This window comes from Notolepis coatsorum, assembly GCF_963971535.1.
Source record: "Notolepis coatsorum genome assembly, chromosome: 15".
Taxonomy (NCBI): Eukaryota; Metazoa; Chordata; class Actinopteri; order Aulopiformes; family Paralepididae; genus Notolepis; species Notolepis coatsorum.
Window position 1 is genome coordinate 38,554,644 of NC_140179.1, and position 144,179 is coordinate 38,698,822.

Genomic DNA, 144,179 nt, shown 5'->3' on the forward strand with positions numbered 1-144,179 from the left:
TGGAAGTGATTTTTCTGCAGGAGACACATTTGGTAGCACAGGAGCATGAGAAACTGAAGAGATTTGGATATGAAAATGCATACTATAGTTCCTTTAAACGGAACCTGAGGAGAGGAGTAATCACGTTAATCAAAAACAGTCAAATTTGAATTGATCAAGGAAGTAAGAGACAAGGAGGGAAGGTTTGTTCTGGTGAAGGGGAAAATGGAGGGCCAAATGGTTACGTTAGTGAATGTTTATGCACCCCCAGAGAGTGAGAGGGATTTATATGAGACCATTTTTGATATGATAGTGATGGAACTAGAAGGGATATTGATATGCGCGGGAGATTTTAATGTAGTACTGAATCACGACCTAGACACCACGAGTACTAGAAAAGGACGGGCACCAATCAGTAGATATATGAATATTCAGATGACGGAAATGGGAATTACAGATGTTTGGAGGGGGATGCACGCCATGGACAGGGAATACACACATTACTCACACCCGCACGTGACATATGCGAGAATAGACTACTTTTTGATGACGACGAGGGACAGTTACAGGGTACGGGAGAGCAGAATAGGAGTAGCGGACATATCGGATCACAGTGCCATATATCTGACAGTAGATCTAGAAGGGAGACGGAGGAACACGATCTGGAGACTAAATGTAGGAATATTAAATAACAAGGGGGTGGTGAGTCAGATCAAGGAGGAGATAGCCAGATATAAGGAAGAAAATGACAACGGGCGGTAGATCCGAACATTCTATGGGACACACTGAAGGTGGTGATAAGGGGGAAATTGATGGAGAAGACAGCAATGCTGAAGAAGGCCAGAACGGAGACATATCACAATCTGATAGGGAAGCTGAAGAAGCTAGAGGGGAGACACCAGATATCAAAAGAACAGGAAACGCTCGGAGAAATCAAAGAAGTAAAGGCCAGGATAAATAGGGAATTATTGACGGAAATAGAAAAGAAAGCGAGGTTCATGAAACAAACGTACTATGAAGGGGGACCAAAAGCGACCAGACTGTTGGCTAGGAGAATTAGGACGCAACAGAAGTTGAACACGATACACACAATAAGGGATACAAAGACTAATGAAATATTGAGAGACCCAGCTGAAATAGAGAGGACATTTAGAGAATACTATGAGAAACTATATACACAGCCAAAAGCAGCGGGAGAAGAGGAAATAGAAGCATATCTGGAGAAGCTAGAGTTACCATCGATAGGGAAAGAACAGAATGAAGAATTAAATAAAATAATTACGGAACGAGAACTGGAAGAGGCAATTAGTAGAGCTAAAAACAACAAGTCTCCGGGGAGCGATGGATTCCCATCGGAATTCTACAAGACATTTAGAACTGAATTAGCACCCATGTTAGGGGCGGCGTTCAGACACACGATGGAAGAGGGAAAAATGCCCCCCTCGTGGAAGGAAGCCATAATCACCACGATACCGAAGGAAGGGAAGGATAGGGAATTATGTAGTAGTTTCAGACCTGTGTCCATACTCAACGTGGATTACAAGATGTATACATCGATAATATCAAAGAGATTTGAGACGTTTATGCCAGACATTATAGATGAAGATCAAACTGGATTTATTAAAGGGAGACAGACAAAGGACAACGTGAGAAAGACATTACACATAGTAGAGGAGATACAAAAACAAGGGGGTAGCGCGGTACTGATTAGCCTAGATGCAGAAAAAGCATTCGACAGTGTGAGCTGGACATTTTTATATAAAACATTGATGAGGTTCGGACTGAACGGGAGGGCGATGAAGATGATCAAGGCGCCATATCAAGAACAGACAGCGAGGGTTAAGGTGAATGGCAGCTTGACGGATAGAATCAGATTAGAGAGGGCTACCAGACAGGGATGTTGTCTCTCACCGACGCTCTTCGCCGTTTTCATAGAACCACTGGCACAACTGATCAGACAGACCGAGGACATTAAGGGAGTAAGGATAAAGGAAACGGAATATAAACTAGGCCTATTTGCGGACGACGTGATAGTATACATGAGGCAACCAGGCAAGAGCTTCCCGGCACTGATGGATCTACTGAAGGAATATGGCCACTACTCAGGATACAAACTAAACGTGACAAAGACACAGACCTTAGCATGGAACTATACCCCAACGACGGAAATTAGAGAACAGTACGGGATAAGATGGGACATGGACAAGATTAAATACTTAGGGTGAACATCACGAGAGGGGTGGAGAAACTGTTTGAGGCGAACTATACACAGATAAATCAGAACATCAAGAGAGACTTAGAGAGATGGACAGTAATGCCCTTGGACTTCAATTCAAGAATAGAGGTAATTAAAATGAACATACTATCAAGGTTACTGTACCTATTCCAGTCACTACCGATACAAATACCACAGAATCAATTCAGGGAGTGGGACAGACTGATATCGAGGTTCATATGGGCGGGGAGAAGACCACGGGTCAGATATAAAACACTACAACTACCAAAGTAAGAGGGAGGGATGGCAGTACCCAGCCTACAAGATTATTACTATGCAGCACAACTGAGAGCAGTGACGTGCTGGTGTAACGACAGATATGAGGCAAGATGGAAAGACATTGAAAAAGAAGGGGAGGGATACAAGGTACAAGCTCTGGTGGGAGATAGGGAACTATTTAAAGAAAAAGAGGGACTATTAGATCCAATCACCAAATGCACCTTGACCATATGGAACAGAGTAGTAAAAACACACAAATTGGAGAAGCAGTCAGGGGTCCTGAGATGGGTAGCACATGACAAGAGATTCAAACCAGGGAGGTTAGACCATGGATTCAGAAGGTGGGAGAGGGGGGGGGGCAACAGCGATATGCAAAATGATAGAGAAGGGGGAAATGCAGACACAACAAAAATTAAAGGAGAAATTTGGACTAGAAAACAGGGACCACTTCAGATATCTACAGGTTAGAGACTACTACAACAAAGAAATAAGGGGGGCCAAAGACGAAGAACAGAATGGAATAATAAAGATGATAGTATGGGCATACGAAGGGGGGCAAGGAAGAGTAATATCAGCAATATACCGGGCTATAATGAACAGCAAGGGACACACGACCAATTACATAAGGGAGAAATGGGAGAGAGAGCTAGAGATAGAAATAACAGGGAAGGAATGGGGGAACATATGCGAGGTGCAACATTCAACAACAGGATCGAGGATATGGAAAGAGTTTGGATGGAAAAACATAATCAGATTCTTTATAACCCCAGAACTGAAGGGAAAATATGCACCAACACAAAGAGCTTGCTGGAGGATGTGTGGGAAGGAGGGGGCAAATCACACGCACATATTCTGGGGATGTCAGAAGCTGAAGGGGTATTGGGAGGAGATAGGGGAGGCAATGATCAGAATATTAGGATACGGATTACCGCAAACAGGACTGGTGCTTTACTTAGGAGACCTGACACACGAGGGAATACAAGGGGGAGACAAATATTTAATAAAGATAATGTTGATAGCGGCCAGAAAAGCAATAACGAGACTGTGGTACAAGGAAGACCCACCGACAATAGCACAATGGGTAGGAATAGTGGAAGATATACAGGATATGGAGAGGATAACACACATGCTGAGGTTACAGGAAGAGAAATTTGGGGAAAGATGGGGAAAGTGGGAGGACTATAAGGGGAACGAAAACGACATCACAGAGGAAGAAACAAATGCAACACAAGAGGGAGAAGGGTAAAGGAGGAAAGAGGTTCAAGGAGGGTCTCTGAACCCATGTCGCACATTTTTGCTTTAGTTAGTATTTTCTATCTCTATCATTTGGGTAGGACAATTGTTTTATGTTTTTTCAATTTATTATTTATGTCTGTGGAACTTTTGCTTAAGTCGGTATTTTTTATTTCTGTTTTTGGATATTAAAATCTTTTCTTTATTGTTTATATATGTTGAACGGTGTTGTACATTATGTCTATGTATTATGTACCTGGAAGTAGGGTTGGGCATCGTTTGGATTTGAACGATTCCGGTTCCGATTCCGATTCTCCATATCGATTCCTGTTCTAAACGATTCTCGCTTCCGATTCTTTGAGGTGCAGGTCAAAACAGGTCACAGCTTATTTCGAAGGAGATTTTTTATTTATTTTTTATTTCAAAAATAAAATCATACTATTCACATTTTCAGTTGACTTGATACAGTTTAATTTGGTTGCTGTACTGTAACTAGGGTATTAAAGTAAAAAAAAAAAAAAAAAAAAAAGTAAAAAAAAAAAAAGTAAAAAAAAAAAAAAAAAAATCGAAATTTAGAATCGAAATTCAAATATGTTACTTCCGGTTCCAGAACCGGAAGTTAGGAACCGGTTCCTATTAGAACCGGTTTTCGGTGCCCAACCCTACCTGGAAGACCGACTGAGATGATAATAATATTCAAAGATGATGTTGTTTGTATGCTTGTAATCCAAAAATGCAAATAAAAATTGAGTTTAAAAAAAAAAAAATACATTGAACGGCTGGGGTGCTTCGAGGAGAGGATTGGGAAACACTGCTCTATTCGATTTTGTGTTTTGAGCACAAAGTTCATCATAGATCTAGCCTCTTTATTTTGCTCTCAAAGTGCACCAGATTAATGCAGAGCTACGGCCAGGATTCTCCGGCGCTGCACCTGGACCCTATTGTATTGGTATAACATTACTCAACTGTGCTCAGCAAGCCCTCAGCTCGAATACGCATCGAATCAGTGTTATAAGACATTGATATCAGGAGCTATCTGTAGCTACTGCTAGCCGGATATATAACGTTAATACAACGTAGGGCTGGGCGATATGACGATATTATATAAATATCGGGTACAGTTCATTAACGATACACTTTTTTAACGTATCGTGGATATCGTGATGTTTTGCCCAAGAGGATTGTGTCGCGTCAATCTGGTCCACCCCGTTCAAACTTTTGAACAACGCCGCTCCCACACACACTACTGCATCAAAGTTAGTACGTATGATTAACAAAGGCATTCGTTTTGTGGCATCAACATTATATAGTTACACGTTATATAGTTACACATCAGCGTATTTACCCAAACATAGCAACGTCCGATGACGACATAGATAGCAAGCGTTACTGTTCATATCTCAGTCCGTGCCGAGTTGTGCGTGCCCATTCTGCGGTCTGTTAATACAGTTTTCAATCAGACAGATGTATGGAAAGGCTTTTATTATAACATTTGTTGCAGTAAAATCATTATGCCTCGTTGTCATGCTGCGGTGCGCTAGTAATCACTCGTCGGCTGCGGTGAGCTGTTGTTGTTGTCGTTGAGCTGAGCTCTCGTTAAAATCAAGGAGGGCATTCAGGAAGTAAAAAAATAATAGCGCTGCTTGCCGATTGGTGCTAAGAACAGCAGGGCGGGTACAAGCGGTGTGACGTAATTGGCAGACTCGACTGTCAATCAAAATTATTCTGTTGCCGGCTGAATGATTGAACGAATGAACGTTATTAACGATTGCAGAATGGGTACAATACAGTACAGCTCAATACAACAACAGTGGACTGACTGGAGGATGAAGACCAGAAAAAGACTTTCGGCTTTTTTACATAAGGGTCCTCCATTTTCAATTCATCAAAACATTTAGAGACATACAAATATACAGTAGTTTCATAAAAATGCTAAAATCCTATTTATTGATTGATTGATTGATTGATTTAAAACGTTATTAACATATTGCAGAATGGGTACAGTACAGCTCAATACACACAATTGTTAAGGGGATGCAGACCAGAGAAAGACTTTCGTCTTGTTTACATCAGGGTCCCCCATTTTCGATTCATCATATTTCATATCTAAATTATATAATATCTCATTGCTAAATATATGCAATATATAATCTAATAATCCAATAATCTAAATCTAATATATAATATAAAAATGCTAAATGCATGGGTATTTTATTTTGTCTTTAATGTTAGCTTGCAAACTCAAATACTGTCTTGGTAAGCCTCATAATGAATTGTTTGGGGAAAAAAAGAAAAACATCGTGATGCGTATCGTGTATCGCCGAAAGGTCAGAAAATATCGTGATATCATATTTAGGCCATATCGCCCAGCCCTAATACAACGCCTCAGTGAATTATTTAGTTCAATGGGACATTTCGTTTTGAACGGTGAACTAACTTGCGTTAACGTGAGCTAACAGCTAACAGGTAGCACACACGTCTCTACTAGACTTTGTGGAGCGTTTGTTGATGTCAGGAGCTATCGGTAGCTGGCCGACTAGATACCGTTCGGTTAGACAATGCCTCATCATGTATTAAACTAAAAGTGAATAGTTGACTAGGTCATTTTGTAACGGTAGCTAAGCTAACGTTAGCTCAGGGAGACGCCGCCGTCCTCCCGTGTCCCGTCCCACTAGACTACTACGGTAGGGGCTGGCACGAAGCGAAGCCTCCTAAATAACTTTTTCCAGTTCGCACATATCTATTATCTATGACTAATTCTATCTATTTTTAGGGGCAAATGCGAGTGAAATAGTCGCGCTGTGGTTACATGACGTCATTGCTATTTTAGAGCTGCACTACCGGTTACACGGTATAGTCAAAATCCATACCGTAGAGCAAATTCATACCGTTTATACCGTATACCGTTTATACCTAGAGGGTCGGAGGTTCACCCCCCATAGTCTCTGAACATCCTGTGGGAAACACTGCACTCCTATCAGAGCTCCTGTTAGCCTCGGCTCAGACCCACTCCTATCAGAGCTCCCATCAGCCTCAGACCCACTCCTATCAGAGCTCCTGTTAGCCTCAGACCCACTCTCATCAGAGCTCCTGTTAGCCTCAGACCCACTCCTATCAGAGCTCCTGTCAGCCTCAGACCCACTCCTATCAGAGCTCCCATCAGCCTCACTCCTATCAGAGCTCCTGTTAGCCTCAGACCCACTCCTATCAGAGCTCCTGTTAGCCTCAGACCCACTCCCATCAGAGCTCCGGTTAGCCTCAGACCCACTCTCATCAGAGCTCCTGTTAGCCTCAGACCCACTCCTATCAGAGCTCCTGTCAGCCTCAGACCCACTCCTATCAGAGCTCCCATCAGCCTCACTCCTATCAGAGCTCCTATCAGCCTCAGACCCACTCCTATCGGAGGTCCTATCAGCCTCAGACCCACTCCTATCAGAGCTCCTGTCAGCCTCAGACCCACTCCTATCAGCCTCAGACCCACTCCTATCCGAACTCCGGGAGGGTCATCAAAGAGAAGCCGCCTATTCTCTGTCCTCGCTCCACAATGGTGGAATTAACTTCCCACCACAGGTAGGACAGCTGAAACACGACCAATCTTTCACTGTCTACTAAAAACACACTTCTTCAATCAATATCTGAAATTAAAGAAGAAGAAAAGAGCCTAACCTTCTTGCCGTCTTCTACTATCATGCACTCTTTCACTAAATAATCTCCCTTGCCTATATAACTAATATGTCTCTACTACTATGCACTCAACACTGCAGCACCCAAGTCTCAATACGGTTTGACAAACATTGTTACTCAGCTAAACGAGTTGTACCCTTCCTGCTGACTTGTCGTACAGAACTTGTAAGTCGCTTTGGATAAAATTGGGGCGACGACATGTGGGGGCAGTTGGCCTGCTCTGTCCACCCTACACATCAATGTGCTAACTGAAGGCAGTGCTTCTCGTCCTCAGGGAGTTTATTACTCTGGTGAAGGGCAGGCATGTCCTGGTCACGTCTATTCTTTTACCAACAAACTTGCATTTTTCCGCTATCTGATTGGCCACTGACGTTTCTGGTGATGTGACATCTGCGCCAATCGTGTGACGCCCGTTTCTATCACTGGTTAAGCTTAGGCACTCTTTCGAAGTTTGTTAAGGTTAGAGTTCGTCTTAGAGCAGGGCGATAGAACACCAGCCCTGATTCCAAACTCTAACCTTAACCAACTTCGAAAGAGTCGCCTAAGCTTAACCAGTGATAGAACTAGGCTTTAGGTAGTTTGCAGGCTGTTAGAGGCGGAAATAGGCGCAGAAACAGGCGTCACATGACCAGAAACGTCAGTGGCCAATCAGATCGTGGAAAAATGCAAGTTCGTTGGTAAAAGAATAGACGCGTCCTGGTCAGAGGAGACAGCATGACATCAACAGCATAATATGAATACTATAATATAAGCAAAGAGGGGGTGTGCACTCTCCTCTTCTCCACCAGGTGGCAGTAAAGCTCTGGCTATGGGTATCTCGCAATCTGCACAGCCTGAGGGCCAGGGGAGGAAATTAGGCCACTTTACTCGCCAATTGCGAGTATTTTTTACGTTTGGCGAGTAATTCATGAAGAGCACTCGCCAGTCTGGCGAGTACTAGTAATTACAAAACAAAACAAAAAAATCATTCTGCAATCTGCTGATTCGCTCACTGGCACAAACCGAACTCTGACTCCCCCCTTGATTCCTCCCATTTGCGCCACATAATAATCAGACCATAACCAATGAACATCATCGTTGTACAGATGCGCTCTAAGCTCCTCCAATGAACACTCGTTTTCTAGAAGATGCCGCCCATCTAGGGGAAGTGGACAGACCACTGCGTGCGGCCCTACAGACTCCTGTCACCGGCTTGACAACGTAGACAAACTTACAAAAACACATGAGTGGATGAAAATAATTGCATGTAGAGTCGTCGCTTTCGGATATCGGTGCGGTCTGACATGGGGGCGAACAACAGCACGCGACGCGTCTCCTTCGAGTCCGATGAGAATGACAAGTCAACCAGCATTAGCCGGCTAGCTACCTAGCATGTAACAAGCTACCATAACGCGCATTCAACATAGTGGACGACTATACTGAGCGGCTTTGCTTAAATGCAGCCGAGTGACATTTTATTATTACCGGGTTTCCCAGCATATCACCACTCGCCCATATGCCCTTCACAACGGTGATGTTGTCATATTTGGCATTCAGAACACACCTGCTGAACCCCTAGCGTTGTCGATTCGGTTCCAATGTATTGTCATCTTACAGCACAAGTACAGTACAACCAGAATACATTTGGCATACAACCAGAGTGCAAATGTAACAAGTCAAGTTCAAGTTGTTTTATTTAGCTATTACATTACAGTGAAATGCTTGGTTCTTTCACTGCCCAACCCAGTATTGATTGATTGATTGAAAACTTTATTAACAGATTGCAGTATGGGTACAATACAGTACAGCTCAATACACACAATTGTTAAGGGGATGCAGACCAGAGAAGGACTTTAGTCTTGTTTACATCAGGGTCCCCCATTTCAGTCCTGTTTGCTTAATGCCTTGTCCACTTCCGCCACACTCCAATATGTTATGATGAATTGAAAATGGGGGACCCTGATGTAAACAAGACGAAAGTCTTTCTCTGGTCTGCATCCCCTTAACAATTGTATGTATTGAACTGTACTGTATTGTACCCATTCTGCAATCTGTTAATAAACTTTTCAATCAATCAATCCCTTCAACCCTGCTCCTGTCAAACCTGCTCTTTCCATTCCCTCCATCATGTCCCCCCTTTCTGATGAATATTTCCTGCACTTAAGAGTCAGACACACATTCCTAGTAGTTGAGCTGTGATGAATGAAAACTTTATTTAACAGATTGCAGAATGGGTACAGTACAGTACGGCTCAATACATGCAATTGTTAAGGGGATGCAGACCAGAGAAAGACTTTCGTCTTGTTTACATCAGGGTCCCCCATTTTCAATTCATTTTCAATTCATCATTCAGTATAACCTAGACCAGCCCAACCCAGCATCTTTCACTGCCCAGTTCAGCCCAACCCAGTCCAGAATAGTTCCCTCTTTCATGTTAATATGTGATTTAATGATGTAATATTTTGAAGAGTAGAGACAGTGTGATTAATTTACTATGATTGAAAATCAATTTAGACGAAGACGTACAAAGAAGTAATTATCACAATTAGCGATTTTTTTTGTCTGGTAAAAAATCTATTTGGCTGGTAAAAAAAATCAGATACCCGCCAGTTGGCTGGTAAGCCAAAAAGTTAGTTTCCTCCCCTGCTGAGGGCTCTCCACATTTCTGGAATAATAGACAATGAATGTGGGTCCCCCAACCAGACAAATGGGGACTGGACCCAGACATTGTCAAATTGATCTGGAATCAGTTCGGGAAGGCCCCAGGCAGCTGCTTACACGGGGAAGTGGTGTATTTTTCAAGAGTGGTGTCGGTCTAAGGATTTGGACCTCATTACATGTTCTTTGCACTTCTGGGTGCCCCATTGGAACCGCTCGAGCTTGCGCCGTTGAATCAGTTGTCTTTTAACACCCATTCCTGACAGGCAGCGACGCGAGCGAGCGTGATTGCGAAAATGATAAAAATGTATTCGTTTCAATCAGACTATCCTGACCTGCCGCGAGCGACAGCGAACTGAGTGGCGATGTCGTTCCCCCCTCAAATATTCGCTCGCTGTGTCTCTAGTTGAGCGATTACACCGGTTCCTGACAGGGAGCGAGCGAGCGAACTGGAGACGAAATCGCGTGCGACACTGTCCTGATATGAGGCGGCGCGTGTCCGAGTGTGACACAGCGAGCGAATATCTGAGGGGTGGACGACATCGCTGCTCAGTTTGCTGTCGCTCGCGGCAGGTCAGGATAGTCTGATTGAAACGAATACATTTTAATCATTTTCGCAATCACGCTCGCTCGCGTCGCTGCCTGTCAGGAAGGGGTGTTACGCGGCAGAGTCCCGCCCCGCCGCCCCTAAACACTTTTTATTGGTCGAGAATCGCAGGCTGCTTTACCCCTGTGCTTCCAGGTAAACACACACACACAGACACACTCGGACAAGCGCTGCGTCATATCAGGACAGTGTCGCGTGCGATTTCGTCTCCAGTTAGCTCGCTCGCTGACGCTGCACATGTAGGCCTACTAGTAAAGTTTGACATCCTACATTCAATTTTTTTTTTCTCGCCAATGCGTACAAGTCAGTGCCTGCATGATTGATTGATTGATTGAATGAATGAAAACTTTATTTAACAGATTGCACAATGGGTACAATACAGTACGGCTCAATACACACAATTGTTAAGGGGATGCAGACCAGAGAAAGACTTTAGTCTTGTTTACATCAGGGTCTCCCATTTGACTAAACAATCTACTTAACTACCAACCATCGTCATTTAAATGGTTATACTACATGGTTGCGTAAACAAAGGATGTGCGCAGAGGCTCGTTTACTCTTGCTGGACCATGGCTAACAGCGGTTGGTGGCTAACAAGACGTTCGATTCAGCTTCACAAATAAATGCTACTGAAACACATTAAATATACAGAAAATTACTTGAACTTGCTTAGAAAACCACATGTTAATACATAACAGTGTCCGGCTTCCTGGTGTTGTTTTGCAAATGCTGCCGAATCGATTCCACCAAGTTTAATCATGAAGCACTTGATCGTGAAGCACAATAACACAAAACATAATGAAACATGGAGCGATAGATTTCTCCTGCAGCACTCTAGGATACTAAGGGACGGTCGCAAAATACTGAGATGAATGTTTTATGGAATATCCTCGTCATGTCATAATGACGAGATTTTATATTGACTGCATTTCAATATAATATGACATCACAAGTTTGACTTTACATGCTCCGTTCCACCATTACTGGGCGGACTCAAATCCCCCGTAAAAACGGATAGAAAACACAAACCTGCTCGTAACTTAATCTTGGGTTTCAGAAGGAGATCCAGCTGTTTGTTTTGACGACCAATCTCCCATTTTGATCTGGAGTCTTTCTCCTCATAAACTGTAATAATATTTTCAATTATTCCAAATATATCCTCAACAGCCGTTATCAGTCGCTCTTTAAGAAGAGCCTTCACTTGTTCTATTTCGGACATCTTTAAAGGTGAGATTAAAACTCAGTTATATTCCTTCCACGAGGGTCTAGCTAGCTAACCGCCTAGAGTAGAGCTACGGAAGTAAACAATGACGATCTTCTTCTTCTATTGTGTTTAACAGCGGTTGGCATCCATTGTTGTTACCTTACCGCCATCTACTGGAGACTAACAACTTTTTTTTGATCCACTTTTTCTCCCATTTTTCTATATTTTTCTCCCATCCCAATTTCGTATCATCCAATTCAACCCTCCCCTGTCACGAACGCTGTTTCTTGCCTCCCACAAGCCGGCTGCAATGTGGACTAAGTCATACATAGCACAAGTCCCCTCCGGTACTTGAGGTAACAGCAGTCGCATCTTTTCACCTGCGCAGCTCGACCTCTCAGTGTCGAGGAGTAACGCGTGGGAGGCTCACGCTGCCCCCGACACTTCCTGATTCTACTGCGCAGGCGCACCAACCGACTTGTAGGAGTCGCTTGTTCACAACGTTCGATCCCCACCCTTCAGTTTTTCCCTCCCCGTAATACGGCCAATGTGTATTACTGCGGACGACCAGCCAAACTGAAAAACAATGTGGAGAGCTGGATTCGAACACGCGAATCCTAGCGTCTCCACACTGGTGGCGAGTGACTTGTCCACTACACCACCTAGCCGCCCCCTGGAGACTAACAACTTATTTTGATCATACGAAGGGAAAAAAAGGATTTCCTCCAGTTGTTGTTGTCTTTCACTTTCAGATTTGTTGAGCTGCGGACACGATTAATTATATGTTCTGACTCTTCTTTGCCACTTCCCCAGTGCAGTTAATTGCCATAGAAATACATGCCAATAACTGTCTTTTCCCTCCCAATAGTTAGGGAATTTTAGCAAGATGTTTGGACCCCCACCCAACCAACCCCACCCCACCTACCCAACCTCCTCCAAATTCTCCAATGTACAGTTTTTACGTCAAATGTATATACTCTCTTTTCTGGACTCTTTTTGTATCACAAACAGTACTGTATTTGCAAATCTGGTATGTCGTAAATGTATAGATGTAGCAGTACTGTCTATCTGTATGTCATGTATGTCATATATGTTATGATGAATTGAAAATGGGGGACCCTGATGTAAACAAGACGAAAGTCTTTCTCTGGTCTGCATCCCCTTAAACCCTTTAATCGCCGTTGACGCTGAAACACGTCATTCCCCGCCATGCTCATTCTGCCGTTGACGCTGGACAGCGTCTTTGATATCAATATTTCAAAAATCTGTGATCGAAATCATATTTCTCCCCCGGAGACATGAGATGTACTGGTGAGCCCCTATCAACTCTAACTGTTCAAGAGCGCCATCTGGTGGCCGATCGGCCTGATCGCCCAGGGAAGAAACAGGAAGTGGAAGCTGGTGCTCATTTCAGTTTGGTCCGATCACTCGCTATAGGTCCCGGGACTCGATCTCGACACAATGGATAGCGATCCGTTGCCAATAACTTGATAAACAACATGATTTGGACGTATATACTATTATACAACCTGGAAATGGATCGGGTATTTCTACATCCCATAATAGAAAAAATTCTGTTCCACGCTCATCTCCCAACGGCGAGAGGACGCTACGGTGAGTTTCAGCGTTATTTTTTAATGTCTTCTATACTAACTGCTCTAATGATCATATCACCCACACTAGATGAATGATATAACGTTGCCCACGGAATTATAAACGACCCCCCGCCCATCCGGTCAACATCAGATCATACGTAGTAACTTCTAGAAGTACGTGCAGTTGAATTTTTTTTATCTTGCGCCGATTGCTATCAAACTGTATACAATCATCAATATAATGCATTTAGGGCTATAAATCACGTTCTGGAGAAAGCTGCAGAAAGAGATGAAAACATACTTATACTTTAGACCGTATTTTAGTATGAATATGTGAATGAAAAAGTATAACGTTGCTACACCCTGAACAATAGATTTAGGACTTTGAATGGGCCATGGTAATGTCAATTTAGCAATACAATTTAAAAAGTTATAGCCCTGCAAAGAAGGGGAACTTCTCCATGTTAAATAGGGCTGGCGAGAGGTGGTAAATTATGAATTTAACCCCGGCGATCAAAGTGAATTGTGTGTATTGAGCTGTACTGTATTGTACCCATTCTGCAATCTGTTAATAAAGTTTTCAATCAATCAAAACCATCTGTGAAAAAATTTCTTACCAATAGCTTTCTTCACCAAAGTGTTCCTATAGGTGTCTACTAACACATCTCAATTTAGTCAAACCCAAATCCTCGGGGGAAATTCTGGAGAGCCAATCAAAGTTAAGGAGCCAGGGGGCTTGGGCGAAAATTATGAAAAAAATAATAATCAAATATTAACGTGTGGGGTGACTAACTAGGGGTTTTCAGGGGTGCTGAATCTATTCAAACCATTAGTTTTGAGTAAAATTGGCTCCCTGGCCATAAAATATTGGTATACCCAGATGGCTTGGGTGATATTAACTTGTGGGGTGACTAACTAGGGTTTTTCAGGGCGCTGAATCTATTCCAACCATTTGTTTTTTTAGTAAAAAATAACAATATTTTTACTTTATTCCAAGAGAAATGTAACGTTACATAGAAATGTACATTATTGATACATGGTTTCAGGTTTTTTTTACTAAGCCAACTCCCCATCTTCCTCACTCCTTTTCTCGTCTGTCTGGTTGTTATGACACTCTCCTTTACACTTGCCACAAGCAGATATGCACTTGACCCCCTGTTTTTTACAGCAGCACCTGCGTGTACTGCAGTCTCCCTCACAGTTGCAGCTGATGAATTTCAGGAGATAGCCTGGGGCAATGGGGTCTGTGGTAGGGACTGGTGCATAGCCTTCTTCTCCCAGTTTCCAGCCATAGTCCAGAACATCCAGTGATGGATTTTGTAGTAGAAGCCAGTCTCTAATTTGGAGATATGCCCGGAGAGAATGTTGTGCTGCTGCTGCTGTAGTCGGGGGCAGTTTCTCAGGGCTGAACATTTCAAATCTCAAGTCCCCCAAACCTTTGGGTGGTTTCCCATGGAACATGAGTTTGAATATTTCATGATGATGGTATCCTTCTGGGCTTGGATGTCAAGAAAAACATACATAGCCTTCTCAGCTTGGTCCGTCTTGCAGAGTGTGCGTAGCAAAGTTGGTTTGCTAAAGCCAGAAATTGCAGACACGGTATCACAGCCTAAGAAGCTGTGTAGAAAGAGCAGATATTTCCTGTATTTCTCTGGGAGGGCCTCTTGTATCTTTCCACCATCGTAAGACACATTGTTTGCTATTGTGAAGAAGACTGAGTGGTCTGCATCATGATGAATGAGCATAACCAGGATGTCCGTATCCTCAGCTCTCACCTCAACAGCGGACTCTCTTGCCTCATCTAGAGCTGCCTGGACGCTAGAAGTGTCTGCATCATCAGAGCATTGATGGATTCCATTACTACTGAATGTCTCAGCTAGAAGCAGGATAAGCTGGGCCTTGTTGTTCTTGTTGTCAAGGAACTTTTCTCTAGGAATAATGGTTTGGATGTCTGGGCGAATCTGGATGTCACAGCATGCATGCTTTGTACGTCTGAGATGATCATGGTCCTTGGTCAAGTTGTCATATACGTCAAAAACCACAGTGATCCAGAGGTGCTGGCTTCCCATGGCCTTCACAAAGTTTCAAGTTTCAAGTTTCTTTAATAGTTGTCATACAGAAGTACAGAATACTTTTATACAAAATGCTTCTTACTGTTACGCTCCAGAGACTGTGCTAGACAAGATAAGTATCAAATAACATAGTATAGCATGTAAATTAGAAGTAGAAAATGAGGTCACAGTGTTCAGTATAGACATATGTACAATGTTCGATGCAGAATAGACGTAACTGAGTTACCATATAATATACAATACTATGCAGTGTACTAATATACAATACTATATAGTGCAAAGCAGAAATGGGATGAGGTACAATTTTAGGTACAATTTACAGTAAGGTGTACGAGTTGTAGTGCAAATCCTTTATCAATAAATATAAAGTGTGGGGAGTGGGTGCTACAGTGTGTTTGTTTAAACCGGAGGTAGCTCTCAGCGATGTCCTTCCAGGTGAGGTTAACCACCCACTTGACATTGTGCAGGAGCCACCCACCATCAATCACAAGGCTCGTGCATGGGGTTTGCCTGATGGGTTCCACAAATGTCTTTAGGAACTTTGCTAGGGCAGCCGTATCTGGCTTTTGCATCTTCTGGTTTTTGTCAAAAAGAGACATCGGTGTTGGCGTCAACTCAAATAGCAGAGCTCCTTTGGTCTTGACTTCACGCTCACTGATGATGAGGCGGTTGAAGAGCCCGAGTGAGTCAATAACCAGCTTCTCCCCACTGACTTTGGGTCCAGATCTGAGGGTTGCTAATGACTTGACTTTGTACTTTGTTTGCATTGTATCATTAACAGTTTTCCCATCCATCTTGGCCTGTATGGTTCTGCCAATCTCCTCTGCCTGATCCGCATTTACTGGGTCTCCGGGAGAGCTGCTAAACCCTGTAGAAGGACACCAGGGTCTTCCTGTCCCGTGTGTTATCGAAGGGGTTTACGTCTTCCAACCATCCAACTATGGCATTGATTACAATATATATAATATACCAATATTTTATGGCCAGGGAGCCATTCTTACTCAAAACTAATGGTTGGAATAGATTCAGCACCCCTGAAAACCCCTAGATAGTCACTCACCCCACACATTAATATTTGATTTTTCATATTTTCACCCAAGCCCTCTGGGTATACCAATATTTTATGGCCAGGGAGCCAATTTTACTCAAAACGAATGGTTGGAATAGATTCAGCACCCCTGAAAAACCCTAGTTAGTCACCCCACACGTTAATATTTGATTTTTATTTGTTTCATATTTTTCGCCCAAGCCCTGTGGGCTCCTTAACTTTGATTGGCTCTCCAGAATTTTCCCAGAGGATTTGAGTTTGAATAAATTGAGAGGTGTTAGTAGACACCTATAGGAACACTTTGGTGAAGAAAGCTATTGGTAAGACATTTTTTCACAGATGGTCCAAACATCTTGCAAAAATTCCCTAACTACAACCAAATACAGAGTGGAAGGACTGGGAGACCCATGGTACTGACCAAACACTCTATATCAACGATGGCTGTCAGAATGTAGAGCTATTTAACACTTATCTTATCTTAACAAATACATACCACAAATACATAGCACCTTAAGAACACGAAGAAAACAAGAACAATTAAGGCCCATAGATCATTACATAAACACACAAACGCATGCAGTCAGTCAGGGACATTCAGAGAGACAAGCTACACATATGGCAAAGTGCACATATACAGACAAAGGTAATACAACTAGATAATAGCTGTGAGCAGTTTAACGTAATAATTGCGATAGTGAGCCGGGGTCCATAGTGTGCAAGGAGGCAATTGCACCATCATGTATGAAGGGTAGATAAAACATTACGGGGGAAAGCAAGATTAGCTTTTAGGTTCATTAGATGGGGTTGGTATTCTTTTGTTTTTAACTGGGTTATTATCCTCCTTAGCATTCCATGACCATGACACAAAGTTACAAACCGTAGTCTTTGTACATAAATCAGTCAAGGTAGGCATTGTTCGGTGATGGTTACAAATGAGAAGTTATAACAAGTCTGTCAGGTGAAGCTCTCAGTGGAGTGGACCACATGTAAGAGAAGTTGACCTGAAGTGTAAAACCTGGAACATTGGCCATAACGGCCACCTCACCCTAGCCCAGCCCAGACAGTACCTTCCCAAACAAGGTAGGCCTACAGGGTGGACAAACATAATTTATGTGCATTTAAGTGTGCTCACTGCGAAGGAGGGATAGGATAAACAACCCTGAACCATGACCTCTATTTGCCACTTGGAGTGCTCCGATAACGTAGGCCTCTAAACTGGGCAGCGAAATTGTACATTTTGGTGTCAGGGGTGGTTCGGAGTTAAACTTTAAAAATAATAATAATAATAATAATAATAATAATAATAAACTTTATTTGTATAGCACCTTACATACAAAGAAAAAAAGACAGGCACAAAATGAGCACATAAAGTGCAGACATATAAAATCACAGTTTTTCACATTAGGATCTAACATCCCTATAGGCCACTTTGTTTATGGTTTGATTCAGTTTTACAAAGAGACAATAATAAAAAGAAAAATAGAATAGACAGAGTAAAATAGTGCAATAGTGCAGTGCAATAAAATAGTAGAATAGAACAGACAGTCAAATGATGCAACAGTGCAGTGCAATAAAATAGTTCTGGATGACTGTTCAACAGTTAAAGCCGTCTTTACCTTCCCTGTTTGGTATCCACAGTTTAAAATCTGACAGTCTTCCCTCCTGTTTGATACCCACTTTGACCCTTCGAACCTCCCTCTCAGGGCAAACTGCCCTCTCAGGGCGCAGTTCCCTCTCTCAGAGCGCAGTTCTAGGCCTGGGTCCCCTACACAGTTTTAAAGGCTGACAGGTATTAAACTGTGTGGGTATCAGTTAAAACCGTCTTTTCCTTCCCTGTTTGATATCCACAGTTTAGAACCCGACAGTCTTCCTTCCAGTTTGATACCCACTTTGACCCTTCGAACCTCCCTCTCAGGGCAAACGTCCCTCTCAGGGCGCAGTTCCCTCTCTCAGAGCGCAGTTCTAGGCTTGGGTCCCCTGTATACACAGTTTTAAAGCCTGACAGGTATTAAACTGTGTGGGTATCAAGCAGGAAGAAAGACTGACAGTTTAGAACCTGTAATAAAAAGTAAAATAGAGTGGACGAAGTAAAATGATGCAATAATGCAGTGCAATAAAATAGTTCTGGATTACTGAACAGTTTAAAGCCGTCTTTACCTTCCATGTTTATATATAGTAAAACAGTTCTGGATTGATTGATATTGATTGAAAATTGTATTAACAGATTGCAGAATGGGTACAATACAGTACAGCTCAATACACACAATTGTTAAGGGGATGCAGACCAGAGAAAGACTTTCGTCTTGTTTACATCAGGGTCCCCCATTTTCAATTCATCATAACATATGACACACAGATAGACAGTACTGCTACATCTATACATTTATGACATACCAGATTTACAAATTCAGTACCGTTTGTGATACAAAAAGAGTTAAAAAAAAAGAGAGTATATACATTTGACGAAGAAACTGTACATTGGAGGAGGTGGGGGGGGGGGGGGGTTGGGTAGGTGGGGGGGAACTGTACATTGGAGGTGGTTGGGTGGGTGGGGGTAACTGTACATTGGATTATCGACGAAACCTTACTTGATCCAAGAAGAGGGTCCCGTGTATTACTGGGTTAGGACATTTACTGTACATTGGAGGGGGTTGGGTTAGGACATTTACAGGGGCCAGTTTCGAATTGCAGTATCCCGTAGGTGCTCCTTGAGTGGTTTTAAAAGTGGGTAGTGATTCACGTTCCTTTACAGCTGTGGGTAGGGCGTTCCACATTGATGTGGCATAATTGCGAAACGTGTTTAGTCCCTTGTTTGAGCCGAATCTGGGTTTAACATGATTTGTGGAGCTCCCTCTGGTGTTGTGGTTGTGGTATTCACCGACCTTTGGGAAGTATTTTGACATGTACATGGGTACCTTAGTCGTGTAGTGTATCTTGTAGACCAGGCCCATTGCAAGTTGCTGTACTCTGTCGTCTACTCTAAGCCATCCTAGGTTGTCAAAGTGGGCAGGGGTGAGGTGGGTTCTAGGAGTAAGGTCAAGCAGTAGTCTGACCAGTTTGTTTTGTGATGTTTGTAATTTAGTTTTTGGCGCCTTTGAGGTGCTTTGGTACCATGAGGTGCAAGCATAGTCATAGTACCCTTGAATGAGTGCTCCTGCCAGAGTCTTCGGGGTATTCTTGTTTACCAGAGAGGAGATCCGGTACAAGAATCTAGTTCGTTGGTTGACTTTTTTTATTACATTGGATGCCATTTTGTCACAGGAAAGATTTGCCTCTAGGATGGAACCTAGGTATGTAATTTCATCTTTCCTTGTGACAATATTGTCACCCACTGTAACTGAGAAGCCGTCGGCCTTGCTGAGTTTGTTATTTGAACCGAAGAGAATGGACTCTATTTTACCCAGGTGTAATGAGTAATTTGTTGTCAGCGAGCCAGGTGCAGATTTTGCCTAGTTCCGAGCTGAGGGTTTTTTCAACCTGTAACTTGTTCTTGTCAGAGACCAGCAGGGCTGAGTCGTCCACGAACAGGAACAAGTTGCAGTCACAAGCTGACGACATGTCATTTGCATAAATTAGGAACAGTAGCGGTCCTACTAGTATGCTTCCTTGTGGAACACCACAGCTCACTGGGAGGGGGGTAGGGTACCGTTTACCTCCACCATCTGTTCTCTCCCCTCCAGGTAGGATTGCATCCAGCTCACTGATTGACAAGCTAAAAGCAATTGCTTTTAGCTTGTCAATCAGAATGGAGTGATTGACAGTGTCGAAGGCCTTTTGTAGGTCCAGCATGACCATGCCGCAGTATTTGCCCGCGTCCACCTCTTGTTTGAGGTGGTCGTTCAAATAGAGAAGGCATGTGTCAGTGGAGTGGGATGTTCTGAAGCCAGATTGGAATTAGAAGATTAGATTGTTTTCCGCAAGGTACTTTTCGACCTGTTCGTATACTATTTTTTCCATGACTTTCGAGATGGAGGTAAGAATAGGTCCTGAGAGCGGCTGAGAGGAAGTATAGAAAGTCACGCCTCACTGCTGACATCGACACATATCACAACCTCTTGTTAACATTCTCCAAAACCATTACTAATGCCAAAGCTTCTTTCTTTCACCATAGGATTGAGGCCTGTCAAGAATCTTCGCAAACTGCATGCTACCATGTCCTCCCTCCTCACTCCCCCCCCACCCCCCTCATCTTTCTCTGCCGAAGACTTCGCGATCTTCTTTGAGGAAAAGGTGGAGAACATCCGCAGCACCTTCTCCCAACCCCCACCCATTCCAAATGCTGAATCGAGAACCTCATCCTTCACTCTGTCATCTTTCTCTCCCATTACAGAAGCCGAGACCCTGACACTGGTAACGTTGAACCGTCCGACTACATGCCAGCTGGACCAGCTACCCTCCCCACTCCTCCAGACCATAGCACTAGACATCCTCCCATTCCTAACTGCAACCATCAACTCCTCACTCAACTCGGGGGTGGTCCCCACCTCCCTAAAACAAGCCAGAGTCACGCCGCTCATAAAAAAACCAACCCTGAACCCCACCGTCATAGGCGACTACCGTCCTGTCTCTCTTCTCTCCTTCCTTTCTAAAACACTTGAACGTGCTGTATCCAACCAACTTACTGCTTATCTCTTACAGAATGACCTCCTAGACCCTAATCAGTCTGGCTTCCGGACTGGCCACTCCACAGAAACGGCCCTCATTGCGGTCACAGAGGCACTTCACTTAGCAAAAGCAAAAGGCCTCTCCTCTGTCCTGATTCTCCTAGATCTATCTGCAGCCTTCGACACAGTCAACCATCAGATCCTCCTCGCGGCCCTCGCAGAAATGGGAGTGGCTGGCTCTGCGCCAACATGGCTGACATCATACCGCAATGACCGCTCCTACCAAGTGTCATGGAGAGGGACCCTGTCGGCCACCCGCCCGCTACGGACGGGTGTCCCCCAGGGCTCGGTTCTAGGACCCCTTCTCTTCTCCCTCTACACTAAATCACTGGGTAACATTATCACGTCTCATGGCTTCTCCTATCATTGTTATGCCAACGATCGGCCCATGTCACCCCACTTCTTAGGGACCTGCACTGGCTCCCCATTGCTGCACGAATCCACTTCAAGGGCTTCGACCTAGCATACCGTGCGGCAAAGGGAACCCCTCCCGCCTACCTCCGGTCAATGGTCTCTAACTACACACCCTCAAGACCCCTACGCTCTGCATCTTCTGGCCGCCTCAGACCTACTCCTATCCAAGCTCCGGGAGGGTCATCAAAGAGAAGTCGCCTATTCTCAGTCCTTGCCCCACAATGGTGGAATTAACTACCCACCCCAGTTAGGACAGCCGAAACCCGTCCAATCTTTCGCCGTCGACTAAAGACGCACTTCTTCAACCATTATCTAAAAAAAAAAGATAAAAAGATCTAACCCTACTGTCATGCACTTGTCCTAATAAACTAACCTACACTGTAACACTTTGATGAACATGGTTACTCAGCTGATAGAGTTATACCCTTCCTTATGACTTGTCGTACATAACTTGTAAGTCGCTTTGGATAAAAGCGTCAGCTAAATGACTAAATGTAAATGGTAGCGAAAGGGTTAAAGCGCATGATGGCAGCAATAACGAGATATTGCATGGAGTCACAGTCACACACACGCTACCGATTCTATTATGTCTCGCTCCACGGACATAACAATGCAAAGCAATAGACTCGATACTTTGGGTCTCCTCCCCATCATATGTATATATTCTGTTAGGATCTATGGGTAACTGTACTGTATATTTGCATATCGTATATGTCACAAATGTAACAGTACTATATACCTGTATGTCATGTATGTCCCTATGCCATAAATGTCATGTATGTTGTGTATGTCATAAATGTCACTATGAATTGAAAATAGGGGACCCTGATGTAAACAAGGCAAACGTCTTTCTCTGGTCTGCATCCCCTTAATGTGTGTATTGAGCCGTACTGTATTGTACCCATTCTGCAATCTGTTAAATAAAGTTCTCATTCATTCATACTTAAGTGTATCGTCATTCAAAACGGTCAGTTACCATTTGTAATAATTACATGACCTCCACTCTGTCTGCAGCAGGTCTCTCTGCTCATGGAACCAAACCTATGTCCATATCAATAGTCTATGAACGCTACACAAAGTGGGCGACATGTTGTTGGCGCAATTTGGAAATGCACAAACACAAAGTGCTGTTCTTAACCTTTAGATAACGCTTATTCCAAAGCAACAAACTTCTTTGCGTTTACGCTCACGCTCCACAGCTGACCAGTGTTGTCTTCCTGCAACAACTCACGCCTTGCAGGATTCCAGATTTCTGTTTCATTGGCACAAACAAGCACTTTTGGTGGACGTATTTGGTGGTAACCAAAAAATTATAAAATTAATTAAATGAATCGAGCACCCTCAAAAACCACTCAAGTTCACTTGAAACGGTGAGTACTTGTGTAATGGATTAGTTAGTAATCTTAGTAATCGCCCATCCCTACTTTATTACATTTCCCTCATTTTGTACCAGACTGCAGAACAACCAGGTGAACAAACTTCTCCTTAGTATTACATCTAAGCCTTAGTTCATCAATGTTGCAATGCTCATGAGAGCCAACGTCCCACACATTGACTGGGGAGTGCACAACCAACATTTAATTATTATTAATGAATTATTTAACGCAAGTTTGGTGAAAAAATGTAAACCCATATGGGTCGACTTCTGAAATTAAAAGCAACCTGATTTTCAGTTTGACATAAAATTAAGTTTTACGCTGGGTTTTGAATGGGTTTCAAAACTTTCAAGGTCCTGAAAGGGTCATGAAATGTAGACTAGTCACAACATGGAGAAATATAGTAATGGTTCTAAATAGTAGTACATGTAATTCATTAATACGATTCCGTTAATATGGAATATGAATCTTAATATTATCCGTTAATGCAAATACATGTAATCCGTTAATAGTTAAGATTTAAGGCAAAAATTGGTTAAAGTTTAAGGCTACGTTTAGACGAGCGTTTTGTGAACAGAAACCGCAAAAGTCATCTTGCGGTTTCACTTTTAATTTTACGTTTAGACAAGCGTTTTGGGGTGGAATTCTCCGTGCAGACGACGCTGTAATGACGGAGCCCCGCTGTCACACGATTGGCGCATATGTCACATGACGTGCTGTGAAGACCCGCCCTACTCTGCCTCTGATTCGCAGACTGTGGATGGGGAATGTGATTGGACCAAAGCAGAGTCACTACTGTCACTCACAGACAGTGGGTCCACTCACGCCGCGGGACAGATTCTTGTGTATTTAACCCTTTCACTGCCACACAACAGCCGGTTGTGTGATAGTAAAGGGTTAACCTTCTGTCGTGTGGCAGTGAAAGGGTTAAAAGTACTGCCAATGTAGCCTTCAGGTGATCTCCGTTGATAATAGTCAGACATATTTGCTTTGTTTACGTCTCGGCTACTGGCGCATACCTGCTACCTGTGACGTAAGCAGTACGCGCGACCAGAGCCGTGACAACCCTTTCGTCATCGTTTTAACAGATTTATACGGTTTTACAGTTTAGACGAGAGCGCAAAGCTTTTGCGTTTCTAGGAATTCCACCCTGGAAGGTAGTCTCACTTTTTTGCGGTTTCACCCCGTAAAAACGCCGTTTCCGTATAAACGAAAGGCACATCCGAAAAAATATTTTTGCGGATTCACCTGCTAGCGTTTCCGTCTAAACGGGGCCTAAGGCTGACGTTTGTTTGTTTAGTTTTGCGGTGCTTTGTGTGAGGTGGTGTATCATGCTCTGTAAATAAACAAATATCATGAACTATTGAACCATTACCAAATATGGTGGTTAGTCTATATCCAGTATTATTGCATCATGTGGCCTATAATGACACACCATGGAACAAGCTATGTAAAGGGCCGTTTATTCCAATCTCTTTGTTTTCAACATGTTTATTGAGCAGACAGGTGAGTGAAGACAGTCTATGGTGTAGACACTACATTTTTCGTTCAAGGGATCAGGCTTAGATTTGAGTAAAAGGTTGTATACCTCAAGTTTCTTGTGTTTTATTATAAATAATCGAATAAACAATATCTGGCACTCACTCACGGATGGTCTGGCATGGGGTGCTTTGCCAGGCGCATGTGCAGGTAGCGCTGTGGGTCTGCATGGTTCTGTACTTAAACACTGTGCAATAGAGCACCTTTTCTGGAAAACAAGTAGGGATGGGTAAAAAAAATAATAAAAAATCCCGATTCTGAATCGATCTTCATTTGAATTAGCGATTCATAAAATCCCAAGATCGATCACAAAGAATAAATACAAATAATAATAATTTTTTTCTTTTTTTTTTAAACATTTTTTTTTTTTAGCGTTTATCGCTTTTCTGGTCAAGCATGACCGACAGAAACAGGTTGAAATGGGATGTAGAGCAGGGGAAGACATTCTGAGAAATGACGGCGGGTCCGGGAATCGAACTCGTGTCCCCCAGATCCGTGACGAGCGCGGTTTTCCCCGACGCAGAAATAGCGCCGAGATATGCAGTGAGCTACGGGAGCTCCCCCAAATAATAATATTTTATATTTTTTTCATCCCCCAATTTAGTCGTTATGCCAATTCCCTTCCTGGTCGTTGCACGCATTGCCCCACTGTCGGTCTGGGGAAGGTGTAGACCAGGGGTTTTCCATTGGTTCTCCCAGCCCATGTGACCATTTCTAGCATTTCCATTGGCTATAGTGACAGACAGAAATACAACAAATCTACGAAACCACTTACTGAGACATCACCCAGACGTGAAAATTGCAAAAGCCAATGTTCCAATAAAAAGTACATTCATGTAACTGCTTGAGAGTCGATGCTTAATGTAGACATTGATATTGTTAACAATGCAACATGTTAGAGGGTTCCTTGAACCATTTACATTTTATAGCATTGAATAAAGTTTAATCGGAAATCTATTCGATTCACAAGGTCGATTTGGGAAATCAGTGGCGGTTCCCAGCCCTAAAAACAAGTGCACCTCATATGTTATTATGGAATTATAGTCAAATTAGGCGACTTTCTTAGGTTCCTGTGGTGTTTCAGATACATTTTCAGATACACTGGAAGCCTATGGCTGTGGGTAAAACATAACTACTATCTTTTTCACTAACGGTAAAAGATTAAGAAAATTAATTGCCGACTTAATCTTTGTATGAAGAATGACTTGGAACTCACATGGGATACAGAGACTGGTATAGTTATGACATTAGTTTGAATATTACAATATAATTCATTTTATTCTTTGATATAAGAGTGAGTTTTCCTATAAACTACCAAATCTATCAAATGGACCCTACTTGGTTAGAAAGCTTGACTAATGGACTACAGTAACTAGCAAACTAGGTTAGACCCAAATCTGTGTTTTTAACTATGCCTCCCGGAGTATGGCACTAATATTTTCAGTGTTTTCTATTCACATACATGAAATGGTTAGCATTAGCTTAAAGGTTTTGCTATCTATCAAATGGACCCTACTGGGCTAGAAAGCTTGACTAATTAGCAAACTAGAACACCCAAATCATTTTTTTTAATTTAACTATACCTCCCAGTTTGGCACTAATTGTTTTAGCATTTTCCATTCACAAACATTAAACGGTTAGCATTAGCTTTCCTATACATCTTCTGTATGTATATTCAGATTCTAATAATTCTTTAAATGTAACGTATAATATAACCAATAGCAGGGCATACAGACCCTCATCTGCACCTTTCTATATTCAGATTTAATTATATTGTTTACATTGTTAATCTTTTCTCATATTTTTACATTCAGATGTAATTGTATTGCCTATATTTTATTGTCTTTCTTCTATTACCCTGCCCATATCTGTTCCTCCCCTCCCGCTATAATTTCCCCAAGGGGATCAAAAGGAATATCTCATCTGATCTTATGCTACACTTTTGAGATACTTATCAAGGAGAACCATGCTAATGTGCTCTAGTTTCTATAAGTGTTAGGGGAGGGGTTATGCCAATAAGCTCTTGTTTCTATATAGCATTAGGGGAGATGTTATGCTAATGAGCGCTTGTTTCTATATAGAATAAGGGGAGAGGTTATGCTAATGAGCTTAAGTGGTTGTAGCTACGGCTGTGGGGCTCCGCATGCGCAAATTGATAAACCTAGATCTCTGGACAATCCAGAGACTCCGTGGGCAATCTGCGCATGCAGAGTTAGGGAGTAGGTGCGGAAAAGTTACTATAGCTGCCGATCGACTTGGGAGTGGTCTCTCCGTGTTCAGGAGACTCAGGCGTATAAAAGTATATTGGATCATGTCTCCAGCACCCCACAGACGTAACTACAACCACTTAATGTCGAGGCTCTCATCCACATTCATTCATTTTCTCCCCCCGCTCTCTCTCCCATGAGCTCAATGTAACGTGGACGTGCAGTGGTCTATAGTGTTAGGGTAGAGGTTATGCGAAATACCTCTAGTTTCTATAGTTAGGGTAGGGGTTATGCTAATTACCTCTAGTTTATATATCATGTTAGGGGAGGGGTTATGCTAATGACCTCTAGTTTATATAGTGTTAGGGGAGGGGTTATGCTAATGACCTCTAGTTTATATAGTGTTAGGGGAGGGGTTATGCTAATGTACTCTGGTTTCTATATAGTGTTAGGGGAGGGGTTACATTTAGTCATTTAGCTGACGCTTTTATCCAAAGCGACTTACAAGTTCTGTACGACAAGTCATCAGGAAGGGCATACAGAAGATGTATAGGAAAGCTAATGCTAAGGACGGCTCCAGCGTGTCGATTTCAGGCCCGCCCCCCCAAAAAGTTTTCAGCAACAATCTTTTAACCTTCATGGTGTGTTTAGAAACAAATCTCCTAATTTGCTTTACCTTGACTTTAAAGTGGTTGGTGATCTAACTTAGTTATGTTGACTCAAATTACGGTAGCAGGTTCAAATTCGAAAGTACATACATACCATCAATACTAGGGGTGCTCGATATTGGCTTTTTTACCGATACCGATATTCCGATATTGTCCAACTCTTAATTTCCGATACCGATATCAACCGATATCAACCGATATATGCAGGGTTTCCCCCCCCCAAAAAAACTGAATAATTTCAGGTAACTAATCATTTCACTGGATATATATATAACAAATATTGTTATTGTTTTATTTTTTATTTTTTTAACCGATACCGATATTTTCCGATATCACATTTTACTGCCGATATCGGCCGATAATATCGGTCGGCCGATAATATCGGACATCCCTAATCAATACATACCATGTTGTATGCGAAACCTTAGTAAATAGTAACTGACGGGTTCAGATACATATAGTGGAGTAAAAATTACAATATTTCCTTTGAATTGTAATAGAGTAAAAGTATAAAGGTCCTGTTTTTTTTACTCAATTTGTAGAAGTCTTTCAAAAGAAACTGGATGCCACTGTCCTGTGTGACATTGTATATGGATTTACATGGTTCTTCAGCAATACATCCTGACAACATACAGTGTAGCTGTGGGTCTTCTGTTCCTTCTATAGTCTCTCAACCACATGTTTCCTTGGGATTTACCAATGAAAATATCTAACAACTCCTTCAGAACAGATGCAGGACACTACGGCTTCTCTTCTAGATCACCTTCATATGTAACTTCAGATCCACCTCATTGGAATGGTCTCTCTCCTATATGAGTCTTCATGTGATTCTTTACATGTTGTTGTAGTGTAAACCCTTTCCCACAAAGACTGCAGCTGTACGATCTCTCTTGAGTATGAGTCTTCATGTGCCTCTGTAGGTCTGAGGTTTGAATGAACCCTTTCCCACAAACACTGCAGCTGTATGGTCTCTCTCCAGTATGAGTCTTCATGTGTCTCTCTAAGTCTGAGGATGTAATAATGCCTTTCCCACAAACACTGCAGCTGTACGGTCTCTCTCCAGTATGAGTCTTCATGTGGTCTTGTAGCCGATCACGTCGAATGAACCCTTTCCCACAAACACTGCAGCTGTACGGTCTCTCCCCAGTATGAGTCATCATGTGTTTCTTTAGGTTTGAGGCTTGAATATACCTTTTCCCACAAACACTGCAGCTGTACGGTCTCTCTCCTGTGTGGATCCGCATGTGGACGTCCAGACCCGATTTAAACTTGAAATTCTTTTTACAAAGACTACAACTATATGGTTTTGATCCTGTGTGAATTCTCATGTGCACAGCAAGATGATAATTGGATGTGAATCTTTTACCACAGTAAATACAGCCATGTGGTTTCTGTCCTGTGTGGATTCTCATGTGGACAGGTTTCTCATATGGACAGTCACTGGTTGGTTCTGATAATCCACAGCCCTCAGCTTCTGTGTCCATCTGTCCAGTGGAGGTGCTGGGTACAGGCTCTCCCTCTCTGTTTTCTACAGTCTGGTAAAGATGTGGGGACCGACTCTGGTGTTGATCATGGCTTCTCACACAGGTTACAGTGAATACTGGGTCTTTGGTATCAGTGTCCTCCAGCCATTGAAGCTGCTCTCTCTCCTGACTGGTCCAGTCTTCCTCCTGTTCCTCTTTAATCAGTGGGGGCTCTGGGTCCTCCTGGCCCAGATTGGGGCTCCCCTCCTCCTGGCTCAGATTGGGACTCCTCTCCTGCTGCTCAGGGGGAACCTCCTCTTTACAGACAAAGAGCTGTGGGGGGTCTGGAGGGAAGAACAGAGAACAGATACTTAGACAGCTTTCAAGTATAACCTTCCACACTTTTATTTTGAAGGGGAAAACTGTCAACCAGAATTCTCTTAGCTATCTTCACACAGAAATCAAGTCACAATGCCGCAATAGGGAACCTCCTTTTCCCTCCAATCTGCCGGCTTCGGGTTGTTCACACTGACTGTTTTCTTTTTACCAAATACATTCACCAGAAGTGCCTGTTTGCCAATGAAACAGAAATCTCGCTTTGAAATCCTATGAGGTGTGAGTTGTTGCAGGAAGCTAGAAGCTTGCACAACACACACAAATCAAATCACCCTGAGCATCGGGTCCCCCCAGGGCTGGGTCCTCAGCTCCCTGCTGTATTCGCTGTACACACACACACACGACTGTGTGGCCAGGTTCAGCTCCAACTCCATAGTGAAGTTTGCGGACGACACAGTGGTGGTGGGCCTGATCTCTATCAATGATGAGAAGGCCTACCGGGAGGAGGTTGATATCCTGGCACACTGGGGCCGGGATAACAGCCTACTCCTGAACATTGGTAGGACAAAGGAGCTGATCGTGGATTTTAGGAGAATACAGGCCAGGCAGGGCTCTACCCTAACCTTTTTCCCAAGGAGCACATGTGCTCCTAAATGAAAACTTTTCGGAGCACACAAAGCAGTTTAGGAGTACAGTGAAACATTTTGAGTTTATTAACAAACTATTTATTACATGCATATTAAACTGTGCGTGCGTGCATGCGTGTGTTCATACTAAGGGACACACATCTGTGCAATAGCACATACCACCAAAATCACACATTGGCCCATGCCTACTAGACACAAAGGATATAGGTAACCCTACCTGGGAGTCCACATCGCGGAGGACCTGACATGGTCACAACACACAGTCACTGTGTTAAAAAAGGCGAAGCAGCGCCTCTACCACCTGAGACAACTCAGGAAATTCAGGGAAGATACTCCAGTGCTTCTACTCTGGGGCTGTGGAGAGCATCCTGACTGGGAACATCACTGCCTGGTTTGGCAACTGCACTGCCCAGGACAGGAAGGCTCTACAGAGAGTAGTGCGCTCAGCAGAGCATACTACGGGTATTGTACTACCACCCATGCAGGACTTATACAACAGGAGGTGTAAATCCAGAGCCTGCAGAATAATTAAGGACCCTCACCACCCCAACAATAGCCTGTTCAAGCTGCTGCGGTCACTGGTCAGGCAAGAACAGAGAGACTCCGACTCCCCCAGGCCATCAGAACACTGAACACTAGGGGTGTAACGATGCATCGATTAATCTAAATGCATCGATTCTAATGTGACGATTCAACTGCATCGATGTTATTTACCTATAGTCCATTCATGCTGAGTGAATCAGTTCCCCCAGCCACATTTGTGTGTGTGTTCAAATTTATTTGGGGAATTAACTAATAGAAAATTAATCGAATCGAATCGTGGTCAAATGAAGAGATTTCATGATGCATTGAATCGTTGCCTGAATAATCGTAATCGTAATGAATCGTTGCGAGGTCGCATCGTTACACCCCTACTGAACACTGATCTCTCTACACCAGAGCATGTGAGCAAATGAAGGTGAGCGCTGAGCAAGCTTAGAACGGCTTGGGGGGGGGGGGGGGCAACATGAGCGAATGAGAGCGGAACTAAGCCGTCCAGAGCGAAGAGCGGATTTCTCGGCCGCTCCGCACCGCTCCGCTCACATGCTCTGCTCTACACACAAGCACACATGAACATACACACACAAAATGCGAGTGAAATGCTCGCACTATAGAGCCCTGCATTACCCCTGCCCTCATTAGATGTTATTTCACGTGTCATGTGTCAGAGCCATAAGAAACATTTATATTTTATTACAGCTTTGTAACATGCTTTCCTCTAGGATTGGGTACCATTCACGTTTGAACCAATACCGGTACCTGGGAATCGATACCGGTACCCAACGGTACTTTTTTTTTAGTACTTTACTCTCTCGTAATTCCAACATTGTTATTTATTTAGAACATGTTATTTAAGCCTTTCCGGTCTGACCGCGGAAGAACATGGCTGCTTAACTCGCGAGCTCCCCGACAGCAAAATGATGTAGCCCCGAGAAACATTTAGTAAAAACACCAGGGTATATATTTAATAGGGATGACAGAAGGGGCTATCACGAGACGTAGGGCGACCACGATTACAACTGGAAAGGACGACGGAATGGCAGAGAATGACGAAGTAACGGGAGGAAAAGATGGCGACGATGACTGTGAACAAGAAGCCACGCTGCTGAACATATACAACGAGCTCAAAGACTTCAGAAAAGACAATGAGCGTCAATTTCGGGAGATAAGAAATGACATGAACAAAATGAACGACAGGCTCGATGAAACTGAGGGGAGAATCGGAGAAAATGAAAATGTGCTTGGTGCGGCGACGGTTTTAATAAAAAAGCTAATGCAGAGGCAGGCCGACGTGGAGGCTAAACTGCTCGACCAAGAGGGCAGAACGAGGAGAGAGAACCTGCGGGTGTATGGTATCCCGGAGGAAAAAGAGGGGAAAGACATGCATGGATTTCTAGACGGCTTGTTTAAAGATGCCCTCGGTCTGCCTCATGACATGGACCTTCGTATCGAAAGAGCACACCGGGCACTGGCCCCGAGGCCTAACAACCCACAGCTGAAGCCACGGTCAATCGTGGTTAAGTTTGGGAGTTACAAAATGAAGGAAGAGATAATACGCCGAACATGGCAGAAGAAGAACATCTCATGTGGCAACGATCGCTTCTATGTCGACCATGACTTCCCCACTGAAATACTGAAGAAGCGAGGAGAATATGCCGAGGCCAAGAGAATAATGAAGGAGAAGAATCTCAAGTTCCAGACACCATATCCAGCGAAGATGAGGGTATTCTACGAAGATGGCACCCGCCTGTACCAGAGCGCGGCGGAGGCGACGGCGGATATGGCAAAGCGTGGATTCAAGATCACCGTGGTGAACCCGACTACCGACCCGGACCGAGAGGAGATAATGCGGCTGTCTACCTGGCGGACGGTGGGAGGAGGGCGGGGACCGGGGGACTACATGCAGACGACGGGGACTGAGCGCCCCACACAGCAGGGCAATGGTCATCACGGATACCGGGAGAAACTGCAGGGATTCAGACGGGGACAGTCGGAGGCGGACAATTGAGATAAAGTTCATGAAGCGCATGAATACAGATAAGTCACGGGGGCATCGTCATAGAGTAAATAACATCAAAAAATGTCAATATGTATATAGAGATAAGGACAAAAAGGGGGGAAAAGAGAAAGAAAAATAATAATAAAAAAAAAAAAAAAAAAAAAGAAAAGACGTGAAATGAAAATAGAGGGCAATGGTTAGAAGAATATAATAAAAGTATGGGAGGGGAAATATCCCAGATGGATACAGGAAAAATATAACGAAATGAACCACAGGCCATCATGGCTATGTCATAGAAGTTACAATGTACCAAGATATATCTGAAAGATATACAAATGTTAATGCTTGGAAACGTTACCGTTTTGTCAAGTTCAGTTGAATTGATCGCACTGTATATAGATTACAGTGTGAGCCATATGTTACGTCAGGGTTTACAAGATAATAGGGGCACAGTTTTGGGCAATCTGCCTCGTGCCGTATGCACTCCTCTGTTAGTCGAGGGGGACCAAGGTGCATGGGTGAGTATCGATTTCACCCTCGGTACGACTGTTCTATCTGGGGTCATATCGAACGTAGCTTGGGTAAATGTGGGGGGGGGAAGTGTATTTATGTTTTTATATGTTCTTTTTTATTTCATTGTATGCTATACTATTGTATATATATCTTCACAGTCTCGGGCACTAGACTACGTCATGGATTGCACAGGGGAGATGCATTACGAGAAATATGGGGCTGATTAAAATAATATCGTGGAATATAGACGGATGTCATCATCCCATTAAGAGAAAGAAGATATTGACGTTCTTGAAACAAAAAAAGGCAGATATTGCACTAATTCAGGAATCACACCTGGATGAGGAGGAGTCGGCCAAGCTTAAAAGGGATTGGGTGGGACAAATATACTATAGCACGTTCTCTTCTAGGAAGAGGGGGGTGGCAATATTGGTGAGAAAAAAACCTAGACCTAAAGGTACACAATAGTTTCTCACATGATGAGGGAAGATGGGTTATACTGGATGCTGATTTAGAGGGACAGAGGACTACTTTAGCTAATATATATGCGCCCAACGGGTCGTCCTCAGACTTTTTCCATGAGGTATGTGAGGTGATCAGGAAAATAGGGAATAGCAACGTAATCATAGGGGGGGACTTCAACTTGGTTGGAAACACCTTAATGGACAGATCGTATCAACCCAGGACCGCAGACAACACAGGGAGACTGGCGGTTGGTGTTCTGATAGAGGAGTTGGGTCTAGTGGATGTTTGGAGGGTTATGAACCCACAAGAAAGAGACTACACGTTTTACTCTCACCCACATTCCTCATACTCTAGAATAGATTATTTCCTGATCTCTAGCGCACTGGTAGAACAGGTTGCAAGTACTGGGATAGGGAACATTGTAATATCTGACCATGCTCCGGTTGATTTAGTGATCACATCCATGGAAGAAGGGCAACGATCTCGGAGATGGCGATTCAATAACCTGATGTTAAATGATGAAGGATCGTGTACGTACATTAGAACTATATTTAAGGAATTTTGGGAACTTAATGAAGGGTCCATAGATGATAGTGGCATAATGTGGGACACATGTAAAGCTTACATGAGAGGACGACTCATACAATACGGTGCGATACTAAAAAGGGCGGAGAAACAAAAAATGACAGCATTAGATGAGGAAATTAAAATACTTTCGAAACAGCACAGCCAAAGACCAGACCCAGAAACGTGGAGGAACCTAAGCAAATCCAAATACGAATTGAACAACATATATCAAAAGAAGGCTGAATATGCGTTATTTAGGACCAACCAAAGATATTATGAACAAGGGGAGAGAGCGGGTAAAATATTAGCGAATCGGGTTAAACAAATGCATAATCAGAATATTATATCCTCGATTCGTAATAAAGATGACAAGATTATTACGGACAAAAAGGAAATTAATAATGTCTTCAGGTGCTTCTACCAGGACTTATATACCCCACAGAAGGCGGTGGATCAGCTAAAAATGGACGCGTTCTTCGACAAAATCAAATTACCGTCATTATCGAAACAACAGGTAAAATCAATGGAGGGGGGGGTCTCGATAGAAGAAATACACGCGGCAATCAACAGCCTTAAATTGGGTAAAGCACCAGGAGACGACGGGTTTACTCCCGATTTCTACAAACAATTCAGTGATATAATCGCTCCGAGATTAGTAAAAGTATATGAGGACTCACTGATAAAGGGGGGATTGCCCACTAGCTTGAGATCTGCCACTATTACATTAATACAGAAAAAGGGCAAAGACCCTCAATGCTGTGGAAGCTATAGACCTATATCCCTGAGCAATTTGGAAGAAAAAGTATTGGCAAAGATACTTGCGAATAGAATAGAAGATGTACTACCAACTTTGGTGCACTCAGATCAAGTGGGCTTTGTGAAGGGGAGAAACTCAGCTGATAATATCTGCAGACTCCTACACATAATGTGGAAGGTAAGGAATGATATAGAACCTACAGTGGCCTTCTCATTGGATGCCGAAAAGGCCTTTGATAAGGTGGAATTTGCATTCTTATTTCACACGCTAGAGCGCTTCGGGTTCGGTCCATCGTTTACTGGGTGGGTAAAACTGTTATACACAAATCCGATGGCATCAGTATTGACCAACAGGATCGTATCCTCGCCCTTTAACCTAGGGCGGGGGACGAGGCAAGGTTCTCCGCTTTCTCCCCAAATGTTTGCGCTTTTCCTCAAACCACTTGCTATCGCACTGAGGACTAATCAGGACATCAAAGGGATAATAGCGGGGCAGGTAGAACATAAATTATTTTTTATATGCGGACGATATCTTATTGGTATCCAGCAATCCCCGAACAGCAGTTGGGATCATTGGAAATGTTATCGAGTCCTTCTCCGAAATATCTGGGTACACAATCAACTGGAGCAAGTCAGAAGCAATGCCTCTCTAAATGTTGTCCCCCTGATATCAGAAGGGGGTGGCAATACAGATGGATGCCGTCAGGGTTGATATACCTAGGAATAAAGCTGATCCCAGGTCTGAAAGAGTTGATGCAAGCCAATATTGCCCCTATAATCGAACACATTAGTGCTCTGACCCAGAATTGGGCCAAAATGAATATGTCCCTCCTGGGAAAGATAAACCTAGTGAAAATGATACTAGCTCCCAAATTAAATTATATCCTATATATGTTGCCGCTGACTCTCCCGACCCAGTTACTCAAACAGTATGACAAAGTCATTAATGTATATCTGTGGGGGGGCAAAAGGCCGCTATTTGGACGGGCCAAAATGTATGCAGCAAAGGAAAATGGCGGTTTATCCCTGCCTAAACTAGACTGGTATCACTATGCATTCTCGCTCTCCCAGCTCTCCAAACTGAATCACTCGCCTGAGGAGGCACCTGCTTGGGTCAGGATGGAGGAGGAAATGATATATCCCTCATCTCTGGAATCCTTCCTGACACAATCAGACAGACCTATACCTCTTAAAAACCCTTTGATGGCATTTATCAGGGAAACTTGGAATCAATCGCACAAAATGACTGGTGATAGCCCATACTTAACTACGAGAGCCTCTATATGGTATAATAAGAAACTAAAGATAGGGAAGAAATCAGTCATATGGGACGATTGGGTTAAAAGGGGGATACATGTACTAGGTGATATAGCCGGGGAGGATGGGGTTTTGCCTTTTGAGGATATTAAGGAGGATTTTGATATAGATAATAAAAACTTTTATAAATTCCTACAGATTAGACATTGTATATCGTCATCAATAGGAGGACCAAAGTGCGGCCCAATTACTGCAATTCAAGAAATATTCTATAAAGGATGGCGCAGGAAAGGCGGTGCGTCAAGATTTTATGATGTTATAAGAGAATACAATGCACCCAAATTGGCGGGTTTGAGATTGAGCTGGGTGAACGATGTACATGAGGATATTACTGAGGAAATGTGGGAGAAACTGGTATCCAAATGGAGTAAATTCTCTAGGGAGGCACAATCACAACTTATAGTACCGAAAGGGATTAAGCTGCCTAAATACGGGGGAATGTGGTATAGAATGGCCATGATATCAGGATGTAGAATTGCATTACGACATTGGAAATCACCTGTTGATATTACTTTTAAAGAATGGATGGAACTAATGTTTCGGACAGCATCATATGAAAGGGTGACGTATAGAGTCGCAGGGAGAGAGGATATTTTCGCTGAGATATGGGACAGCTTTCTACACCTGACTGAACGATCTGAGGACAAATGAATAAGATGGGATTACAATATTGTCAAGGATGAATATGAAAAAGGGGATTTGATCTGATGGTACTTGTGCTCTATAATATATTATGTATATATGTACATATATTTTATGTCCGGATGGTGTGTCTATGGAACGGTCACTGTCTCTATCACACTCACATGTGCGCAGATATAGCCACATACAAGTATCTAGGATACACATATTCATATGTGTACATAATAGGTTTACACGCACTCATATACACAAGGATAAGGTATACACGTCAGGGGCACACATACATGCACATACTCATGTATAGGAAATAGACATACATACACCTACATATACACATAGTTGAGATATAGGCTTTCACTGACACATAGGGGGATACACAAGTATATAGGAGACACACACATACGTAGCTGAAACGTAAAAAAAAAAAAAAAAAAAAAAAAAAAGATGCAGCACATACCTGCTCGCAGGTAGATCGGTCTACATGTAAGTTAACGTATGACGTATATATATATATATATATCAGGGATGTATATGCACAATGTATAGTATGTTTTTTTTTTGTAAGTGCTTCTTTAATTTCCATGTCAGTTATTAGTGTATTTGTATGAGTCTCTTGCATGTTTTGTATGTTGTCACAAAAATGAAAAAGGCGAATCTTGGATGTTGCATATTATGCTGTGAAAAGGTATACTGTAAATAATGGAAAGATTTGTGCAAAAATAATAATAAAAAAAAAAAAAAAAAACATGTTATTTAAAACCATAATCCTGACAGCAACATGACATTCAGGGATGAAGAGGACGCAAAGCCAGGGCTGTACGCTAAGCTTTCTCACCCCCTAAATGAAACATTTAGGGGCACAAAATCTTTTTTAGGGGCACTTTTTTAAAATAACAATTTTACCATTATAGTGCAAAAAGATATGTTCCTGCCTCATTACTGTGGTCCTTTTATTTAACATTTAAGTGCTTTTGTTTTCAGGTTTGTATCTTTTATAATGAACCAACTGAAGTATTACCACAGCTGCAAACATTTCTTCTTTCATTGATAACAGTGTATTAACAGTTGTGACGTACGTGGGTTGGTCATTATCATTATTACTGTATTTGGAAGACCATGTGAACATCAGGTTAGTATAATTAGTGTTATGTTATGTTTTGTATGCGTGTGTGTGTGGAACATGAGAGCTAATGCTGTCTTTTCTTCTCTTCCTGTCAGGTGCTGCCCGTCCCTACACTGAAGAGTGCTGATTGCCTAATGAATGACAGCTGAGGGCAATCACCTCGAGAGGGACAGGTGGACAAGTAGCTGACAGCACACACGTCGGGGGCGCCTTACTGTGTCATTTTGCCAGTGACCAAGTGGAGTGAGGTTGCCTCTGTTTGCCACTATTGTGTAGTTATTATTATTGTGCTTGCTTATGCCAATTGCCACTGTGTATGGACTATTGACTATGTGCTGCCTGCGTGGACCAAACCCTGTGTGGGGTATGTATATTGTTGGCCATTTTAGATTCATCCTACACTGTGAGCTACATGGTTAGAGTGGTGTTCCTTTGTTCCCAGATTGCCAACCACGTGGCATGTGGTTGTGTGGTTAGTGTTCGCCTTGTTTATTATTATTTTCACCTTGTTTGTTCTCCCCTTACCCTTTCCCTTTGTGTGTGTTGTGGGTTGAAATCCCCACTGACAACATCCCTTTTCCCTTTGGGAAAAGGCCGTGGGTTGGAAGCCCCACATACAATAAACTTAATTTACCATTTGAAAACGTCTTTGTTTACTATCTGCCTACCCGGGACTGTTTTTGAAAAGCATTTTTACTGAGAGGGGCTGTTTCTGCTCATGTACCGCCTGCTCCAGCTACTATTCTGTGCGGTCGTTAGACCTCTGTACATGACATGGGGGCTCGTTAGTTTGCACAATTGTATAGTTCCTTGTTGGTATGTGACATGTGGACTTATCGATTGGAGCGTGTCAGGTAGGTTGCGTTTTCTCATAGGTAAGGTAGTGTGTTTCCATTGTCCGTGCTGCACAGTTTTATTGATGTAAACCGTTCTTGTATGTGATGCTCTTAAACTAATGTTTTTTCTGCCACATAGGTAACAGGGGGATCGCCTACTTGGTTAGCGGGTGGGGGGCACGCGTCGTAATTCCGGTGGAGCGCGCAATGAAATCGGTAAGCGACTGAAGATATGTGTAGGCCTCATCCCGCCAGGGGAGTAGTTTAGCTGGGGTATGCTAGAGTGACGTAGGTGATCCTAGTTAGATGGTTAAACCAACGTTTATTGTTTTCATGAATGGTAGATGTGGGCATTAAATCAGATTGGTTGAATTGTATACTACGGAATGTGGCGATTAAATGTGTTACGCACGGATATTGTGGAGTAGGTGAGTGGCTATTTCTTGGTACCTGTGATTCGTTTATTATTATTATACTATATATTCGTTATTTCGAGAGCACAGGGTAATTATACGTAGGTTATTTGTGGCATGGTCATATTCTGCAAGGGCTATGGCTGGGACGGCTTTTACTTTGGAGTTCGAAAAGTAAAGAGGAGTTAAAAACGATCGTGCTGGCTGGGTTGTTGGACAAAAGTATATTTAGTTTGCCCATAGCCCAGGAGGATGGCTCTGTGAACGTCGCGCGCGACGAGGCGGCTGATAAGACTGGTGAGGCCACTGGTGGTTTAGATCAAAACGCTGGTGCGGTGCGGAAACAGAGAGGTGGCATTACCAAGGGGGAGGAGAATGACAGTGATAGCTCTGTACACTCAAGACGTGCCTCTGTTTCTTCTCCCACTCTTAAATCGCGTGCACGTTTGGCCCGTCTCCAGATGGAGGAGAGAGCGGCTATGCGAGACAGGGAGGAGAGGAAGGAAGAAAGAGACAGGGAGGAGAGGAAGGAGGAGAGAGAGAAAGAGAGAAACAGTCTGGAAAGAGAGAGAAGGGAAGAGAGAGACATGCTGAGGGAAAAGGAGGAGAAGGACAGAGTGCTCCAGGTGACGATAAGAAAGATGGAGTTGGAGAGTGGTGGCTCTTCCTCTTCCTCATCTGAAGTTTACCAGGGCACTTTTAATATTGGGCAGCATATTTCTGTAGTTCCCCTTTTCCGGGAGTCTGAGGTGGAATCATATTTTTCTACTTTTGAACAAATAGCGTGGGCTTTGCATTGGCCAAAGGACCAGTGGGCACTATTATTGCGATACAGACTCACTGGTAGGGCTCAGGAGGCATGCCAGTCATTATCGAATGAGGATAGCGTGGTATATGAGAAAGTGAAGAGTGCTGTCTTGCGCGTATATGAACTGGTGCCGGAAGCGTATAGGCAACGATTTAGGGCACTAAGTAAAGCTCCCTCTCAAACACATGTGGCATTTTCCCGTGAACAACGGACTATGTTTACTCGTTGGTGTGAACCATGTAACGTGGATGGTGTCGAAGCGTTGAGCGAGTTAGTCCTCATTGAGCAATTTAAGAAATGCGTGCCCGAACGCATTATAGTGTACTTAGAGGAGCGCAAAGTTTCTACCCTCCAGGAAGCTGCAGTTTTGGCAGACGAGTTCGCATTGATCCACAAAAATATTGCTGTGCGAAATGATGTGTATGTAGGAGGGGGTGCGTTCTCTCCTTCTGAGACGCCGTATCGGGGAGGTGACGGGCGAGCATTCCGACCTCGCTCACCGCCGTCTCGAAATGCCTTGGGTGACGAGCGAGCATTCCGACCACGCTCACCGCCGTCTGAAAAGGCCACCTTTGTGTGTCATTATTGTAAGAAAGAAGGGCATTTTGTGAAGGACTGTCATGCGCTAAGGGATCGACAGGGGACCAGGGAGTCAGCCCAGGTACCGAAAGGGGTGGGGTTGATTGGTACGGTGTCATGTCCTGACCAGCATAGCTCTTTTGAACCCTTTTTGTTTGATGGTTATGTGTCCCTGTCGGGTAAAGTTGGGGACTACCAACAGGTGAGAATACTCCGTGATACAGGAGCCTCTCAATCGTTCATCCTGGCTGATGTATTACCATTGGATGTGGACTCCTGTCGGTCGAGTGAATTGGTGAGAGGTATTGACATGGGGTGTGTGCGCGTGCCGTTGCATAAGGTGCATGTACAGTCTGCACTGATCACAGGTTGCTTTCCGGTCACGGTTCGCCCATGTTTTCCCGTAAAGGGCGTGGATTTCGTCATGGGGAATGATATCGCTGGGGGTAAGGTCGTCCCTGTGTTGGAGGTTGGAGACACTCCATTTACTAACTTATTGTGTGATGCGTTGATTGATAAGCACCCCAATGTACCTTCTATTTGTGCTGTCCCTAGGGCACAGGAGCGGAAGCGAGACCAAGGTCTAGCGTTGGGTGACTCTGTGGTGAGTTTTGCAAATTGGCGGTGGCGCAGCATTTTGAGGCGGGGGATGAGGTGTTTATTGTGCTGCCCACGCCTAGTACGGTGCTCGCTGCCCGGTTCTCAGGACCTTATGTGGTAAAAGGAAAGGTGTCTGCCACTAAGTATATGTTGCATACGCTCGGGCGGCGGAGGAGGACACGCTGGTGTCATGTGAATAGGCTAATGAAAAGTCCTGCCCGCGTCTCGTCGGAGTTGAGATGTGACAGGACTGTTGTTTCACATGCTGTGTTGTGTTCCAATGTGCCTTACAGGACGCACGGTGTTGATGTTGGGAGTGCGAACCCCATTGAGCAATTCGCGTATGGTTGACTACAGTATACCGTCATGGCCTCGGTATGAGGAATGTGCCAGCCACGTCCGACGGCTGATGCATCTGGTATTGGGTGATGTGGTGGTTGACCGTGTGGGCCCAAAATAGGGGCATGTGGCCTATATGGAGGGTGATTTCTATTTATTTCTGTTCTGTTAGTGCTAATCTGATGTTGGTTAATAATAAGTGATAATGTTTTGCTAACCCTGCGGGTTCGCTCTTATGGGGTGAGGTGTGACGTACGTGGGTTGGTCATTATCATTATTACTGTATTTGGAAGACCATGTGAACATCAGGTTAGTATAATTAGTGTTATGTTATGTTTTGTATGTGTGTGTGTGTGGAACATGAGAGATAATGCTGTCTCTTCTTCTCTTCCTGTCAGGTGCTGCCCGTCCCCAGGGAGCGAAATTGGACCCCGCCACCCGCCATTTGCGGGCAGTTTTTACATTTGGCATGTGCCACTGAGAGGTCTGCCCGCCGTGTGACGGGTACCTTATAGTCATGTAAAAAAAAAAAGACGACAGTCGCAGTGTTTGGCAACCCCGTCTCTCACGGCGCGTCATCTCGTTGGCTTGTTTACCAACGTGACATCTGCGACACGCTCTTCTTCTGCTCTGTCTCTGCTCTCGCATGAGGGCATGCTGAATAGGGCCCAGCTGCAGCGCCGGAGAATCCATCTCGTTGGCTTGTTTACCAACGTGACATCCGCGACACGCTCTTCTTCTGCTCTGTCTCTGCTCTCGCATGAGGGCATGCTGAATAGGGCCCAGCTGCAGCGCCGGAGAATCCATCTCGTTGGCTTGTTTACCAACGTGACATCCGCGACACGCTCTTCTTCTGCTCTGTCTCTGCTCTCGCATGAGGGCACGCTGAATAGGGCCCAGCTGCAGCGCCGGAGAATCCTTGCATGCTGAATGTAGAGTTTAAGGTCCAGCTGCAGCGCCGGAGAATCCTTGCTGGAGCTGGAGGCTACTCGAGTATACACACAGACAGTGGAGCTGTTTGCAGATAGCAAGCATTTTGACTTGTTGCGTGGTGGCGATGTTTTGCAGATAATACAACTACAAGTATGATTATATAATATATATATTTTATTAAAAAAAAATGTTTTATATAAAATACATTTATTTATTTTTTTAATCAAAAAAGATTTGGCAGGTAAGAAATATGCTTGGCGGGTAGATTCTTCCCATCTACCCGCCACTGGCCGGTGAGTCAAAAAGTTAATTTCGCTCCCTGCCCGTCCCTACACTGAAGAGTGCTGATTGCCTAATGAATGACAGCTGAGGGCAATCACCTCGAGAGGGACAGGTGGACAAGTAGCTGACAGCACACACACGTCGGGGGCGCCTCACTGTGTCATTTTGCCAGTGACCAAGTGGAGTGAGGTTGCCTCTGTTTGCCACTATTGTGTAGTTATTATTATTGTGCTTGCTTATGCCAATTGCCACTGTGTATTGACTATTGACTATGTGCTGCCTGCGTGGACCAAACCCTGTGTGGGGTATGTATATTGTTGGCCATTTTAGATTCATCCTACACTGTGAGCTACATGGTTAGAGTGGTGTTCCTTTGTTCCCAGATTGCCAACCACGTGGCATGTGGTTGTGTGGTTAGTGTTCGCCTTGTTTATTATTATTTTCACCTTGTTTGTTCTCCCCTTACCCTTTCCCTTTGTGTGTGTTGTGGGTTGAAATCCCCACTGACAACATCCCTTTTCCCTTTGGGAAAAGGCCGTGGGTTGGAAGCCCCACATACAATAAACTTAATTTACCATTTGAAAACGTCTTTGTTTACTATCTGCCTACCCGGGACTGTTTTTGAAAAGCATTTTTACTGAGAGGGGCTGTTTCTGCTCATGTACCGCCTGCTCCAGCTACTATTCTGTGCGGTCGTTAGACCTCTGTACATGACAACAGTGTTCATTAGGGATGGGTTAGGATTGTTAGGATTTTATCGATACTACTACTCTTATCGATTCGATACTCTTATCGTTTTTTTTTAATTATTTTGCACGATTTTTTTTTTTATTATTATCAAGAACATAATCAACATTGCTTTATTATTCTTTTATATAACTATATTACTGCACATGGCTAATTTTTGATCAATTAATACAAGCAGTCGGATAAATTAACTATTTTGGGACTTTCTATTTTATTTAGAAAGTTCTTAAATCAGAATGTCCCACCCAATACCCAGCTGTTAAAAACGGTTCAATACTCTATTTTATTAGTAGAGATACTTTTAGAACAATAGCCTGATGATATATTTTCCATGAGTTGAGTGGACTGGATGCATGACCGGAGCTGTGTGTGTGTGTGTGCGCGCAGTAGTGGTGCGCAGTGGGCGTGTCAACAGTGTCAGCTGAACTCGCACCAAACAAGGCATAGGGAAATAGTCAGACATCCCAGAATTATTTCATAATACAAAGTTTCTGAATGGATATTTGGATTAAACCAAGTTGTATACTATGCAGTGATGACCGGTCTTTCCCCGCGGAACACAAGTTACTTAACGTTACACGGGTCGCACTATGCATGCTTAGCTTGCTAACGTTAAGATAGGAGATAGCAGTGTAACTTAATGTTACACAGATCGCGCTATGCATGCTTTTTTCGAACGTTTCATTCTCTCCGCTATGATGAGCTCTGCTCTGCTTCAGCACGGACAGCACCTCTCAAGTACCCGTATGTGCATGTGTGAGTGTCAGTCGCGCGAGTGTGTAAGTAACAGCCCTGCTCCTCGGGCAGACGGAGAGAGACAGAGGGAGGGAGAGATATAGAAAACGGCCAACAAGATTAGTTCACAACGTTCAAATTCCTTGGAAAAAAAAGGAGTGAAATACGAATGAAAGGGTTGAAATCAGTACTAGCAAGGGTGCCCCCAAATATTTTTTTCTACTAGCACAGGCTATTTTTAGGGGCAATATGCTACGCCCTCGTAGCACTGTACAGCCCTGCGCAAAGCATGTTATATATTCATACTGGCCAATCGCGTCTCGCTCTGCCATTATGAGATGTCATCTCATGCACCTATTGTGCACGCGAAAAAGTTGCACATGCACGTCACTTGCACGTCACCACGCCTACTCCTGTGTGTGCCTACAAGCAGGGCTTGACATTAACACCCGCCACCCGCCAAATGTGGGTAGAATTAGGCTGTGGCGGGTAACTCCGTCATTCTACCGGCCACAGTGGCGGGTGACTTTTTTTCTATGAAAAAAAAACATTGTAGTCTACAAAAGGCATCGGCAATAATTAAGTAAATCCAGGTGATACTACATAAGTCACGCTTATTTTCTCCATTGATTCGGACAGAATCAATAAAGATCCTCACTGCAATTAGTTAGTTATCATAACCATCGGCAATCGCAGTGAGGATCTTTATTGATTAACGTTAGCTAGCTAGCACATTTTGCATAGAATAAACTCGGCTAACGTTAGCTTATATAGCTAGCGAACTATAATTCTAGTTAAAGCTAGCTAGCTAACGTTAATCAATAAAGATCCTCACTGCGATTGCCGATGGTTATGATAACTAACGTTACGTGCTACAGTAGCTCCTATATCAGTACTGTAGTCATGTCATTGATGCCAACATTTGTTGGACGAGCTATGCTAGCTCTCGTGACTAGTTTGTTGTTCTTCATTCCAGAAGGTTGCTTCCGGTAAACTAGCGCAACGTCACCACTGACAGCAGCGCTGTGCTCCAATAGGAAGGCATTCGCATGCATAAATGAATAAATTGTATTTTATTTTGTTATTCTTTTTTAAACAAACGCATATACAAACATGACAACACACGATAAGATATACAAGCATTAGTTGTCAGTGCACATCCAATGAAATCACATTTTAGTTAATTGTCTTATATAGGATATACCCCTAATACCTGTTATCTAAAAACCTACACACATATGCTCCAGCTCGAACCCCCCCCTCCCGGACCCCTCCTTGGATAGTACCTCCATTATCCCTCGCTCCTAACCAGACACTACCATTATAAGCTAGCTTTTATTCTCTCCACCACTTCTAACCACATTGACATTTTGGATTCATTGAGACCCAGAATTCTTGCTGTAGATATTTCTTGATAAATCACATCGAGATATGTAAGAAACCAAACTTTCCGGCAATTTTTTTCCGGTTGAAACCAGCGTGATGCGATCAGCTTTTTAGCTACTGTGATACCCGATAAAACCAATCTCTTTAGCTGTGGATTTACTGCAAACTCAAAAACATCATTCAATAGTAATACAGAGGGGTGTACAGGTATATTCCAAGATACGAGTTTTGATAATTGTTGGGTCACATCTTTCCAGAATGTCTTAACTGGTGGGCAGTCCCAATACATGTGCATAAATGTCCCTTCGTCCCCATTTGTACATTGGGAGCATTTGGAGTCTTGTTTAAGACCCATTCTGTTCAGTCTTATAGGAGTCAAGTATGTCCTGTGAATATAGTTAAGATTGATTTGTTGATGGTCCGGGTTCCTTGATGTAAGTCGGACATTTGCCCAGGCTCCTTGCCAATCAAAGTCACTTTCCAGGTCTGTTATATCCCTCCTCCAGGCAGAGTCTAGTTGGAGGGTTTCGTACGAGGACGTTAGTAATTGATGATAAAAATCTGAAACAAAACCTCTCGATGTCTCTCTTTCATAGAAGAATGTGGTATCTGTGGTGTTCAATTGGTATGTCTAATGGAACACTGTGAGACTTCAAACATAGCCGTAACTGTATGTAAAAAAGCCATGTGGACTTGGTGAGATTACATTTTTTGCATATTTCTCCATAACTACAAAAACCCTGTTTGTTAAAAACATCCCCTAATGAGTGTATGCCTTGCTCTTCCCATATAGGGAATCTTATAGGTCGTTTTTCAATTAAGAGTGCCTTGTTATTGAATAAGGGAGTATGATTGTGCCATTTATGTGGGTTAGGATATTTTTTTTGTGTTTCACGCCATATCCGGATCGCATGGGTAATTATGGGGCCAAATTTCCGTTCACAGTGCTTGATTGGTAGTTTAGTGTATGCTATGTCCTTCAGTCTATGTGGGGCTACTATGTTTTCTTCTAATTTTCTCCAGGATACTAATGCTTGGGGATCAAACCATGTTGTCAATGGTCTTAATGTGTACGCCTTAAAATAGTGGAAAAAATCTGGAAATGCCATGCCACAGTCTGCTTTATTTCTCTGTGCGGTGGATCTTTTTATACGTGGTGGTTTGTTATTCCAAGTAAATTTGTATGTGGAGGAGTGTAATCTTTTCCAGTAACCCTCTGGAGGGGGTAACGGTAGCATTGAACTGAAGAAGTTGATTCTAGGTAGTACATCCATCTTAACTATTGATATCCGTGCCTGTACTGAGTTTTTAAGTTTTGCCCACCTATCAAGGTCGTCTTTGATTTTGTTTTGGATTTTTGTGTAATTGTGCTTCACCGTTTGTCTTATGGTGGGGAATATTTCCACACCCAAGCATCTAAAATGTTTTACCATAGGTATCTCTCCTGGGAGGGTTATATCTTTTTTTGCAGGGGTGTTAAGTGGAAGGAAAGCCGACTTCGGCCAATTTATCTTAAATCCCGATAAATCACCAAAGTTCTCAATCAACTTGAGCAGATGAGGCAATGTGGTGTTGGGGTTTTGCATGAATAATATTACGTCGTCCGCATATAAACTAATTTTATGTTGTGTGCCCTTGATTACGATTGGTTCTATGGATTGGGATTGTCTTATATATTGTGCTAAAGGCTCTAATGATAGATCGAATAGTCCGGGACTAAGAGGGCAACCCTGTCTGGCTGAGCGTGATACCGGAAAGATTTTGGAGATGATTGTACCTGTTGTAATCATGGCCGATGGGTCTTTGTATAATACTTTAATCATCAATGAATCCTTTTCCTAACCCCATCCTTTCTAATACTGCCCATAGATACGACCATTCCAGCCTGTCAAAGGCTTTCATAGCATCCAGGGACAGCATCGCCTTAGGTATGGTGTCGTCCTTGTCGGCATCTAGTACGTGCAGTATTCGTCTTATGTTATCAGTGATCAGGCGGCCTCTTATGAAGCCAGTTTGGTCCGGATGAACTAAAGACGTCATATGCTTTTGTAATCTGATGGCTAATACCTTAGAGTACAGTTTGATATCGGTTCCGAGGAGGCTTAAAGGTCTATAACTACCGCACTCGTTGGGGTCTTTGTCTTTTTTAAGGAGGACTGTTATGAGTGCAATATTGTCATTCTTATGGAAGTTCCCCTCCTTGACTGAGTATAAGATCATATTTAGTAATAAGGGTCCAATTATGTCCCAACAAGAAAGGTACATTTCTGGTGGGATACCGTCTCTTCCAGGAGCCTTACCACTTTGCATTTCGGATATGGCCTTCTTGAGTTCCTCTAGTGTGATCGGTGTTTCTAACTGTTTAGCGTCATCCTCTGAAAGTTTAGGGAGAATAATTTGATTAAGATATGTGTCCATTTTGTTTTGATCGAAGGTCGTTTCTGATTTATATAAGTCGGAGTAGAATTCTTTGAATGTATCGTTTATTTTTACAGGGTCTGTTTCAAGTACTTGTTGTGCTCTAATGGTAGTTATATCTGCAAATTTTGCATTAATTCTTAATCGCATGGCTAATAGGTGACTAGGTTTAGAACCTTGGGAGTACTGCTGTTGTCTTGTGCTGCGTATTTGTATTTCCGATTGTTGTCTGTATATGGCATTGATCTCTATTTTTAGTACGTTAACTTGATTTTCTAGTCGAGTTGAGTTGTTGTATTTTAAAGAATTAAATAACGTTGAGTAAAGCGTTTCCAGCTCAGCCAGTTTTGTGCATTGATTCTTGCGCATTTTGAAGGAAAAGCTATCAGTGAAATCTTTGATCATTCCCTTTACCGACATCCATATTATTCTGGGGTCTTGCACCGAGTTTGCATTCTCCCGTAGGAATACTATAAGAGCTTCTTTGAGTTGTGTAATGAATTCCTTGTTATTAAGCAGCATCGAGTTAAATCGCCATCTTGGGGCTCGGGAAGATAGTATACCAAATGTTCCTTTTAGGAGTAAATAACAGTGATCTGATAGTGCGTTGGGTATCATTTCCACTTCATAATTATCAAATAGTCTCGGGATGCAAAGACATAATCTATTCTGGATAATGTGTTATGTCTCGCAGATCGACAAGAGTACTTTCGGGTCGTGGGATTAAGTGATCGCCATAAGTCATTTACACCTGTAATCTTCGACCAATCCTTTAATGCATTAGATGAATTATTTTGTTCGCTGGAAAAGGCGAGGTAAGATTTGTCCATCCTTGGATTCCAAATGGCATTAAAATCCGCACCTATTATAAATGAGTAATCGGGAATGTCTAACATTGCATTGGTTAGTGTAGTGAAGAAATCCTCTTCGTACAAATTTGTGGCGTATACCGCTACCAACTCTATTTTCCTGTTATTGTGTACAATCTTAGCTATAGTTATCCGACCTTCTACATCAGACCATACTCCAGGCCTGTACGCTGCGACGAGATCGTCGCAAATTGCCCCCTAATTTGGCCGGTGCGAATGAAAAATTATATCTACTCGCAAGCTTGCGAATAGTGATTTCACCCCTTCATTCGCATTTCACTACACTAACATTAGCCTACAACCAGGGCTGTACAGGCGACATAATGTTGCGGTTGTAATTTCATTAGACAGACCAGCGCGGACATTTAATAACATGCAATTTAATTGACACGAGCAATGGGCTAACGTTAGCTGGTGGTCCCGAGTGAAGCAGGGACGGCGGAGCTATAGGCTAACGTTAGCTGGTGGTCCCGAGTGAAGCAGGGACGGTGGAAAAGTGAGGAAAGGGGGTGGGTTATATTGACAAGTGACAACGCTTGACAACAGAAGTTTAAACATAACTTCATATTTATTAGTTATTCGTTTCTGTATATCATCCACTGTGACTTTCCATCTCCGTGTTAGACTCTTCCTGTTTACATTCGAGTGTGACGTCATCACCTACGGCAGCTTAGACGATCAAAACGCGAACCTAGAACAAAACCCGGGGGTTTTAAAGTAGCCAAACGTTACAGACAGTATAAATACTAACTGGATAGTTGATGATAAACATTTAATTTCATTATCTGAAATATTCTAAAATCATTAAGTCTGCTATAAGCCATTATCCCTTTGTGTGTAATTATTATTTTCTCACAGTAGTATATATATATATATATATATATATGTGTGTGTGTGTGTGTGTTTGGCTAAAGTGGATAGAAAACACAGTACTGTGCAAAAAAAGGGCACCCAAGAGTTTTTATATAAATAGTCTTAGATGTAAATAATTTTTTTTATTAGTGTGTCAGTAGACTACTCTTAGTACATTTTCATTAAATACTTTTTTAAAGCATCTTCATGGTTTAATAATGCAAACATATGTTGCAGGGACTTATTATAATCATCATATTGGCGTGACTGTATGCATCAAAGGGTTAAATCAAGCATTTTTAAGTGCTTTAGGAAATGTCAAAATATTGCGATATATATTGTGTATCGTGATATGGCCAAAAAATATCGCAATATCATTTAGAGGCCATATCGCCCAGCCCTACTATAATGGTAAAATAGTTATTTAAAAATGTGCCCCTAAAAAATATTCTTTGCCCCTAAATTTCTCATTTAGGGGCAAGTGTGCCCCTAGTGAAAAAGCTTAGCGTACAGCCCTGTACTCCCTTTAATTCAATATTCAACTTACGTTTAACGACTATGGCTACACAGGGCTGTAGGCTAAGCTTTTTCACTAGGGGCACACTTGCCCCTAAATTAGAAATTTAGGGGCAAAAAATATGTTTTAGGGGCACATTTTTAAATAACAATTTTACCATTATAGTGCAAAAAAATATGTTCCTCCTGCCTCATTACTGTGGTCCTTTTTATTTAACATTTAAGTGCTTTTGTTGTCAGGTTTGTATCTTTTATAATGAACCAACTAGGGCTGGGCGATATGGCCTAAATATGATATCACGATATTTTCTGACCTTTCGGCGATACACGATACACATCACGATGTTTTTCTTTTTTACCCCAAACAATTCATTATGAGGCTTACCAAGACAGTATGAGTTTGCAAGATAACATTAAAGACAAAATAAAATACCCATGCATTTAGCATTTTTATATTATATATTAGATTTAGATTATTGGATTATTAGATTATATATTGCATATATTTAGCAATGAGATATTATATGATTTAGATATGAAATATGATGAATTGAAAATGGGGGACCCTGATGTAAACAAGACAAAAGTCTTTCTCTGGTCTGCATCCCCTTAACAATTGTATGTATTGAGCTGTACTGTACCCATTCTGCAATATGTTAATAAAGTTTTAAATCAATCAATCAATCAATCAATCAATCAATCAATAGCATTTTAATGAAACTACTGTATATTTGTATGTCTCTAAATGTTTTGATGAATTGAAAATGGAGGACCCTTATGTAAAAAAGCCGAAAGTCTTTCTCTGGTCTTCATCCTCCTGTACTGTATTGTACCCATTATGCAATCTGTTAATAAAGTTCTCATTCATTCATTCTGATGGAAAACAGAATAATTTTGATTGACAGTAGAGTCTGCCAATTACGTCACAACGCTTGCACCCGCCCTGCTGTTCTTAGCACCAATCGGCAAGCGCATTAGTTTTTGACTTCCTGAATGCCCTGTGTGTGTTGACAACAACAAAGCTACATTAGCTCCCCGCGGCCCACGAGTAGGAGACCAGTGCTCTGCAGGATGACTAAATGAGGCATAATGATTTTACCTCAATGAATGTTATAATAAAAGCCTTTCCATACATCTGTCTGATTGAAAACGTTATATGAACAAGTAACGTGTGGACCAGATTGACGCGACACAAGGTTTACACAACAGCCCCCACCCCTTGTTTTATTGTATTTGTACCTGTACTACCTGCTGTCAGCTGTTTATCTCTCTCTGTGAGCTTGATTAGCTCACGTTAGCTAGCGTTAGCTCCGCGGCTAACCCTGAACTAAATCAATGACTAGGTTTTAAAGCATTTCGAGTAGTTTTCACTGCACATAGAAGCAGCCAAACAGCGGGAGAATTTCGGGAGCATATGGCCAAAACCCAGTTAGGAACCATCGATTCCCATCCCTACTACTAACTTTACTTTTCTTCATAGCTAAATCAGACAGTCAGCCAGTCTATCAGAGTGAGTGCTCAGTTGATTTTCCCCGCTGATCATACCTGAGTGCTCAGCGTCATCACACGCCTTGGATCATTTAGGAGTGAAATGCGAATGCAAGGCTTGAAATCCCTACTCGCAAGCCCGCCCCCAAATATTATTTACCAATCGCAACGGCCAATTAAAGGGGCAATTTGCGATGAGATCATCGCAGCGTACAGCCCTGCTACACCCCGAGTTCTCGTACCAATAGAAGAGTGACTAATATTATGATATGTGTTGTCCGTAGGCCTGCCACGATAACACATTTTGCTGGGCGATTAATTGCCACCGAAAATATCGCGATAAGCGATATTATTGCGACCGGTTAGATAATTTTTTTTTTGAGAAATTTATTTCCCAAAACTTTTATTTTGAAGCCCACCGCTCCGTCTTTTCCGGTGTTTTAGACTTTTATTTTGAAGCCCACCGACCGGACCGGAAGTATTGTTGTAATTATCAGGTACTTTTTTAGTCCCTGCTCTGTCGTGGTTCCAAGCGAGTGAGATGCATGCATCTTATTGGTAGAAGTGGTACCAGAAAAGTCACGTGAAACACTGCAGACCACTGATTGGTCAGAATAGAGACGCGTCGCTCGTTGGATAGTCTGAGGGAGTCTGAACCAAAACAGAACGCCGCATAGGATTTCATAATCATTATGTTTGCAGCAGGCACAAGTGCAATAAACAAAGGATACAGTCACTGTGTATTCTGCCTCATTTATTGATTAAACAAAACCGACATCAACACAATTTGCCACCGAGCGGAGAGTTTAGTCTCGCAAAAAGATCGCTGACTTGTTAAGGCTTGTTGTTAGGTTAGGTGCTAATGTTGTGCTAGCGTTTTAGCATGGCTATCGTACATAGCGTGATCAATATAACTCGCTATTGATTGTTTGTATGAGTAACGTTAATGCTAGTAGAATAGACACAATGAGGGGTAACGTTAGCCCCACGGAGCAGCCGTACTGTATTGTACCCATTCTGCAATCTGTTAAATAAAGTTTTCATTCATTAATTCATCCTGTGCTGTGCTCTGTAGTAAAGCCAGCGGCCCGCCTCCCAACACGGACAGTGACTGAGAAGGGGCACTGGTTCCGCCTCAAACAAACGCGCAAATACAGTAGCAATTAATCGCGCCCGTCAAAATCATTGCATTCATTTTAATTATCGCGGCAATTAATCGATTTATTGCTTATCGCGGCAGGCCTAGTTGTCCGCTAACTTATCTATGTCTTTCTCTAGAATGTGCGTTTCGCTTAGCAGAGCAATGTCCACCTGTTCTTTTTTCATCAGTGTGAGCACGCTTTTGCGTTTGAGTTGGTTATTTATTCCCCCGGTGTTCCAAATCATTATATTCAAACTAGCCATAATCTATACATGTTGTAGTGTAGTTTTTGGTAATGCTTCTGGAGTGCGAGGCAATAATAGATATACATCCAACTAATGAGGTCCCGTTGAGAGCCAAGCTTAAAAACATACATATATACAAATAAAAATCCCCTTCCCTCCCCTCCCACCGAGAGTCGTACAGGATTGTGTTCCATGAACACAACCTATGCGTATGACTCCCTCCCTTAAACCACCGGATATCCCAGAATGATCCAATTATCCTTAACATTCCTATGTATACCATAGGATCTAACACTCTAAATTCTACCATAAGTAGAATGTCAACTGTGGCTTGGCCACTTTCCCGTCAAATAAAAATTAAAATAAGATAAAACTAAAAATAAAGACCAAAAATAAGCTTAAATTATCATGCCCTAATCACTTACATTTTATATGAACTTGTGTAATTTATAATAACCCATGAATAATATGGAGGTATTGAACTGAAAAGAGAACCTCAATAAATCAGAGAAAACAGAAGAAAAATATACAAGTAAAAGGAAGAGAACATTAACTTAGATCTTAAAAGAGCTTTGCTATGCTTAAACATCTAAAGTATAAATTGGAGAAGTAGTGGAAATATTTCCAATTAATAAAAAGCCGTTTTTAAATACGTATATGCAGCATCTCCCCTGGCCAGGGGTGGGCGATGATCCGTTGTGAAGAATGTTATTCCAGCCGGCCGCTGCTGTGATGGTTCTGTGGTTCTGCAGCTAGATGCTGTTGGTTATTCCCCCGAAGGGCTTCTGGTAGTATGTCTGGCCACGTATTGCTGTTATTCCAGAATGTTCCCTATGTCAAAGAGTGTTTTAGATGTTCTAGATTATTCCAATATGTCGTTTTTACAGTGTTCGAATGTTCCAGTATGTTCTGGAGTGTTGTTAGAATTCCATACTCTTAAAATAAGGATCGCTTCAACGCCATGTTCATCTTCTCTGTATCAATATGTCCACTATAATAGAAGCCCAACGGGGAAAACATTCAATAACTCTGAGCTCGTAGGTCTCACTGTCCCAAATCATCGGTTCATTAAAGTTTATACTATATGGTGTCCATGCATAACAGAGATTAAAAGGCCATTTATACACTATCCTGCGTGTTGTGCTGCCATGTATTTGACTGCATCTTCAGGCGAGTTGAGGAAAACCCTTGCTCCTTGTTTATCGACGATGCGAAGTATTGCAGGGTATATTAATAGGGTTCTGTATTTCTCCAGATAGAGTTGAGACATCACCGTCTTGAACTTGGCTCGCAGGTCCACTACCTCACGACAATAATCTTCAAAACAGTGTATTGATATATCCTTGTATTTCAGATTGCCTTTCATCCTGCGAGTTTCACGAATAATCATTTCTTTTATTCTGACTTGGCGCAGGGTAACCAATATCACTCTGGGTCTGACGTTATTGTCACCGGATCGGGTCCCCAATCTGTAGCACTGCTCCACCTCGGGTACTTTAGGAAGGATCGCTGGTCCCAAGATTTTCTGTAATTCTGTCGCAAACTCTTCAGGGTGCTCGCAGCTCACCGACTCATCCAGACCGACTATACGAATATTCAGCTTGCGTCTTTGATATTCCATCTCGAATATTTTGGCTTTCTGTTCTTCAATGATTCGCTTAAGCTCCATCGTTATATCTTTGAGCTCCGTCTTGAGTTCGTTGTAGTTTCCCTTCATCTCAGCAGTTAGGTTAACGTTGATATCATCTACGTCTTTGTATATCCGAACGAAATTTTGTTGGTGGACTTCCATACCTGTTTCCAGTGTCTCGGTGCGTTTAATATGTGCTTCGGCGTCCACTCTTAGCGCTTCTATTTTGCATTCGATAGATTCTTTGATATCATCTACTTTTTGGGTTATTGTCTTCTCCATTTTTTTCATTTCCCGGATGATATATTCGGTGTCTGCGGAGGTATTTGTAGGGGTTGAACTTGAAGCGGCCACTATCACGTCTATATTCTCTGCTGTTTGCCGCACGTATCCTGCTTCCTTAGGCGGGTCCTCTGCGACTGATTTTGCACTCGCTTTGTCTCTCTTTGGTGACATCTCGATTCTTTTGGTCAATATAGTTAGTTGATAATCTCAGTTGATATATGCGTCAAGTTTTAAACGCATTGATGGTTTATAAATATGTTTTTAAAACGAAAAAAAAAATAACGGGTGAGCAGCTGTGTCACATGCGACTTACTCCATTCTATCGTTAAACCGGAAGTCCTTAAATGAATAAATTAAAAAGAAAGAAATACAGTTTTTTCCCCCAAACGCAGTATAGTATCATTTCGAACACTCTAGTACCACGGTACTATACTAATACTGGTATACCGTGCAACCCTACCCCACCCTCCGTTTTTGGGTATGGTACAGACCCTATTGTCAGGGTCCGCAGCATTGACAGCTCTGGCCGACGAGATCCAATCTCTGTTGGCGAAGCAGGCCATCGTCGTGGTCCCAAAAGAGCAGGGCTCTACAGTGCGACCATATTGCTCGCATATGCCCCTAAAAATATGTGTGTGCGAACCTGAAAAATCAATTACTCGCACGGCGTGCGACTGCAGATTACAGCCTCATTCGTTCTATTTTTTCTCCGCTGCGAGAATCGTTACAAAACTACAAGTCCCACAGTTCACAGCCGCATAAACGTTCCAATCACAGTAGAGTTTCCTGTGGTCACGCGACTGGAAACTGATCAGTCACTGTCTGAGTCAGACAATACAGCCATGTCGAAGCCCATTCATTTTTATTTTGCGCGAAAGATACCGGAGAATGAGAAGTCAGGCGAGGCAGGTCATGTTACAGAGGTGATAGTTAACGTTAACCAAGATACTGACACTAGCCAGCATGCTAGCGAAGTTGGCCAAGCTAGCGAGGCTACACCCACTGTAGCACCCAATGTAGCCACTGTAGCTAGCGAAGCTACACCCACTGGAGCCGGAGGGAAGACATACAAATTTAACGTGAATTGGCTAAACATTTTCCCATGGCTAGAGTTCGAAAACAATGTCATGTTTTGTAAATATTGCAAAGTAGGATCGATGCATTGCGATGCATTGTTACACCCCTACAACTGGCCCACTGTGTATGTGTGTACGTGTGTACAGCTAACTTGACTAGCGTTATCAACCGCATAGGTGGGCAATAGGGCAGAATCGACTGTCAATCAATGGTCTACCTGACACGCAAACTCATAAACAATGTTTCTGTACTGGAGGTGTACAGTATTTCAATAGGCAACCCTGAAAGTAGGGCTGGGCGATATGGCCAAAAACGTTATCGCGATAAAATTATAAAATTATTTTCATATAACTCGATATCGATAATTATCGTTGATATAATGTCCGTCAAGTTTAATTAACTTATTATGCCCGGCGCCGATGGACGGGCTATTAATAGACTTGTTTTTCTGCTGCGAATGTCTCGAGTTGATGTCGTCATCAGTCCGTGCACGTTAGCAGTTAGCCAGAGCGAGCAGTACTGTGTATCCCATGACAATGTACTAGTAAATATCCCTGAAATACTCTGTTCCGCCCCAATACATTGCAACGACGTCCACCGTATACCACACACTACTATAACCGTGGCATCAGAATTCACGCCACATACATACTCGGCACGTAAATATATAAAATAGCGCCGTGCAAGCTAATTATCCTAGCTAGCCAAACTATACCATTGCGCCGTGCAAGCTAATTATCCTAGCCACCCATGTATCCAAATGTCCTAAATATCCCTAAAATACTCTGTTCCGCCCCAATACATTGCAACGACGTCCACCGTATACCACACACTACTATAACCGTGGCATCAGAATTCACACCACACACATACTCGGCACGTAAATATATAAAATAGCGCCGTGCAAGCTAATTATCCTAGCTAGCCTTGAGTCCTAAACCAAAACAGTAGCGCATCTGGAGCTGTGGTGCGTAAGCACGTCATCACGTAACGTTGGTTGTTGTTAGTGAGTGTGTTGAGCCGAGGCTGAGCGGAGCCAAACTTGGAAAATCGATATATCGAAACTTTGCGACCACGTTTCATGTTTATTTCGAGGAAATAATTTATCGTTATCGTTTTATCGCCCAGCCCTACCTGAAAGGATTATTTTTCTAGAAGAGCAACACTAGCTCCCCCCTCTACTGATGGCCCTGGTTGTAAAGCCAGTGTCTCCTTTTTGTTCAATGTCACTGCCTTTCTTATTAGGCCTAGTTGTTGGCTACAACTTTGCCACAGTAGGCATTAATCACTTAATTAATAGTTCAAATGTCTGTGTCCCATTCCCGTTTGCACACGCAGATGATACACACACACGCACACAGTGGGCCAGTGACTTTGGTGGTATGTGCTATTGCACAGATGTGTGTCCCGTTCCCATTTGCACATGCACGCACAGTACAAATATACATTTACTAAAATAAAATAAAAAAAAAACTCTTGTTACTTGAAATATTTTCACTGTGCTCCTAAATATTTTTGGGTGCTCCTAAACTTCTTTGTGTGCTCCTAAATTTTTTCATTTAGGAGCACCTGTGCCCCTAGTGAAAAAGGTTAGCGTAGAGCCCTGAAGAGGACGCGATGTGTGGCGTTTACTCCCGGTATTTTCTGGTGCCCAAGAAATTGGGAGGTGTCAGACCTGTCCGCATTCAATCGGCTGATTGTGGCGAGACGGTTCAGAATGTTGACCGTCAAACACCTGCTAGGCACTGTCAGAGTGGGAGACTGGTTCACCTCCATAGACCTGAAGGATGCGTACTTTCACATCCCGATCTTCCCTCCTCACATGAAATTCCTTCGCTTCCTCTTTCAGGGCGTGGCGTACGAATACCAGAGGCTGCCGTTCGGCTACTCACTGGCCCCTCGCACATTCACCAAGTGCGTGGAGACCGCGCTGGGGCCTCTGCGTCGTCAGGGGATATGAATTCTATTCTACCTCTACGACATTCTGCTCCTCAGCCGGTCAGAGGAGATCGCCAGGTCTCATACCAGGCTGGTGGTGTAATTCCTCACCAGTCTAGGTTTTGCTGTAAACTGGGAGAAGAGTACTCCTTCCCAGTCAACAGGTGGAGTACTTGGGCTTGGTTCTAAGCTCAAGGCCCATGAGGGCAAGCCTCTCAGAGCGACGGCGAGAAGATATTCTCAACGCGCTCAGGAGGTTCCGTCCTGGCAGGACGGTTACGGCGCTGTCCGTGATGCGCCTGCTCGGTATGATGGCATCTGCTCAACCTGTGGTCCCTCTTGGCCTCCTCTTCATGAGGAGGATACAGCGGTGGTTTTTCAGTATGAAAATAGACCCGGTGAGTGGCAAGTGACTGAAGGTTCCTGTGTCAGTACTGGGGGATCTCGACCACTGGGGGAGGCCTGGTACCCTCACCAGCGGGATCTCCATGGGCAGCAGGTTATCACACGTCACAGTCTTCAATGACGCCTCCCTCACGAGATGGAGGGGGACGTGTCGGGCCAACGCAGTAGGGGGCAGCTGGCCGGACCATGCTGCCCGGTCTGCACTACATATCAATGTGTTGGAATTGAAGGCGGTCCTTCTGGTCCTCAAGCAGCTCGGCCACCTGGTGGTGGGCGAGCATGTTTTGGTCAGGACGGACAACACGACGACAGCGTCGTATATCAACAGACAGGGAGGAGTGCGCTCCCTCCGTCTGCACCGGACGGGGGTCGAGCTCTGGCTATGGGCGTCTGTCAATCTGCGCAGCCTGAGGGCTCTCCACATCCCTGGCAGGGAGAATGTGGGTGCAGATGTGATGTTGCGGGTGGTCCTCATCCCGACGAGTGGGGACTACACCCAGACATAGTCAGGCGGGTCTGGCCCCGATTCGGGGAGGCCACGGTGGACCGGTTTGCGAGCAGACAGTTCCACCAGTGCCCCTTGTGGTTCTCTGTCAGTCGGAAGGACAACCCCCCTCTGGGGGCGGATGTCTTCTCGATGTATCCGTGGCCGCCCGGGATTCTGTACGCGTTCCCCCCCATACACCTGATAGCTCAGCTGTTGGAGCAGGTACGTCGGGAGCGCAGGACTTTGATCCCGAGCGCGCTGGACCGGGGCACGGCTGTGTGGTTCCCGGTCCTGATCCAGCTCTTGGTAGCCCCGCCGTGGTCTGTTCCATGGTCGCCGCGGGCCCTCTCTCAGGCACGCGGAACGCTGTGTCTACCCCCTGTTCTGGGGCAGCCATTGAAGGTTTGGCTGCTGAAAGGGTGAATCTGGAGGGGATGGGTCTTAACCCTACTGTGGTTGACACCATCCGGAACGCGCACGCTCCGTCCACTACCGCGGTTTACGCAGGTAAGTGGCGTGCTTTTCGAGAGTGGTGTTAGGTTGGGGTAGGGGTGGACGGTATAAACGGTATACGGTATAAATTTGCTCTACGGTATGGATTTTGACTATACCTTGTAACCGGTAGAGCAGCTCTAAAATAGCAATGACGTCATGTAACCACAGTGCGACTATTTCACTCGCATTTGCCCCTAAAAATAGATAGAATTAGTCATAGATAATAGATATGTGCAAACTGGAAAAAGTTATTTAGGAGGCTTCGCGCAGTGGGCGTGTCAACACGCAATTGTCATTTCATAATAAACACATATCACCACGGCGCACAGCAAGTTTCAATTTCAGTTCCTGGCATTTTTAACCAGTGGAGAAAAGTAAGAGATTTCCCTATCGTTTTTCTTATATGAATTATTCTACGTTAATAAAACATACCTGGTGATCAACTACAGTTTGCTGTGAACATTATGATATGTGTAGTGTTCTGACGGCTGGGCAGCGGGAGCTGGATGCTGGATTTTGCGAGAAGCATGCAGCTGCAGAGCCGCAGAGCGGGGCCGCTGTGCCTGCACAGTGCAATACTCCAATTCAGCCATTGGCAATTCAGCCGTTGGGTGGGGGACGCTGTTGAGCGGGCCTGTGACCGGACCTGAAAGCGCCCCTGCTCTGCGGCTCTGCAGTTGCATACTATTGGGATTAGTTGGGAGCAGCACGGAGTCTCGACTCGGGACTTATTTTATTTGGAATATAATGACTGTATACGCAAAAGTAGCCTAGTTTTAAGTTAAAATATGATAAATCTACATGCCTTGAGGATGTCATTCTTTATATAGCATGCCTATCAGGCAAAAAAAAAATTCTAACGGAAACACTGATACCGTGATATATACCGTTACCGTCTATGCTTCAAATTATACCGTGATATAAATTTTAGACCATACCGTCCACCCCTAGGTTGGGGGCCTGGACCCGGTGTCCTGCCCCCTGGACTCTGTTATTTCCTTCCTCCAGTCTATCTTGAATAGGCTGTCGGCCTCAACAGTGAGGGTATACGCCACGCCGCGGCTATATCCTCTTGTCACGTGGGTTTTAAGGGCGGTACGGTGTTCGCCCACCCTCTCGTAAAACGTTTCCTGCTTGGCGCTCGGCGTCTCAAGCCTGTGGAACATTCTCTGTCTCCGAGTTGGGACCTCCAACTGGTCCTGGGCCGGTTGTCGGAGGCCCTGTTTGAGCCTCTTGAGCAGGCGCCATTGGATCGGCTGTCCTTTAAGAACGCGTTCCTTTTGGCCATCACCTCCGCTAAGCGCGTGGGTGAGCTGTGTGCTCTCTCGGTGCGGCCTGAGTGCCTGTCTATTCGGGCCGATAGCGGTGCGACCAGGGACCGAAACTAGAGAGCGCCACCCGCCATTTGCGCTCAGTTTTTTACGTTTGGCGCCTCCCACTGAGAGGTCTGACCGCCGTGTGGCGGGCAATCAAATAGTCATGTGAAAACCGAAAATCATGATCCAATTCTTTAGCGGAGTTCTCACTCGCTGTCTCAGCACAGACATGCAGCGCACCGCGCACTGCTGCTGCTGCTGCTGCTATACTCCCCACCTGTTTCTGTATGCCTGCATGTAAACAGAGGCTATTGCCTCCGACAGTCACCGCGCACTGCTGCTACCCCTCCCCACCTGTTTCTGTATGCCTGCATGTAAACAGAGGCTATTGCCTCCGACAGTCACCGCGCACTGCTGCTGCTGCTGCTGCTACCCCTCCCCACCTGTTTCTGTATGCCTGCATGTAAACAGAGGCTATTGCCTCCGACAGTCACCGTGACATTAGTCTAGTCAGTGTGGGACCTTCGTGAGATAACGTTAGCTACCGTTACAAAATGACCCAGTCAACTATTCACTTAGTTTAATACATGAGGCATTGTGTAACGTTATCCAGCCGGCTAGCTACGGATAGCTCCCGACATCAAAAACTGCTCCAGCAATAGTCCAGTGCATAATACCTCCGTTGGCTAGGTAGCTCACTAGTCACTACGAAATGTCGCAGTAAACTAAATAGTTCACTGAGGCGTTGTCCGAACGCCATCCAGCAGTAGCTACAGAAAGCTCCTGACATCAATGTCCTACAACAACAACATGCGTATTCGAGTCCCTGGCTTACATCGCATGAGTGAGGGCTGCTGAATAGGGTCCAGGTGCAGCGCAGGAGAATCCTTTTGCATGCTGAATGTAGCGTTTAGGGTCCAGCTGCAGCGCCGGAGAATCCTTGCTGGAGCTGGAGGCCACTCGAGTATACACACAGACAGTGGAGCTGTTTGCAGACAGCGAGGTGGCGATGTCTCGCAGATAACACAATCACAAGTATGATTATATAATATATATATTTTATTAAAAAAAAATTATATAAAATAATAATAAAAAAAAAATGTTATCAAAAAAAAGTTGGCAGGTAAGAAATATGCTTGGCGGGTAGATTCTTCCCATCTACCCGCCACTGGCCGGTGAGTCAAAAAGTTAATTTCGCTCCATGGGTGCGACTCTGAGGCCTAATCCGGTCTTTGTGCCAAATAATATCCGGAGCTCTTTTCTCTCCAGGGATATTGTGGTTCAGGCGTTTCATCCGCCTCCTCACGCTAGTGAGTTGGAGGCGAGCCTTCACCTGTCGTGTCCTGTCCGTGCACTGGGGGCTTACCTCAGTCGGACACAGGATCTCAGGGCTTCCGATCAACTGTTTGTTTGTTTGTTACGGTGGCCCTCGCGCGGGTAAGGCGCTGTCACATTGGTTGTGCGAGGGCATTGCCCTTTGCTACACGTTGGCTGGACAGGTCCTCCCCGGGGGCGTCAGGGCGCACTCCACTCGTGGAGTGTCGGCCTCTGCTGCCCTGTTAGGAGGGGTAGAGCCATATGAAATCCGCGTTCACGGACGGAATCGCGGAATTAACCAATACAAATGGAATCAACTGCAAAACGTGGAATATTGCAGAATTTGGCCTAATCTGGACTGAAATTCCGTTTTTGGGTGGAACAATATGGGTCTAACACAGCTTTACGATGGGGTCTGGAAGCTCGGAGTTGCTAATAAACAGTTTAAAACATTGTTAGGAAAAAAAGTTGGTACTCACAACATCTGGCAAGATGGCGTCTTCTTCTTCTGCAACTTCTTTTGTCGCATGCCTGGTGCGTCCAGCAATCACTGCGCTCCCTATCCCAAAAAAAGTTGCAGAAGAAGAAGACGCCATCTTGCCAGAGTTCGTTGTGAGCATAGATATCTATGTTGTGACTGAGTACCACCTTTTTTCCTAACAATGTTTTAAACTGTTTATTAGCAACTCCGAGCTTCCAGACCCCATCGTAAAGCTGTGTTAAACCCATATTGTACGCTGGGTATCTTTGAAATTCACATCAGATATATTTTTGACACACTCCGAGCCCCCCGATCACGCTTGGTTGGTATTTTCTGAAGTGGTGGCGGCACATAAATAAGTGACTGCGGTCACAAAAGCCCCAGGCTTGCAAACCGCAGTCACGAAAGGGGCTAGATTACAACTGAGCTCAACATTATATTAGAACACAACAGGTGCCTGTTGTATAGGTCCACAGCGGAATGTATGGTATTCCTGCATAGGCAGTGGCACACAGTCATATATTCAATTCACATAGAATTAGTTTTAACACAGTAGATAAGTACATTGTAGGCACTGCACTGTTTAAGTCATTTACAATATGGAATTATAGATGGATTGATAGATAGGTAGATTATATATACTGTAGAGATACTTTCATAAATAGTCTTATATTAGCATACAACTTGCAATATTCTAACAATGTCATACATGTTATGATGAATTGAAAATGGGGGACCCTGATGTAAACAAGACGAACGTCTTTCTCTGGTCTGCATCCCCTTAACAATTGTGTGTATTGAGCCGTACTGTATTGTACCCATTCTGCAATCTGTTAATGCAATTTTCAATCAATCGGTCATGTGGCTCCATCGGCAAAGAAGCAGCTCCAGTCTTTATGCCTGATAAATGATGACATCACAAGTTTAACATAATCTGCTCCGTTCCACCATTCCTGGACGCACTCAGTTACTTTTAAACCCTCCGTAAAACTGATTGAAAACACAAACCTGCTCGTAACTTTATCTTGGGTTTCAGAAGGAGATCCAGCAGTTTGTTTTGACGCTCAATCTCCCATTTTGATCGGGAGTCTTTCTCCTCATAAACTGTAATCATATTTTCAACTATTCCAAATATATCATCAACAGCTGTTATCAGTCGCTCTTTAAGAAGAGCCTTCACTTGTTCTATTTCGGACATTTCTAAAGGTGAGATTAAAACACAGTTATATTCCTTCCACGAGGCTCTAGCTAGCTAACCGCCTAGAGTAGAGCTACGGAAGTAAACAATGACGATCTTCTTCTTCTTTGGAGTTTCTCAGCGGTTGGCATCCATAGTTGTTGCATTACCGCCATCTACTGGAGACTGTAACAATATAATATTTTGATAAAACGGAGAAAAATAATCCTGTGTCTCTCTACTACCTAACAAAACCAAAGAGAAACTAAACAAAAGGTGTACTCATATGTTTACTGGCTCTTCACAAAACTCCAAATTGCACTTTACCCTTTTTCTTATTCTCTGCATTGCTTTTATTCTGTCTATGTTATGTTAATTGTATGTCTCTACAGCTGTGAAGCTCTGCATTGTAGTGGAAGTGATACAAAGGACCACTGGGAATCTGACTTCTCTTCATCCTGTTCAAAACTCAATTACACTCACTGACTAATCTGCTCTCTCTGTCCATCATTGTATCGTGGAGGACAAAAAAATGCACAGGAGAACAAATAACACCTTTCACTGCAGCCTGACCTCGCTTAAAATATGTAAATAAAGTACTTATCGACATAGCCTCGACCAAACCTTAACACTAACCGTAACCACACTGTTACCTTAAACTAACCATAACCTTAACCCTAATCACAGTTACCTTTAACTAACCATAACCATAACCCCAGCCATAACATACGGTTATCCTATAACCATAGTTATGAGTATAGTGAGCGCTCTGCTCTCTTGGAACTATCCCTTTATCCAATCTAATAATGAATAATTTTTCTCCGCATGTACACACCCACATGCCTGGCCACACCCACAACCGCTCCTCTACATAAGCGGGGTCGTGGCCACACCAACAGCTCCTTCCCAAGTCTTTCACCACCGAAGGCGAAGACCACGGGGTCCTCAGTGAGTCAGAGCAGAGCGCTCGCTATACCCATATAACTATGGTTATAGGATAACCGTATGTTATATTATCGTATAGCTTACGCTCTGCTCTCTTGGAACACAGGAGCTGAGCAGAGCAGAAGCTCGACAGATGTACCCGCTGAGGCCCCCCACAACCATCAGAACCGGGGAGGACCCGAGCCCCCGGACCCCCCTAGAGGGGGACAGGAGGGAATCGGATCCGACTGTGCGAAGAGGGTTTAGCACCTCAAACGCACAGGGTGAGCAGATCGTGGGACTTACCTTCACACAGAAGGACTCGCGACCACTCAGGCACGCATCCCACATGCCACCAGGGAACGAACGGGAAGCAAAACACCCCCGTCACAGCCCCCAACATCACAGGGTCAAAGGTCAAGAACCCAACCCCATGGCAAGGCCGTAGCAGCGGAGCGTGGAGAAGGACCCAGCCCCAGGAACAGCCTGAGGGCCAGGACCCCCCGAAAAAAGGGGGCCCGGTGAGGCTAACGATGCCGTAGCATCGAGACCCCACCAGACAGTCACTGGTGACACCACCCCCCCACATCGCCAGCGTATCGGACAGGGCCCAATCCAAGAGCAGGCCCTTCCCCCCTATGGCACGCCGCCCTGAAGCACTCCACAGAGGCTACACCCCCACAATAAGATAAGATAAGATATTCCTTTATTGATCCCCTCTGGGAAATTCAGGCATCATAGCAGCATGGGGGAAGGTGGGGGGGGGGGGGGGGGTACAGGTAGTAAAAACAACACAAGCAGTGTAAACAATAGGTCAATATACTTTACTATCTAACTAGCTGAAAAATATATTCACAGTATTCACAGTGTCACATAAGGTGCAGTATGCATAAGGTAGTGTTATAATTTACTATCTACTGAAATATACATTATTCAAAGTATCACAGTATCCACTGAAATATACATTATTCACAGTATCACAGTATCCACATAAGGTGCAGTATGCCTAAGGTAGTGTTATTGTCCTCCTTGGGTTCCTATTAGTCCCAGGTCAATGTCTGGCAGCAGTCGCTGCCCCCTGTTGTGGAGCCTGGAGGCCGCTAGTCGCTGCCCACTGTTGTGGAGCCTGATGGCCGCTGGTATGAAGGACTGTCCGAGGCGGGTAGTTGAGTGTCGGGGGGGTATGAGTCTGTGGCTGAACGAGCTTCTCATCTTGACTAGCTCGTCGTAGAGGGGGTGGTAGGGGTTCTCCATGATGGCAGCCAGCTTCCTTCTCATCCCCCTCTCTGCCATCACCTCTAGTCTAGGTAGCTCGACTCCCACCACGGAGCTAGCCTTCCTCACCAGCTTGTTGAGCTTGTTGGTGTCCCTTGAGTTGATGTAGCCTCCCCAGCATGCCACAGCATAGAAGAGGACGCTGGCCACTACAGACTGGTAAAATTACTGCAGCAGTCTATTACACACGTTGAAGGACCTGAGTCTCCTCAGGAAGAACAGCCTGCTCTGTCCCTTCCTGTAGAGGGCCTCTGTGTTATCCGACCAGTCCAGTTTATTGTTCAGGTGTACCCCAAGGAACTTATATGAGTCCACCACCTCCACCTCCACCCCTCGGATGGTGATGGGAATTGGGGGGGGCCTCTTCTTGCCCCTCCGGAAGTCCACCACCAGCTCCTTGGTCTTACTGGTGTTGAGTTGGAGGTGGTTGCTGTCGCTCCACCCCACAAAGCTCTCCACCAGGGCTCTGTACTCCTCCTCATCATCGTCGGTGATGTAGCTTACGATGGAGGAGTCGTCTGAGAACTTCTGCAGGTGGCACCCGCTTGAGTTGCGGCAGAAGTCTGAGGTATAGAGGGTGAAGAGGAAGGGTGACAGCACAGTTCCTTGGGGCGCGCCGGTGTTGCTCACCAGTACGTCAGACTGACTGTCCTTTAGTCTGACGTACTGCGGTCTCTCAGTGAGGTAGTCCTTGATCCAGGCCACCAAGGACTTTGTGCTTTTCCGGGGGGGAAATGCAGAGGTTGATCCCTCAATCCAATACTGTGGGGCCAGTCGGCGCACCGGGAAGACAACCCCCAAAGAGGTTGATCCCTCAATCCAGGCAACAGGCCCCAAGAGCATAACTCGACCTGTGCCCGGAGCACTGTGGACTAGACAGGCGCCTAAGGGGTCTACTGTGAAACAGCACCCCGGCGGAAGGGGCGTTCGGTATGCTGTGCACCATGTCGCAACCTCCACAAACCCGACCCCTCAGAGAGGTCTAAGAGAAGGCTGACACGATTGGCAGACGTCATGAAAGATGCGGGGGCACACTCGCAGGCAGACGGGGTCAAGCCCGGCCTCAACCCGAGAGTCGACTCTGCTACCAACACACCGGGGAATCAACCACCCCCCTATGTTTAGTTTAACAGGAGGCGGTTGTTCCCTTAACCCCCCAAGAAAAAACTCAGAAACATAACTGCGCGTATACACCGGCTATACAGGCAGTACAAGTGTTTCAGTTTTCAAAGGGGTTAACCCAGGCCAACAGGTCAACGAGAACGAGTTCGGACCTGGGCCCGGCGGACCGGGACGTACACAGGGATGCCAGAGGGGTTCATTAGAAAACCTCCTCGACAGCCCCCTCCCAGCCCTGCCCAGCAGGGGAAGGGAGGGGCAAAAACGAATGGAGAAGGACCAGTCCCCTTAGCACAGCGCAAAGCACAACACAATATGGACCAAGCACACACTGTGAAGGACAACTCGTAGTGACATACCTATGACACACACATCCATAACATCAATCCCTGCGACGCCCTGGCTGACCTGGCATTTCCCCCCCGGAAAAGCACAAAGTCCTTCAGGGTACCAGAACAGCAGATCTGCGCACCGGCGGACAACGTGTTAACTGACCTGGTCCGGCGCGACCAGAACCAGTCCTGTGTCCTAGTCATGCCGCCATCCCCAGTCCTAAGAGGGGGGTAGGTACGCGTGTCGATCCAAAACATCACAGAGAGCGCCACCAAGACGGTCAGAACGTGAATGCACCATACACGGTGGCCCACCCCATGGGCGTGAGATCCCTCCGCCAATGCTTTGATCTACTCCATTATCTCCCCCTGCTGTGAACATGGCTCTGCATTATGTCCTGGAACACCTGGACACTGCAGGGACCTATGCCAGGATTCTGTTGGTGGACTTCAGCTCGGCCTTCAACACCATACTCCTGCACATCCTGGAGCACCAGATGTCCCTGCTGCAGGTGCCGGACTCTAACTGCAGGTGGATCACGGACTTCCTGACTAACAGGTCACAGCGGGTGAAGTTGGAAATCAACATCTCCGATCCCAAGTCCATCAGCACTGGCTCCCCACAGGGCTGTGTTCTGTCCCCACTACTATTCTCCCTGTACACCAACAGCTGCGTCTCTCCGCACCCCTCGGTCAAACTCCTGAAGTTTGCGGACGACACCACCCTGGTGGGTCTCATATCCAGGGGGGACGAGTCCGCCTACAGGAGGGAGATCGAGAGGCTGCTGAGCTGGTGCAGCTGCAACAACCTGGACCTCAACGCCCAGAAAACAGTGGAGATGGTAGTGGACTTCAGGCGGAAGGCAGCCTCCCCCACCCCGATCATTCTGGGAGGCACCCCGGTGGCCTCTGTGGAGTCCTGCCGCTTCCTCGGCATGACACTCTCCCGGGACCTAAAATGGGAGCTGAACACCATCGCTCTCAATAAAAAGGCCCGGAAGAGGATGTACTTCCTACGTCAGCTGAGGAAGTTCAGGCTGCCGAGGACCATGATGGTCCAGTTTTACACCGCCATCATCCACTCCATCCTCACCCTCTCCATCATCACCTGGTTCCCTGCAGCCACGGTCAGAGACAAGGCCAAGCTGCAGCGGGTGATTCGCTCGGCGGAGAGGGTGATCGGCTGCCCCCTTCCCTCCCTCGAGTCCCTACATTCCACCAGGGCCTTGAGGGCGAGGAAGATCATGGCAGACCCCGCCCACAACCTCTTCAACATGCTCCCCCACGGCAGGCGGCTACGGCTGCCCAAGACACTAAAGTCCCGCCACAGACTGAGTTTCTTCCCCTCAGCAGCTCGCCTGGTAAACGAGTCAGGTGTCCCCCTGCTCCCCCCCCCCTCTATGGCGAGCTGCTAGGGCTGGACTTCTGGACTTGTACTTTGTGTTGCACTGTATCCATGTCCCCAACCACCGCACTTTCACAGTCTTATTGTTGTCTCACTGTTATGTCCTGTCTTGCATTTTACTTAAAATTATTTATTTACTGTTGTATTGTTCTTAAATGTGAAAAAAGTATGCACTGTAATGCCAAAACACGTTCCATTTTGTACCTGAAAACTATGAAATGGCGAATAAAGTAATCTGAATCTGAATCTGAGACTAACCTAGTACACTGGCGCTCGGAAGAGATAAAACCTCCTTCCCAGTCGCTCGTATAAAAAACGCAGTTTCTATGAATGAGCAACCAAGGCGCGCCAGCCCATGACGTGGTTCCACACCGAAAGCACCCAGGGCTAGCGCTATGTACACGTCAGGCCACGTGAGCGGATCGGCGCGGCCGAGAAATCCGCTCTTCGCTCTTTAAAGCTTGGTCCGCTCCGCTAATCGCTCATGTTGACCCCGCCCCCAAGTCGCTCTCCGCTCGCTCCCCGCTCACCTTGAATCGAGCGCTCCCCGCTCCCCGCGCCAGATCGCTCGGCATTTTTTTTTTTTTTTTTTGGAGCATGGTGTAAATGAGCTCAAACTACAACAGTCTACACCCCCTGGGCCCCTTAACAATTGTTTGTATTGAGCCGCATTATAATTGTACCCATTCTGCAATGTTAAATAACGTTGTTTATCCATTCACTAGCTCTATTAAGCGATGATAGGCTAGCCGAGCCACAATGCTATGGTCGCTGCCATTAACGTTAGCATGTAAGCTAACGTCAACAACAATGGCGTCGATACTTTTTCTAACAGGAGTGAGTGAAGGAGGAGGAGTGAAGCTTGAACAGGATATCACAGGTTCACCCTTCTCATTGGTTGAAAATGGCCTTCATGTTTGTACATCGCCATCTGTTGCTTTGGCATTGTACTGCATGTATATTACATCAACAGTGTTAAACCACTGTGAGCGACCTGGAGTGGATTGGAGCGGAGGAGAACTCTCGCTCCGGACGTCGCGCCGACTCATTTTAAAACCCACTCCTCGCTCACGTCAAAACCGGTCGCTCCGCGCCGCTCACGCTCCGATCCGCTCACATGCACTGGTACACGTCGAGACCCAAAAAACACATCAATGTTAATTCTAATAAGAAACCAGACAACGTTCCCTCCATGCCGCCTGGGACGAGCGGCAGGAAGCTGGCCAAAAAGACACAGATATGGGTCCCATATGACGCGTCCGAGGGAAAAAACCCTGTCAACACGCCTCTGTATAAAAGAGGGAAGACAGGGAATCCCCAGAGAGACCTCCCACGTGAGTAACAATTGAAAAGATATATGTAAACATTGAGCCACGTGACCAAAAGCTCAACACATATTCAAATAGAGAGCAGAGCAGAAAACGAACAGTTTCCAACTCACCGCATCACCCAATCTTGACAATGACAGTGGTCCACAATATGGAGCCTGAAAGAACTCACGGAAGTCTCATGACCAATAGAAACGCGCCCAGTGATGTATTCTATGGCCAGGGAAATTCCGTGACCCACCTGGCCAAATATGGCGTGGGACCAGGGAACTCCCCCCCCCCTTTCCCCTCCAAAAACTAATCCAAACCCGAACCATAACCTTAACCATAACCCTAACTTTCTATCTGAATCATAACTGTTAAACGTTAAAACAAACCATTATCATATTGCTGTGTTTGTATCATGGTGAGTGTCTTAGTCTAATAATAATAATAATAATAACTGGACTTTGGAGAAGTCTTTATTTGGCATGCAGGCAGACACACATGCGATGGGCGGCACACACACAGGAACACACACATGCAATTGTTGTTGGGTCGCCAATGCGATTGAGTCTCTGCACTTGACCCATCCCGTCGCCCTTTCCCCCAAGGGCAGCCGGGAGCAGATAAGGGCTGCGGTGTGGGGCCGCGCCCCGGGGACCAATCCAAGTGCTCCTGTCCATCTTCGTCAGGGACGCGACAGCATTAGCGATCTGTTGTGCATGTTTTTCCATTGGGTTTATCTTATCAGGGGGGGAATCCCTTGCGAGCACAGGGAGAACATGCAAACTCCATACAGAAAGGCCCGGGAGATACCCCACCTGGGTACCTGGCAATGCGGAAACTTGGTCCCCAAGCGGGAATAGAATCCTGGACCTTCTACACCACCATGCCGCCGTCTAGTGGTAAGAGAATCACCTCTTAACCACTGGGTCCAGCTAGTTTAAGATGCTGCATCACCTCTTAACCACTGAGTCCAGCTAGTTTAAGATGCTGCATCACCTCTTAACCACTGAGTCCAGCTAGTTTAAGATGCTGCATCACCTCTCTTAACCACTGAGTCCAGCTAGTTTAAGATGCTGCATCACCTCTCTTAACCACTGGGTCCAGCTAGTTTAAGATGCTGCATCACCTCTCTTAACCACTGGGTCCAGCTAGTTTAAGATGCTGCATCACCTCTCTTAACCACTGGGTCCAGCTAGTTTAAGATGCTGCATCACCTCTTAACCACTGAGTCCAGCTAGCTTAAGATGCTGCATCACCTCTCTTAACCACTTTTCAAATATACTTGCTTCATGTACAAGGTTCTGCATGGACTTGACCCTCCCCCATTGAATGAGTTCATCCAACAAAAAGGAGACACTGGCATTACCACCAGGGCCATCAGTAGAGGGGACTGTGTGGTGCCTTTTCGGTACACTACCTTTGCAAAAACTGTGTTCTCTGTTAAAGGTGGTAACTACTGGAATAGCCTACCAGTTGTGATTAGAGAGTGCCCTACATACTCCATGTTCAAGACCCATCTTAAACTGCATCTTAAGGCAAACCAGAACTGTGATAATTTTTTATCCGATTTAGTTTATGTAACTTGTTTCTTGTTTTTATTGTTGTTTTTATCATTGATTGTCACAATGCTTTTACCTTAAGCAGGCTATTTATTTATTTGAAAGAGTTTTGCTGTCTCCTGTTTAGGGACTACGGGTGTAAATTAGCTCTTGCTACAACCCGGCATGTTTACATTTAGTATTTTGTACTTGACGTTCATTAACATGTGCTGTCCCTATCAAGTAAACTATCAAATCAAACCACTGAGGTCAGCTAGTTTAAGATGCTGCATCACCTCTCAGCCAGAGTCCAGCTAGTTTAAGATGCTGCATCAGCTCTCTTAACCACTGAGTCCAGCTAGTTTAAGATGCTGCATCAGCTCTCAGCCAGAGTCCAGCTAGTTTAAGATGCTGCATCAGCTCTCTTAACCACAGAGTCCAGCTAGTTTAAGATGCTGCATCATCACCTCTTAACCACGGAGTCCAGCTCAGGGTATCTGCAGGTTTAGCCCAGTCAGATTTAAGGCTTTTTAAGACTTTTTAATGCCACTCAGAATTAAATTTAATACCAATTTCACAATAACAAAATGGCAAAAATCATGCAACGACACCAATTAGTTTAAGTTTAGGGACACGTTGGTCCAAAGATGTTTATTAAAAAATAACTTGGAAACTTAAAAATCTTGAACTTAAAGGAGTAACTGGATTGGATGAATTTCAACAAAGGGGTGACCAAACATAAATAGCAAATATAGCTATACAAAATATACCAGGGGCCAAGCAGCAAGTGCAACAGCCACATTTCCGTCAGAACACATACTACCATAGGACTGATACCTGTAAGAACACATGATTATCACCATAGGACTGATACCTGTCAGAACACATAACTATTACCACCCTCCCCAGGGTATCAAAAAAGTCAACCAACAAACTAGATTCTTGTGCCGGATCTCCTCTCTGGTAAACAAGAATACCCTGAAGACTCTAACAGGAGCACTCATTCAAGGGTACTACGACTATGCTTGCACCTCATAGTACCAAAGCACCTCAAAGGCCCTAAAAACAAGATTACAAACATCACAAAACAAACTGGTCAGACTACTGCTTAACCTCACTCCTAAAACCCACTTTACCCCTGCCCACATTCAAAACCGCTCTTAAAGAGCACCTACGGGAGGCTGCAATTAGAAACTGGGCACCGTAAATGTCCAACGCCCCCCCCCCCCCTAATGTACAGTCTCCTCCCCATCATATGTATATATTTTTCTGTTAGGATCTCTGGGTAACAGTACTGTATATTTGCATATGTCACAAATGTAACAGTACAGTTACTATGAATTGAAAATGGGGGACCATGATGTAAACAAGACGAAAGTCTCTCTGGTCTGCATCCCCTTAACAATTGTGTGTATTGATCTGTTATCTGTTAATAAAGTTTTTCATTTATTCATCCAGTCGTTTTGTTTTTGTGGTTTGGTTGAATGAATGAAAACTTTGTTTAACAGATTGCAGAATGGGTACAATACAGTACGGCTCAATACACACAATTGTTAAGATGATGCAGACCAGAGAAAGACTTTAGTCTTGTTTACATCAGGGTCCCCCATTTTCAATTCATAGTGACATTTATGACACTCAACATACATGACATTTATGGCATAGGGACATACAAGTATATAGTACTGTTACATTTGTGACATATAAGATATGCAAATATACAGTACTGTTACCCATAGATCCTAACATACATATGATGGGAGGATACTGTACATTAGGAGGGGGTGGGTGGGAGGAAAAAATACATAGTGGGTGACTCTCATCGAACATAAACACAAACGTGTCCTTGTTTACATCCGTGAATAGATTATTTTCAAGTTAAGACCTCAGCTTCAAGTGTTGGCGTGGAGCCGCATGTTATCCAGACTTCTGTTGGTGCAGATGTTATAGTCCTACCTGAGATGGCAGGGCCGAAAAGAAATTCGAAATAGTAGTTTGCAGGCGCCGTTTTTGCAGAGGTACGCTTAGCGCTGCTCAGCATGTGCGACTCGACTGCTCTTTTTTTGTTGTTGCAGCAGGCCTCGTAATGGTCTTTGACTGGGACCAACCATGGCGCAAACAGTGGATTGTCGAGCCAGTTCTCGTTAAATTGGCACTTTCCCATATTAACGAGTGCAAATGCTAAACTAAACGTAACGTTATCGCTTCCGCTTCGCCTTGCTAACGTTAGCTAGACTCCACTGAAATTGTTCCCGGCCAACATAAGGACCCGCGTTGGTTCCGCCCCATTCCGGTCTGCGTGATGCTACAACGCGGTCAATAAAAACTCCCGACTTTATCTCCCGTTAACCGTACTTCCCCAGATTTCATAATAAAACATGACATGGCATTTTATCTTTCCTTTCTATGGCATTTTTAAGACCTCTGAAAATGGATTTAAGACATTTTAAGACAAACTAAGGCCTTAATTATTGATAAACCAATTTAAGACTTTTTAAGACTTTTTAAGGATCCGCGGACACCCTGCCAGCTAGCTAATTTAAAGAAAAAATACATATATATATATGTATAACCAAAACAACAACAAAGAATACAGACCTTTACCAGACCGCATACGGTATAAGTATAATATATAAATTATATATTATATTATAAGTATATTATATAAATAATCCCATTCCCATCCTAGGTTCTCTTCCTTTTCCACATCCAGAGAACCGCAGGAATTCGCTACTAAACCACCGGTGCATCCACATTCATTAACCTAAACTGGAACTATAGGTTACCGTTAATCTGACCAATTTACTAAAAGTGTAAAAAAAGAAAAATATCAAAGATTATTTCACTGTGACAAGCGACACATTATAGAAAATAATTTAAGATATAAAGCATGAATAAAGACTTGAGGTTTGTCAAGGAAAGAGCACTGCAGAATAAGCCTACTATAAAAGATATAACGTTATACAGTCCAAGTCAGCTGTTAGCCAGCATAGGTTAAAGATGGCGTGTCCCTCTATAATTCAAACAAACCCCCACCATTGTGTATAGTTACCTCAGTCACGCCATTGAGAGTTGTGTAACTGTTTTTTTTTATTTAAACCGTGATTACAAACCTACTGTACCTCAGTGTGTAACTTTTACATTTAAAACATGATCCAAACCTCCCTACCTCAGTGTGTAACTGTTTTTAATTTAATACATGATCACAAACCTACTGTACCTCAGTATGTAACTGTTTTACATGTAATACATGACCATAAACCTACTGTACCTCAGTATGTAACTGTTTTCTATTTAAAACATGACCACAAACCTATTGTACCTCAGTGTGTAACTGTTTTTAATTTAACATGACCACCACAGACTTACTGTACCTCAGGGTCAGTGTGTAACTGTTTTGAATTTAAAACATGATCAAACCTACTGTACCTCAGTGTGTAACTTTTGAATTTAAAACATGATTACAAACCTACTGTACCTCAGTATGTATGTGTTTAATTTAAAACATGATCACAAACCTACTGTACCTCAGTGTGTAAGTGTTTCCAATTTAAAACATGACAAACCTACTGTACCTCAGTATGTGTTTTTAATTTAAAACATGATCACAAACCTACTGTACCTCAGTGTGTAACTGTTTTAAATTTAAAACATGATCACAAACCTCAGTATGTAAGTCTTTAATTTAAAACATGACCACAAACCTACCGTACTGTTTTTACTTTAATACATGACCACAAACAGGCGGCTAAGTGGCGCAGTGGGCAAGGCGCTCGCCACTAACACAGGAGATGCTGGTATCGAGCCCAGCTCTCTGCGTTGCTACCGGCTTGGCTGGTCGTTCATACGAACACAATTGGCAGTGTTAGGCGTGGGAAAGCCGGTGGGTGGGGATTGGACGTTGTGGACAGCGACTCCTACAGGTCGGTTGGTGCGCCTGTACAGCAGAATCAGGAAGTATCGGGGGCAGCGTGAGCCTCCCACGCGTTACTCCTCGCCACTGAGAGATCGCGCTGTTCAGGTGAAAATATGCGACAGCTGCCTCCTCGTGTACCAGAGGGGACACGTGATGCAAGGCTTGGTCCTCACTGCAGCCGACCAGTGGGAGGCATAGTCTAGCAACGTTCGAGACAGGGGAGGGGAGAATTGAAGGGAGAATTGGCGAGGCGAAATTGGGATGGGAGAAACATTTAAAAATAAGGAGAGAAAGTGGATAAAAAAAAATACATGACTACAAACTTACTGTACCTCAGTATGTAAGTCTTTAATTTAATACATGATCACAAACCTACTGTACCTCAGTATGTGTTTTTAATTTAAAACATGATCACAAACCTACTGTACCTCAGTATGTAACTGTTTTGAATTTAATACATGATCAAACATACTGTACCTCAGTATGTATCTGTTTTAAATGTAAAACATGATCACAAACCTCAGTATGTAAGTCTTTAATTTAAAACATGATCACAAACCTACTGTACTGTTTTTAATTTAATACATGACCACAAACCTACTGTACCTCAGTATGTAAGTCTTTAATTTAAAACATGATCACAAACCTACTGTAAATCAGTGTGTAACTGTTTTTCATTTAATACATGACCACAAACCTACTGTAGCTCAGTATGTAACTGTTTTTAATTTATTTATTTATCGTTTCAGTTGTGTTTTTGTCCTATTTATGCAAATTAATTTCATATGTATTCTGAACGGTTTGCATTTGAAATCTCGAGGTTAAAACCTCAATGTCCCTTTTTGAGAATATTTAAAGATTTAAAATCAAACACTTATTGTGTCATTTGTAGATGTTTATCCACAGATGAAATGCTTCACATGTTTCCAAACAAACAACAGAGTCCAACCAAACGGTAAAAAAAATATTCAAAAGCAACTTTATACAGCTCTTTGAAAGACACAAAAAGTAAAAGTCAAAATTACGTTACATACTAGAACAAATATTATATTTCTGTCTCTGACTGCGATGCAAATCTTTAATTAACTGAAGAACTATCTAGAAGTATCTATATACTAAGACACTTATACAAGTTCTCATCCTATCGGGAACCACCCCAGTAAAGAAAATGTGACAACAGGTTGCAGACAGAATCAGAGGACGTCTGTAATCGTAATCCTGTGCGAATCCGCCATGTCCGTAATTTGTAACGTTAAAAACTCCAGTGCAAATGACCTACCATATTTTGGCAAACAGAGCTCATCTGATAATATTAGTCGCATGCCAATCGGCATCTCTGTAATTTGTTCTTGCTTTAGTAGTAAAATCAATATAGGAAGGTATTAAATAGATTTTCAGTGCCAACGCCAAATCAATACAGTAAGCCTACAGTTCCTTCTTGTAAGATATATTGGTGCACATACTATACAACTCTTACCCAGTTCATTATTTATCCCCTGCTGGATTGTCATAGATTTGACTGCATTTTTGGCATTGTTATACATTAGTTTGGGGTGCCAATTGAAACAATAATTTTCAATCACGCACCTCAACCGCCAAAACTATGGGCGTGTCAAGTTCAATTTCGGGACACCTTGGTAAAAACATATCCCGTGCGAATGCACAACTAGAAATCTAAAGTCGGAGGGGTATTCGAGAGCTCGGAAGCATTCGATTCTCGATCCGTTAACCTCTAAATGTCATGATGAGGTGGTTTGTGGTTTATTTATGTCGACTCAAATTACATCTTGATGGTAGCAGGTTAAAATTTGAAAGTACCTAATCAGTTTATATCACGTGATGTATGCAAAATCCTTTTCCTTCAAAGAAAATAATTACTGATAGGTACAATATAATTTCCTTTGAATTGTAGTGGAGTAAAAGTAAAATGAAAATACTTTAAATGTGAATTTTAAAGATAAAAGTCCACTCAATTTGTAGAAGTCTTTCAAAATAAACTGGATGCCACTGTCCTGTGTGCCATTGTATATGGATTTACATGGTTCTTCAGCAATACATCCTGACAACATACAGCTGTGTAGCTGTGTATCTTCTGTTCCTTCTATGGTCTCTCAACCACATGTTTCCTTGGGATTTACCAGATGAAAATATTTAAAGGAACATGCCAACATTTTGTGAAATTATCTTATTTCCTCAGAGTCAAACTAAAATATACAGTAGGTACCCTTCTCTATCCGTGTGTGCGGAACAGAGAGAGAACCCGCGGCACGCTAGCTATCTTACACAATGACTGGAAGTGGATACGGACCATTAGCCTACCTAGCCAAAAGTGGATACGGACCATTAGCCTACCTAGCCAAAAGTGGATACGGACCATTAGCCTACCTAGCCAAAAGTGGATACGGACCATTAGCCTACCTAACCAAAAGTGGATACGGACCATTAGCCTACCTAGCCAAAAGTGGATATGGACCATTAGCCTACCTAGCCAAAAGTAACGAAATACACACAGTAACCGTCTTATTTACATGTTGTGACTTGTGTATCCATCTACCATCCACCTGTTCGACAGCCTCCGCCTCCAGAACCACGTGGTTCCTCCTCTGTAAATTATGGTTCAACTTCAAATAGATATGGTTCTGGATCTTGGTTTGTCCAGAATTCATCGTCACCACCACCTTCCTCTCCACGATCAGCGGTTGTTCCTCTGTAGGGGTTAGCTAGTCACACTGGTTCCGTTGAGGGAAGTTACGACGAGGCCTTGCTGCCGGTTGTTCCTCAAGAAAATTATTCTATGTATCTGCATTGAAAATTACAACGTCTCATTTTACATTGTTATTTCTACACGTGTTAAATACACAAAGTCACAACATGTAAATAAGTGTATTTTGTTACTTTTGACGGTAAGATTAAGGCCGCCACAGAGTCGGGCGCACCGGTGTCACACAAAAGGTTGGTTGACATCGACCTGCATTAAATGTAGTAAACTGGCATGAGAAATGTAGGAAATTGGTACTACACGGTGGTACGCTTGACTATGAAACCTCAAACAACTACAGACATGCCGCGAGGAGTCCGGTCCACTCAGAGTACGCCCGACTCTGTGGCGGCCTTAATGGTCCGTATCCACTTCCAGTCATTTTGTAAGTTAGCTAGCGCGCTGCGGGTCTTTCCGTCTGTACTGCACCCACAGAGATGAGAAGGGTATCTTACCTTCCTGTCCGACTCTGGGGAAGACGGCAAATTAGCTAATTTCCCCAAACGTTGGCGTGTTCCTTTAATAAATCCTCCAGAACAGATGCAGGACACTACGGCTTCTCTTATAGATGACCTTCATATGTAACTTCAGATCCACATTTTTCTTAACACAATACCGCTCTATGGTCTCTCTCCTATATGAGCCTTCATGTGGTTCTTTACATGTTGTTGTAGTGTAAACCCTTTCCCACAAACAACACAGCTGTATGCTTTCTCTTGAGAATGAATCTTCATGTGCCTCTGTAGGTCTGAGGTTTGAATGAACCCTTTCCCACAAATGCTGCAGCTGTACGGTCTCTCCCCAGTATGAGTCATCATATGTTTCTTTAGGTTTGAGGCTTGAATATACCTTTTCCCACAAACACTGCAGCAGTATGGTCTCTCCCCTGTGTGGATCTTCATGTGGACGGCCAGACCCGATTTGAACTTGAAATTCTTTTTACAAAAACTACAACTGTATGGTTTTGTTCCTGTGTGAATCCTCATGTGCATAGAAAGATGAGAGCCATGTGGTTTCTGTCCTGTGTGGATTCTCATGTGGACAGCTTTCTCATATGGAAAGTCACTGGTTGGTGGTTCTGATAATCCACAGCCCTCAGCTTCTGTGTCCATCTGTCCAGTGGAGGTGCTGGGTACAGGCTCTCCCTCTCTGCTTTCTACAGTCTGGTAAAGATGTGGGGACCGACTCTGGTGTTGATCATGGCTTCTCATGCAGGTTACAGTGAATACTGGGTCTTTGGTATCAGTGTCCTCCAGCCATTGAAGCTGCTCTGCCTCCTGACTGGTCCAGTCTTCCTCCTGTTCCTCTTTAATCAGCGGGGGCTCTGGGTCCTCCAGGCCCAGATTGGGGCTCCTCTCCTCCTGGCCCAGACTGGGGCTCCTCTCCTCCTGGCTCAGACTGGGGCTCCTCTCCTGCTGCTCAGGGGGAACCTCCTCTTTACAGACAGAGAGCTGTGGGGGGTCTGGAGGAAAGAACAGAGAACAGATACTTAGACGGCTTTGAAGTATAACCTTCTGCACTTTTATTTTGAAGGGGAAGATGGTCAACCAGAATTCTCTTTGTTAGTTCATGATAAATCGACAGTGTGGAATAAATGATATTGGTGCGTGAAGGAAGGTAGTGGAACGATGTATAGAGTGAAATTGAAAGTGCAACAGGTTTTGTAAACCTTGAATTATTAAAACAATTCCAGCCAACAGCTTCGTGTTTTTAGCCAACAGCTCAGTGTTTTTAGGCAACAGCTCAGTGTTTTTAGGCAACAGCTCAGTGTTTTTAGCCAACAGCTCAGTGTTTTTAGCCAACAGCTCAGTGTTTTTAGCCAACAGCTCGGCCAACAGCTCAGTGGTTATATATGGGCAGCAAATAATGAGTTTCAAGCCAAGGAGGTCAAGAAGCATCATATGGTGATCAGATATGGGAAAGTGATGAACAGGGGTCAACTCCCAAGTCCAGGGGAAGGTCATACCATCAATTGAGGAAAACCCAATACAATTCCTAGTAGGGATGCCCCGATCGATCGGCCAGCGATCGGTATCGGCCGATAATCAGTATAAATATGAGATTGGGGAATTCCGATAATGCTTCCTACTCGCCGATTGTGAAAACCGATGGATGACGCGAGCGAAAAACATAAAAACATAACAGAAACGCAACTCTCAGCGGAGTTGGAATGCGAGCATGAGAGATGCGAGTGTGTGAGAGTCAAGAGAGAGTGTGTGTGTGTGTGTGTCAGGGTTTCCGTTAGAAAATATTAGTGCCGGTCTCCGTGTCCTGCAAGATCAAATGGGAGAAATTCCGGTCAGAGTTTATTGAGCTTAAGGCGAGACACTGCAGGTGAATAGTCAAATATACTTTTTTTGTTGATTTTGAGATTGTTATATTTTGCTTCCTAAACATGTCTTCTATGAAACTAGTGACAATAAAACGTCAATAACACACATTTAGTTGTTTATTTTACATCATTTTGCCTTATTGCATCCATAAATGTGCACATATTTAATGGGGAAGTGCCTCATTTGCATATATAAACATAAATTTCAGAAAACTTGCAATATATTTTTTCTTAGTTTATATGTACATAACAAATTGGGAAAGTTTCATAGTGATATCTATTCAAATATGTTTTGCCTATTAGGGGGTACTACACTGTACTACACTGTTTGTAGCCTGTGTGTAGTTCTGTTCAGTTCAATAACATCATTATTATTATTATTCAGTTATCAGGCATGTGTTTAGGTTGTCTATTACTAATGGTTTGATTAGGTATTGTGTTTGTAAATATCTGTTTAAAAAAAAAAAGTATGGCATTTTACAATACAGAACTTTGAAGGCGTTTTCCCAAAAATGAGTTTTAAGAGTTTTTCCTCATACTCTGAGCCAGAAATCTCCACTTCAGTAGCACACACATACACCAAACCTTCCAGTTCTATTCATATCTATGTTCTGAAGGTATTTACAGAAGGGTTTGTTGATATCGCATTCATACCCTGATTTATATCACATTTTATTCCTAAAAACATGGCGAAATATGGAATTTTACCATAAAAATGGACTGAATGGAGTATTTTCTGATTTATGGAGTGATAAAAAGAGATATCCAAAATCCCCTCTGTAATAACCTTTGGCTCTAATATGTCAACAAAATGAAACTATAATTTTGAAAATGGCTTTATCCAATGTTCAGATTTCTGTCCTGGAATTATATGCAAATTAGTGCATATTTAAGTAGATAATGCCTCATTTGCATATTTAAACATACAATTTCAGAAAACTTGTAATACAAAAAAGTCTTGTCTTAATATAAGTAATCAACTGGGGAAGTTTCATTGTGATATCTATTAGTTAATTTTTTTACCCTATTCACCTGCAGTGTCTCCCCTTAAAAACAATTGATAGGCAGGCTCAGGGAGCGAAATTAAAGCCTGCCAAGCGCCATTTGCGGGCAGATTTTACGTTTGGCGGGTGGGACTGAGAGGTCTGTCCGCCATGTGGCGGGCAACGAAATAGTCATGTGAAAACCGATCGAATAACATGATCCAATTCTTAGCGGAGTTCTCACTCGCTGTCTCAAGCACACATTTACATTTACATTTACATTTAGTCATTTAGCTGACGCTTTTATCCAAAGCGACTTACAAGTTCTGTGCGACAAGACAGCAAGAAGGGTATAACTCTATCAGCTGAGTAACAATGTTCATCAAAGTGTTGCGTGTTACAGTGTAGGTTAGTTTATTAGGACAAGTGCATGACATTAAGACACACAGACATGCAACGCGCTGCTCCTCCCTCCTCCCAACCCCATGTAAAAACAGAGAGGCTAGAGTCGGGCCGGGCAGTCTGCTGACTGCTCTAACGTTAGCTACCGTTACAAAATGACCCAGTCAACTATTCACTTTTAGTTTAATACTGAGGCATTGTCCGTTATCTAGCCGGCTAGCTACTGATAGCTCCCGATATCAACAAATGCTCCAGCAAGTCTAGTAGTGCATAATACCTCCGTTGGATAGGTAGCTACCTAGTACACGTTAGCTCCAGTAGGGTCCAGCTGCAGCGCCGGAGAATCCTTGCTGGAGCTGGAGGCTACTCGAGTATACACACAGACAGTGGAGCTGTTTGCAGATAACGAGCATTTTGACTTGTTGCGTGGTGGCGATAACGTTAGCTACCGTTACAAAATGACCCAGTCAACTATTCACTTAGTTTAATACATGAGGCATTGTGTAACGTTATCCAGCCGGCTAGCTACTGATAGCTCCCGACATCAACAAATGCTCCAGCAATAGTCCAGTGCATAATACCTCCGTTGGCTAGGTAGCTCACTAGTCACTACGAAATGTCGCAGTAAACTAAATAGTTCACTGAGGCGTTGTCCCAACGCCATCCAGCAGTAGCTACAGAAAGCTCCTGACATCAATGTCCTACAACAACAACATGCGTATTCGAGTCCCTGGCTTACATCGCATGAATAGGGTCCATCTGTAGCTCAGGAGAATCCTTTTGCATGCTGAATGTAGCGTTTAGGGTCCAGCTGCAGCGCCGGAGAATCCTTGCTGGAGCTGGAGGCCACTCGAGTATACACACAGACAGTGGAGCTGTTTGCAGACAGCGAGGTGGCGATGTCTCGCAGATAACACAATCACAAGTATGATTATATAATATATATATTTTATCAAAAAAAAGTTGGCAGGTAAGAAATATGCTTGGCGGGTAGATTCTTCCCATCTACCCGCCACTGGCCGGTGAGTCAAAAAGTTAATTTCGCTCCCTGGGCAGGCTATATAAAGAATGACATCCTCAAGGCATGTAGATTTATAATATTTAAACTTAAAACTAGGCTACTTTTGCGTATACAGTCATTATATTCCAAATAAAATAAGTCCTGAGCAGTGATGCCACAAATTACTCCTTTAAAAAGTAATCTAAGTTACTTTACTGATTACTTGATTATCAGAGTAACTTAGTTACTTTGAAAGTAACTAGGTTACGAAGTCGTCGTCGTTCCCCCAACAGTTTTTTTAAACGCTTTATTGAAAGTGCATAAATTGTTTTTAACTTGTTTCTCTGCACATAACGTAAATTGTTAAACTAGTGCTTCAGCTTCTGTACCATCAAGTATGGTAAAGCAACAGTCTATGATGCTCACAGCATTAGAGCAGCCAGCCAGTGGTTTTACAAAACCAGTGTATCACATCTAACAAATGCAGGCTGAACTATTCAATTATATCAACTGTAACTATTAAATTGTTTTTATAAATGTCTCTCTATAAACATACAATCAGTCTCTCTTTAACATGTAAATTAACTGTAAATCTGGCAAATAAGAGCTTTTGCTCTGCCACCATCAACCCTCCTGTACCTAGTTGAAGCGTCGGCTAGTGTTGTGATTCCAGATGCTTTTGTTTTGTGGTGGAATTCTCCGACGACGGAGCCCTGCTGTCACACGATTGGCGCATATGTCACATGACGTGCTGTGAAGACCCGCCCTACTCTGCCTCTGATTCGCAGACTGTGGATGGGGAATGTGATTGGACCAAAGCAGAGTCACTCACAGACAGAGGGTCCAGTCACGCCGCGGGACACATTCTTGTATTTAACCCTTTCACTGCCACACCACGTCACTCCCAAATAAGAAAAACAGCTCAAAATGTATTTTTGACTGTCGAAAACGAAATAAAATACTGCATTCCGCCTGCATTATGAATTTATGATGAGATAGTAACGAAATAGTAACGCACAGCCACTTGGACAAGTAACTGCAATCAGATTACTGGCTTTTAAAGATTAACGCGTTAGATTACTATTTTCGGGGAAAAGTAATCAGATTAAAATAACGCGTTACTTAGTAACGCGTTACTGGCATCACTGGTCCTGAGACTCTGTGCTGCTGCTGACTTTAAATCAAATAGGTGTCTGTGGGCAGTCGCCCGACATTAATAAACAGCAGTGTGTTATAATCAAATTTTTATGAGCTAACGAATTCCGTTATATTGGACATTTGTATTAATTATATCAAGCGAATAACTGAGAAATTTGGCATAGAGAGACGGCAACATTATCGTGAAATATAAACGTTGCATGACTGATGACTATTATATCTCCGCCTCCCAGTCCCAACGAAGCACATACCAATAGTATGCAACTGCAGAGCCGCAGAGCCAGCGGCGCTCTCAGTTCCGGTCTGGGGACCGCTCAGCAGCGCCACCCACCCAACAGCTGAATTGCCAATGGCTGAATTGGAGTATTGCACTGTGCACGCACAACTGTCAGCTCTGCGGCTCTGCAGTTGCATGCTTCTCGCAAATCTAGCTCCCGCTGCCAAACCAAATTAATCTCGACATCGCTTCACCAATAGTCGTTATCAGAACACTACACACATATAATAGAACACACATCGTGTCATTATTAGACCTGCTTGGTGAAGCAACAATGAAACAAATGTAACTATTTCAATACAATTCAAATTGTGCTTAGAGGGAATTATTTTCACCGGAGAGATTTAAATATGTCGGACTTCAACAGATCAACAGATTACCGGTCAAAAACCGGTAATTACCGGACAACGGAAACCCTGGTGTGTGTGTGTGTGCGTGCGTGAGAGAGAGCGTGTGTGTGTGAGCAGGGCACGAAATTGGAGCCCGCCACCCGCCATTGGCGGGCAGATTTTCGGTTTGGCGAGTGACACTGAGAGGTCTGCCCGCCACCTGGCGTGTAGTTCATATCGATACTCTTATTTTGAAAATCCTGTGCGGGTCTCATTTCCGCCCCAAGCGCAGCTCCAGTCATAATATCGATGGCTCCGGCAGTTAGCAACGTTCGGTTCATATGATACTCTTATTTTGAAAAAACCCGTGGCAACGAGTCATATCCGCCCCAGTCCGTGCTTCTGCTCGAATCAACACGGAGGCTCCTATTGCCTCGGGCAGTGTGCTCTAGTCTAGTGCGGACCTCCGTGAGCTAAAGTTACTGTTTAAACAATGACCCAGTCAACTATTCACTTTTAGTTTAATACATGAGGCATTGTCTAACGGTATCTAGCTGGCTAGCTACTAGTGTTGTCACGATACTGGAATTTCGACTTCGAGATACGATACCTTGAAAGTATCGATACTTCGATACCATTTCGATACCAAATTTTTTTTTAAATATATATATATATTTTTTTAAACAAATTTAGCTTTTGTTGCTGGTTGATTCTCCTCAGCTTCTCTCTTGTTATATTTATCTTCTCTTATAGTACCACTTTTAAAACCTTTTGGTTATCTTTAGATCACACATTTAAAAATAACTGTTCATCTCACTTCAATCATTTTAATTGCAGATGCAGAACATGGTATTTTCCCAAGCAGACAGATGTAAACACTGTAATCTGTGTTGCATGTACCTGACAAACTGAACTGTTTGTATTACAGTTAGTAACAGTTTCAATTTTTATTTAAAGATAATATATGAGAGAGAGAGAGAGAGAGAGAGAGAGAGAGAGAGAGAGAGAGAGAGAGAGAGAGAGAGAGAAAGAGAGAAAGAGAGAAAGAGAGAAAGAGAGAAAGAGAGAGAGAGAGAGAAGAGAGAGAGAGAGAGAGAGAGAGAGAGAGAGAGAGAGAGAGAGAGAGAGAGAGAGAGAGAGAGGGGATATGCTCGGAGCATTTTAGTAACGTTACATTTTCAACAAGATTGCTGCTATTTAAACACTTCATGGAAACGGGGTAACATTAACCTTATGTCGACTGTAGTATTGTATGGCCTCGACATAACGTTTAAACGTTAACGTTACTCCGTTTCCATGCAGTAATTATAAAAGGTGGCCAGCTAAGCTAAGGGAGCTAACGGATAGCAAGTTTCAAGTTTCTTTAATAGTTGTCATACAGAAGTACAGAATACTTTCATACAAAATGCTTCTTACTGTTACGCTCCAGAGACTGTGCTAGACAAGATAGTATCAAATAACATAGTATAGCATGTAAATTAGAAGTAGAAAATGAGGTCCCAGTGTTCAGTATAGACATATGTACAATGTTGTAGCTAACGTTAGCTGTAACGTTACAACGAATCAGCTGTTGATATTATGCGCCATCAGTAGACAACGTATCATGTATTAAACTAGAGTTAATGGTTTTATTGGTTTAATGCTTCAGTCACAGTGACGTTGAAAGAGCAGCTGTCACGAACCTCTTTCATTTCTTTATGGAGATCCTCGTTGGCACTGCTCTAACACCGCTTGCAAATAGCATTGGGGCAGCTTTAGCTTGTCCTTCGTTGTTTACTCAAACCCGAAGTACCTCCAAACAGCACTTCTGCTGTTTTCTTTATCCACAAGCACAAGTTGCGGAGGCTCTGCATTTGCCATCTTCACTCAGCTAAAATGTTTATTTACAAACTGAAGACAGCTCTGTGAGGGGGAGGGCTGGACTCGGAGCAGGCGGAGGGGCAAGCGTGCTCTGAACAGCGCGTCAACAACTTGAGGTAGAACACTCGCCAGCTGGTACCGATACTGCAGAAAGTATCGGTATTTCAGGAAATGAGTATCGAAACCATTTTAAATATTCAGTATCGATATGTATCGATACTTCGATATTTTTGACAACACTACTAGCTACTGATAGCTGCTAGGGATGGGAATCGAAAACCTAATTGGCCGATGCCTGGAACCGTGTGGCTCCCGTGACTTTCGATTCCCTTATCGCTGCCAGGTTTTTCCTACAGTTGCGCAATAATGTTAGCGTTAGCATGTAGCCATGGCAGACTATTTGATTCCTTAAAGTGGAAATGAAGCAGTGAGCAATGTGATCCTAGTTTGTTTGTTGTGTACCTTGTGTAAGACAGGGTTCTATAATCAAATGTGAAATCTATCTTATTTGTCTGAAAAATCAAATATAATATCCCTGTTTTCAACATGGGCGCCGCCATTTTGTTGCTGACGTCATGGCTGACGTCATGGGGGTTGTTTGGTGTACACTGCTGGTTAGCTGCCTATAGTGAATGGGTCAGTAAGTAAATAAAATGTTGCCTACAAAACAACGGGACCGCGGTGGTTCTGTTTGTATTGCTCCTGGCTGTTCAAACTAATTTTACCATGTGAGAGAGAGGAAAGTTGGTTAATTTCCACAAACTACCAGTGAAAAAAACAGTGTTGTTGGCATGTTGGCTCAGGCTGGCTGCACTCAGGCGGCGTGATCAGCCTGTTGGACAGGGAATGAAGATCCCCAGAGAACACTTCATTGCCTCGGATTATGTTGTTGGGGTGGGATGTTTGTCCAGAAGACCACTAATCAGCTGAAGCCGGACGCGGTTCCCTCGGTCTTCGACAGACAGACCGGCGTTAGCTCTCGGGAGCGATCGCTAGCTAGTTAGCACCAGCCGGGGACCGGCGTTAGCTCTCGGGAGCGATCGCTAGCTAGTTAGCACCAGCCGGGGACCGGCGTTAGCTCTCGGGAGCGATCGCTAGCTAGTTAGCACCAGCCGGGGACCGGCGTAAATAACGTTACAGCTAACGTTATTTGGGATGTTTGTCCAGAAGACCACTAATCAGCTGAAGCCGGACGCGGTTCCCTCGGTCTTCGACAGACAGACCGGCGTTAGCTCTCGGGAGCGATCGCTAGCTAGTTAGCACCAGCCGGGGACCGGCGTTAGCTCTCGGGAGCGATCGCTAGCTAGTTAGCACCAGCCGGGGACCGGCGTTAGCTCTCGGGAGCGATCGCTAGCTAGTTAGCACCAGCCGGGGACCGGCGTTAGCAACCGGGAGCGTCGCGGAGCATTCAGCCTGCTGGCTACCTAGATCCACTTCAACCAGCCGAGCGTCGGGAGCTCCAGCAGCTTGTCGATGTGCTAATAGCCTGGAGCCAGCTACCGTTAGCTTGCCGAGGCTCCAGCACACCGACAAACTGTGTAGCCAGCAGGCTGAATGCTCTGCGACGCTGGTTGAAGTGGATCTAGGTAGCCAGCAGGCTGAATGCTCCGCGACGCTCCCGGTTGCTAACGCCGGTCCCCGGCTGGTGCTAACTAGCTAGCGATCGCTCCCGAGAGCTAACGCCGGTCCCCGGCTGGTGCTAACTAGCTAGCGATCGCTCCCGAGAGCTAACGCCGGTCTGTCTGTCGAAGACCGAGGGAACCGCGTCCGGCTTCAGCTGATTAGTGGTCTTCTGGACAAACATCCCACCCCAACAACATAATCCGAGGCAATGAAGTGTTCTCTGGGGATCTTCATTCCCTGTCCAACAGGCTGATCACGCCGCCTGAGTGCAGCCAGCCTGAGCCAACATGCCAACAACACTGTTTTTTTCACTGGTAGTTTGTGGAAATTAACAACTTTCCTCTCTCTCACATGGTAAAATTAGTTTGAACAGCCAGGAGCAATACAAACAGAACCACCGCGGTCCCGTTGTTTTGTAGGCAACATTTTATTTACTTACTGACCCATTCACTATAGGCAGCTAACCAGCAGTGTACACCAAACAACCCCCATGACGTCAGCAACAAAATGGCCGCGCCCATAATGATAAATGCTTCAGAAATGCACACAACAAATCGTTTTTTCTTAGAAACTGCTTATTTTTATAACGTGATTTCTTCTGTGGCTTATCTAAATACTAATGTGATGCTATGAATATGTATTTATCGCACTGCTTCATTTCCACTTTAAGGGCTCGAAATTGCCTGGGTTTTGGTTAGGGATGCACGATATCGATTTTTTGACACCGATACCGATAACTTTATGCTCCTCAAGCCGATACCGATAACCGATATTTATTGTATTATAATATCTTTTTTAACTGTATATATATATATATATATATATTTTTTTTTATAAAAAAAATAATAATTTTGAGTATTTATAAGCTCCGACGTCATCGGTACTGCTATCGGTACTCGAGAAATTATGGAGTTTTTTTTTGAGGAATTTAAACGTCGCAAACTAATCTTGTTGGCCGTTGTCTATATCTCTCCTGCCTCTGTCTCTGCCTGCGCGGGGAGCGGGCTGCCTGCTCTCTCCTCTCTTCCCCTCCCACACACACACACACTCACTCACACACACACACACTCACACGGGTGCTGCGCTGCTCTCATAATGGCGGACAGAACGAAATGTTCAAAAGTCTGGGTCTATTTTACTAAAGTCGATGCTGACAACGCTCGTTGCCACAAGTGCAACAAGACATTTGCCAGTAATGTATAAGCGCTGGTACTTGTCAATGTGGCTGGCGGGGAGATAACGTTAGCTCCGAGTAGAGTAATGGCTGACAATCCAGAGGTAAATAAACGAACGAGAGCTTCTGATTGATTGGTGGTAAGAAGAAGAGGTGGGTGCAAGCCGTGGGACGTAATTGGCAGATCGACTGTCTGTCTCCGAATGTAACGTGACTACATCACAGCCAAGAAAGGGAGCGCTGGATTTGGGAAAAACTCCCTGTTCCTAAACCACACGCTATCAGTTTTACCACAGTACTGGCAAAACGGGAGGAGGCTATACAGGGCTGTACACTGCGACGATCTCGTCGCAAATTGCCCCTTAATTTGGCCGTTGCGAGTTGGAAATATTATTTGGGAGAAACGTTGCGAGTTGTGATTTCAACCCTTCATTCGCATTTCACTCCTAAATTAATCCATACAAATTGGATACATTTTTTAAAAAACATTAGCCTACAACCAAGGCTGTACAGTGCGACACAATGTCGTGGTGCTATGAAAGAATCTGTCTGCAATGAATGAACTTACTGCGATCACCGATAGCCTGAGTGAAAAAAAAGATTTGCGTGTGGAGTGAATCTGGGTCACGCCGCTATATACTTGGTACTTGTAGTCTATCGTGCGATTAAAGACCATGTCCCTATCTGCGTAGTCTATACATCCAACACCAAATCCCATAATTCCTAGCAAAACAAAACTGAATGTGGCCTCTCTTCCTTTCAATATGGGCTATTGCATCGCCAAAGAAGCACCTCCTTTCAATACATTTAAGACGCAAATTTTGCTCTGCAAGAACAACGGAGTGGATATCAGTCCATCTTATGACAACCACGTCCGATGTGGAGAGATGATAAGATGATGATGATTGACGTGATGATGTGATGATTGATTGACGGGGACACTTCTAACGTTCAGGTTCAGCCATGCATTACGTGAGTAGTAGTAGCCCACTATTAGGACGTGAAATACTGTCTACTTAAATTTATAAAATATCAACCTATCTATCTATCTAATAATGAGACAATATGCAAATAAGATAATACTAATAATTGTCACGGTTCCCCTATATGAAATGAAAGTGGCTTGCAACTTTACTGCTGGTAAAATCAGTTTATTTCTCGTTTAGCATAGTATTACATTCCACTTCTATAAACAATCAAAGTCCTACCGTAAGAGCCTCATACGGGTCAATTAAACCCTTTTGATTAGTCTTTCCTTCGAGCTAAGTTGGACTGAACATTTCACTGTCAAAAGCGCAAATGTAAATAAGGTTGCGTCGCAACACGGTTTTCAAAATAAAGGTCACATATACAAATACCTCTCAATTCTCAAAAAGTCCCGGATATACATAAACATTAATTGGCATAGATCTCTATAAACGGCCCAACACATTGATCACTTTAGGCACACACTGAAACCAGTAACATCACAAATATGAAGCAGGTAATTACCCATACAAATAATAAACCTTTCATGGGGTTATTTACAATAATAATTAATTTGATTTCTAAAGCACTTTTCATTGTGAAACAAATGTATGCAGAGTTTCTTGTCCTCCTGATTAATGCAATGGTGTGTGTGTTGTGGTGATCTCATTCAAGGAGCACTACACAAGCGCGCGCACACACATTGTTTTTGTTCTATTAGTGATTTACACACTTTCTCAGTTGGTTCATTATAAAAGATACAAACCTGAAAACAAACGCACTTAAATGTTAAATAAAAGGACCACAGTAATGAGGCAGGAGGAACATATTTTTTTAATAATGGTAAAATTGTTATTAAAAAATGTGCCCCTAAAAAATATTTTTTGCCCCTAAATTTCTCATTTAGGGGCAAGTGTGCCCCTAGTGAAAAAGCTTAGCGTACAGCCCTGCTATAATAAAAACAAGCGCCCTTCATCCAAATCCACCCACACCGGATTTCTTTTAACCAAAAAATGTATTATATGTTATCGGAGCTATCAATAACGTTATCGAGTTTATCGGGATGACGTCATAATTGCTGATATCGGCCGGATAATTATCGGCCCGATAATTATCGTGCATCCCTAGTTTTGGTAATATGCTCCCGAAATGCTCCCGCTGTTTGGCTACTTCTATGTGCAGTGAAAACTACTTGAATGCTTTAGAACCTAGTCATTGATTTAGTTCAGGGTGAGCTAAAATTAGCCGCGGAGCTAACGCTAGCTAACGCTATTTAATCAAGCTCACAAAGAGAGATAAACAGCTGACAGCGGATAGTACAGGTACAGGTGTGTGTGTGTGTGTGTGTGTGTGTGTGTGTGTGTGTGTGTGTGTGTGTGTGTGTGTGTGTGTGTGTGAGTGAGAGAGAGAGACAGAAGTCAGAGGAATAACGACCTGTTATTCAATAGATTAAATTAGTTTAAGAATAAAAAAATAAATACATTTTAAGAGAATCTCAAATACATTATTTTATTTAAGTGTAGGCTATAGTTAATGTTTTATTTTTTACAGTTTTTGTATTTTTCTGACATGGGGGCTCAACAATAAATGACAATCAGAAATGTCAAGTTGCATGTTGTTATTCTAACCAGCTTAGACCCCTACGCTCTGCATCTTCTGGCCGCCTCAGACCTACTCCTATCCAAGCTCCGGGAGGGTCATCAAAGAGAAGTCGCCTATTCTCAGTTGCCCCACAATGGTGGAATGAACTACCCACCCCAGTTAGGACAGCCGAATCACGTCCAATCTTTCGCCGTCGACTAAAGACGCACTTCTTCAACCATTATCTGAATAAAAAAAAATATATCTAACCCTAACTAACCGTACTGTCATGCACTTGTCCTAATAAACTAACCTACACTGTAGCACTCAACACTTTGATGAACATTGTTGCTCAGCTGATAGAGTTGTGCCCTTCCTGATGGCTTGTCGTACAGAACTTGTAAGTCGCTTTGGATAAAAGCGTCAGCTAAATGACTAAATGTAAATGTAAATGTAGTTCTGTTGCATTTCCAATTTATTTATTTAAATCATAAATTGATCAGGTACCGATAAGGGAATCGATAAAGAATCGAATCGATAAGCAGAATCGATAATGGAATCGTATCGATAAAATCCTATCAATTCCCATCCCTAATAGCTGCTGATTAGGGATGCCCCGACCGATCGGCCACCGATCGTTATCGGCCGATAATCAGTATAAATATGCGATCGGTGATCGGTGATAATGCTTTATTTTCGCCGATCGTCAAAACCGATCTCACTCGCTGAGTTCTGTCGCAGACACCGGGAGCTGCGGCGTCTGCTCCTCCTCCAGCCCCTCCCGCACGCATGTAAACACGGGTCTAGTCTAGTCTAGTGGGACGGGACCTCCATGAGCTAACGTTAGCTACCGTTACAAAATGACCCAGTCAACTATTCACTTTTAGTTTAATACATGATGAGGCATTGTCTAACCGAACGGTATCTAGCCGGCTAGCTACTGATAGCTCCTGATATCAACAAATGCTCTAGCAATAGTCTAGTACTAGTGTATGATACCTCCGTTAGCTCACGTTAGCTTAGCTCACTGTTCAAAACGAAATGTCCCATTCAACTAAATAGTTCACTGAGGCGTTGTCTTAACATTATATAGCCGGCTAGCAGTAGCTACAGATAGCTCCTGATATCAATGTCTTATAACACTCATTCGATGCGTATTCGAGGCCCGGCTTGCATCGCAGTCACAAACGGGGATAGCTGCAGTAGGGTATATCTGCAGAGCCTAGGGCAGTGGTGCCCAACCAGTCGATCGCGATCGACAGGTAGATCGCAGGCTGATTTCAAGTAGATCTCGATTAATAAAATTTGATTATTAATTTTTTTTTGTGCAAAATCAACTCTGCTTCTCCTTGTTAACTACAACAAGCAATGCTGTTTGTTATTTAAGATGAGGTCGGACTCGGCACTGACAGATTTGTGTTCATTATGCTGCTTTTATAAAGCCTCAAATGACTGCTTACAATATACAATTTTGGCTGGTAGCTCTCGGCTAGGTGGTAAATTAAAAAGTAGGTCTTGGTTCAAAAAATTTTAGGCACCCCTGGCCTAGGGTATATCTGCAGAGCCGCAGATATACCCTGCTGAGGGCATACTGAATGTGATTTGATCAAAGCAGAGTATACACACAGACAGTGGAGATAGCGAGCATTTTGACTTGTTGCGTGGTGGCCAGGGGGCAAAATTAACTTTTTGACTCACCGGCCAGTGGCGGGTAGATGGGAAGAATCTACCCGCCAAGTAGGCCTGCCGCGATAAGCAATAAATCGATTAATTGCTGCGATAATTAAAATGAATGCAATGATTTTGACGGGCGCGATTAATTGCTATTTGCGCGTTTGTTTTAATGAGGCGGAACCAGTGCCCCTTGTCAGTCACTGTCCGTGTTGGGAGGCGGGCCGCTGACGTTACTAGAGTACAGCACGGGAGCTCCGTGGGGTAATGCCACATAGCTTAACTACATTTCTCAATAGTGTTGCTCCTTTTAACCAAGTAGCATTATTTGTAGTGTAACGTTAGCTATTTTTAGACCCAAGTAGTTACTCGCTACTGCCCGGAGAAACTGGACTGCTAAATAAAGATGAAAGATAGAGCTTTGATTCTCATTCCATGCTAACAACATTAGCTAAATAGCTAACAAACGAAATACAACGTATAGCATAGCTACAAGTACAACACAGAATAACGTTAATACAATTACATGCATCATTGTTTACAATGAACGGGTGGGGCTAGTCAAAGGACTGGACACGGGGACAAGTTAAACATGAATTAATTTATTATAACACTCCGGTAGTTTCGAGTCGTGCTGCAGTGCTTACGCACCACAGCTATTCTATTATATACTGCTTTGACGCTTCCTCCTCATCGTTGATTGCCTGTAGTAGCTGCATCTAACGTTAGTAGCTAACGTTAAAACTAACTAGGGCTGGGCGATATGACGATATTATATAAATATCGGGTACAGTTCATTAACGATACACTTTTTAAACGTATCGTGGATATCGTGATGTTTTGCCCTCGCGTTAGAGTCCGCCGCGGCTGAGATGAGACTTACAAGCGCAGTGCTAAATGCTTTCCTCTCCCTCTCGCCTCTCCCTCTCGCAGAAAGAAAAAGTCAGTCACACACACACTTGCCCAAATTACGTCATCTACACGCACATACACGCACGCAAGCGCACACACCTAGCCAGAGACAGAGAGGCGGTGGCTCGGTGCTAGGGATGCCCCCTGAAAACCAGGAGTAAGCTCCGACGTTAACGGTACTGCTATCGGTAAATTAGTCTATGAGCGGATTAGCTACGGAGCTAACAGAGTGTACCATCCATCTGCGACGCAACAGTGGCAGCAACAGTGGACACGGAGTAATGTTAACGTTATGTCTAGTTCATACTACACTACACGTATGAACTCGACATAACGTTAACGTTACTCCGTTTCCATGAAGTGTTTAATTAGCAGCAATCTGTTGTTGAAAATGTAACGTTAACCGGAAAACCGGAAATGGAATGCGAGGACAGGAAGCCGTCATGAAGTCGGCTTCTGGCCCTTGTAGTCATATATATTGTAGTCTTTTAGTCTTATTAACTAAAAGATTTTAACCAAATAAAAAGCAGCAGCACTATTGGATAACTGAGTCATGTTTGCTATGTATTTCTTTCTTTAGGGGAGTAGGACATTTGTTTCACAGTTTTAGCATGATATTTTATAGATGGCTAGGTTAAACACAGGTTTTAGTTTTTTAAGAGGGGGGGTTTGATTTGATTGAAGTTTATTTCAAGTATGCAACACAACAAACAAACATCAAGTACAGATATAGCCTTAAGCCGTTCAAATAATAAATGTATACATACATGTAAATAAATAAATAGTTATAATATGTAATCTAATCATCTAAATCTAATCTAATATATAATATAAAAAAACGAAAGGCTAAAATGCTAAATATATAATCTAAGAATCCAATAATCTAAATCTAATATATAATATAAAAAGTCTTGTCTTTAATGTTCGCTTGCAAACTCAAATACTGTCTTGGTAAGCCTCATAATGAATTGTTTGGGGAAAAAAGGAAAAACATTGTGATGTGTATCGTGTATCGCCGAAAGGTCAGAAAATATCGTGATATCATATTTAGGCCATATCGCCCAGCCCTAAAACTAACCTAAAGTTAGTTGTTCACCAACAATTTGTTTTATCATTAGCTCAAAAACAGAACCGGACGAGACAAGTTGTCGGCTAATAGGTTCTGCTTAGGATAATCACAACAATACTTCCGGTCCGGTCGGTGGGCTTCAAAATAAAAGTCTAAAACACCGGAAAAGATGGAGCGGTGGGCTTCAAAATAAAAGTTTTGGGAAATACATTTCTCAAAAAAAATTCTCTAACCGGTCGCAATAATATCGCTTATCACGATATTTTCGGGGGCAATTAATCGCCCAGCAAAATGTGTTATCGTGGCAGGCTTACCGCCAAGCATATTTCTTACCTGCCAACTTTTTTTTGATTAAAAAAATTATTATTATTATTTTATATAATTATTTTTTAATAAAATATATATATTATATAATCATACTTGTAGTTGTGTATTATCTGCGAGACATCGCCACCTCGCTGTCTGCAAACAGCTCCACTGTCTGTGTGTATACTCGAGTGGCCTCCAGCTCCAGCAAGGATTCTCCGGTGCTGCAGCTGGCCCTAAACTCTACATTCAGCATGAAAGGATTCTCCTGCGCTGCAGCTGGACCCTATTCAGCAGCCCTCATGCGATGTAAGCCAGGGGCTCGAATACGCATGTTGTAGGACATTGATGTCAGGAGCTATCTGTAGCTACTGCTGGATGGCGTTGGGACAACGCCTCTGAACTATTTAGTTTACTGGGACATTTCGTAGTGACTAGTGAGCTAACGTGGGCTAACATGAGCTACCTAGCCAACGGAGGTATTATGCACTGGACACTTGCTGGAGCAGTTGTTGATGTCGGGAGCTATCAGTAGCTAGCCGGCTGGATAACGTTACACAATGCCTCATGTATTAAACTAAAAGTGAATAGTTGACTGGGTCATTTTGTAACAGTAGCTAACATTAGCTCACGGAGGTCCCTCTGACTAGACTAACGTCACGGTGACTGTCCTCTGTTTACATGCAGCATACAGAAACAGGTGGGGGAGAGGTAGGAGGAGCAGTGCGCGGTGCGCTGCATGTCTGTGCTGAGACAGCGAGTGAGAACTCCGCTCAGAATTGGATCATGATTTTTGGTTTTCACATGACTATTTGATTTCCCGCCACACGGCGGGCAGACCTCTCAGTGGGAGTCGCCAAACGTAAAAACTGATCGCCAATGGCGCTTGGCGGGCTCTAGTTTCGCCCCCTGGTGGTGGCGATGTCTCGCAGATAATACAACTACAAGTATAATTATATAATATATATATTTTATAAAACAAAATATATATATATATCTTTTATATATATTTATATATATATATAAAAATTATAAAAAATTATCTATATCGGATCGGTATCGGCCGATATGGCTCAAGACGATCGGTGGCAAAAAACGTGATCGGGGCATCCCTACTGCTGATATCAACAAATGCTCAAGCAATAGTCGAGTGCATGATACCTCCGTTCGCTCGGTAGGCAACGTTATCTCACGTTAGCTCTATATGTCCCAGTAAACTAAATAGTTCACTGAGGCGTTGTCTTAACGTTATCTAGCCGGCTAGCAGTAGCTACAGATAGCTCCTGATATCAATGTCTTATAACATTGATTCGATGCGTATTCGAGCTGAGGGCATGCTGAATGTGATTTGACCAAAGCACAGTATACCAATAGGGTCCAGCTGCAGCGCCGGAGAATCCTGGCTGCATCTGGAGGCTACTAAGTATTAGAGTTGTTCCGATACCGATACCAGTATCGGAAATGCCTCCGATACTGCCTAAAATGCTGGTATCGATGAGTACGCCGAAAGTCTAGCCTCCGATCCCATGACGTCATTTATCTCCTGCGGAGAGTGAGGATTATAAAATGAACGTGTTTTCAAGTGTGATGCTGTTTGTCATTTTAACAGCAGATACACTTTCTTAAATTCCATTGTCCCCGACAGAGCGGTGTGACGGGGAGCTCGGATGTGTTTTGCTTGCTGGTGTTATTATACTGTAGCATTAGCTGAAAAGCTAGCTAGTTGGAACAACATCCGCTTTAACGTTACATCAAATCAGATGATGGCCTGTCCTTTCTCCAGGACCTGACATTACTGTCCGTCTATCAACAATAATGCACCACGGTGAATCGTATTTAAGTCAAGTAGCTACTGACTAGCGTTAGCTGACTAGGGCTGCAACGATTAGTCGACATAATCGACGACGTCGATTATAAAAGATCGTCGACGAGAAATTGTTGCATCGATTAGTCATAAAAACAAAAACAAAACATATTTAATTTTTTTTTTTTTTTTTTTTTTGTGCACTACCTATCTTTGTGAGAGTGGCTTCTCAGGGTTCCAGACAACATCATAACATGATGATCCCATAGCAAATTTTGGACATTGAAAACATTGTTCCCCTGCAGGAGATGATGATCAGACTAGACACACAATACATTACACACGCACTCCTCTCACTCACACACAGCGATCAGAGTAAGACACACACATACACACTCCTCTCACTCACAGCGTTCAGAGTAAGACACACACACATTCACACTCCTCTCTCTCACACACAGCGATCAGAGTAAGACACACACACATTCACACTCCTCTCACTCACACACAGCGATCAGAGTAAGACACACACACAAATTACACAGTACACACACTCCTCTCACTCACACAGCGATCAGAGTAAGACACACACACAAATTACACAGTACACACACTCCTCTCACTCACACAGCGATCAGAGTAAGACACACACACATACACGGACTCCTCTCACACACAGCAAACAAAAGTTATTTAAAGTACACTTCCACTTTAATTTGTATTATTTAATTTATTTATCTTATGAGTGATTGCTATATTGTTCTTCAAATACATTTTCATTTAAAGTGGCTTAAAGATCCAAATTCAAATGTTTCATGAGTCATTATTTTAATTTGCTATGGGATCATCATGTTATGATGTTGTTGTTTGGTCCTGACAAGAGTCTCAAAGTCTGGGGTGATGGTAGACAAGCAACTCTGAGGTCATGCTCAATGTCCAATCTGTTCCTCTGCTTTTTGTTGTTGTTGTTGTTGTTGTTTACATTGGTTTTCGATTAGTCGACTAATCGAAAAAATTATCGGCAGATTAGTCGACTACCAAATTAGTCATTAGTTGCAGCCCTATAGCTGACTAACGTTATCAAATGTGACTCGCCGTGACCAAACCCGATTTGATCCGCAAAGGGGGAGGTGCTCTGAAATGAAGAAAATGTCTTGCTGTTTAGAAAATCCTAAAAATCGATATCTTGATTTTTTTTACATATTTGAATTGTCATTGATGTGTTCCCTTATTTGCCCTTAGTTGCAAACTTAAATACAACTTGTAAATGAGGTAATTATTGTTATAATAGTTCCACAAATTTTCTTCCAAGTGAGGAGAAAAAACTACACGCGCGGGCTGTGGGGCCTGTCCACAGGGGCCAAGTACTGTACTTAAGTGTTACTTAGGTGTTAACACACAGACGTCATTAGCTTTAGAATAACACACTATTAATACACTATCTTAATGTTATAAGTTCAGATGATTTATAAGCAACGTAACGCAGTGTCTAAAAAAAAGATTAAAAAAAAGAGGCCTTTACGGCCTTTATAAAACGTGTGTTTTAACTTAATTAAAAACCATTAAAACACAGTTCGAATTTTATGAGCGAACGAATTTCGGTAGGGTGCATTTTTTCCAACCTAATGGCTAAAAGTAAATTAATTTAATACGGAAACGGAGTGATAAAAAATGGCTTTTTCATCGGCTTTTTCATTATTGTGGGGGCCCTGATGTAAACTGCTGCTGCTGCGGCGCGATGAGGGCGCGTTAACCCTTTCACTGCCACACTACAGAAGCTTAGTAATGCTTCGCCTCAACTCCGTTTCTGGTAGAACTAGTGAGCGAATCTTTAATATTTTTTTTGATTCATATTCAGAGGTAATTCGTCGAGATATTTATATTTGGTATTTAGCCAAAATAAATATTAGAAATATGGTGAAAAAAACTATTTATCCGTTTTTTTATCCGTCACTACCACACTACAGAAGGTTAACCTTTCACTACCACACTACAGAAGGTTAACCTAGTTGTTGTGTCTTTCACTACCACACTACATGTATTTACATCTAAATGCTTATTGGTCAGGCGGTGACGTCATTAAGTTGATGCCATTGATCGGTGAGTATTAAACAGAGAGCAGGGCAGTGCATGTTTGCCAGTCACCATGGAACCCAGTCAGCAACCCACAGCGAGGGCACTTGCCGAGGCATTAAACCGGTTTGCTCACTTCGGAGCACACTGTGTTGAAGACGAACGCGCTTTAGGAACATTCATCACGGATTTCTTTCCGCAGAAGAAAAATCCAAAAAGAAACTCAGATTCTGGTTCAGAAGAAGAAGACAGTTGTGACGAGTTAGAGGCAGATGATGATGATGGTGACAACACTATTGAAGACGAGGCAGAGCCAGAAAATGATGGTGATGGTGGTGATGGTGACAAAACTAACGGATTTGAAGACGAGGCAGAGCCAGAATCTGATGATGGTGACAACACACCTAACGGATTTGGAGACAAGGTAGAACACGTAATGTGCGTTGTGGAAGTTGAATCTGACGAGAACCACGAACGCCAAATGGAAAGACTTTTGCGATTTACTTGTAAATGCGTCCAGGTTGATAAAGAAAATGACATTCTTAATCGGCGGTCATGTATCACAAAATTGGACCGTGATGAAGTTTACACAAGGCGTTTTGAGATAGCGGCTCTCGAAGAGGATCATAAAGACTTGATTATTATGGCGCAGCTCCAGGCTTTTGGTCGAAAGTCAGAATGGACTATCGGAAATAAATCGTTTTCCAAAAAAAGACAACGTGCTTACACAAACTATTTCTTCGGGGCGATACAAATCTGCCGTGAAGCTTTCCTCTTCATCCACGGGTAAGTTATTATTATTGTCTATTTAAAACTAATATAGTACATCATGCCTCTCTCTGTCTCCACAATCATGTAGACTGGGTGTGGTACAGACAGGTACCGGTACTTGTGATGATGATGATGATTGATGATGATGATCTAACTATCTCTCTCTGTCTCCACAATCATGTAGACTGGGTGTGGTACAGACAGGTACCGGTACTTGTGATGATGATGATGATTGATGATGATGATCTAACTATCTCTCTCTGTCTCCACAATCATGTAGACTGGGTGTGGTACAGACAGGTACCGGTACTTGTGATGATGATGATTGATGATGATGATGATCTAACTTCTCTGTCTCTGTCTCCACAATCATGTAGACTGGGTGTGGTACAGACAGGTACCGGTACTTGTGATGATGATGATCTAACTATCTCTCTCTCTGTCTCCCCCCCCCCCCCCTCTTCTCTCCCAAGAATAGGTAAGGATCGCTTGATTGCAATAAGCAAACACATGTCAGAAAATGGCATGTGTCTTCGCACAAAAAAGCGATCACCACACAACAACAAGCATTGCATAAAATATGAAGATATCGAAAAAGTAGTTCAATTTGTGTTGAATTATGCAGAAGATCATGCTGTTCACCTCCCTGGACGCCAGGCACACCAAAAGAACTTTACCGGTCAGCTGTTACCATCTTGCGTCACGAAGGCATCTGTGTGGCGTTTATATACCAAGGCAATGCCAGTTGGTAGGTGTAAGCAAATCTTTGTCAAAGAAATAGGTCAAATAGGTCTTTGTCAAATAAAAACAAAGCTTGAAAATGAATGACATTGTGCTAACATGTGTTCTTATTAATCTTTCAGACCAGCGAGCAGTGGGCCTGTCCACATTTAAGTCCCTCTGGAGGCAATTACTGAGTCATATCAGAGCAATCAAACCAATGTCTGATCTTTGCTGGGTGTGTCAGAAGAACAATTATCTGGTTAGTGAACATCACAGTGTTATGAACTTTGAACTGCAACTTCTGTATGAAAAGTGTTATACAAATACAGTTTATTATTATTAATATTAATCATCATTTACTTAACTTTTTTTTTTCAGATTTTCAAAAGTGCCAATCTGCCAGAGGCTGAGAAGTCTGCAAAGCTGAAGCAGCAGGAACAACATCTGGCGCATGTAACCTCCGAGCGGGCTGCCTACAAGGGCATGCTTAAAGCCGCCAAGGAGATCGGTGATGGTCTTTCTCTGGGTGGTCATGTGCCACCGGCAAGCAAGCCCTTGACAATGCATTACAGTTTCGACTACGCTCAAAAGGTGACTACATACCAAGCCCTCTTTCACAACATCATGTTATAATTGTTATAACTACTGCATTGCTCCCTTTTTTTTCTTTCTAAAATCCTTATTCATTTATTGCAGGTGCACTACCCATCAGACCCCCTTCAACCAGGGCCCATGTACTTCTTGGCTCCACGCAAGTGCAGCATATTCGGTGTTTGCTGTGAGGCGATTCCACGGCAAGTCAACTATTTGGTGGATGAGGGGATGGAGTCCAGCAAAGGTAGCAACGCCGTCATAAGCTACCTGCACCACTTCTTCAAAGACCATGGTCTTGGGGAGACAGATGTTGACCTTCACTGTGACAACTGCAGTGGCCAAAACAAGAACAAGTACATGTTGTGGTACTTAGCGTGGCGAGCGCTACATGGTCTTCACCATCGTGTCAATCTCCACCTGCTGATTGTAGGCCACACAAAGTTTTCCCCGGACAGTTTCTTTGGGCTTCTCAAGCAGCGTTTCAGAAAGACCAAGGTGAACACTCTTGATGAGATTGCAGCAGTCGTAAGGGACAGCTCAGTGGCTGGAATCAACATACCACAGCTAGTGGGAAAGGAAGATGGCACTGTAATCGTGCAGTCCTACAACTGGCAGGAACATCTGGGGCCTTACTTCAAGCCACTGCCACAGATCAAGCAGTACCAGCACTTTAGGTGGGTGTGGTCACTGTGTGTTGTGTATTTACTGTAATTAATTATTCACACTTTAGTGCAAAGAATGTCATTGGTAAATGATACAAATGCATTGATATTGTTATGTGCCCTGTACTAACGTTTCACTTTATTATTGCAGCTTTGATTCCAAGGAACCTGGTGTGGTTGTGGCAAAGATGTCTATTGATGGCGCTGAAACCAGATTCCAGCTGCTCCGTGACGTCCGTGTCCTGCCGCCTATAGATGGACTTCCTGTGCTGCCACCACCGGGACTGGACTCTGCAAGACAACACTATCTGTTCCACAAGATCAGAGAGTTCTGTGATGAGGAAGCCCAGGACGTAACATGCCCGGCACCACCAGCCAAAATATCCAGCGGCGGTTCAAAAAGACCACGGTGATCATCTGGAGAGGCCATCAGAACATTGAACATTGACTTTAGCATGTCTATTTTTATCTCGTGTTATTTTAAATGCTAATAAAATCTTGAAACTTGATTTTGTCTCTTGTTTATTATCAGGGTCCCTTTCACTACCACACTACAGAAGGTTAACCCTTTCACTACCACACTACAGAAGGTTAACCTTTCACTACCACACTACAGAAGGTTAACCTTTCACTACCACACTACAGAAGGTTAACCCTTTCACTACCACACTACAGAAGGTTAACCTTTCACTACCAGACTACAGAAGGTTAACCTAGTTGTTGTGTCTTTCACTACCACACTACATGTATTTACATCTAAATGCTTCTGGAGAGGCCATCAGAACATTGAACATTGACTTTAGCATGTCTATTTTTATCTCGTGTTATTTTAAATGCTAATAAAATCTTGAAACTTGATTTTGTCTCTTGTTTATTATCAGGGTCCCTTTCACTACCACACTACAGAAGGTTAACCCTTTCACTACCACACTACAGAAGGTTAACCTTTCACTACCACACTACAGAAGGTTAACCTTTCACTACCACACTACAGAAGGTTAACCCTTTCACTACCACACTACAGAAGGTTAACCTTTCACTACCAGACTACAGAAGGTTAACCTAGTTGTTGTGTCTTTCACTACCACACTACATGTATTTACATCTAAATGCTTCTGGAGAGGCCATCAGAACATTGAACATTGACTTTAGCATGTCTATTTTTATCTCGTGTTATTTTAAATGCTAATAAAATCTTGAAACTTGATTAAGTTTCTTGTTTATTATCAGGGTCCCTTTCACTACCACTACCAGTCACCAGACTCATTTTAATAACAAAGAGCCTCAGACTGGAAAGCTGCCAGGTGTTAATTGCCCTAGAGAGAGGGGGGCCATGGATTACAATGACTTCTGGGTAGTGTTGTAGTTGTTTCACTATTGTCACTGAATAGCCTGCTCGTCTCTTGAAGGCTATTATCTCTGAATACGTTTTGTGATAATCACCATGAATCATAGGAAGTAGCTTGCAAAGTATCCCACCAAAATGTTCAAGTGATGGCTTATTTTGAAGGTATGAATCTGTACTTTCATAATATGTAAAAAAAAAAAAAATGAATATCCCTCAACATGACCCTGAAGTCCATACCTGGGCACAAATGTCAATTGTGAAAACCTTGCGGGGAACGGGGAAGACGAGCGAAGTCAGCTAGCTTAGCTTGATAACGGTACCTTGGCTAAAGTTGGTGCTATTCAATAATGGCTGCAGACCTGCAAGCAAAGTACAGCAAGTTCCAAGTGCCAAAGGATAAGAGTCTGAGGCGGAGTCTCAAAAGAGAATGTTGAATATTTATTTTGCATTGAAAAGCACAACATAAACGTTACTACTAGCCAGAGCCTCTGCTACTAGCTAACAGACTGGGTAGCGAGTGCAACAACGTCTAATGTCCGTGCGGATCTGTGGGTGAACTCATTGGAGTAGGGTATATCTGCAGTGCCGCAGCCCCATACTCATTGATTAATGATACTAATACTAATCTAGATACAATCACCCAGGGAACAAACTTAACTTTTTGACTTACCAGCCATTTGGCTGGTAGATTTTTAAAAGTACAAGCCGGGCAGATTTTTTACTAGCCAAAAATTATAAATAGCTTTTTAGTATATCGCCATGTGTTATTATTACATATAATACTCTCATATGCTATTTTCAATTAATATCATAAACAACATAAGGAATATTAGCATAATTTTGAGTGGACTGAAGGAATGAGTCAGCGTTAATAGTTTTAAATGCAAATAATTTATTGAAACATAGAAGTGGGGTCGGGACACACATATTATTTCAATTTTTTAACCGTTTAAAAAAAAAAAAAAAACTGTAGTGTAGCACTTTGGGATCCCAGTGAACAAAAAGTGCATTACAAATCCAATCTATTATTATTATTATGTGTGGCAGCCGCCCTGGCGGACATCTGTGCTCTACTGAGTGCACCTTTCTAGTCTAGAGAGAGAGCGCATTTTGTCAACACAAGTTGGAACCCTGAGGAAGCGATATAAGGAAACGAATTGCTCCGCTAATCGCTCATGTTGACCCCGCCCCCAAGTCGCTCACCTTGAATCGAGCGCTCCCCGCGGCACATCGCTTGGCAGATTTTTTTTTTTTTTTTTTTGGAGCATGGTGTAAATTAGCTCAAACTACAACAGTCTACACCCCCTGGGCCCCTTAACAATTGTTTGTATTGAGCCGCATTGTAATTGTACCCATTCTGCAATGTTAAATAACGTTGTTTATCCATTCACTAGCTCTATTAAGCGATGATAGCTAGCCTAGCCACAATGCTATGGTCGCTGCCATTAACGTTAGCATGTAAGCTAACGACAACAATGGCGTCAAAACTTTTTCTAACAGAATGTGAGTGACAAAGCCTGAACAGGATATCACAGGTTCACCCTTCTCATTGGTTGAAAATGGCCTTCATGTTTGTACATCGCCATCTGTTGCTTTGGCATTGTACTACATGTAGTATATTACATCAGTGTTAAACCACTGTGAGCGGCCTGGAGGGAGTGGATTGGAGGAGAAGCGGTAGATGCAGTGTATTTTGTTAGCCGCCAGGTGGCGGGCAGACCTTAAATTCTAATCGCCAAAGAATAAATCTACAAGCCAGTGGCGCTGGGCGTGTAACTATTTTGTACCCTGCAATCACCTGTTGTTGAATAAATACCATTACTTTCTAGTTATTACTAAAAAACAGTATATATAAAACAGTATCTGTAGCTGTAAAAAAAAGAAAAAAAAATTATAATTTATATAATATATATATTTTTTATGTATGCACTGGTATCGGATCAGTATCGGTATCGGCCAAAGCTTAGGTATCGGAATCGGATCGGGAAGGAAAAAATGGTATCGGAACATCTCTACTAAGTATACACACAGACAGTAGAGCTGTTTGCAGATAGCGAGAAGTCACTTCAAAGAGAGAGAGAGAGTACAAATTTAACCTGGCCTCTTTAAGCGTCTATTCTTCAACGTAATAGCTTATCTACTTGAAATGTACTGAAAATAATGTATATATGTGACATAAAAATGCGTTTATTTTTTTGGCCTGTAAGAAATATGCTTGGCGGGTAGAATTTTCCCATCTACCCGCCACTGGCCGGTGAGTCAAAAAGTTAATTTCGTGCCCTGTGTGTCAGTGTGTGCGAGCGAGCATGAGAGTAAGTTACTTATTAATAAGTGTAGTAGACTCGCGAGGATGGAGCCCCGCTACACCATAGATATAAACATTATGCGCTACACTGCCCCAGGTGAGTAGGGTGTATCTGCAGTGCAGGTCGCCGAGAGACAACGAAGCATGTCGTGAAGACCCGCCCTACTCTGCCTCTGATTCGCGGGAGGAATGTGATTGGACCAAAGCAGAGTCACACACAGACAGTGGCTCCAGTCAGACATGCATTTCAGACAGAGACGTTGCTTGCATTAGAGAGAGCGGAGAATTACGACTTGTTGTGTGTTGGTGCTGTCTCGCAGTCAGATAATACAGATGAGATAATACATGTGAAAATGGTTCAAATTCATTGAATTCAGCTCAATTCGATTTCAAACAGCACATAAATATTAATTAACCCAAATCCCAGTTTTTACAGTATAACAAAACCAAAAACGGTCTGTATCGGCAGTGTATCGGCCGATATGGCTCATAGACGATCTGTGATTGGTATCAGTGGCAAAAAACGTGATCGGGGCATCCCTAATTCCTAGGGAAGTGGTATGATGCCTCTTCCACTGATGGAAGCAGCATCTCCAGGACAGAGAACAGGCAGATGAATGGCAGAGAAAGATAGAGGAACCAGGCTTCACCATGAAGGCTCATGGCCCTTCCAGCATGGTCTGCTACACCGACCGACCGGCCGCATTACATGAACTACAGAGTAGAGCTGCCGCGATTACCGCATTACCGCGGTATCGCTGTTACATCACGGCCACCGCAGAGTAGGCTGAATACCGCATCACTGCTGTTTTTATAATAATAATAATAACGTACCCTCCTCTCGTTGGGCTTGCGGCTCTGCAGATATACCCTACTCCTCTATCGAGGTTCCAAGCGACCCTATTGGGTACCAGAAAAGTCATGTGAAACATTGCAGACCACTGATTGGTCAGAAGAGAGACGCGTTGATCAGAGCTCATCACAATACGGCTAATAACGTTAGCTTTAGCTCCCCGCCGGAGTGGACTACCATCGCTCCTCAGGAGTACTAAACGAGACATAATGATTTTAGTGTCTGCAACAAATGTTATAATAAAAGCCCTTCGTTCTATACACTTGTCTGATTGAAAACTTTATTAACAGACCGCAGAATGGGACAACTCAGCATGCTCTGAGCAAAGGAACTGAGATATGAATTGAGTATTGCTTGGCTTGCTATGGTCCGGTAAATACGCTGATGTTATTGAACGTATAACTATATAATGTTAATGCCACAAAACGAATGCCTTTATTATAAAGTAGTAACTTTATAGTAATAATAATAAGAAAGGGTCGGGGGGGTAACCACCCCTGCCCGCGACACAGAGTGAACGGCGCATGACCAGAGGGGAAACTTCGAATCCGTGTTTCACTTTCAATAACTAATGCGTGCTTGCCGAATCCCAAACAATATTCATGCTGCAAAGTCATCCTCTAAAGATAGACATTTAGACTAGAGGCAGGCTATATGCTATAAAGAGTAGACTACTACTAAAAAAAAAATGCATTCAAACTTTTTTTTTAAATTTTTTGTGTGCGTGCGGTAATAACCGCGGCGGTAGGAAATATTTTGCAAAGTTGTGCGGTAAGGAAAACATCAATACCGCGGCAGCTCTACTACAGAGTACCGATTCACATAATCTGTACCAAATTTCGGCACCTTTACATGTTTAGTATAGGAGTATAATATGCTAGACAAGAGGGAGCCTTTTCCACAAATATATTACTGTCCCGCCTCTTGGGTCTTTGGAAAGACCAGACGAGGTCAGAGGAGTTTGATAATATTTACTGAGGATGGCCAGATAATGTTGATATTTAAAAAACACAATACATGATCATGTGATTTATTTTGTGTTGTGTGTTAAAACAATTAATAACAAAATGTTCTAAATAAATAACAATGTTGAAATTGAGAAGTATTATTCACAACTGAAATTGAAGAGATCACTACAGGGCTCCAGACTGATAGGCCTATTATTTAGTCACATTTTGTAACCTTCTGTAGTGTGGTTGTGAAAGGGTTAACCCTTTGTCGTGTGGCGGTGAAAGGTTAACCTTCTGTAGTGTGGTTGTGAAAGGGTTAACCCTTTGTCGTGTGGTAGTGAAAGGGCTAGAGAAGCCAACGGGAGGCTCTGAGAAGAGTCAGCAGCACGCTTCTAGTGGCATTAAAAAAAAGAAAATACCCGTCAGATCATTCTCTGCCACAGGCAGGAGTCTCAGATGAAGATGAGGGGCACAATTTAGATGAGTCAGGAACGGCTCGTGATCGCAGTCGAGAGAGCAGCAGGATTTAAAAAATAAAAGATCTTCAAATCAAAGTCTATCAGATACATTTTCGTGAAAAAAATATATATAAAAGGGCTATCAGTACAGTCAATACATCAGACCACCAGCATCACGTCATCCACCCTGATTTGTGATGACCACGCCCCTTTTCGGGGGAAAACAAGTAATAATTCAATAATAATAATTAATTGCATTTATATAGCGCTTTTCTAGACACTCAAAGCGCTTTACAATGTAGGGTGGAAATGGCCTCCTTCACCATCACTGGGTAGCACCCAACCTTGGGCTACGCAGGCTTAATGGCTTCCATACACTGGCACCCAGCACACATCACACGACTACACAATGGCTGAACGGCTCAGGAGACAGGGATTGATAAAGTAAATTAAGGTGAAGGGATGATTAATAGGTGGCCTTGATGTCAGAGACCTGATTGGGAATTTAGCCAAGAACGTCTTTACGATAGGCGTCCTGGGTTCTTTAATGACCAAATTCAGCCTGGACCTCGTTTTAGCATCTCATCCGAAGGACGGCACTCGCAGCTGTACGGTGTCCCTATCACCATAACAGGGGGCGCTGTTACCGACAAGTCCAGAGGACAGAGTGCCCCCTGCTGGACAACAACACCACTTTCCGACTGCGGCCTTGACCGGGGCTCGAACCGGTGATACTCATCTCATGTAGTTATCCTACTGCCACTGAACAGTGGATGCACAGTGAATGGCAAGATACAAATCAATGTAAATAAATAACCAAATAATGAAATCAATATAACGCTAGCCTGTGATGAAAAAAAGAATGCCGGCTAGTTGTTAGTGTGTATGTTGCATAGCAATCACCTCACTGTGCAGGCAGCCAGGAGGGCCTAGTTTATATTGAACATCATTTATTTACTAATAAAAACTATTTAAATGGAAGGGAGTCTTTGTCTTACTTCCATATTACCATAGCATACTTGGTAACCGTTTTATGAAAGCTATAGCTCACTTCATGCTGTGGTATATGGTTCTTATATAAACAAAAGCATTAGGTGTGGCCAAATCAACTGTTTTGTACATTCTTAAAAAGGAAGAATGCACTGGTGAGCTCATCAACTGTGTCAACGTCAACAATCAATAGAAGTCTTCACTAGTGAATACAGAGGGTTCACTACAAGATGTAAACAATTGATGAGCCTCAAAAACAGGAAGACCAGATTAGAGTTTTAAAAAAAAAACATCTAAAAAAGCCTGTACAGTTCTGGAACAACATCCTATGGACAGGTCACAGGTGAGACAAAGATCAAGTACCAGGATGATGGGAAGAGAAGAGCATGGAGAAGGAAAGGAACTGCTCATGATCCAAAGTATACCACCTCATCAGTGAAGATGTATGGCTGGGTCATTGACGGATAAGACTTTTCAATAGGCCAATTTTAATTTAAATTTTACAAAAAATACGTATATATTTGGCCATTTTTCAAACATTTGGAATGTAGTGTATACATGCATTTATGCAAAAAAACCCAAATTAAGAGATTTTAGTGTTTTTAAAGTTGAATTAATAGGACATGGCCTTAAGTCATTTGGGGCGACCGTAATTTATATCAAAATGTATATATTTCCTTAACATTACTAATATTTTAACAGGTATCAGTAATTAAATATACATCTTAAGAAAGACAGGCTTGTGTGCCCTTTAATTTTTTGTAAACCATGATTTCACAAGTTTATTCTATAATGGCAGTGTCTCCCTTGTAATGCAATTACAATACCCATATATGCTCTAAAACCCATAAAACTGATTTAAAATGTGTACAAATAGTATCCACTTAAGCATAGTATACCAGTGATTAATATTTGAGCCAAAACTGATGGATATTCTATTTTGAATTTAGTACAGTTATTGACAATCATTGGTTACCCCGCATGACAAATGGTCGCCCCAAATGATGAGTAGTTAAAAGTCTATTTAAAATGTTACACAATGCAGTTCAGACAAAAGAAAACTGAACAATGTTTTTATTACAATCTTTTCAAGTGGTCAACAAAAATATTCTTCAATTCATTCAAATATCACAAAAGTAAAACATGTTAACATGCGAGGGCCCACATGTGGGCCCTCTTGAGGAAGATTTTCCCACCTGCACTTTGGCGACCTCTACCGGCTCGGGTGTGCATATATTTTAATACAATATATATATCGAATTAAAGCCCTATTTGTTGCCTGTCAATAGCCATTTCAGGTGACACAATCCGTTCAGCGGTTCTCGAGTTACATGCCGATATGTGAGGTGTGCGCCGAAGTACACAGTGTTGTACAAATACAACACCGAATCCCGGGGCTCTAGCTCCGTCAATCATTTGGCACGGTAGGTTACAAGCTTTGTCAGGAACATTCAAATATCACAAATGTTAAATACATTAAACATTCAAAAAGTTTAAGTGCAATACACATTACATGCTTCAGGAACTTGAACATTTCACAAATGTCCATTTTCATGTCCTCATATCATCATTGGTTTTGTCAATGTATGAGAGCGAGAAGGTGGGTTAAGTAGCATCACTTGTGATGGTAGTCACATTGGACAGGGATTAACAATTTAAGTCAATAATAAAAGGTAAACAGAGTTGTATGTATGGAATACAAATTAAACACCAACACAGTTCTATAGAGTCAATAAACAATAACCACCAACATAGTTGCATGGATGAAATCAACGCTAAACAACTACAACACAGTTGTATCAGTTCCTTTTAGGGATGGCACGATACCACTTATTCATGTCCGATACTGATATCACAGCCTTGAGTATCTGCCAATACCGATACCCATCCGATACTCCCTTAAAAAACAAAAACCTGTGTTTAACCTAGCCATCTATAAAACATCAAAAACTCTCATAAAGGAAGAAATACATAGCACACATGACTCAGTTATGCAATAGTGCTGCTGCTTTTTATTTTGTTCAAATATAAAGGGGAACTATTTTACTATTTCTTTCACTATTTGGGCACTTTTACACAATTCCTGTGAGTCTATGGAACACCTCTGTAATATATATATTTTTTTATTCATTGTTTTGTATTTCTAATCAAGTCCTCAAAAACAGCATTTTTCTACCTCAAGATCTCGAGCTGTTTTGAGCCTGGGCTCCTAAACCACTGCGGGTCGTCGTCTTCCCCTGAACATTAACATGCAGCAGTGACTATATGACATCACATATAGGCACATTTTCAAACGACTCAGTTCAGTGAGGGTGAATATTGTGAGAGGAGAATTGGAAGAATGCGCCAATATGAGAATTTTGAGACATAGATCATATTAATATAAGTTCACATAGCTAGGAAACAATGCTAAACACTCAAAAAGGCCATTTATAAGATAGTTCCCCTTACGTTAATAAGACTACAGCGATTTCATGACGGCTTCCTGTCCTCACGTCTAAAACGTCTGTTTACCGGTACAATGCGTGGAGAGTTTCCAATCATTGGTAAACAAACATAGTGCTGAAAATATACACTTTGACTGCCGTTTTGATAGGGTTAGGGTCTTTACACTTGGCTACATTTGAAAGCTCCACCATACAGGTCCGTTATTATCCACTCTTAGTCTACTCTGCCCTGCGTACCTGTCTGTGACCCCAGTACGGTGGCCTGTACTCTGTGTCGTATTAATGCACAAACATTAGCATAACACCACAGGCTGTTTTGCCTTTTTCTTCTTTGAGCTTAAAATAACTCCACACAGCTGACATGATCGCGGCGCGCTGCTAACAAGTTGACTTACGTTTAGCTAATGCTAACGTTGTTGTCACACTACTACTGTTCACGTGATGGCATGCTTTGCGGCCTGTATCGGATCGGGTTCCAATATCCAATCCTGTGAATTTGGCCAGTATCGGACCAATACCGATACTGAGTATCGGATTGGTGCCATCCCTAGTTCCTTTTATATTATCTCATGGTAAACTGCAGGCATTTCAAATTGAAGTACATGTGCATTTTTTAACAAATCAGACAACCTGAACACCTAGAATAAGAAGCACACCAAAAAACAAAACACTGATATTTTCTTACATTTAGTTAAATTATTAATGTCGGTTATGACATCAGACGAATGTTCCAGAACCTTTGAGCATGACATCATACTGTGACATCAGAAATGTTCTAGAACGTTCGGTCATGATGACATCATACTGTGACATCACAAATGTTCCAGAACGTTCGATCATGACATCATACTGTGACATCACAAATGTTCTAGAACGTTCTATGACAAATAAGACTGTTCAATGACTTTATCTAAATCCAATCAATATTCCTAATGCCGTTTCATGTAAGGTTATAAAAATAAACATATAAACATTCATACAATACAATATAGCTTTGGCTCCTACAGTCAACAACATTCCCCAAAGATATATCAAACACAAAACAAACTTTGATCAGATTATAATGGAGATGTTGCACAGTGCAATCCACTGAACATTTATTGTTGAAATATGTCACTGTTGATCATGAGCTGGATATATAACCTATGGTTTCAAGGGATGTTAAACCTACTGTAGAATCAAAGTAAATGTTAGTGATTCAAATCCTCATTTAGAGGTAGGGGATCCACCACAGCTTGCCCTGCTGCTCTTCTCTACCTCTACACCAGCCAGAACTGGTGGAGTGTTCTCCATGGATGGTGGCGTCAGGTCCAGCATCGCCTTTTCCATCTTTTTCCTTCTCCCTGTAACCTCTGGATGCAGCCTTCTCCCTCTCCGATAGCTCATCTGACTTCACATGGAATCTTGCCCTGTTGTTTTCTTCTCGCTGAAACAATAGTGTATAATGTGATACTAATTCTGGTGGGCTAAATTACATACAAACTTAAGTTCAAGATATTACAGAAAAGGTCATTCCTAATCCTACTAACATGACAGTTTGAAATACACCAGAGAAAGATATACTGCATGTTACCTATAGTTTTTTTTACCTCTCTCTTTTCCTGGCAAGATACTCTGCATTGATCCGCTGTCTGTAGTGAGCAGTCTTCTGTTTGCTTGTTTGTGCCATCTAGAAAATAGGTTAAACTAGTTAAACATGACTAATACATGTACAATTACCTAAATAGAATGTCATGCTATACCGTTTTAAAAATGTTCTCATAAGATTGTACAATACTAAAAAAGAAACGTTAATTCCTAAATAGGAATGAAAAATGACAGAAATGTTGAAAACTATATGTTAAAGTATACAAAGAGTTATGCTAAAACAAAGAACTTTATGTATATAAAACATGAATAAAATATAAATATACAGAAACTACAAATACAGGACATATATCTATCATCTAAAACACTCAGCAGTGGTCGCCCCACATGATACTCGGTCACCCAGATGATGTTTTTAAGGTCAGTCAAATATTACAGGCTAACCATTAGCTACAGAAACCAAACTAGCTAGCTCTTACCACATGTCACTATCAAATTCATCATCAAAATATAGATTTTCAGATAAAATGTATTATTCACAGTTTTGGGGCGGTCGTCCCACAAGACATCCAAAAGTGGCAAGTACATTACAGCAGTTAAAAAAGAGATTTATTTGCCAATATGAAAGAGACTTACTAACCTGCTAGTTGTTTCTCTGGGTCCCTCACATGTGACTGGCTGATGCAACATCCTGTCCTTGAGGTGGTTTCAAAATAAAAGTCCCACAATTGTGTTTTCTTGATGGTCGCCCCAGATGATATTTCATCAAATTAACATAAGCTGGACAACATTTGTTTGTATATTATGATGGAAGTATATGTGCAAATGCTTCATAATTTTGTCAATGAATGCAAAACATGTTTGAAATTATGCCAAATAGGGCAAGGGAAATATTTAAATAGATTTAAAGTGATTTTAAGCCGGTTGTCCAAATAGAATTCAATGCTGGACGGTCGCCCCACATGGACATTTGACACTTCAGATAGCAGAAAAATTACCAATAACTAGGGCTGGGCGATATGGCCTAAATATGATATCACGATATTTTCTGACCTTTCGGCGATACACGATACACATCACGATGTTTTTCTTTTTTTCCCCAAACAATTCATTATGAGGCTTACCAAGACAGTATTTGAGTTTGCAAGCTAACATTAAAGACTAAATAAAATACCCATGCATTTAGCATTTTTATATTATATATTAGATTTAGATTATTGGATTATTAGATTATATATTGCATATATTTAGCAATGAGATATTATATGATTTAGATATGAAATATGATTAATTGAAAATGGGGGACCCTGATGTAAACAAGACGAAAGACTTTCTCTGGTCTGCATCCCCTTAACAATTGTATGTATTGAGCTGTACTGTACCCATTCTGCAATATGTTAATACAGTTTTAAATCAATCAATCAATCAATAAATAGCATTTTAGCATTTTTATGAAACTACTGTATATTTGTATGTCTCTAAATGTTTTGATGAATTGAAAATGGAGGACCCTTATGTAAAAAAGCCGAAAGTCTTTTTCTGGTCTTCATCCCCCAGTCCACTGTTGTTGTATTGAGCTGTACTGTATTGTACCCATTCTGCAATCGTTAATAACGTTTTCATTCATTCGATCATTCAGCCGGCAACAGAATAATTTTGATTGACAGTCGAGTCTGCCAATTACGTCACACCGATTGAACCCGCCCTGCTGTTCTTAGCACCAATCGGCAAGCTCTATGCGTTTTTTACTTCCGCAATTGATTTTGACGAGAGCTGAGCTCAGCTCAACGACAACAACAGCTCCCTGCGGCAGACGAGTGATTACCAGCGCACCGCAGCATGACTAAACAAGCCATAATGATTTTATTGCAACGAATGTTATAATAAAAGCCTTTCCATACATCTGTCTGATTGAAAACTTTATTAACAGACCGCAGAATGGGCATGCACAACTCCGCACGGGCTGAGATATGAACAGTAACGCTTGCTATCTATGTCGTCATCGGACATTGCTATGTTTGGGTAAATACGCTAATGTTATTGAACGTGTAACTATATAACGTTAATGCCACAAAACGAATGCCTTTGTTAATAATAATTAGTAACTTTGATGCAGTAGTGTGTGTGGGGGCGGTGTTGTTCAAAAGTTTGAACGGGTGTGGACCAGATTGACGCGACACAATCCTCTTGGGCAAAACATCACGATATCCACAATACGTTAAAAAAGTGTATCGTTAATGAACTGTACCCGATATTTATATAATATCGTCATATCGCCCAGCCCTAACTGCACTGGTAGATAATTTTCCCTGTTTAAAGTCGGACCTGGATACATGCCAGTAGGGAATCGTGATACTGTCAGGTCCACCACAATTGTATTTACATCCATATCAGGTGATGTAGGAATTACAACCGGTGCAGCACCCCCCTTTTTGAGGGGACCAAAAGTAATTGGACAAACTAATGATCCATAAATAAAATGGTCACTTTTAAAAGTGCTGTACTGTAAGTGGTATTTATTTATTAAAATAAGTGGTCTACATGTTAAAATAATAGGTCTACATTCTGACAGCCATCACCGATATAGAGTGTTGTTGGTCAGTAACACGGGTCTCCCAGTTCCTCTGCTCTGCAGTAGCTAAATATGTTGATTTATCCAATCAGGGGAGAGAACTCTACACTGAAAAAGATTGTCTGACAAAAATAAGAAATAAAAACTAGTTTTAAGCTTAATTATGTGCTTTAACTAGGATTGCCTAGTCTTGTTTAGATAACACCTTTTATACTGATTTAAGGCTTCCAGGAGTAAGTAATACAGCCTTACCCAGCAGTAAAGGGGCCAGTAAACATGACTATAAAATGTACAAATCTCATTCATGCCACTGAAACTTATCTACAGCAAATTACTTGAACTTGCTTAAAAACACAAATTTTAATACACAACCGTGTCTAGCTTCCTGCTGTTGTCTTACAAATGTTGCCGATTCCACCACAACGTGTAATCATGAAAGTATTGATCGTAAAGCGCAATAACACAACAAAAAACTAAATGAAATATGAAGCAACAGATTACTCGTGCACTCCAGGATGCTAAAGGACCTCCACAAAAGAGTGAGATGAATGTGATATGGAATATCGTCACGTAATAATGACAGACTGACAATAACTTTGATTGACTGCATGTCAATATAATATATAAAAAGGGGAAAGAGCTTTGTCAGTATTCCAATGTACAGTGTAAAATGTGTGCGCCCCCCCCCCCCCCCCCCCCCCCCCCCCCCCCGCCCTCACCCACCCACCCAACCTCCTCCAATGTACAGTTTCTATGCCAAATGTATATACACTCTTTTTTTTTCTGGACACTTTTGTATCACAAACAGTACTGTATTTGCAAATCTGATATGTCATAAATGTATAGATCTATGTAGCAGTACTGTCTATCTGTATGTCATGTATTATGATGAATTGAAAATGGGGGACCCTGATGTAAACAAGACGAAAGTCTTTCTCTGGTCTGCATCCCCTTAACAATTGTATGTACTGAGCTGTACTGTACTGTACCCATTCTGCAATCTGTTAATAAACTTTTCAATCAATTCAATCAATCACCGTCACTCCATTTAAATAGAATACACAAAGGGGGAGGGGTAACGTTAATGATATAGGAAAAGATATGAATATGTTGTGCTGAATGTCGATTTAAGTGGTGGTACTAAATGTTGTGCTCAGTAGACCTGGAACACCAGTGTTACTAGTGTGAAAGCCTAGTCTGGAAGCCCTGCACTATAATAGAATAAAGCAAATTTTGGTATAAAACTCAAACAAACAATCTGTGGCTCCACAAAACCAATCTCCCATTTGTTGTCAAAGAAGCAGCTCCAGTCTTTATACCTGATAAGTGATGACATCACACGTTTAACTTAGTCTGCTGCGTTCCACCATTACTGGACGGACTAATAAAAAATCCTCCGTAAAACTGATAGAAAACACAAACCTGCTCGTAACTTTATCTTGGGTTTCAGAAGGAGATCCAGCAGTTTGTTTTGACGCTCAATCTCCCATTTTGATCGGGAATCTTTCTCCTCATAAACTGTAACCATATTTTCAATTATTCCAAATATATCCTCAACCGCTGTTATCAGTCGCTCTTTAAGAAGAGTCTTCATTTGTTCTATTTCGGACATTTCTAAAGGTGAGATTAAAACGCAGTTATATTCCTTCCACGAGGCTCTAGCTAGCTAACCACCTAGGGTAGAGCTACGGAAGTAAACATACGTTATTCTTCTTCTTCTTTGGGGTTTAACAGCGGTTGGCATCCATAGTTGCATTACCGCCATCTACTGGAGACTGTAACAACTTATTTTGATCATACGGAGAGTAGGGTATATCTGCAGAGCCGCAAGCCCAACGTCTGGGCGGGGCTTCGTGGCTTGTAGTACTCGGTTTGAGGCGGGGCTTGTACTCGGTTTGACTGTGCGTGGGCGGGGCGTCGGGGCTTGTACCCATAGTAGGCGAGTCAATCTATGAAAAAAAAGCACTTAACCCAAAAAAAATTGATACAAAAGGTTTTTCGATGGATTCCGATAGTATTGGGCGTGCTAAATAACATACTAAAAGTCAACCAAAATCGACCCCCCCCGAAAGCCGCCATTTCCAAGATGGCGTCCCAGATGGCGGTGGAGATATTAAAATGGCTATATCTCAAATTGAGAATATGGTGCAAAGGATTTCTCAACTGATTCTGGTACCTCTGGGCATGTTCACTAACATACTAAAAATCTAGGAAAATACACCTTCCAGAAAGGCTTAATTTTCAAGATGGCGTCCAAAATGGCGGCAGACCAAGCTTAAAATGGCTATATATCTCAATAGAAAAAAATATATAACTATGATTTTTCACTTGATTCTGGTACCTCTAGACATGCTTGTGAACATACTAAAAATCTAGGAAAATACACCTTCCGGAAAGGCATCATTTTCAAGATGGCGTCCAAACTGGCGTGTTGAACACGACCGTCTTATTTGCTGCAGACAATGTAGATCATAATATTCTAACAATTGATGGGAAAGGGACATTTCATGGGATGGGCATGATAGCTGCCTTGACACCAGGACAGAAGACAGACCAAAGGATTCCGAGGTTCAGAATTAATGAACTGAATCTTGTGCAGAGGTCAAAAGTTGTGATAATAAATCACTTTGCCAAACACTTTTGCAGAGACACCACATTTAAAGAACTTCCAAGACTCGCAGAATGTAACAAGATGGTTGATCTGCTTTGGGAGTTATCGTTCAATTTCAAACAGCCTGCACCTGGTTGGCAGGGGATGATGCACATTATTCATAAGGGAGATGAACATCCAGGGCAGTCTTCAGTGAGATACTTACCAATGATAGACATGTACTCCGGAGACAAAACATGCATTCTGTCAACACTGGAGTTAATTTGTGGTCTGGCATCCAAACACCACCTTGCCCCAGTAGTTACATTTGACCAACCCCTATATTGGAAAGCAGCAGAGATAATCCTAGATTCACCACAGTGCAGTCACCTCAAGTCCTTTGTCCTGCTCCTAGGAGGATTTCACACATTTATGAATTTGCTAGGAGCAATTGGTACACTGATGGACGGTACAGGACTTAAGGACATTCTAGGGGTAGTCTATGGGGAGAACTCAGTAGCCCATATGATGACAGGCAAATCAGTTCAGAGAGCATTCCGTGGCCATCTTTTGGTTGACAAATGTCTTAACCGCATGATAATATCAGAAATGGTAGATGATAGTCATGAATTTGCAGCAATGGTTGAACAGTCTGAAGCAATGTATACCTCAATAGTTAAGGGTGAAATGCCATTGGAAACAGTGTTCACATCAGAGACCCTCATTACAATAAATGAAGAGCTGGGAAAAAGGAAGATGGAACTGTGTGCTAGATCCAAAACTAGTCAGTTGTGGCTAAATTACCAACACAAGTTGCTAGGTCACTGATAACAGCAGATCGCACAGGTTCCTGGCTTTTGCACCTACGCGCTGTTTCTGAATGCATGCCGATATTCGCTGCGGCTGGGCATTACAATTACTTGAAATCGGCACACTTTTATGTCCAAGAGATGAGTCAGCTTCACATCAACCACCCAGATGTCTTCAGACAATTTGAAAAGGGTTTTCATGTTATCCGTCGCAGCAGCCAATCATGGGCAGGCCTCAGCTCAGATCTTGTAATCGAAACAACATTGATGAGGTCATTGAAGACTACAGGAGGGATGACACATGGAAGTGGAATGACCGACAATCAGAGATCCCTTTGGACAATGTCAAAGGGCATAACATCAGAGTATAACACCGCAATGCAGGAGTTCTCAAACCAGACATACACAACATCAGAACAGCACAAGGATTAAACAGAGGCAAGGATGAAAAGGGATGCTGCTGACCTGGAGAAGATCACTTCAAAACTTGCTATATGTTCACCTTTCTCTCCAGACTCTTCTTTAAGGAATGTTGTTACAGGTGTTGTCGCTGAGGATGGAGTGAACGTGCATGATTATGACTCTGTTGGACGCAACATCATGCACAAAATGATCGGACAGCCGGCATTCACATTTTCATTTAGTAGAAAGGATAAAGCCATAACCCTTGGACAAAAATCGTCTATCAAGGTTGCTCCTGATCGAATCATTGATTCTGCACTTCTTTTTCAACGTTTCCTTATTGTCTCCCAAACTGGAGAGCTGTCATTGGAGGAGGTTATGCGTTACGAACTCAGTCCTTTCCCTCCTGCCCTCTTTGAAGCCGGAAACGTCTTCCGCAAAGCTGATAAACCACAACTAGCGCACGCGATCTGTGATCATGCAAGTGATGCAATCCTAGATTCTGTACCAGAAACGAAGCATTATGTTCTTGATGGTGGTTCACTTCTTCACCGAATACAATGGAAGCACGGACAAAGCTATGGTAAAATTGCACAGTCATATGCAGACTTCACCATCCAACATTATGGCTCAGCTACAACCATTGTGTTTGATGGCTATGAGGATGGGCCATCCATTAAAGACAACACACATCAAAGAAGAGGAAACAATATTCATCCCATTGTCAACTTCACTGCTGAGACAGAGTTCTCAGGTAAGAAGGAGGAGTTCCTGTCAAGAGATCTGAATAAACAGAAACTGATCCACATGATAAGTGATGAACTGAAAGAACGGGATTGCACTGTGGTCAATTCACTTGGAGATGCTGATGTAGACATAGTAAGGGCCGCAGTGGGATCATCTCTTCTTCACACCACGACGCTGATTGGAGAAGATACTGATCTCCTCGTCTTACTTCTTTACTATGCACAGAGAGATAGCAAGGGCCTTTATTTCAGATCAGACAAGTCGAAAGCTGATGGCAGTTTTAAAGTGTACGCCATAAACCATTTGAAAGAAGTACTCGGACAGGATGTGTGTTCTCAGTTGCTGTTCATCCATGCTGTGACTGGCTGTGACACAACTTCCCGGATCTTCGGAGTTGGCAAAAAGACAGCATTCCAAAAACTTGTAAAAGGGGATCCTGTCCTTCAGGCTTGTGCCAATGCATTCACTGTACCAAACCAGACAACAGATGTGATCGATGACCTTGGGTGCCAAGCAATGGCTGTCTTTTTTGGTGGAAAGTGCACAGATTCGCTTGCAAAAATGAGATATAACATTTTCAGCAAGAAGGTTGTCTCAGCTTCATCAACGGTAACGCCTGAACGTCTACCACCAACTGAATCTGCTACCAAATTCCACTGTCGTAGAGCATACTACCAGGTCATGGTCTGGATGGGAACAGATGATGGTATAGATGCTCTAGACTGGGGCTGGAACCTGCAGGACAATAGATTTGTCCCACTCATGTCAACAATGAATGCTGCTCCAGACAGTCTCTTGAAGGTCATTCATTGTAACTGTACCACTGCCTGCAAGACACTTCGCTGCTCATGCAGAAAATATGGACTACCTTGTACTACTGTCTGTGGACCATGTCAACTTCATGAATGTGACAATCCACATAACAAGTTTCTCCCAGAGGATCCTGAAGATGATGATGAGTAGGCCTAAAGACCACAATAAGTGGGTCATTTATTTTGTGTTCAACACCAAAGCCAGGTTGAATATAATAACCAATTTTAATTTTAGCCAAAATAAGCTACAGGCAGCCATTTTGATGATGCAAATGATGCATTCCTAGCAGATATATTTAGCTAGATATTTTGCTCGTTATTAATGTATAGAGGTGCCAGAATCAGTTTATAAATCCTTTAGAAATGTTTTCCCATTTGAGATACAGGCATTCTAAGCTCCCAGTCGTCATTTTGGACACCATTTTGAAGATTAAGCCTCTTCGGAAGGTGTATTTCCCTAAAACTTTAGTATGTTCCTAGGTATGTCTAGGGGTACTTGGGGTACCAGAATCAAATGACAAAATCATTTATATAATTTTTATATTGACATATATATAGCAGTTTTAAGCTTGGCCAGCCGCAATTTTGGACGCCATCTTGAAAATGAAGCCTTAGACTAGATAGCATACCCGCGCTGCCGGCCAATGGAGAGCGACGTCACTGAACCGCCGCCATCTTGCCCAGGTCGCCTATTCTTTAATTGGAGCCGAAGAGTGCTGCCGAGTGCTTCCGCGTTTTCCCTGATTGGCTGCGACACGCCCCGCGGCAGCGCGGCAGCCGCAGAGTGGAGCGGCAGAGCTTGCGGCATTATGTAGCCGTAATCCCCAATGTTTTTCCATTGACGCTTAGCTCAACTGGTACGCCGCCGTGCTGTGGAGCCTGCGGTGCGGTTTGTCACAAGTTCAAATCACTTCAATATTTTTTTTTTTTTTTTTTTTTTTACATTTATCATCTCTCGCTATAAACGTGCATTCTTCCGCTGGTTAAGTTTAGGCATTCTTTAGGAGTTGGTTAAGGTTAGGGTTAAGTTAAGGTTAGGCATTATTTCGGAGTTGGTTAAGGTTAGGGTTAAGTTAAGGTTAGGGAGGGTTAAGGTTAGGCATTCTTTTGGAGTTGGTTAAGGTTAGGGTTAAGTTAAGGTTAGGCATTATTTCGGAGTTGGTTAAGGTTAGGGTTAAGTTAAGGTTAGGGAGGGTTAAGGTTAGGCATTATTTCTGAGTTGGTTAAGGTTAGGGTTTGTCACAGAGAATGCCTGTCTGTCTTTCTTGACGTGGAGGGTGCAGCCTATTTCCGCACTGCCGCTCTCTCGCGCTGCCGCGGTCACATGGGCGTCATGGCCAATCAGAGAAGAATGCGGAAGCGCTCTTGCACTCTTCGGCTGGGATTAATATAGACGCGCCCAGGTCAGCCTTGAGTGAGAGTGAGTGAGCTGCACAGACAAGAATACTCATAACTCGCTGAAATATTGACGGATTTACAAACGGTTTGGTTTATTACAAGCATTATTAACACTTGCCTAAGGCTAAATTCATGATATACCATCCCTTGCCAGCTCTATTTGTCTATGGAAAAGTTCCCCTTCTTTGCAGGGCTATAACTTTTTAAATTCTATTGCTAAATTGCCATTATTAGGGCCCATTCAAGGTCCTATATGTATTGTTCATTGTGTAGCAACGTTAAACTTTTTCATTCACATATTCATAGTAAAATATGGTCTAAAGTATAAGTATGTTTTCATCTCTTTCTGCAGCTTTCTCCAGAACGTGATTTATAGCCCCAAATGCATTATATTGATGATGAAATACAGTTTGGTAGGAATCTGTGCGAGATAAAAAATTTCAATTGGACGTACTTCTAGAAGTTTCTACGTATGATCTGATGATGACCGGATGGGCGGGGGATCGTTTATAATTCCGTGGGCAGCGTTATATCATTCATCTAGTGTGGGTGATATGATCATCAGAGCAGTTTATATCGAACACGTTCAAAAATAATGCTGAATCTTACCGTATCTTCCTCGCGCCGTTGGACGATGAGCGTGGAACTGAAATATTCCTATTATGGGATGTAGAAATACGCAATCTATTTCCAGGTTGTATAATAGTATATACGTCCAAATCATGTTGTTTATCGAGTTATTGGCAACGGATCGCTATGTATTGTGTCGAGATCGAGTCCCGGGACCTATAGAGAGTGCCCGGAAGTAATATGGACGATCAGCACTTCAACCACATAACTTCCTGTTTGGCGCTTCTGCCGATCGGCCACCAGATGGCGCTCTTGAACCGCTAGAGGTTTGAGAGGAGCTCAGAACTGTGTGTGAAGGCTGCGGATGGAAAATATGATTCCGATCACAGATTTTTGAAATATTGATATTAAAGACGAGTTACGGCGTCCTCGGCAACTTGAGCATGGCGGGGAAGGATGCCTAAACACGTTTTCGGCACTTAAAGTGTTAACGTGGCTATGATTCAAGCGGTTTGTAAAAAGAAACATCTTTAATTTTTTTTAATAAGTATGCAGTATCATAACTACATCTTTGATGTTTATAGCAAACCAACCCGTTTGTAAATCCGTCAATATTTCAGCGAGTTATGAGTATTTTTGTCTGTGCAGCTCACTCACTCTCACTCAAGGCTGACCTGGGCAAGATGGCGGCGGTTCAGTGATGCTGGTGACTCCGCCTTAAGCTATCTAGTGTTCTATATATCTATGCTTGTACCTTGTCTTGTTTCCTGTAAAACACGGAAGTAGTCAGTTTGTGCTGTTTATTTTTAACCCTAACCTTAACCTTAACCCTAACCTTAACCCTAACCTTAACCTTAACCTTAACCTTAACCTTAACCTTAACCCTAACCCTAACCCTAACCCTAACCCTAACCTTAACCTGCAACACGGTACGGAACACAGAAATGCAAATGCTGTCGAGTCCTGGACCTCACTGCTTGTAAAAATAAACAGCACAAACTGACTACTGCACAGTCAAACCGAGTACAAGCCCGAATGCACAGTCAAACCGAGTACAAGCCCCGAAGACCCGCCTCAAACCGAGTACAAGCCACGAAGCCCCGCCCGACGTTGGGCTTGCGGCTCTGCAGATATCCCCTATTGCATACGGAGGGACGTTTTATATTGCTATGCTGTTTAGTGATGTAATACACAACTTGACCAGCGAGTGGCAGCAAATCCCTAAACCAGCATTTAAAGTAAAATGGGTTCATTTTCCTTGGTTATGGTAGTAAAAATGAGTAAATATCAGTCCCTTTATGATAAAATAGTTACCACATTGAACAGTGCGAAATAAATATAACAAAATCTCACTTCTTCAAATTCCTCCAAATTCGTAGAAAAAAGCGAATCAAAATATATGAAAGCTAATTAGATTATTGTCATTATACAGCACAAGTACAGTACAACGAAAAGAAGTTTGGCATCCAACCAGAGTGAAAATGTAGCAATAAAGTGCAACAGAAATATACAATGTACAGGTGGTTAAACTGGATACAAAATATACAAATTAGTGAATGAATTAAATGAATGGATGAATGAATGAATGAATGAATGAATGAAAACTTTATTTAACAGATTGCAGAATGGGTACAATACAGTATGCCGCAATACACACAATTGTTAAGGGGATGCAGACCAGAGAAAGACGTTTGTCTTGTTTACAAGCTAACACGCAGAACATCCAGAACAACATCGACAGACTCAGGGAAGAATTAAAGAAGGGTCAGGACGAGCTCAGAGAAGAAATAAATAAGAGACTCGAGACAATTGATGGAAAACTACAGGAACAAGAGAAAGACATAAGGATGCTAGAAGACAGGACAGCTGAAACGGAGGAATGGAATACAGAAATACAAGGAATTCTAACGGCGACGCTCGAACAACAAAACATGTTGAGAGAAAAGCTAATGGACTTGGAGGGGAGGTCAAGGAGAAATAATATACGAATATGGGGACTGAGAGAAGGGATAGAAGGAGACTCGATGACCAAATATGTAGACAACCTAATTCGAGGAGAATTGGAAATGTCAGACCTCGACGAGATAGGGATTCAAAGGGCACACAGGACCCTAGCGCCGAAGCCACAGATAAACAGACCACGAGAGCAGTTATAGTTAATTTCTTGAAATTCGAAGTCAAAGAAAACATTCTCAGAGCAGCCTGGCAGACGAAGATGGAGGTGGAGGGACAGAGGATAACCTTCGACCATGACTATTCAACAGAGGTGGCTGTAAAACGTCGGAGCTATGTTCAGATAAAAAACACTCTGAAAGAGAAAGGAATCAGATTTCAATCACCAATGACCACGCTGAAGGTCCATTGGAAAGAAGGCATAAAGGTGTACAACGACGTGCGGGAAGCGACGAGGGACATGAACCGACGCTGATGCAGAGGTTGGAGAAGGCGAGAAGATGGACCAGGGTCGAGGGACGAGGAATAGGAGAGGAGGACGGGAAGGTGAAGGAGATCTGAACCGATTCAAAGCGGATCAACTGAGAAGAAAGACGAAAAGACACGGAGAAGGGGAGCAGAGAGGAGACGAGAGGGGACACGGTGATCCAAGGAAGGATAAGTACAATACACATTAGACTGGTATACATGTGACACACACAATACAAGTAAATGTAAACATGAAAAGGACTTATGCAATGAGAAGATGGTAAAGTACATACGAGATAATTATACCAAAAGTTATAAAAAAGGACATGGAGATTCAAGAGATATATTGAGACGGACATGAAAGAACCACGTGACACATAATACAAATAGACGGGAACATGAAAGTGACTAATGCAGAGCTTATGACCGGGAGCTCTGAGGTCGCACACAGAACGAGTTGGACATGTATAGTGCGCATCTTTTAGCCACTAGGGGGAGCCCTCTCACTAGGAGAGCCACTACTCCCCACCCGCCAGCGGGGGAAAGAGGGATACGACTGAGACCCTCAACTACCATGGAAGTTCCAAGTGTTAATGTTGATGTTACTGTTTATTATGGTTATATGTATGTAAATCAGACAGGGATAGCAGAGGCTACAACCACAAATATTATTTTATGTGACATGGGTAGAACGGGAGAACATTTGGAAAAGAAATATGACACAAGTTAAGGGTATCAAAATTATGTCGTTGAATGTTAATAATTTGGTTGCCACTTGTTAACATGGTAAAACCCCGTTGAATGCCAGCACCCACTTCAATGATTCAGATTCAGATTCAGATTCCTTTATTAAGCCATTTGTGTAAAAACACATTGGTAATTGTTGCGGCATTACAGTGTATGCATTTCTCATTTCTTTTTTCCACATAGCGTTGTGAACGCATAATCTCTGTCTTAAATTATGGCTATGTGTCTAATCTGCCCGTCGTTTATCAATGACTTGTTTGCAGTCAACATTGTCGAAACGGATTGTTTTTTAATCGGTTCATTTCCGTTTTATAGCATTTTGAAAAGCCCTCGTTTTTCAGAAAAATATATAGATTCTGTGATAAACGCCCTTTACTGGAATATTCTGGCATACACAAAAAATGTTGTAATTTTTCGGCCTATTTATGAATCGTTTTCAAATAAACGCTAGATTATCGATAGTATATGTGTACTTATGCACGCTATATAAGCGATCTGAAAAATATATTCTCTCATTTCCTGATCAGCGTGCGCACACACATACACACACACATGGGGCACACGCTGATATATAGGTCAAAACAGATCCGATTACCCCAAGACTGGTAAAATAAATTGCTTACCTCATATCAGATGTTCTCCAAAAAAATTATTCCAATTCCTGATCGTCATTCCAAATATTGATCGCGTTTATTGATTCAGCGTTGGGTACTGTAAATATGTATTGCACGCGTTTTCCGGCTCGGCGATCACTTCGTTCTCTTCAGATGCCTCGCCGGAGAAGTAACATGAGGAGGCTGGACCCCCCCCCATCAGTCTAAACCAATGGGGTGCAGTTACACAGGGAGAGACGATAGGGGGCGGTATTTTCCCAATGGAGCTCAGAGAGTCTGCAACACTAGCGTGAGGCTCGATTGATGAAATATGAATTCAAATCGCTAATAAAAAAGAATACGACAAACAAACGCTATATAGCGTTGCTGGCATTCAACTGGCGGCATGAACTAACGACAAAACGCGTCCGTGGCACTCAAAGTGTTAATGGTATGAATAGTCCGATCAAAAGGAGTAAGGTGATGACGAAACTTAAGAAAGAAGTGGCGCAGGTTATCTTCTTACAAGAAACACATCTAATATCACAAGAACATGAAAAGCTGAAGAGATTCGGGTATGAGAATCTGTTTTATAGTTCTTTTAAACAGAACCTTAGAATGTTACGGTGGAGGTAGGTAGAATACAGTTTTGCAGAAAGGGAAGGTATGGAGGAGGCAGAGACGAGGATTGAAGCTTGGAGAGGGAGTTTACTGTAGAATCCAGTGCAATACAAAGAACATACAGAAACTACTTAACAACCTACTCAACAAAACAACAAACACTAACACTTAGGATGACAGCACAATACGGCGTGGACAGGAAACGGGGAAGGAGACAGGAGGAATGTCGCCACAAGGAAGGGAGGACAGACAGACACCTAAATACCCAGACTAATTAACAAACAGAAACACCTGGCCAACACAGAAACACAACAACCTAGACACCAGTCAATGACAAACACAAAAGCAACTCATAACAACCCAACAGTACACCACATCACACAAGGGAAGGGAAAGTCAACAACAGTACACACCATGACACCACATTAATCATACTATTAATTATTGTTAACACAGTAGTCAGGATGTCCAGTGTACTGGAGCGCACCGTCTGCGGATGGCCACCAGAGGGTAGGAGACCAATGTTAGGCAGAGAGCCAATGTTGGGTGGAGGGCATTGCCCACTGTTAGGTGGAGGGCACTGCCCAATGTTATCATCCTGCCCAGTCCAGCCAGGACCGGGCCTAGGATCGTGACATTAGAAGAGGAGTAGCTATACTAATTAAGAACACAGTGAAGTTTGAAATGATCAGGGAAATAAGGGATAAAGAGGGGAGGTATATAATGGTCAAGGGGAAAATGGAAGGTCAAATGGTAACACTAGTGAATGTGTATACTCCACCAGAAAGTGAGAAATATCTATTTGAAACAATCTTTGATATCATAGCGATGGAAGGGGAAGGGGTCCTAATCTGTACAGGTGATTTTAATGTAGTACTGAACTATGACATAGACACGACAAGCATAAAGAAATGGAGGACAAACATTAGCAAATATATGAATATACAAATGGCAGAATTAGGAATCATGGATATATGGAGAGAAATGCACACACTAGATAGAGAATACACACATTATTCACATCCACACACAACATATTCAAGGATAGACTATTTTCTCATGACAACAGGGGACAGATACAGGGTAGAAGACTGCAGGATAGGGGTAACGGAGATATCAGACCATAGCGCAATATATCTGACAGTGAATCTTAAAAGTAGGCGGAGAAATACAGTTTGGAGACTGAATGTAGGACTATTAAATAACAAAGGTTTGGTTAATGAAGTAAAAGGAGACATAATTAGATACAGAGAAGAAAATGATAATGGAGAGGTAGACCCAAACATTTTATGGGATGCACTAAAGGTAGTGTAATGGGAATTATACAACGGCATGCAAATTTCTCGATTCTGATTGGCTGAAACAGTCATTTTACACGTGTTTATTCTTCACAATTCCACGCTGCTGGCCCAGGACCCGCCCACAACCGAATCACATCACATCACTCCGCCGGATCACAAGATGCCGGACAATAATTTAACAAATGGATATGTTGATAACTAGGGATGCCCCGATCACGTTTTTTGCCACCGATACCGATCACCGATCGTCGTGAGCCATATCGGCCGATCCCGATCCGATACCGATTGTTTTTGATTAAAAAGAAATTAAAATTTATTTTATATAAATTTTTTTTTTTTTTTTATAAAATATATATATTATATAATTAGACTTGTACTTGTATTATCTGCGAGACATCGCCACCACGCAACAAGTCAAAATGCTCGCTATCTGCAAACAGCTCCACTGTCTGTGTGTACTCTAGTAGCCTCCAGCTCCAAAAAGGATTCTCCGGCGCTGCAGCGGGACCCTATTGGTAACGTTACTGTGCGTTGGTCATTTCACATTCAGCAAGCCCTCAGCTCGAATACGCATTAAATCAATGTTATAAGACATTGATATCAAGAGCTATCTGTAGCTACTGCTAGCCGGCTAGATGACGTTAAGACAGAACTTTAGTTCAATGGGACATTTCGTTTTGAACAGTAAACTAACGTCAGCTAACGCAAGCTAACGGAGGTATGAACATGGACTACTAGACTTTCTGGATCATTTGTTGATATCAGGAGCTATCGGTAGCTAGCCGGCTAAATACCGTTAGACAATGCCTACTAAACGTGAATAGTTGACTGGGTAATTTTGTTTAAACAGTAACGATAGCTAGGTAGCTAACGTTAGCGCAGGTCGAATGCACTACAGACTCGAGCAGAGGAGCCGCATCTCAGTCCTCTTTGTTTACAAACTCTACACGGGGGCGGGCGGGGCTAGGGAGGAGGAGCAGCGGCAGTTTGCAGGTCGTGTGTGTCTGAGACAGACAGCGAGTGAGAGCTTCGCTTGATCGGTTTCCGCTATCGGCGAATATGACTCATTATCGGAATTCACAGATTGCATATTTATACTGAGTATCGGCCGATAACGATCGGTGGCCGATCGATCGGGGCATCCCTATTGATAACGACTAAACGATTAAATATCAAGCGATTCTGTCACAGCGAATGTCTTAGTGCTTTAAACAATGTTGGATGATGTAATTGATGGGTCTTGAATCATTCTGTAACAAAAGAAAAATCGCGGATTGATTGATTGATTAATTTTCAATTTTCTTTTTCAATTTTTTTTTCCTTTCGACTGTCAGCGCTCGCTCTAGTCTCCACCCACCGCCACACCCCCCCCCCCCCCCCACACACACACACACACACACATACACACACACACACACACACACGCACACACACACGCACACACACGCACACACACACACACACACTCTGCCTGCAACGCGGGGGATAGTCAGACTGAGAGAGAGCTGGGTGCTGCGCTGTTCTAAGTGAGCATGGCCTATTGAGTTGATTGGTTGATTGATTGCTAATTTTATTACTGTACGCTTGGTTTCCAACTGGTTAAGTTTAGGCCCTCTACAGTAGGTTTAAAAAAATAAATAAAAAAATAGGGCGAAGAAAACTTTTTTTTCCTATAGGGCAAAGAAAACTTTTTAATTTGTTTTACCTACTTTCTATAGAAGCATCTAAGAATGAAGTTCTATAGAAAGTAGGTCTGCATCCCCTTAACAATTGTGTGTATTGAGCCGTACTGTATTGTACCCATTCTGCATCTGGTAATAAAATGTTCAATCAATCATTCCAATAATACACAGTTGGATGTGTTAGTTGGTTGGATGCACTTCAAGCTGCTTCCACATGAGGCAACTTCTCTCAATCATTCCAATAATACACAGTTGGATGTGTTAGTTGGTTGGATGCACTTCAAGCTGCTTCCACATGGAGGCAACTTGTCTTTTTTGTAGTTGTGGGAACTACTTTTTCTGGCGGATGGTTTTTTCAATAAATCTTTGATTAATGTGTGTTTATTGTATAGCAATAAGGTTGGATGAATATGGCAGTTGTATAAAAGCATTACACCACTTGCAGTCGTGATTTGTGAACAATAAACCATGCCTAGGGGGGTCTAACGACCACCCCTAGGCATGGTTTATTGTTCACAAACCACTCCTGCGCGTGATGTAATGCTTAAATATTAAAGGACTAAACGATGAGCCGTTTACATCAATGATTCTGAGTCATTATTAATAATAGGAAAGTTTATTTCATCCGTGGCCACAAATGAAAGGACAGTTTACAGTCAGAGACAACATGTTAATACAGTAGCGTCTGGCCATAGACTGACCAAGAGTTCTGTTCAGACATATGTTAAATACAGAGTTGTCAGACGTAACATAATATATCAGATATGATGACGAAGGTAAACAAAAATGGTTCTCAGTCACTGGAAGCAACAACAACTTTGTTATGACTGGGGAGATGTTAGTCCATGGAGTCTTCTTAAAGAGACATACACACATTAACCAGTCAACCTGGTCACACTGAAAGTCAAGCTGTATAACATGATATCTCAACACAGATATATAAGGACATGATAATATATTCCACGACAGTAGTAATACATGGAACATTTATAGCAAAGACAGCATTACTCAAGAAGGCCAGAATAGAGACATACCAGTACTTGATAAAGAAACTGAAAGAATTAGAGAAAGAACACCAAAGCTCAAAGAACCAAAAGACACTTAGAGAGGTAAAGGAAGTTAGAGGAAAGATAAACAAAGAACTGCTCACAGAAATAGAGAAGAAAGCTAGATACATGAAACAGACATACTATGAAGGAGGACCGAGAGCGACCAGACTTTTAGCTAGACGAATCAGGACACAACAAAAACTGAACACAATACACACAATAAGGGACACGAACACAAACAAAATACTAAGAGAACCAGCTGAAATAGAGAAGACATTTGAAGAATATTATAAGAAACTATACACACAACCGATAGCGGCAGGAGAAGAGGAGATAGAGACATTTAAAAAAAAATTTGATCTACCATCGATAGGGAAGGAACAGAACGAAATATTAAACGCAGAGATTACAGAACAGGAAGTGGGGAATGCGATCAGTAAAGCAAAGAGCAGTAAGTCACCGGGTAGCAACGGATTTCCCATCTGAATTCTACAAAACATTTAGACAGGAACTGAGCCCCATATTAGAAGCAGCATTCAGACACACGATGAAAGAAGGCACAATGCCACCTTCATGGAAAGAAGCCATAATTACTACAATTCCAAAAGAAGGGAAAGATAGAGAACTATGTAGCAGTTTCAGACCAGTGTCCATACTTAATGTAGATTACAAGATGTATACATCAATAATATCCAAAAGATTTGAGACATTTATGACAGATATTATAGACGAAGACCAGACCGGATTCATTAAAGGAAGACAGACACAGGATAACATAAGGAAGACAGTGCAGGTGGTAGAGGAGATACAAAAGGAAGGAGGAAGTGCAGTATTAGTTAGCCTAGATGCAGAAAAAGTATTCGACAGTGTAAACTGGATATTTCTATATAAAGTATTGGAGAAATTTGGATTAGACAAAAACACTATAAAAACAATTAGGGCATTATATCAAGAACCGACGGCAAGGATTAAGGTAAATGGTAGTCTGACGGACCGGATTAAACTAGAGAGAGCTACCAGACAGGGTTGTTGTCTTTCGCCAACGCTCTTCGATGTATTCATCGAACCACTGGCTCAACTAATTAGACAGACCAAAGACATCAAAGGGGTGGAGATAAGGGGAACAGAACATGGAACAAGCCAAATGGAAAGATATATAAACCAAAAGAGAGGGATTCAAAGTGCAGGCACTAATAGGAGATAGGGAGCTGTTCAGAAGACAGGAACAACTACTAGACCCAATTACCAAATTCACTATAAACATATGGAACACAATAGTAAAGAAATACAAGCTAGAAAAAGAATCCAAGATACTGAGATGGATAACACACAACAACAAATTCAAACCAGGGACAGACGACCATGGGTTCAAAAGATGGGGGGGGGGGGGGGGATAACAGCAATATGTACAATGATAGAAGGAGGGGAGATGCAGACTCTACAAAAATTTAAAGAAAGATTCGGACTATAGAGAATAGAGACCACTTTAGATATTTACAGATTAGAGATTACTATAACAAAGAAATAAAACAAGACAGAGACAAAGAACAGAATGGGGTAATTAAAGGTAATGGTAAAATCATATGAAGGAAGGAAGGGGAGGGTTATATCAGCACTATATCAGGCAATAATGAACAGTAAGGGAATTACAACCTTGTATATAAAAGAAAAGTGGGAGAAAGAGTTAGAAATAGGGATAACAGAGGAGGAATGGTATAACACATGTAAGATACAACAATCAACCACAGGATCAAGGATATGGAGGGAGTTTGGGTGGAAAAACATAATTAGATTCTTTATAACACCAGAAATACAGGGCAATTACACACCAGCACAGAAACCATGTTGGAGGAAATGTGGACAAGAAGTAGCGAACCACACACACATATTCTGGGGATGTCAGAAAATAAGAAACTATTGGGAAGAGATAGGAGAGATAATAAATGAAATAGTAGGATATGAAATACCCCAGGCAGGCCAAGTATTGTATCTGGGGAACCTATCACAGGAAGGAATTCAGGGGGAAGACAAATACTTGATTAAGATACTATTAGTAGCAGCCAAGAAAGCTTTGACTAAACTGTGGTACAGAGTAGAAGCACCGACGAAGGAACAATGGACAGAGATAATTAGGGATGCTCGATATTGGCTTTTTTACCGATACCGATATACCGATATTGTCCAACTCTTAATTTCCGATACCGATATCAACCGATATCACATTTTAATGCCGATACCGGCCGATAATATCGGTAGGCCGATAATATCGGTCATAATTTCTATAGAAATGCAAAAAAAAAATAATAATAATTTGAAAACCGATACCGATATTTTCCGATATCACATTTTAATGCCGACATTGGCCGATAATATCGGTAGGCCGATAATATCGGTAGGCCGATAATATCGGACATCCCTAGAGATAATAGAGGGGATACAGGAAATGGAGAGAATCACACATATACTGAGGCTGCAAGAGGAGAAATTTGAGTCAAAATGGGAAAAGTGGGAGGAATATAGGAAGAAAAGGAACGACATCACAGAAGAATGAAAAGGAAACAAGAAAATAAATGTAAATGTAAATAAACAATGTAAATATAGAATGGACCGAAGGACCCATGTCACCCTTTTTTCTTTTCTCATTTTTGTCTATTTGTTTTTTATTTTTATTTATTTTTGATATTATGTCTTTTTATTACATGGCGTTTTAACATTCGCCGAAATGCTTGATTGTGATTTGTCAATAGCGCTCAGCAGCGGTCCGTTATTACTCGATAACGGACCGCTGCCAGGGGCGCGTCTATATTAAATCCAGCCGAAGAGTGCTTCCGCATTGGCGCTTTGCGCTCTGATTGGCCGAGCGCGCGCATGCGCATGAGCCGCGACGCGCTCCTCTAGCCAGGAATCGAAACTCTGTTTAAGCTCCAGAGAGCGAGGCTGAAAATCCACAGTTCTTGCCCCACTGATGGGAGCCGAATCCCGGATCCGAGTTTTCTGATGAATACCCCCAAAATATGGAGGTCCCGAACGCAAGTATTGATTACGCCGTAACGAATCATTAAAAAAATATACCGTTAACTGGAGTATGTTGTTTCTTTACATATATGTTGGATTAGAGAATTGGTTTGTCATGACAATCCAATAAAAAATTGCGATTTACCCGGTGGCTACAACAACACACAGTAACTACATGCATCATTGTTTACAATGAACGGTGGGGCTGGGCTGGGGCGCGCGGTGCTCCCACTTAGATGGCGCCGGTGGCGGTTGACCGATGGCGATGCCGAGGACGAGCGCGCGTCCGTGGGGTAAGACGGCCGGTGAGAGAGCGCGGCGCAGAGCCAATGGCAGTGACATGATGGGAATAATCGGACGCGTTAAACAGCAATCAATTAATTTAATATAACAGTCCGGTTCTGTGTTTGTTTGTGTCTGTAGATTGTTGGTGAACAACTAACTTTAGGTTAGTTTAACGCGTCTGTGTCGATTAGCCCCACCGTTCATTAACAATGATGTGTGTTGTTGTAGCCACCGGGTAAATCGCGATTTTTTATTGGATTGTCATGACAAACCAATTCTCTAATCCAACATATATGTAAAGAAACAACATACTCCAGTTAACGGTATATTTTTTTAATGATTCGTTACGGCGTAATCAATACTTAATTGCGTTCGGGACCTCCATATTTTGGGGGTATTCATCAGAAAACTCGGATCCGGGATCAGTGGGGCAAGAACTGTGGATTTTCAGCCTCGCTCTCTGGAGCTTAAACAGAGTTTTGATTCCTGGCTAGAGGAGCGCGTCGCGGCTTGTGCGCATGCGCGCGTGTAACAGAGGCAACTCGCCCCTGTCACGAATTCGACCATGCCTTGAGTGGGAGTCGAACCCCAGGCGTCCGCACTGCGGGCGACATCACAAACCGCTGCGCCAAGAAAGGAATTCCCTTCTAAGCGCTCAGTTTGGATGCCTCTGGGGAGTGAGTATTACACCCGTTACATTCACCCCCCCTAAACTCACACCACCCAAGGCATCCGGGTCACGGCACCAGTGTAACAGAGGCAACTCGCCCCTGTCACGAATTCGACCATGCCTTGAGTGGGAGTCGAACCCCAGGCGTCCGCACTGCGGGCGACATCACAAACCGCTGCGCCAAGAAAGGAATTCCCTTCTAAGCGCTCAGTTTGGATGCCTCTGGGGAGTGAGTATTACACCCGTTACACGCGCTCGGCCAATCAGAGCGCAAAACGCCAATGCGGAAGCACTCTTCGGCTGGATTTAATATAGACGCGCCAGGTGCAACTGTCAGGATCTGAACTTTTTGGACAGTATCCTCTGGCACCATCGTGTGCTCGTCGACGGTACTACGCCGTTCTGGACAGTCCTGCCACTCCTACACATGTTATCCCTGATCCACCTTTCCCTCTGTATTGCTGTACTCCCTGTGTATCTCCCATCTGTCCTGTGTGCTCCCCAGTATGTTGTATTGTGATCTAGTCTAGTGTTGTCTCAGTGTGTGTATTGGTATTCGGTCCAGTCTCTGTCTTATTCTGTAATCTGCTCCCTGTCTGTGTAGCCCCTAGCTGTGGCTCATTATCATTACCTCCTGTATATATACGTGCCGCCCCCTGTTTCCAGTGTCGCGTCATTGTTTGTTGTTAGGTTCTCCCGTCAGTACCCTTCCGTACTGTGTGTATCTCCGTATCCCCTGTGTCAGTACATTCCCGTATTTGTAGTCCATGTTTTCCAGCATTGCTGAGTTTTTCCCCCCCCTGTAACGTATGCCTTTTGACTATGCTCAAGTAAAGCTTATTATTTTCGGAACGTCGACTCGTTGCCTCATCTCTCTCACTCCACATTGTCCTGCAATTGAATCCTACTCCTCTCCTAAACACCGAATCCTCACAGTATGACGCGACCTAACCAGGATTCAGCAGACAACGGGAGAGACCAAGCGAGCGGCTTGCTGCTGACCATGCAGCGCTTCTTCGAGGGAGATTTCCTCGCTTCATCCTCATTCGAAAGGATGCGGCTGCACGCACTGCTCACCTGCGCAAGTGGGACTTGCAGCTCGGAGCAGGCTCCACTGCTTGCGGAACATGAACGGCAGCTGGGACTGATTATTCAGGCGCTCTGGTCCCCTGCTCCCAGCGAAGCCACGGCTACCAGTACGCCCTCCTCCACAAGTAAGGCCTCTACTGCCACCGCAGCTGTTAGCGTTGGTCCCGCGGCCTTCACCGCCCAGGCTGTTAGCCCAGCCGTTAGCCTAGCTTCCAGAGCCAGTAATGCTAGTCCCCGCTCTGTTAACACTGTCCAGATTACTAGTATAGCCGTTAGCCTTGCTTCCCCCGCTAGTACTGCTAACCCCGGCTCCGTTAACACAGTCCATGCTACTAACCCAGCCGTTAGCCTAGCTTCCAGAGCTAGTAACGCTAGTCCCCGCTCTGTTAACGCTGTCCAGGCTACTAGCACAGCCGTTAGCCTAGCTCCTCCAGCTAGCACTGCTAACTCCGGCTCCGTTAACACAGTCCACGCTACTAGCATAGCCGTTAGCCTAGCTCCCACAGCTAGTACTGCTAGCTCTCCGTCTGTTAACACTGCCCAGAGAGCCAGCTCAGGCCCTATAGCTAACAAAGCCTCTGATGCTGGGACCGCCCCGTCGGCCAACAAGTCCCCTGTGGTTAGCTTAGCCCCTGTAGCCAATGTAGCTTCGGCAGCTACCCCCCTAGCTCACCCCTCTAGCACAGGCCCTATAGCTAACGAAGCCTCTGATGCTGGGACCGCTCCATCGGCCGGCAAGGCCCCTGTGGTTAGCTTAGCCCCTGTAGCCAATGTAGCTTTGGCAGCTACCCCCTTAGCTCTCTTAGCTAACACTGCCCCTGTAGCAGTTCCATAGGCCTCACTACACAGGCAGCTAGCACAAGCCCAGTAGCTAGTACTGCCCGTGTAGCCATTGTAGCTTCGGCAGCAATCCCCTTAGCTCTCTCTGCCCCCACAGCTAAGTCAAGGGTTCCTTCTGTTCAGAGGCTCAGTGAAGGCTCGTTCTCTACCACTAGCTTACTCCCTCCTGCTACTGCTAGCGAGGCTTCTGCAACTGGCAGAACCTTTGGTGATAGAGCAGCCTCTGCAGTAGCTACCTACCTAGCTGCCCTCGCGTGCACAGGCCCTATAGCTAACGTAGCCTCAGATGCTGGGACCGCCCCTTCAGCCGGCATGGCCTCCGTGGTTAGTACAGCCCCTGCCGCTAGTGTAGCCTTGGTAGCTACCGCCTCTGTCCAGTCCGCTAGAGCTCCGCCTGCTAGCGTAGCACGCGCTGCTAGCAAGTCTCAGAAGGCTAGCAAAGCTAAGAAGGCTAGCATAGCCCTTCCTGCTAGGGTAACTCCTACTGCTAGCACCTTAGCCCCTCCCGCTAGCGTAGCATCTACAGCCAGCACCGTAGCCCTCTCTGCTAGTATAGCATCCCCTACTGGTCCCGTAGCCCCCCTCGGGGACGGGTTTCATGAGGCACATTCCCTCCTACAAGAATTCATGGGCAATTATTCTCCGGCCTGCAGTCTGGAGGAGCGAAAGAACGATTATCGCCTGGTGTTCTCCATGATGAAGCTGAGTCCTGAAAGAGCATGCGAACTCCGGGTACTGGCCGGGAACATGTTTAGGGTGCTCTTCCAGGACCCCAGCTCCCCAGCCGACTGCCAATCTGCTAACCCTGGTAAGGCCTCCACCACTAGCATGGCCTCTACTGTTAGCATGGCTACTACTAGTTCAGTCCCTACTGCTAGCATAGCTTCCACAGCTAGCATGGCCTCCTCTGCTGGTGAAGCCTCTACTGCCAGCATGGCCCCGGTTGTTAGCATAGCTACTGCCAGCACCATAGCCCCGTCCGCTAGCGTAGCTCCTACTGCTAACAAGTCACGAAGAGCTAGGAAGTCTAGGAAGACTAGCATAGCCTCACCTGCTAGGGTACCTGCTGCTAGCACCCCAGCCCTGCCTGCTAGCCCCACTGTGTGTGTAGCACATTCAGCTAGCATGGTCTCCACGGCTAGCCCAGCCCCTACTGCTAGTACAGTTCCTACTGCTAGTGTAGCTTCGTCAACTAGCCTGTTTCCCACTGCTAGGACTGCCCCTTCAGCTAGCAAGGTCAGTTTCCCTGGAGCCGCCCTGTCGGCTAATCTCTTGGCTTCCACAGCTAGTCCAGCCCTGTCTGCTAGCTTAGCCCCTGCAGTGAACTAGGCCTCAACAGCTAGTACAGCCCCGTCTGATAGCTTAGCCTCTGCAGCTAACCAGGCTTCCACAGCTAGTCCAGCCCTGTTTGCTAGCCTAGCCCCTGCTAGCTTACTCCAGATCGCCCATGTAACCTCTGTAGCTGGCACCTTAGCTCTTCCTGCTAGCATACCCTCTACAGCTAGCACATCCCCCACTGCTAGCAGACTCTCTGCAACCAGTACTGCTCCTGCACTTAGCTTAGCCCCTGCTAGCTTACTCCAAATTGCCTATGTAGCCTCTACCACCAGCATGTCTCCCACTGCTAGGACTGCCCCTTCAGCTAGCAAGGTCAGTCTCCCCGCTGCTAGGACTGCCTCTTCAGCTAGCAAGGTCAGTTTCCCTGGAGCCGCCCCGTCGGCTAACCCCACAGTCTCGTCCGCTAGAGCCCCTGCTGCTAGCACCTCAGTCTCGTCCGCTAGAGCCCCTGCTGCTAGCACCTCAGTCTCGTCCGCTAGAGCCCCTGCTGCTAGCGTTTCGGTCCCGTCTGCTAGGGTTCCTACGCCTAGTCCCTCAGTTCCGCACGCTAGAGTTCCTACTGCTAGCGCTTTAGCCCCGCCGGCTGGTGTAGCCCTAGCAGCTAGCACAGGCCCTGCAGCTAGCATTTCCCAGGTAGCTAACCCAGTCTCTACTGCCAGTTTAGCCCCTGTTAGGGCAGCTCTAGCTGCCCCTGTTCCTCCTCCGGCTCCCGGGGAGACCCCGATGTCTGGTCCGGGTCGTGCCCCTGCTCCTGTCCCCGGGGAGTCTCCTGCCTCCGGCTCGTCGTCTGGTCCCGGCTCCTCGTCTGGTCCCGGCTCCTCGTCTGGTCCAGCCCTGCGCTGTGGTCTACGCCGTGGTCTACGCCGTGGTCTGCACCGAGGTCGATCTGCACCTGGAGAGTCGTCTGGTCCAGCCCTGCGCCGTGGTCTACGCCGTGGTCGACGCCGTTGTCAACGCCGAGGTCTGCACCGAGGTCGATCTGCACCTGGAGAGTCGTCTGTTCCAGCCCTGCGCCGTGGTCGACGCCGTGGTCAACGCCGAGGTCTGCACCAAGGTCGATGTGCACCTGGAGAGTCGTCTGGTCCAGCCCTGCGCCGTGGTCGACGCCGTGGTCAACGCCGAGGTCTGCACCGAGGTCTACGCCGTGGTTGACACCGTGGTCAGCGCCGAGGTCTGCGCCGAGGTCTACGCCAGGAGGGGCTCCCATCCGGGGTCCTGCGCCCGGTCCCAAGACCTCCACCTGGAGTGGCTCCCGTCCGGGGTCCTGCTCTGGGGTCGTCGTCTCCGCCCTTCATCTCCGGGCCCCCTGGTTCGGTCCCGGGGTCTGCTCCTGGGGGGGCCCCTGTCCGGGGTCCTGCTCTGGAGTGGTCGCCCTCGCCCCTTTGTTCCGGGCCCCCTCACCGGGCCTCTGTCTCTGTCCCCCTCTCCAGTGCCCCTGGTCCCGTGCCCTGTGCGCCCTTCTCCGGGCTCCCCTCTGGTCCTGTTCCCCGGCCCCCCTGCTGCTGTGCCCCTCCTGGGTTCTTTTTTCCGCCCCCCCCGGCTCCTGTTTTCCGTGTCCCCAGTTTTTTCCGAACCCGGGGTCTCGGTCCTTCGCCCTGCCTGTTCCGGGTCGATCGTGTGGGTTGTCTGAGAGCCTCCCCTTCGGGGGGGTACTGTCAGGATCTGAACTTTTTGGACAGTATCCTCTGGCACCATCGTGTGCTCGTCGGCGGTACTACGCCGTTCTGGACAGTTCTGCCACTCCTACACATGTTATCCCTGATCCACCTTTCCCTCTGTATTGCTGTACTCCCTGTGTATCTGCCATCTGTCCTGTGTGCTCCCCATGTTGTATTGTGATCTAGTCTAGTGTTGTCTCAGTGTGTGTATTGGTATTCGGTCCAGTCTCTGTCTTATTCTGTAATCTGCTCCCTGTCTGTGTAGCCCCCAGCTGTGGCTCATTATCATTACCTCCTGTATATATACGTGCCGCCCCCTGTTTCCAGTGTCGCGTCATTGTTTGTTGTTAGGTTCTCCCGTCAGTACCCTTCCGTACTGTGTGTATCTCCGTATCCCCTGTGTCAGTACCTTCCCGTATTTGTAGTCCATGTTTTCCAGCATTGCTGAGGTTTTTTCCCCCCTGTAACGTATGCCTTTTGACTATGCTCATTTAAAGCTTATTATTTTCGGAACGTTGACTCGTTGCCTCATCTCTCTCACTCCACATTGTCCTGCAATTGAATCCTACTCCTCTCCTAAACACAGAATCCTCACAGCAACAGAGCAATAATGACCGCTGTTCGCAGCTGGAGCAATCAAGCCCACTGACACACACTGCATCAGTGCAACCGAGCAATAATGACCGCTGTTCGCAGCTGGAGCAATCAAGCCCACTGACACACACTGCATCAGTGCAGCAGCGCGATATCTCCGAACGCATTAATATGAAACTGTACATACTATGTATATTAATTAGTGCTGTCAGGCGATTAAAAAAATTAATCTAATTAATTACAGGATTTGTAATTAATTAATCTAATTAATCGCATTTTAATCGCATAACCATTTTATGCCTGATATTCTATATTATATAATCATATTTCAAATTGCATGTGTCCGGATGGCAGAATTCAGTACTGTATCTACAAAACCTTCTGTTTAATCATCTTCCATCTATTAATTTGCTTAGATTTTTCAGGTCTGGTCAATTTGAGCATGGTGTTATATTCACAGTCAAAGATACAAAAACATTTATTGATATTCTCATTTGGTTCATTACAATTTACTCAAAATAAAATTTTCATTCAATCAATCACCGCGCAGATTGATTGATTGAATGAAAATGTTATTAACAGATTGCAGAATGGGTACAATACAGTACGTCACACAATTGTTAAGGGGATGCAGACCAGGGTGCAACTTGCACCGTGCAATCCATTTGTGGATCTAGCCCACAGTATTTCTGACACTGGGAATACATTCCCTGAGATTCATAGATGTCCCTAGAATCAGATACCAAGAACATGCAAATGGACCATATTAAAAAATTAAAAAGTCTGTAAATGTGTATTCTACATTCTTATGGAATGAATGAGATACAAAAAAAATATTATTTAAAAAAAAACAAAAAAAAAAAACTTTTTTTTTGTAATTAATTTTGAGTTAATTTTCATAACGCGATAATTTGCTGTGTAATTAATTAATCTAATTAACGCGATAAACTGACAGCCCTAATATTAATATGACTGTCTGAGACAGTCGCACATAGCGCCCCATACAGTTTTAGTGGGGGGAGTGGGATTGTGGCAGGGAGTAGGATTTTGGCGATAACACCGGCGATAATAATAATAACTTTATTTGGGCTGACAGAGCCACAGAACAACTGCGTCTGCATTTGATCTCGTCTTGTTGATGGTGTAAAATGAATTAGGTATATTGTTAGTAAGTTAGCCATGTAATAAGCGGGATAATGTATAGCCTATACTCGGTCATTGTCGCAAAATAATTGACCTTCACTACGTTTAGAACACCTCGGCGAGGCGCCTCGGTATTCTAAACTCCGTGTCGGTCAATTATTTTGCGACAATGACCTCGATACATTATCCCTTACATTGTTTTGTATGTTGAAATGTATTGTCTATGTTGTGTAAAAAAAAGAAAAAATGTAAGAAAGAAGCACAATCATGTCATTCATCCTCCCTGACAGCCCTGGTTTACTCTTCTCTCCCTCTCTACTTCCCGACACTCCTCAAACCCTGTTGTTCTGTCCACTTTAAAGATTTGGATACAGTTTCGTTGTCATTTTAAACTCTGTTCAGCGTCTGTCTTGGGGCCTATTAGTAATAACCACCTGTTTGTTCCCTCCACTCTGGACTCGTCTTTTGCACGCTGGGGCAGACTAGGAATAAACAGTTTCAAAGATCTATATGATGGTGACACTTTCTCCAGTTTTAACTCCTTATGTCTCCAATTTGGTCTTCCACTCTCAGATCTAATGTGTGCTATGTTCAGATCCGTCATTTCGTACGTGCACAATTTGACAAATTTCCTAGCCCCCCTCAACAATCAATCTGGGAGAGACTCTTTGATCCATCACCAAACCAAAAAGGGCTTATATCTGATATTTATCAAAATACTATGTTTGATAAATGACGCTAAGACGAGATCCAGGTGGGAGGAGGAACTGGGGGTGGAACTGACAGAGGAATGGTGGAGGGGAGCACTGGATAGGGTGAACTCTTCCTCCACTTGCGCTCGACTCAGTTTACAGTTTTTCTCAGTCGCTTTGGTGCATTTCTCAGATCAGAATTAAAGTTCTCATAACTGTTAGTTCAACATCCACAACATTTAGTAATTTGTGCACATCATAGTAGCAGTTTCTCATTCCTCCGAACAAATTGCAAATGCTTTTGGACATGCATCAATTGCTTTCATACAATTCTCTGCTGTTTTATAACATTATCATTTGCTTACTGTATGTCATGTCAGTCTAAATGAACTATACTTAATAATGAATGCTGAATAGTCATTATCTATAAAACTAATAGTCCTCATTTCATTGCTTGAGTCATTACATATACAAAAATGTTTAACTAGTTGTCAAAATCTGTCAATTGTGGACCATGTTGTCAATCACAGCCTCACAATGGCTGGCTGGTCGAAGGGTGCAGCCAAATGTTGAGAGAACCACTGTAAATTAAATTATTCAAACATTTAGTCGGGAGAGCAGGTGTGTACATTGGACAGTAATTCAGCACTAAACAATCTGCACTGCACTACTGCCATTGTGTCATACATAAAGCTTACAGTGGGACAAGAACTTGTTTACATTTTACATTTAGACTTACAGCTTTACTGCAGCACAGATTTACTGTATTGTAGTGTAAAGTAGTGTAACTTACAGTAAATATTTGCCATATTTACAGTATGGTACTGTACTGCAGCATTTGGGAAGTGGGAAGCACTGTTATTGTACACTACAGTAATATGGGTCACTGTGAAGCAGTATATCTCATGTTTACTGTACATTACTGTGATTTTACTCTGCACCACATAGGATTGCAAGACAACCTCACAGAGGTGGAAGGGGGCCCTTTTTACTCCGCAACAAGAGGAAGCCATTTGTGCAATGGTGATTGCAAACAATGCCATAAGGTTGAGAGAGATACAAAGCGCAGTTATAGAGGATGACAATATCTTTGGGAATATTGAATCCGTTTCAATCGCTACAATTGACAGAGTGCATTGAAATGCAGAGTGCATTGAAATGCGCAT

General features: G+C 43.3%; 2 protein-coding genes across 4 annotated transcripts; both read right to left on the reverse strand.

Moving 5' to 3' along the window:
* Positions 1–27,821: 27,821 nt before the first annotated feature.
* On the reverse strand, positions 27,822–63,644 carry LOC311241416 (uncharacterized protein). 3 transcript variants are annotated; one of them, XR_014620537.1, is made up of 3 exons: positions 63,416–63,644; positions 62,406–62,485; positions 27,822–29,228 (listed from the first exon to the last, which is right to left on the reverse strand). XR_014620537.1 is itself a non-coding variant. In XM_084330234.1 (3 exons), exons 1-3 carry the CDS (start codon positions 63,227–63,229, stop codon positions 28,210–28,212), a joined length of 1,113 nt encoding a protein of 370 aa, XP_084186360.1. In that variant the 5' UTR covers positions 63,230–63,248; the 3' UTR covers positions 27,822–28,209. The 3 variants fall into 3 exon arrangements, 2 of the variants coding, with proteins under 2 accessions (XP_084186360.1, XP_084186359.1); XM_084330234.1 differs by lacking the exon at positions 63,416–63,644 and adding an exon at positions 63,216–63,248; XM_084330233.1 differs by lacking the exon at positions 62,406–62,485.
* A 12,245-nt stretch (positions 63,645–75,889) lies between these two features.
* On the reverse strand, positions 75,890–117,544 carry LOC311241696 (uncharacterized protein). The gene is made up of 2 exons (XM_084330579.1): positions 117,370–117,544; positions 75,890–79,629 (listed from the first exon to the last, which is right to left on the reverse strand). Exons 1-2 carry the CDS (start codon positions 117,539–117,541, stop codon positions 78,788–78,790), a joined length of 1,014 nt encoding a protein of 337 aa, XP_084186705.1. The 5' UTR covers positions 117,542–117,544; the 3' UTR covers positions 75,890–78,787.
* Positions 117,545–144,179: the final 26,635 nt, after the last annotated feature.

Bases quoted from the DNA above. Each gene is read 5' to 3' on its own strand.
- LOC311241416 (XM_084330233.1), bottom strand. From the start codon at position 63,605: ATGTCCGAAATAGAACAAGTGAAGGCTCTTCTTAAAGAGCGACTGATA. The intron at 29,229-63,415 runs GTTTGTGTTTTC...TCTTCCCTCCAG, and splicing joins CAAGATAAAGTTACGAGCAG to ACCCCCCACAGCTCTTTGTC.
- LOC311241696 (XM_084330579.1), bottom strand. From the start codon at position 117,541: ATGAAGACTCTTCTTAAAGAGCGACTGATAACAGCGGTTGAGGATATA. The intron at 79,630-117,369 runs GTTTGTGTTTTC...TCTTTCCTCCAG, and splicing joins CAAGATAAAGTTACGAGCAG to ACCCCCCACAGCTCTCTGTC.